The 131,384-nt window shown below is 38.4% G+C and overlaps 1 protein-coding gene across 1 annotated transcript; it reads left to right on the plus strand.

The window, feature by feature from the left end:
* The first annotated feature begins 34,471 nt into the window (after positions 1-34,471).
* SLC27A6 (solute carrier family 27 member 6) lies at positions 34,472-117,130 on the plus strand. Its single transcript, XM_006060223.3, has 10 exons — positions 34,472-35,817; positions 51,047-51,250; positions 64,146-64,304; positions 65,578-65,702; positions 87,158-87,352; positions 104,844-104,934; positions 108,366-108,564; positions 109,570-109,667; positions 110,849-110,979; positions 116,552-117,130. Exons 1-10 carry the CDS (start codon positions 35,292-35,294, stop codon positions 116,726-116,728), a joined length of 1,905 nt encoding a protein of 634 aa, XP_006060285.1. The 5' UTR covers positions 34,472-35,291; the 3' UTR covers positions 116,729-117,130.
* Positions 117,131-131,384: the final 14,254 nt, after the last annotated feature.

A 131,384-nucleotide genomic window follows, 5' to 3' on the forward strand; every position in this document is an offset into this window, starting at 1 on the left:
GAGGTGGTGAGAGGACATCCTTGTCTCATTCCTGAAAGTATAAGGAAGATAACATTTACCCTTTCACCATTAAGCATGATGTTAACTATAGATTTTGGATTGATACCTTTCATCAAGTTGAGGAAATTCTCCTGTATATCTATGTATATCATGTATATCTGCTGCTACTGCTAAGTCGCTTCAGTCGTGTCCGACTCTGTGCGACCCCACAGATGGCAGCCCACCAGGCTCCCCCGTCCCTGGGATCCTCCAGGCAAGAACACTGGAGTGGGTTGCCATTTCCTTCTCCAACTCATGTATATCTAATTCAGTGCAATTCTTTTCAGGAGGGATGTTAGATTTTCTGCATGTACTGAGATAATCTTATGGTATTTCTTTTTAAATCTACTTTCATTGATTTTCTTATATAAAAACCAGCATTGCATTCCTAGCATAAGCCTCACTTACTCATGATACATTATCCTTTTTATGTATTGCTGTATTTGAATTGCTAATGTTTTGAAGGAATTTTTTCACCTTTGTTCATGAGCAATACTGGACTCTACCCTTTCCTTATAGTGTCTTTGTATAGTTTTGATATCAAGATAATACCTTCCTTATGAAATGAGTTAGGAAATATTTTGTTTTCAATTTTCTAGAAGAGTTTATGTATCAGTAGAAATGGTATTTTATTATTCTTAAATGTTTGACAAAATATCTCAGTAAAGTGACCTTGTCCTGGATGTTTCTTCATGAGAAGTTTCATAACTACATATTCAGTGTTTTTAGAAATCCAGGTTTACTTAGAGTATCTATTTTTTATTCATTATGCCTTAGATTTTTTTTTAAGAATTTGCCCATTCCGTGTAAATTGTATAATTTGTTGGTATAAAGTTGTTCATAGTATTACCTATTGTGGAAGGCAGACTAACAGCCCACCAATGGTAAAGGGATTTTGCAGATGTGATTAAGTTCAGGATCTTGATATCCAGGAGATTATCCTGGATTATTCATGTGAGTCTAGTGTAATCACAGTGGTCCTCATAAGCTTATAAGTGAAAGAGGGATGAAGGTGTCAGAATCAGAGATGGAAGAAGGGACCATGACCCAAGGAATTCAGTGACCTCCAGAACCTAGAAAAGTGAAGGGAAAAGATTCTCCCCTAAAGCCTCCAGAAAGAACACGGTCCTGCCTGCACCTTAATTTTAGCATAGTGAAACCCATTTTAGACTTCAGACCTCCAGAAAAATAACTTTGTGGTATAATTGTACCTCAGTATCAATGGGGAATTGGTTCCAGGAAGGTTATGCATAGCAAAATTTGCAGGTGCTCAAGGCCCGTATATAAAATGATGTACTACAGTAACTATTATCCTTTTCAAAATCTGTAGAATCTGTACTGACGTCATTTCTCCCATTGTTGATAATAGTAATCCATGTCTTCCATCTCTTTTGCTTATAAGTTGTCTAGAGATTTATTAATTTTATTGACCTCCTCAAAGAACCAATATTTAGTTTATTTTCTTTTCTGCTTTTTGTTTCACTGAATTACTATCTGATGTTCATTATTTTCTTAATTCTGCTTATTTGAAGTTTAATTTGATCTTCTTTAGTAGTTATTTAAGATGGAACTCAAGGGCCTTGGTTTTCTTCTGTGTACTGTGTCTCAAAAATTTTTAAATGGTATGTTTTTAAATTTCCTTCTATTCAAAATACTTTCTTATCCTTTTTTTATTCTTTGACTCCTGGACTATTTATAAAATTATTGTTTAGTTTCTAAATATTTGCAGATTTTCTAGATACCTTTTTTCTTATTGATTTCAAGTTTAACTTTATTGTGGTCAGAGAACATACTGTCTATGATTTGAATCATTTCAAATTACTAAGACTTGATTTATGGCCCAGACTATGATCTAAAAGTGTTCCAAGGGTATTTGAAAGTACTGTATCCTCTGCTATTGGTAGATGGAGTGTTTTATAAATGTAAATTAGGTCAAGTTGATTGACAGTGTTGCTCACATCTTCTATAGCATTACTGATCATTTGACTAATTATTATACAATTTATTGAAGAGGGAGGTGTTGAAATCTTTATATTTGTGCATTTATCTATATCTCCTTGTGATTCTATCAGTTTTAGCTTCATATATTTAAAAACTATTGTTAGTAAGTGGATAAACATTGAGCAGTTATGTCCTTTTGAAGCATTGATACTTTTTCATATAAATGACATTGATAGTATTCTTTCCTCTTGAATCTACTTTGATATTAATATAATATTAATAATATCTATATATTCTATGTTTTTACTTAACATACTCAGCCTGTCTTTTAGTTTCTTGAATATATGGAATACAGTTACACTTATTGTTTAATGTTTGCTTAATTCTATCACATATATAATTTCTGCATCAATTTTAATGGATGGATATGTCTCCTTAAAATGGGTCATATTTTCCTTTTTCTTTTCATACCTGGTAGTTTTTGACTGGAGGCTAGGCAGTGTGAACTTAATTTACCTAGCTCTGAATACTTTTGTGTTAAGTATTGATCTATTTTTCTGGGAGTATTTCTTTAAATACTGATCTATTTTCTGGGATACAGGTAGGGACACAGATAGTTTGAAACTTGTTCTTAAACTTTGTTAGGCAGAATTAAAGCACTGCCCCACTACTGAGATAAAACACTTCTGACTGCTCTACCAAATGTCGTGTGAATAGTAAGGTTTTATACTCTGGATGGTTGGAATAGGAAGTATTCCTGGCCCTGAGTGAACTTTCTACAAAAAGCTTTCTCCAGAGCTTTTTGGCTTTTTCCCGGTCTTGATACTTTATTCATATACATTCACTGATCTGAACTCAGTTGAAATTTTAAATAGTACCCTCTATAGATTTAAAGTTACTCTGGGTAACTCTTTCTTCCATGATACTATGTCTTGCAACCTCTAAACATGTTGGTTCCCCTAGGATTGAGTTCCATCTCCAGCTCAGAGTGACTGCAAGATTCCACCTAGCTCTTTCTTCTCGTCCTGTATTGGGGTCCCCTCATTTTCTCCCTATAACTCAAGGATCACTGTTCCTTGCTGATGGACTTCCAATGTCTAGAAAAGCTTTTATTTCATATATTTTGTCCTGTTATCATTATAAAGTAATTTAATTAAGCATTATTTTATCCACCATAGTGGTAATTTATGAGTACCAGCAACTTTACCTGTGGCAGTAAAATTGTTTGCTTTACTCAAATGCATTTTACCATATACTGGGGGAAGATTGGGTCTTCTTTTTTTAAAAACTGAAGTATAGTTAATATACAATGCTGTGTTAGTTTCAAGTGTATAGCAAAGTGATTCAGATATATATATGTGTGTGTGTATATTCTTTTTAAGATTCTTTTCACTTATAGTTATTATAAGATATTGAATATAGCTACCTGTGCTATGGTCCTTGTTGTTTACCTGTTTTATATATTGTAATATATATATATATATGTGTGTGTATATGTATATGTGTGTATATGTATGTGTAATTACACATATATGTATATGTGTAATATATATATATATATATATGTTAAGCCCAAACTCCTAGTGGCTCCTCTTGAAGAAGATGCATTTATAAAAAAGGATAAACTCCAAGAGAATTAATAACGAACACTTGACATTGGTGCACCATTTTGCTCAGCAAGTGAAGACATTTCCACACAAATCTTTTATCCTGTATGAGAAAGAAGTCACACCTATCGGGATGTCAACACAAGAGCACTCAGGCTAACCAAGTCTCACTACACTCAGTTCCATTCAGTTCAGTTCAGTTCCGTCACTCAGTCGTGTCTGACTCTTTTGACCACATGAAGGGCAGCACGCCAGGCCTCCCTGTCCATCACCAACTCCCAGAGTTTACCCAAACTCATGTCAATTGAGTTGGTGATGCCATCCAACCATCTCATCCTCTGTGTCCCCTTCTCCTGCCCTCAATCTTTCCCAGCATCAGGGTCTTTTCAAATGAGTCAGCTCTTCACATCAGGTCGCCAAAGTTCTGGAGTTTCAGCCTCAACATCAGTCCTTCCAATGAACACCCAGGACTGATCTCCTTTAGGATGGACTGGTTGGATCTCCTTGCTGTCCAAGGGACTCTAAAGAGTCTTCTCCAACACCACAGTTCAAAAGCATCAATTCTTTTTTTTTTTTTTTTTTTTTTTAATTTTATTTTATTTTTAAACTTTACATAACTGTATTAGATTTGCCAAATATCAAAATGAATCCGCCACAGGTTTACATGTGTTCCCCATCCTGAACCCTCCTCCCTCCTCCCTCCCCATTCCATCCCTCTGGGTCGTCCCAGTGCACCAGCCCCAAGCATCCAGTATCGTGCATCGAACCTGGACTGGCAACTCATTTCATACATGATGTTTTACATGTTTCAATGCCATTCTCCCAAATCTTCCCACCCTCTCCCTCTCCCACAGAGTCCATAAGACTGTTCTATACATCAGTGTCTCTTTTGCTGTCTCGTACACAGGGTTATTGTTACCATCTTTCTAAATTCCATATATATGTGTTAGTATACTGTATTGGTGTTTTTCTTTCTGGCTTACTTCACTCTGTATAATAGGCTCCAGTTTCATCCACCTCATTAGAACTGATTCAAATGTATTCTTTTTAATGGCTGAATAATACTCCATTGTGTATATGTACCACAGCTTTCTTATCCATTCATCTGCTGATGGACATCTAGGTTGCTTCCATGTCCTGGCTATTATAAACAGTGCTGCGATGAACATTGGGGTACTCGTGTCTCTTTCCCTTCTGGTTTTTTCAGTGTGTATGCCCAGCAGTGGGATTGCTGGATCATAAGGCATGTCTATTTCCAGTTTTTTAAGGAATCTCCACACTGTTCTCCATAGTGGCTGTACTAGTTTGCATTCCCACCAACAGTGTAAGAGGGTTCCCTTTTCTCCACACCCTCTCCAGCATTTATTACTTGTAGACTTTTGGATTGCAGCCATTCTGACTGGCGTGAAATGGTACCTCATAGTGGTTTTGATTTGCATTTCTCTGATAATGAGTGATGCTGAGCATCTTTTCATGTGTTTGTTAGCCATCTGTATGTCTTCTTTGGAGAAATGTCTATTTAGTTCTTTGGCCCATTTTTTGATTGGGTCATTTATTTTTCTGGAGTTGAGCTGTAGGAGTTGCTTGTATATTCTCGAGATTAGTTGTTTGTCAGTTGCTTCATTTGCTATTATCTTCTCCCATTCTGAAGGCTGTCTTTTCACCTTGCTAATAGTTTCCTTTGATGTGCAGAAGCTTTTAAGGTTAATTAGGTCCCATTTGTTTATTTTTGCTTTTATTTCCAATATTCTGGGAGGTGGGTCATAGAGGATCCTGCTGTGATGTATGTCAGAGAGTGTTTTGCCTATGTTCTCCTCTAGGAGTTTTATAGTTTCTGGTCTTACGTTTAGATCTTTAATCCATTTTGAGTTTATTTTTGTGTATGGTGTTAGAAAGTGTTCTAGTTTCATTCTTTTACAAGTGGTTGACCAGAGTTCCCAGCACCACTTGTTAAAGAGATTGTCTTTAATCCATTGTATATTCTTGCCTCCTTTGTCGAAGATAAGGTGTCCATATGTGCGTGGATTTATCTCTGGGCTTTCTATTTTGTTCCATTGATCTATATTTCTGTCTTTGTGCCAGTACCATAGTGTCTTGATAACTGTGGCTTTGTAGTAGAGCCTGAAGTCAGGTAGGTTGATTCCTCCCGTTCCATTCTTCTTTCTCAAGATCGCTTTGGCTATTCGAGGTTTTTTGTTTTTCCATACAAATTGTGAAATTATTTGTTCTAGCTCTGTGAAGAATGCTGTTGGTAGCTTGATAGGGATTGCATTGAATCTATAGATTGCTTTGGGTAGTATACTCATTTTCACTACATTGATTCTTCCAATCCATGAACATGGTATATTTCTCCATCTGTTAGTGTCCTCTTTGATTTCTTTCACCAGTGTTTTATAGTTTTCTATATATAGGTCTTTAGATTCTTTAGGTAGATATATTCCTAAGTATTTTATTCTTTCCGTTGCAATGGTGAATGGAATTGTTTCCTTAATTTCTCTTTCTGTTTTCTCATTATTAGTGTATAGGAATGCAAGGGATTTCTGTGTGTTGATTTTATATCCTGCAACTTTACTATAGTCATTGATTAGTTCTAGTAATTTTCTGGTGGAGTCTTTAGGGTTTTCTATGTAGAGGATCATGTCATCTGCAAACAGTGAGAGCTTTACTTCTTCTTTTCCAATTTGGATTCCTTTTATTTCTTTTTCTGCTCTGATTGCTGTGGCCAAAACTTCCAAAACTATGTTGAATAGTAATGGTGAAAGTGGGCACCCTTGTCTTGTTCCTGACTTTAGAGGAAATGCTTTCAATTTTTCACCATTGAGGATAATGTTTGCTGTGGGTTTGTCATATATAGCTTTGATTATGTTGAGGTATGTTCCTTCTATTCCTGCTTTCTGGAGAGTTTTTATCATAAATGGATGTTGAATTTTGTCAAAGGCTTTCTCTGCATCTATTGAGATAATCATATGGTTTTTATTTTTCAATTTGTTAATGTGGTGTATTACATTGATTGATTTGCGGATATTGAAGAATCCTTGCATCCCTGGGATAAAGCCCACTTGGTCATGGTGTATGATCTTTTTAATGTGTTGTTGGATTCTGATTGCTAGAATTTTGTTAAGGATTTTTGCATCTATGTTCATCAGTGATATTGGCCTGTAGTTTTCTTTTTTTGTGGGATCTTTGTCAGGTTTTGGTATTAGGGTGATGGTGGCCTCATAGAATGAGTTTGGAAGTTTACCATCCTCTGCAATTTTCTGGAAGCGTTTGAGCAGGATAGGTGTTAGCTCTTCTCTAAATTTTTGGTAGAATTCAGCTGTGAAGCCGTCTGGACCTGGGCTTTTGTTTGCTGGAAGATTTTTTATTACAGTTTCAATTTCCGTGCTTGTGATGGGTCTGTTAAGATTTTCTATTTCTTCCTGATCGAGTTTTGGAAAGTTGTACTTTTCTAAGAATTTGTCCATTTCTTCCTCGTTGTCCATTTTATTGGCATATAATTGTTGATAGTAGTCTCTTATGATCCTTTGTATTTCTGTGTTGTCTGTTGTGATCTCTCCATTTTCATTTCTAATTTTATTGATTTGATTTTTCTCCCTTTGTTTCTTGATGAGTCTGGCTAATGGTTTGTCAATTTTATTTATCCTTTCAAAGAACCAGCTTTTGGCTTTGTTGATTTTTGCTATGGTCTCTTTTGTTTCTTTTGCATTTATTTCTGCTCTAATTTTTAAGATTTCTTTCCTTCTACTAACCCTGGGGTTCTTCATTTCTTCCTTTTCTAGTTGCTTTAGGTGTAGAGTTAGGTTATTTATTTGACTTTTTTCTTGTTTCTTGAGGTGTGCCTGTATTGCTATGAACTTTCCCCTTAGGACTGCTTTTACGGTGTCCCACAGGTTTTGGGTTGTTGTGTTTTCATTTTCATTCGTTTCTATGCAAATTTTGATTTCTTTTTTGATTTCTTCTGTGATTTGTTGGTTATTCAGCAGCGTGTTGTTCAGCCTCCATATGTTGGATTTTTTAATAGTTTTTCTCCTGTAATTGAGATCTAATCTTACTGCATTGTGGTCAGAAAAGATGCTTGGAATGATTTCTATTTTTTTGAATTTACCAAGGCTAGCTTTATGGCCCAGGATGTGATCTATCCTGGAGAAGGTTCCATGTGCGCTTGAGAAGAAGGTGAAATTCATTGTTTTGGGATGAAATGTCCTATAGATATCAATTAGGTCTAACTGGTCTATTGTATCGTTTAAAGTTTGTGTTTCCTTGTTAATTTTCTGTTTAGTTGATCTATCCATAGGTGTGAGTGGGGTATTAAAGTCTCCCACTATTATTGTGTTATTGTTAATTTCTCCTTTCATACTTGTTAGCATTTGTCTTACATACTGCGGTGCTCCCGTGTTGGGTGCATATATATTTATAATTGTTATATCTTCTTCTTGGATTGATCCTTTGATCATTATGTAGTGACCATCTTTGTCTCTTTTCACAGTCTTTGTTTTAAAGTCTATTTTATCTGATATGAGTATTGCTACTCCTGCTTTCTTTTGGTCCCTATTCGCATGGAAAATCTTTTTCCAGCCCTTCACTTTCAGTCTGTATGTGTCCCCTGTTTTGAGGTGGGTCTCTTGTAGACAACATATGCAGGGGTCTTGTTTTTGTATCCATTCAGCCAGTCTTTGTCTTTTGGTTGGGGCATTCAACCCATTTACGTTTAAGGTAATTACTGATAAGTATGACCCCGTTGCCATTTACTTTATTGTTTTGGGTTCGAATTTATACACCATTTTTGTGTTTCCTGTCTAGAGAATATCCTTTAGTATTTGTTGGAGAGCTGGTTTGGTGGTGCAGAATTCTCTCAGCTTTTGCTTGACTGAAAAGCTTTTGATTTCTCCTTCATACTTGAATGAGATCCTTGCTGGGTACAATAATCTGGGCTGTAGGTTATTTTCTTTCATCATTTTAAGTATGTCTTGCCATTCCCTCCTGGCTTGAAGAGTTTCTATTGAAAGATCAGCTGTTATCCTTATGGGAATTCCCTTGTGTGTTATTTGTTGTTTTTCCCTTGCTGCTTTTAATATTTGTTCTTTGTGTTTGATCTTTGTTAATTTGATTACTATGTGTCTTGGGGTGTTTCGCCTTGGGTTTATCCTGTTTGGGACTCTCTGGGTTTCTTGGACTTGGGTGATTATTTCCTTCCCCATTTTAGGGAAGTTTTCAACTATTATCTCCTCAAGTATTTTCTCATGGTCTTTCTTTTTGTCTTCTTCTTCTGGGACCCCTATGATTCGAATGTTGTAGCATTTAATATTGTCCTGGAGGTCTCTGAGATTGTCCTCATTTCTTTTAATTCGTTTTTCTTTTATCCTCTCTGATTCATTTATTTCTACCATTCTATCTTCTAATTCACTAATCCTATCTTCTGCCTCTGTTATTCTACTATTTGTTGCCTCCAGAGTGTTTTTAATTTCACTTATTGCATTATTCATTATATATTGACTCTTTTTTATTTCTTCTAAGTCCTTGTTAAACCTTTCTTGCATCTTCTCAATCCTTGCCTCCAGGCTATTTATCTGTGATTCCATTTTAATTTCAAGATTTTGGATCAATTTCACTATCATTATTCGGAATTCTTTATCAGGTAGATTCCCTATCTCTTCCTCTTTTGTTTGGTTTGGTGGGCATTTATCCTGTTCCTTTATCTGCTGGCTATTCCTCTGTCTCTTCATCTTGTTTAAATTGCTGAGTTTGGGGTGTCCTTTCTGTATTCTGGCAGTTTGTGGAGTTCTCTTTATTGTGGCATTTCCTCACTGTGTGTGGGTTTGTACAGGTGGCTTGTCAAGGTTTCCTGGTTAGGGAAGCTTGTGTTGATGTTCTGGTTGATGGAGCTGTATTTCTTCTCTCTGGAGTGTAATGAAATGTCCAGTAATGAGTTATGAGATGTCTATGGTTTTGGGGTGACTTTGGGCAGCCTGTATCTTGAAGCTCAGGGCTGTGTTCCTTTGTTGCTGGAGAATTTGCTTGTTATGTCTTTCCCTGGAACTTGTTGGCCCTTGTGTGGTGCTTGGTTTCAGTGTCGGTATGGAGGCGTTTGATGAGCTCCTGTCAATTAATGTTCCTTGGAGTCAGGAGTTCCCTGGAGTCAGGGATTGGACTTAAGCCTCCTACTTCCAGTTATCGGTCTTAATTTTACAGTAGTTTCAAAACTTCTCCTTCTATACAGCACCACTGATAAAACATCTATGTTAAAGATGAAAAGTTTCTCTACTGTGAGGGTCACTCAGAGAGGTTCACAGCGTTACATGGAGAAGAGAAGAGGGAGGAGGGAGTTAGAGGTGACCCAAATGAGATGAGGTGGAATCAATAGTGGAGAGAGTGGGCTAGCCAGTAGTCACTTCCTTATGTGCACTCCACAACTGGACCACTCAGAGATGTTCACGGAGTTATACAGGGAAGAGAAGAAGGAGGCAGGAGACAGAGGTGGCCAGAAGGATAAAAGGGGGAAATGAAAAGGCGGGAGACAGATCCAGCCAGTAATCAGTTCCTTAAGTGTTCTCCACCGTCTGGAACACACAGAAATTCACAGAGTTGGGTAGAGTAGAGAGGGGTTAGGGAGGAGATACAGGTGACCTGGTGGGGAAAATGGAGAGTCCAAAGGGAGAGAGAGCAGTCAAGCCAGTAATCTCGTACACTAGTGAAAAGTGGGTCCTGAAGATTGGGTTCTTAAAGGTACAAAATTGGTAACAAATACATAAAAACAAAAATTAGAAATCTAGAGTAGAGTTTGGAATTTCAAAAATGCGATGTTAATGAAAAGGAGAAGGAAAAGAAAGAGAGAAAAAACGAACAAAGAAAAACAAACAAGGTCGTGAAAGTAATAAAGAAACTACAGGTACAAAATTGATAACTAATACCAAACAGCAAAAATTAAAAATCTAGAGTAGAGTTTGGAATTTCAAAAATACAACGTTAAAAAAAAAAAAAAAAGAAGAAGAAGAAGAAAAATAAAGAGAGAAAACAAACAAACCAACAAAAACAATGTCGCAAAAATTATAAAGAAAATACAGGTACAAAATTGATATCAAATACCAAAAAGCATAAATTAAAAATCTTGAGTAGAGTTTGGAATTGCAGATATACGATGTTATATAAAAGAAGAAGAGAAAGAAACAGAGGAAAAAAAAAAGTCACAGCAATTATGAAAAAAACTATAGGTACAAAATTGATAACATATATCAAAAGGCTAAAATTAAAAATCTAGAGTAGAGTTTGGAATTTCAAAAATGCAATGTTAAAGAAAAGAAGAAAAAGAAGAAAAAAAAAAAAAACCACGGTCAAAAAATTATAAAATATATATATGAAGTTTGCTGAAGAAGAAGAGAAAAAAAAAAATAGGGTCTTTTTTTTTTTTTTTTTGCAAAGTAATAGTTATAAAAGTGAAAATTAAAGGACAATAGAGGACTTAAAAAAAATTTTTTTTTTTTAATTAAAAAAAAAAAAGAAAGAAAGAAAGATTGATCGTAAAAATAGTAAAAATATATCTAGGTCTTTCTCTGGTTTTGTTGTGAGTATTGTGGGTTCAGTTCATTTTTGGCAGTTCCTTAGTCCGACTTATATTTCTCAAGATCTATAGGCCCCTTCCTATGTAATCCGTAGTAACCACAGGGTTTTAATCTATGGCCTGTAGCTTCCAAGGCGTTTCCCTCTGTTATAGCTTCTTCTGTTTGCTGGTCTCTTCAGTGTCTGGTTCCCGCCCTGACACAAAGGGGACGGTGGAGGACCCTATTTTTTTTTTTTTTTTTTAATTTAGGCTCACTTGTTCAGCCGCGCTGTGGGGAGGGAGGGAGGGATGCTGCAAACAGATAACACTGGCGTGCGCTCGAAGTGCCTCGGCCACACTGGGTCTGCCCCCGCTCACGGCGCGTGTAACCTCCCTGCCCACACTGCTTGGGCTCTAGGTTGTTCCGCCGGGAACAATCAGAGGCCGGCCCTGGACTGAGCTCCCAGGTCCAAGCCGCTCAGGTTCAGGCACTCGGGTAGTCCTCAGAGGCGCAGACTCGGTTGGGCCTGCGTTTTGTGTTCTTCCCAGGTCGAGCAGCTCAGGTGATGAGGTGTTTGGCGGGCGCCAATGCTGCGACTTATCGCCTCCCCGCCACTCGGTTATCTGGGTGTAAAACCGGCGCACCTTCTCAGGCAGATATTGACCGTCCAGACCCCCAAGAAGTTTTAGTTAGCAAAGAAGCCTGCTTACAGTTTTATAGATAGTGTCTCTCTGGGGCTGCGATTGCCCCCTTCCGGCTCTGGCTGCCTGTCACCGGAGGGGGAAGGTCTGCAGCCGGCTACCTCTGTTCAGTCCTTTGTTCTGTGCGCGGGCCTGGCGGTGTCTTAGGTTAGGGCTGGCTTTTCGCGTGGTAGATATCCCACAGTCTGGTTTGCTAGCCCAAATTATTTCGCTCAGATAGCGCTCAGGACATTTGGCCCGATTCTTACTCTAAGGGACACAGCCCGCGCCGCACTTCCCTGCCCAGCCCCCGCTTGCTAATGCCGTGTGCAGGCGTCTGCGCTGCTTCTCCGCTGGGGGAGTTCCCGTAGGGCTCACAATCCGCGATTTTTAATTGTTTTTTTTTTTTTTTTTTTGTTTTTTGTTTTTTTCCCCTCCCTTTTATGTTGCCCTCTGTGCTTCCAAAGCTCGGCACAGATTCGGCAGTGAGAGGGTTTCCTGGTGTTTGGAAACTTCTCTCTTTTTAAGACTCCCTTCCCGGGACGGAACTCCGTCCCTCCCTCTTTTGTCTCTTTTTTTGTCTTTTATATTTTTTCCTACCTCCTTTCGAAGAGTTGGGCTGCTTTTCTGGGTGCCTGATGTCCTCTGCCGGCATTCAGAAGTTGTTTTGTGGAATTTACTCGACGTTTAAATGCTCTTTTGATGAATTTGTGGGGGAGAAAGTGTTCTCCCCGTCCTACTCCTCCGCCATCTTGGCTCCTCCCCCAAAAGCATCAATTCTTCACTGCTCAGCTTTCTTTATAGTCCAACTCTCACATCCGTACATGACTACTGGAAAAACCATAGCCTTGACTAGACAGATCTTTGTTGTCAAGGTAATGTCTCTGCTTTTTAATATGCTGTCTAGGTTGGTCATAACTTTTCTTCCAAAGAGTAATCGTCTTAAATTTCATGGCTGCAGTCACCATCTGCAGTGATTTTGGAGCCCCCCAAAATAAAGTCTGTCACTGTTTCCACTGTTTCCCCATCTATTTGCCATGAAGTGATGGGACCAGATGCCATGATCTTAGTTTTCTGAATGTTGAGCTTTAAGCCAGCATTCTCACTCTTCTCTTTCACTTTCATTAAGAGGCTCTTTAGTTCTTCTTCACTGCACTAGGTAGCTCTTAATAAGAGAGACATGTTGCTTTGCTGTTGATTTCACTCATGTATTGTTTGGACTGGCAAGTTGGACCATGTAGCAGCACTCTTCACACCACTGTTCAATCCAACTCCTGTCTGCTCTGCTCACCAAAGCAGAGCCATGTTATTGATACTGGGTAATGGTCTTATTTTTAAAATTTTTGTTTTATATTATAGTTGAACTATTTATTTATTTTTGGCTATGCTGTGTCTTCCTTGCTGCATTGCGGTGAGTAGAGGCTACTCTATAGTTCCTGTGTGCAGGCTTCTCATGGCAGTGGCATCTCTTGTGGAGCACGTGCTCTAGGGTGCACAGGGTTCAGTACTTATGGTACATGGGCTCAATTGTTGTGGTGCATGGGCTTAGTTGCTCTGTGGCATGAGGGGTCTTTGTGGATCATAGATTGAACCCACGTCTCCTGCATTGGCAGGCAGATTCTTTATCACTGAACCACCAGGAAAGTACTGATTAGAGTTGCTTTATAATGTTTTGTTAGTTTCAGGTGTACAGCAAAGTGATTCAGTTCTTTGCCTATGTATCATACAACTGACCACTGTGGTTAGATAAACACAGGATTATCACATCATACATTCTAATACTTTAGTCTTAGTACTGAGGCTGGTGAAGGAGAGAGGCAACCAGTTAGGAACCTGTGGGTTAGTGATGGGAGAGAATGATGGAGGCCAGGGTTCAAGTCTTGAAGAAGGCAAAAATTTTCCTGGGATGTTAGCTTGGTCCCTGAGCATCATCCAAGGAATATCTTCTTTATTAAATGGAAGGTCCAGGTAGAATGCCCTGGAGAAGAAAATAGCAACCCACTCCAGTATTCTTGCCTGGAGAAGCCCATGGACAGAGGAGCCTGGTGGGCTACAGTTCATGGGGTTGCAAGAGTCGGACATAACTTAGTGATTAAAGAGAGAGAGGTAGAATGATTATGGAGGTGTGAGAGCTATAGTTTATCCCTACCAAGACTCCTAAATATGTATTGACGTGGAGCCTGTAGGCCTTATTGACTATGGTTTTCTATCTCTGATCTACCAACTTTGAACCCTTTTATTTGAGAATAACCATAATGACAATGAGAAGGATAAAAATGTCACAATGAAGAATATGTACTTATTAAATACCTGGAGAGAATTATAATATGTTAACTTTGTCCCCAAAAAGTAAGTAATACACTAGGTAATAAATCAGTGAAATCCCCTTCAGTTTACTATTTATTTCTTATTGGCATGGGAGTGGGTACTAAATAGAACTATTTAAGTACATGGAATTTTTGGAAAGGATTTACCAAGAGAAGAATATGAGTTAGAATCTTATCATGTGATCTTAGAAGCCAGAGGACATAAAGATCTGAGCGTGACAATCTGAAAAAAAAAAAGTGAAAGTTAGTTGCTCAGTTGTGTTCTACTCTTGCAATCCTATGAATTGTAGCTGGCCAGGCTACTCTCTCCGTGGGATTCTCCAGGCAAGAACACTGGAATGGGTAGTCCTTCCCTTTTCCAAGGATCTTCCTGACCCAGGGATCAAGCCCAGGTTTCCCACACTGCAGGCAGATTCTTTACCATTTGAGTCACCAGGGACCACCTGAGGATTATTTATATCAGGGGGTTGAATTGGGCAACCTTTGCTAATATGAGCACGAAGACCTATGTGAAAGACCACTGAGACCAGATCTCAGTGTGCTTCGGGGTGAAGCGCATGTAAGAAAACTATTTAGCTCATCTAGTCTAGCTAACAATGTCAGGTAGGTATCACCAGGTGACCCTGAGGCCCTGATTGTACACTTGATATTGCTGATGATCTACCAGTACTATACCAGGACACAGGTAGAGCCACATTCATATGCTTCCCTGGTGAGAAATGACTTAATGAACATTCTCTCTGAGTGAGTGAGTGAAAGTCTCTCAGTCATGTCTGACTCTTTGAAACACCATGAACTATACAATCCAAGGAATTCTCCAGGCCAGAATACTGGGTTGGGTAGCTGTTCCCTTCTCCAGGGGCTCTTTCCAACCCAGAAATTGAACCCAGGTCTCTCGCATTGCAGGTGGATTCTTTACCAGCTGAACTACTAGAGAAGACACATTCTCTCCAGAGCCTTGTCAAAGATGGTCCTGAGTTGCACAAGGCACTCCTGTGCCTAAGTTTTGACAAATTAGGTGACCAAATGGCAGCAGCCAGGGCTAACTGCGCTTCTAACCTCCTCAGCATAAATCCCCTAGCCACAGGTTTTATCAGCATATCATTGCTGGAAGTCATGTCTTTTGTATTCCGGTCTTTAAACAAGGGTGTCAGTCACTGTTTTTATTCTGGTTCTCATTTTGTTGAAACAGAGCCACAGAAACTGGCATTGACTGCTTGTTGGAAACTCACAACTATGATGAAGGATCAGGCTTTCTACATCTGTTATTGAGTGTCTTTCATTAACAGTAAAATATATTATTACATTTGTATTCTATTCATGAAATTTCCACATTGAGAAAGGTCCATATTAGGCCTTTTGTAATCTTTCTAAGGGTTCAAAAGCTGATTTTAGAGTCAATAAGTTTTTCCTCTTGGCATGCATCAGAATTTCCTTTTCTGTAATCTTTAGGTTCTCATTTGGTACTACATTATGCAATTCATGGATATCAACTATTAAAGGAGCCAAAATTTAAATGTACCTCTTGTAGCAAATAAGAACACACATTCTTATAATAATTTGGGGAACAGTATGTGTGGTCTGTATTTAGAGGCCATGTTGCTACCATATTTCTCAACTCTGAAAAGATATGTTAATTTAATTTAGCTTTTGTTTTAAATGTATTGTTCTAATTTACTGTATGATACAGGCTGGAAATTTAATATCATCAAAATCATAAAACATATGAATTTTGAATTAAATAGTGTCAGGGAATGTTTAACAGGAGGATTCCTACATGCTATTTCTCATAAATTCTCTGTTCCTTATCTGTTCCTATTCCAAGAACGAGTAGAGCTGCACACAGCTCTCAGGACTGAGAGATCATGAGAAACAGTATCTGCGTGGATTCCTTTCAGTAACTCCCTTCAGTGACTCTTCAGCACCAGGGACCTTGTATGTATTAGATTATCCATATTGTAGCTATTGATAAAATTTCATCCTGTATAATAGCTGAGTAATCATCTTACTAAAGCTATATAAGCCTGCATTTCTGCTAATAAAATACTTTTGCTCCATCAGAGCTTGGATCCCCATGTCTTTCTCTCTCTCTCTTTCTTTCTTTCTTTCTCTCTTTCTATCTCTCTCTCTCTCCCCCACTCCAGCTCTCTCTTTCACTTTCTTATCATCGACTCCAGACCACTTGTTTCTGGTCCATTAAAGGACCCCAACAAGCAGCACCCGAACAGGGACCCTGGTATACGTGGCATTTCAGACAGAGTGATTCATGGCCTATTGAGGTCGGGACCTATTGAGGTCGATAAGTACTAAGACACAGGTCAAACGGCTGGAAAGCCCCATCATTTCTCTACTTTACTTCACCATTTGTTTAAAGCTCAGGGACTTTTGGTTTCATGCCAATGAATAGAGGCTTGCTTTCAAACAGTGGTTAAATGTAATCCTTGGTTCCCTGATAAAGACAATTTTGATTTAGAAATTTGGCATCAGATCAAAGAAAATGTTGAATGAGCCACCAGGCAGGGAAAAATATTCCAATTGATTTCTGACCCCTATGGGCTCTCATTAAAGCTGTAATTCTGCCATTTCAAGGTAAATTCTAGTCCTCCCAATATTTGACAACAGACAGAACACTTATTACATGAATATAAATTAAATGATAAAACTTTACAAAAGGCCCAATTAGAACAACATAAAATATTTCAAAAATTTCCTATAATCCTTGCCCCGGCTGCTCCAAATGCTCCTCCTCTGCCAGCAGGCACAAATCCAAAGTCTCTCCTTTGCTAAAACCTAATGATTCTAACAACGACTCTCCTGAAACACTTTTTGACATCAAAACTAGCAATACTTTTTTAGATAATAATGATAAGTCCTTAACACAGACTCATATTTGCAAAAAATTGGCTCTTACTTGCTCTCCTCTGCGACAGAGGCTCTCTGAATTATTGGCTTTGCAATCACAAGTCTCTGAAGCTGATGGCTTTGCAATCACAAGTCCCTGAATTCTCTCTCTGCCTTTCCAGTTTGAAGAAATCCTGATGCTCAAGGGCACATAATACCTCAATATGAATGTATTAGTTTTTTTACATGCAACAAATGAAAAAGGCTATAACTATGTATGGCCCACATTCACCTTTTACTAAAGAGCTTCTAAATGCTCCAGCATCTTCTATTGGAAACTTTATTCCCTATGATTGGTGAATTCTAGAAAAGCTCTCCTTAAACCAGGAGAATATCTTCAGTGGACAATGTGGTTTCATGATATAGCCAGAGATCATGCTAACAAGAAGGCACTCCCCAAAACCAAATTACTTTTGAAATGTTAACTGACACCAGACAATTTGATACCATAGAAGCTCAAATGCAATCCCCTCCCTTGTTGCATGAACAATTGAAAACAGTGGCCCTTGAAACTTGGGATTGAATTACTCCTCAAGAAGAGCCTACAGGTAGCTACACTAAAATATTACAAGGACCTAATGAAAATTATGCTGATTTTTTAACTAGATTAGAAACTGATATTTCCCACACTGTAATTGGAGAAGAAACCAAAAAACAGCTAGAGAAATTACTTGCTTATGAGAATGCAAATCAGGAATGTCAAAAAGCTATTGCTCCAATTCGTGAGACTGGGACTATTATTGATTATTTGAAGGCTTGTCACAATCTAGGATCAGAAACTCAAAAGATGCAAATGCTAGCTGAGACAATGGCTGCTGCCTTTAGAAAGGGAAATAAAGGATGCTTTACATGTGGAGATAAAAACCATTTAAAAAGGCACTGCCCTAAGAAGGCTAATAAAAAACTTCCAAGAATCTGCCCTTGCTTCCATAGAGGAATGCATTGGGCCAAAGATTGTAAATCTAAATTTGATATTGAAAGAAAATCTATTCCAAGAAACTCCAAGCAGGGGACCCCCCCCCCCAGGTCCCCGTCAACAAAAACCAGGGGCAAATTCTATCTTTTCCCTCAAACCCTCAACATCTGGCAATGCTGCCATCAATATTCCAGCCCTAAATCATTTTTTCCTTTACCCTCAAGCAATTCCTTCTAAAATACCTACCGGACTTTTTGGACCCCTGCCCCAACAAACCTTCGGCCTTTTACTTGGCCAATCTAGTTTGACTTCTAAAGGAATTACTGTTCACCCTGGAATAATTGATTCTGATTATAAAGGAGAGATTCAAATTATGATGTCATCTCAGATTCTATGACAATTCAAAAAGGGGGACAAAATTGCTCAATTACTTCTTTTACTTTCTATTAACTCCTCTAATAATGTACGGACAGGCAGATTTGGCAGTACAGATAAAAAACAATCCTTATGGACATCATTGGGATCTGAATATGCCCAATCAAATATAAATATCAAAATTAATGGTAAAAGATTTTCTGGTCTCCTCGACACTGGATCTAATAATAATATTACTATTTTTTCCAAACACTTATGGCCCAAATCCTGGCCTATACAAAAAATCTCTTGCCAAATTGCAGGAATTTTTCAAACCAAAGTATAAGAAATTCATCAAAATGTTCAAATCTACCCATATGAAGGACCAAAAGGCCAGCCTGCAACATTAAGACCTTATGTGATAGATGCACCCGTTCATCTAATAGAAAGGGACTTATGTGATGGCAAACTCAGATATGCATTCCACATTTTTCCTAGGGGCCACTGCTCATTTAACAAACAAAGCAAATATTAAAATAACTTGGAAGAATGACAAGCCTATTTGGACAGAGCAATGGCCCCTTATGAAAGAAAAATTACAGGCTATTAAAGAACTTATAGACACACAATTAGAATTAAAACATATTGAGGAATCTTGTTCTCCTTGGAATTCTCCTATTTTTGTTATAAGAAAGAAATCTGACAAATGCATCTCTTAACAGACCTTAGAAAAGTTAATGCATCTATGAAACCTATGGGTGCATTACAACCAGGGATCCCATCACCTACTACTATTCCTCAAAATTGGCACATTATCATTACTGATTTACAAGATTACTTTTTTAATATACCTTTACACCCTTTAGACCGAGAGAAATTCACTTTCTCTCTTCCTTTTCCTAATCACATCGGGCCTCATAAAAGATTTCAATGGACTATGCTTACTCCTTGGAAGGAAAGTTATGACCAACCTAGATAGCATATTAAAAAGCAGAGACATTACTTTGCCAACAAAGGTCCATCTAGTCAAGGCTATGGTTTTTCCAGTGGTCATGTATGGATGTGAGAGTTGGACAGTGAAGAAAGCTGAGCGCTGAAGAACTGATGCTTTTGAACTGTGCTGTTGGAGAAGACTTTTGAGAGTCCCTGGGACTGTGAGGAGATCCAACCAGTCCATCCTAAAGGAGATCAGTCCTAGGATTACTTTGGAGGGAATGATGCTGAAGCTGAAACTCCAGTACTTTGGCCACCTCATGCAGAGTTGACTCATTGGAAAAGACTCTGATGCTGGGAGGAATTAGGGGCAGGAGGAGAAGGGGACGACAGATGATGAGATGGCTGGACGGCATCACTGACTCGATGGACATGAGTTTGAGTGGACTCCGGGAGTTGTGATGGACAGGGAGGCCTGGTGTGCTGCAATTCATGTGGTTGCAAAGAGTCGGACACGACTGAGCAACTGAACTAAACTGAACTGAATTGATGTTACCTCAAGGTATGCTTAACAGTTCCACTATTTGTCAAAATTTTGTAGCCAAGGCTTTACATCCAATGTGACGGCAATTCCCTCATGCATGTATCATTAATAATCTACTGTAACTACAAAAAAGAGAAATGATATTTTTGACATTGAATGGCCATGATATTCTTTAGACTCCAGAGAAAACTGATTAAAATAAAATCTTTTTTCAAATTGCAAAACCGGTTCTTCTTACACGTGCAGTTAGGAAAAGGTTAACTTGTTAAAATACTTTTTTGGAGCTCCAATTCTGCCTGGGAAACAAAAACAGGCCTAAGAAAAAACCTAAAGGTCACTCTTATCATGTCCTTGGGATACACAGCCCACTCTATCTGGGACTGCAGCCATAAACAAATTGGTGGATTCAGAAAAAAAAAATATATATATATATATATCAAAAAGATATTTTAAATTTCAAGTGGAAAACTATGTCTGTCTGTCTATCTAAAATTATCTGTCTCAATGTATGTCTTTCTTTTTGGATAATATGAAGTTAATGAGCTCTATTTAAATTCAAGTTTACGTGAACTAAAATATATTCAATATTAAATTAATGTTTATTTAAATATAAATATAATTTAAATATAATTGTTTGCTAATCTAATTGAGACATATCTTAAGTCATCAACATTGTATAATAATTTTATTATGCTTAGATTTAAGGTAAAACTAAATTTGTCAACAAAAAGGTAACTCTTTTTTTAAAATATAAATTTATTTATTTTAATTGGAGGTTAATTACTTTACAATATTGTATTGGTTTTGCCATACATCAACATGAATCCACCATGGGTCTACATGTGTTCCCCATCCTGAACCCCCCTCCCACCTCCCTCCCCATACCATCCCTCTGGGTCATCCCAGTGCACCAGCCCCAAGCATCCTGTATCATGCATCGAATTTGGACTGGCGATTCATTTCATATATGATATTAGACATGTTTCAATGCCATTCGCCCAAATCATCCCACCGTCTCCCTCTCCCACAGAGTCCAAAAGTCTGTTCTATACATCAGTGTCTCTTTTGCTGTCTCTCATACAGGGTTATCTTTCTAAATTCCATATATATGCGTTAGTATACTGTATTGGTATTTTTCTTTCTGGCTTACTTCACTCTGTATAATAGGCTCCAGTTTCATCCACCTCATTAGAACTGATTCAAATGTTTACTTTTTAATGGCTGAGTAATACTCCATTGTGTATATGTACCACAGCTTTCTTATCCATTCATCTGAGGATGGACATCTAGGTTGCTTCCATGTCCTGGCTATTATAAACAGTGCTGAGATGAACATTGGGGTGCACATGTCTCTTTCAATTGTGGTTTCCTTGGTGTGTATGCCCAGTGGTGGGATTGCTTGGTCATAAGGCTGTTCTATTTCCAGTTTTTTAAGGAATCTCCACACTGTTCTCCATAGTGGCTGTACTAGTTTGCATTCCCACCAACATTGTAAGAGGGTTCCCTTTCTCCACACCCTCTCCAGCATTTATTGCTTATAGACTTTTGGATAGCAGCCATTCTGACTGGCATGAAATGGTACCTCATTGTGGTTTTCATTTGCATTTCTCTTTATATACATTTATACCTCTTTATATATATATATATAAATATATAAATAAGATGAAAACTTTTAGATAAACTATTAAAAATAATTATATTTTAGAAATGATAAACTAAATGATAAAAGTTTATTAAATAGCTAGGTCATTTTCAAATAAAGTATGATTTTAAAACATTAATTACTGAACACTAACTTCCTCTTACAGAAAAACTAAGGAGATTTTAGACTATTAATAAATATATAAATATATATTTATATAGAAAATAAATATATGTATTATAATATATAATATAATAAATATATTCACCAATCTATAAAATGCTAACATACAAGACACTTCATAGTTGCTAAAGAAAAGTAAGATATATGATTTTAATAAAAAGATATAAGAAATGGCAAATAAAAATATGAATACAAAAATATAAAAAAGGTTTATGACAAATGAAAGAGAATTTTATGGCACATGGATATAACTCATTGCCCTGAACTTTCTTCCTCTTCCTTCTTACATGTCTCAATTGATACAAATTCTTCTTTTATATGGGCCACACCTCTCCGAGGTGAAACTACGGTTATATGACATGTTATAACATGACATGTTATAACCCACCTGTTAATTGCTTTGCAATAATGAGAACACCCAATTAAAACAGACAATGGCCCTGCCTATATTTCTAAGCAGTTCAAACAATTTTTACATTCATTCTCTATTAAACAAATTACAGACATTGCTTATAATCCACAAACACAAGACATAATTAAACAAACACATTACACATTGAAATTACAAATAAAAAATTAAATAAGGGGGAATACACGGGAACACTTTTATCTTCCTTATCCAGAGCAGACTTTACTAGACTTCAATGCAATATATTCTTTAAGCCTTAACTATTGTTAAAATAGCTTTATTTGTTTTAAATTTTTTAAACTTACCACAAGGAGATATTTTGACAAAAGCAGAAAAACATTTTGAGACATTGAAGGACACCTGCCTTCCTCTGCCCATTTGGTATCAAGATGGGTTAACTAATCAATGGAAATCTAGGAAACTAATCTTACTGGGAAAGGGGTATGCTTCTATTTCTCCAGATGGATCCAATGAACTCACATGGCTTCCTCTTCGGAAGATTTGACCTAGGGAGGCCCCCAACATTCAAACTAGAGATGAAACAACAAAAACCCCGGAAGGAAGAAATTCCAGCACAAGCCATGGTGGCTTTAAAAATTTGCAAAAAATGCAGCACTCGACGTCACTGACCTTATGATCTCCTTACTTGGAGACAGATAAAAACCCTTCCTAATCAAGCTGAAAATGTGATTTCTCAACAGGGAATGCCTTGGAATCCTGAAAATATTTTTGTTGCTATGCTTGCTTTGCTTGCTTTTGCTTCCTCTGCTCAGGCTGACTTGATTGATCACACTTATTGGGCTTATATACCTAACCTCCCTTTTTATTGTAGGTAAACAACAGAATGGGAAAGACTAGAGATCTCTTCAAGAAAATTAGAGATACCAAGGGAACATTTCATGCAAAGATGGGTACAATAAAGGACAGAAATGGTATGGACCTAACAGAAGCAGACAATATTAGGAAGAGGTGGCAAGAATACACAGAAGAACTGTACAAAAAAGATCTTCAAGACCCAGATAATCACGATGGTGTGATCACTCACCTAGAGCCTGACATCCTGGAATGTGAAGTCAAGTGGGCCTTAGAAAGCATCACTATGAACAAAGCTAGTGGAGGTGATGGAATTCCAGTTGAGCTATTTCAAATCCTGAAAGATGATGCTGTGAAAGTGCTGCACTCAATATGTCAGCAAATTTGGAAAACTCAGCAATGGCCACAGGACTGGAAAAGGTCAATTTTCATTCCAATCCCAAAGAAAGGCAATGCCAAAGAATGCTCAAACTACCGCACAATTGCACTGATCTCACACACTAGTAAAGTAATGCTCAAAATTATCCAAGCCAAGCTTCAGCAATATGTGAACTGTGAACTTCCAGATGTTCAAGCTAGTTTTAGAAAAGGCAGAGGAACCAGAGATCAAATTGCCAACATCCGCTGGATCATGGAAAAAGCAAGAGAGTTCCAGAAAAACATCTATTTTTGCTTTATTGACTATGCCAAAGCCTTTGACTATGTGGATCACAATAAACTGTGGAAAATTCTGAAAGAGATGGGAATACCAGACCACCTGACCTGCCTCTTGAGAAACCTATATGCAGGTCAGGAAGCAACAATTAGAACTGGACATGGAACAACAGACTGGTTCCAAATAGGAAAAGGGGTACGTCAAGGCTGTATATTGTCCCCCTGCTTATTTAACTTATATGCAGAGCACATCATGAGAAATGCTGGGCTGGAAGAAGCACAAGCTGGAATCAAGATTGCCAGGAGAAAAATATCAATAACCTCAGATATGCAGATGACACCACCCTTATGGCAGAAAGTGAAGAGGAACTTAAAAGCCTCTTGATGAAAATGAAAGAGGAGAGTGGAAAAGTTGGCTTAAAGCTCAACATTCAGAAAACTAAGATCATGGCTTCCGGTCCCATCACTTCATGGCAAGATGGGGAAACAGTGGAAAGAGTGGCAGACTTTATTTTTGGGGGCTCCAAAATCACTGCAGATGGTGATTGCAGCCATGAAACTAAAAGATGCTTACTCCTTAGAAACAAAGTTATGACCAACCTAGATAGCATATTAAAAAGCAGAGACATTACTTTGTCAACAAAGGTCCGTTTAGTCAAGGCTATGGTTTTTCCATTGGTCATGTATGGATGTGCGAGTTGGACTGTGAAGAAAGCTGAGCACCAAAGAATTGATGCTTTTGAACTGTGATGTTGGAGAAGACTCTTGAGAGTCCCTTGGACTGCAAGGAGATCCAACCAGTCCATCCTAAAGGAGATCAGTCCTGGATGTTCATTGGAAGGACTGATGCTAAAGCTGAAACTCCGATAGTTTGGCCACCTCATGTGAAGAGTTGACTCATTGGAAAAAACTCTGATGCTGGGAGGGATTGGGGGCAGGAGGAAAAGGGGACGACAGAGGATGAGATGGCTGGATGGCATCACTGACTCGATGGACGTGAGTCTGAGTAAACTCTGGGAGTTGGTGATGGACAGGGAGGCCTGGCGTGCTTTGATTCATGGGGTCACAAAGAGTCAGACAGGACTGAGCGACTGAACTGAACTGAACTGATACAATGGACACATAGAGGACCAATTGTATCCACTAATGACTCAACACATATGCCCCCTCCTTGGAGCTTGGAGGAGTCCTCTTATCCTGAGGAAGAAGGAAGACTAATTAATATTTCTCTAGGCTATGAAATCCTTCCTTTATGCATGGGTCCAACAAAGTTATGTATTACTGTTAGTCGACAAACATGGGCTTTCGTCCTGCCTCCATAAAGGAACTTCCACACATTGCTTGGACTGTTTACTGCCCTGTCATTTTATAAAAACCATGTCAATACTACCAAAACTCTAGGGAAAGGACAAAGTTAGGAATGTAAGGGGTTTCCTTATAAAGACTTTAAATATGCTCCTATTTATTGAGGTAGATGTCACGTTAAATCAGGAAAATTAATGTTTGTGGCCAGTTACACCATTGTTGATTGGGGACCCATGTTATGTGGGTATCTAACTGCTCAGATGATATTAACAACATTATGTGTGACTCTGCTACTCAAGTAGCATAGAAGGTTACTAACACCACAGTGGAGCATTACCATGACAAAGGACTTCTTGGGTGGCTTGACGGTGGAATGGCCCCTCCTCGTCCTCGAACCGTCCTTGATAAACAGATTGGGCCTGAACAATGGGACATTTGGAACTTGCTGCAAGCACCGAAGAACTTGGGACTTGGACTGGACATCTCACAAGGACCTATCATAGTCATAGAAACTATTTCTTTCATTATAATCAATGATATTTCATACAAGCTTGTGTTCCCCTTCCTTTTGTTCTAGCTATAGGAAGTTTACAATTCAGTAAGACTTTACATTCTGTAACTTGTATAAATTGCAAATTATATACTTGTCTTAACTCTTCTATTTCCTTAAGACATGATTCCCTTTTTGATTCTTTGATCTCGACATAATCCATGGTTACCAATAAATTTCCAGCGGCCCTGGGAAGAAGGTCCCATGGCTGGACTTGCTTCGTGGTTACTTACTAAACTGCTCCGGTGATCTAAACGATTCATTGGATGGCTGATTTTTGGCATTTTGGGATTAATAGCTATTTGCACCACTGCGGCCGTCACTGGCATTGCTTTACAAACCTCAATTCAAACACATAGTTTTATCCAAAATTGGACTAAAGATGCCCATACTATGCAGGCCACTCAGGCTCAGATAGATGAGGATATTCAAGATGAAATACAGGAACGAAAAACAGCCATCAAATGGGTTGGAGATCAATTAATAGATGTACAAAAACAGGTGATGCTAAAATGTGATTGAAATTCTACTCAATTTTGTGTTACTCCTGTTCACTTCAATAATAGTGCCTACAACTGGGAACAAATCAAATTTCATTTACTAAACATACATAATAATGCCTCTCTGAATGTATAATTATCACAAAAAGAAATCTTTGAAAGCTTTTCTAAAAATCTGCCCTCTTCCACTAATTTGAAAACTTTAGCTGAACAACTAGCTGATCAATTATCTGGGCTAGACCCACGCAGATGGTTTCAAAGCATTACTCACAGCATTGGGTCTAGAACTGTAATTTTGGTGATTGCCTTGACAATTATTTGTCATTTACCATTGCCTTCATGCAAAAATTGTTAAATCTAAACAAACTCAAATGGTCAAACTCTTTTTACAAATATCATAAATAAATAAGGGGGAATTGTCTGGGAATTTTTAACAGGAGAATTCCTACATGCTGTTTCTCATAAATTCTCTGTTCCTTATCAGTTCCTATTCTAAGAACAAGTAGAACTGCACGCAGCTCTCAGGACTGAGATCATGAGAAACAGTATCTGTGTGGATTCCTTTCAGTGACTCTTTTCAGCGTCAGTGACCTTGTATGTATTAGACTATCCATATTGTGGCTATTGATAAAATTTCATCCTGTGTAATAGCTGAGTAATCATCTTACTAAAGATATATAAGCCTGCATTTCTGCTAATAAAATACCTTTGCTCCAACAGAGCTTGTGTTCCCATGTCTTTCTTTCTTTCTATCTCTCTCTCTCCCTCCCTCTGGCTCTTTCTTTCACTTTCTTATCATCGACTCCAGACCACCAGGTTCTGGTCCATTAAAGGACCCCAACAAAATAGTTTTATGTAAAATAAAAGAAAAATTTACATTTGATAGGCATGAAACATTTTGGTAATAGTGTTATAAAACAGAACCAAAAGCTTTTCAATATATTTCATGAACTAACTTGTACATATGTGAACTAACTTGTATAATATGAAAATGTTATACATAGTCTCTGATATTTCCAGTTCAATGAAAGTCATTAGTAACTGCTTTTGCACTTCCTAAATACTTTCATACATTGATGGTGAGCATGCCAATGATACAGCTGGTTTGGAAACTGGCAATATCTGGAAAAATCACAGATATGTTTACACTTTCACACAGCAATCTCATTTCTAGAAAGATATCCCAAAGTTACACTGGCAAAAGTATATACTATGTCACAGACTCATTAACTGTAACATTGTAATGGCAAAAGATTAAAAAACAAGTCTATCAGTAGAGAGTGAGTTGAGCAGGTTATGATAATAGCACACAGTGGAGTACATGCAAGTACACAAAAGAGCAAGGATTTCTAAATAATGATAGCTTATAACCACAGGGATTATTAGGTGAAAGAAGCAAGGCAGAGATAAGTGTATACACTGTATACAGATACCTTTTATCATCAGTAGTGATGTGCTATTTCAGGACAACTAGATATGCTTATCTTGATGAACTACAACATAAAGTATATAGCATCACCTAACGTTGTTATGTTATAACATATTGTGTTATGTTACAGGTGATGCTGTATAGGCAGTCTCAGCCAAAAGTGTTTAACCTGAATCCCATCAGGTCCTTGAATCTAGTTGTCAGCTTGTTTTGTTTTGTTTTTAATTTTATTTTATTTAACTTTACAATATTGTATTGGTTTTGCCATATATCAAAATGAATCTGCCACAGGTATACCTGTGTTCCCCATCCTGAACCCTCCTCCCTCCTCCCTCCCCATACCATCCCTCTGGGTCGTCCCACTGCACCAGCCCCAAGCATCCAGTATCGTGCATCAAACCTGGACTGGCGACTCGTTTCATATATGATATGATACATATTTCAATGCCATTCTCCCAAATCATCCCACCCTCTCCCCCTCCCATGGAGTCCAAAAGACTGTTCTATACATCTCTGTCTCTTTTGCTGTCTTGCATACAGGATTATCGTTACCATCTTTCTAAATTCCATATATATACGTTAGTACACTGTATTGGTGTTTTTCTTTCTGGCTTACTTCACTCTGTATAATAGGCTCCAGTTTCATCCACCTCATTAGAACTGATTCAAATGTATTCTTTTTAATGGCTGAGTAATACTCCATTGTGTATATGTACCACAGCTTTCTTGTCCATTCTTCTGCTGATGGACATCTAGGTTGCTTCCATGTCCTGGCTATTATAAATAGTGCTGCGATGAACATTGGGGTACACGTGTCTCTTTCCCTTCTGGTTTCCTCAGTGTGTATGCCCAGCAGTGGGATTGCTGGATCATAAGAGTTCTATTTCCAGTTTTTAAGTAATCTCCACTCTGTTCTCCATAGTGGCTGTACTAGTTTGCATTCCCACCAACAGTGCAAGAGGGTTCCCTTTTCTCCACACCCTCTCCAGCATTTGTTCCTTGTGGACTTTTGGATCGCAGCCATTCTGACTGGCGTGAAATGGTACCTCATAGTGGTTTTGATTTGCATTTCTCTGATAATGAGTGATGTTGAGCATCTTTTCATGTGTTTGTTAGCCATCTGTATGTCTTCTTTGGAGAAATGTCTATTTAGTTCTTTGGCCCATTTTTTGATTGGGTCATTTATTTTTCTGGAATTGAGCTATAGGAGTTGCTTGTATATTTTTGAGATTAGTTGTTTGTCTGTTGCTTCATTTGCTATTATTTTCTCCCATTCTGAAGGCTGTCTTTTCACCTTGCTTATAGTTTCCTTTGTTGTGCAGAAGCTTTTAAGTTTAATTAGGTCCCATTTGTTTATTTTTGCTTTTATTTCCAATATTCTGGGAGGTGGGTCATAGAGGATCCTGCTGTGATGTATGTCGGAGAGTGTTTTGCCTATGTTCTCCTCTAGGAGTTTTATAGTTTCTGGTCTTACGTTTAGATGTTTAATCCATTTTGAGTTTATTTTTGTGTATGGTGTTAGAAAGTGTTCTAGTTTCATTCTTTTACAAGTGGTTGACCAGTTTTCCAAGCACCACTTGTTAAAGAGATTGTCTTTAATCCACTGTATATTCTTGCCTCCTTTGTCAAAGATAAGATGTCCATAGGTGTGTTGATTTATCTCTGGGCTTTCTATTTTGTTTTAAATACAGGGGACAAAGAACATGTTAAAGGAGATATGGGGAAGAATCATACCAGTGCAGGAGTTAGGACACTCTGCGAGACCACTGGCCTGTTATCTTTAACTAGGAAATGTCTTGGGCAAAGATACAGAGTTTATGATGAGGTCTATTCAGATTAAAAAGAGAACTTGGAGCTTGAGTTGATTCTAGTTTAGACCAATTAAATCTAAAAGACATTTTGGAAGGAATTAAATATGGACTAAGTATTAGATGGCACTAAAGAATTGTCATGTATGGATGTGAGAGTTGGACTTGAAGAAAGCTGAGCACTGAAGAATTGATGCTTTTGAACTGTGGTGTTGGAGAAGACTCTTGAGAGTATCAGTCCTGGGTGTTCTTTGGAAGGAATGATGCTAAAGCTGAAACTCCAGTACTTTGGCCACCTCATGCAAAGAGTTGACTCATTGGAAAAGACTCTGATGCTGAGAGGGATTGGGGGCAGGAGGAGAAGGGGATGACAGAGGATGAGATGGCTGTATGGCATCACCAACTTGATGGACATGAGTTTGAGTGAACTCCGGGAGTTGGTGATGGACAGGGAGGCCTGGTGTGCTGTGATTCATGGGGTCACAAAGAGTCGGACACGACTGAGCGACTGAACTGAACTGAACTGAACTGAAAGAATTGTTAATTTTATCTCATGTAACTATGGTACAGCAATTAGGTAGCGAAACATCCTTTTATCAGATATTCAGTCACCCAGAGGTATTTATGGTAGAAATAGTCTATGTCATCTGTAATTTAAATATTTCAGGAGAAGAAAAAAAAAAACAGTTGAAACAAAATCGGCAGAATGTTAACAATTATGAAACCCAAGTGATAAGTATGGAGGCGGGGGACAGGCAGGTGGCCTTGTGAAATCAAGTCCCCCTAAACCGAGCTCCCCTGCTGAGTTTGTGATTAATGTCTCAATCAAAAACTTTATTCTCTTTCCTGCTCTGCCCCCTGTTCCTCTCAGGATTGAGGAGAGCAAAGAAAAGGGAAAACTGAAAAGTAGACTCTTCAGGGCCTTCCTGGGTACAAAAGCCCCTCCATATCCTCAGTTTCTTGTTTGTAGAAAAAGGCTTTGGTCTCCTAGGTCTTCCCCATCCTTCTGAGGAGTAGACTCAGTTCAGTTCAGTTCAGTTCAGTTCAGTCGCTCAGTCATGTCTGACTCTTTGTGACCTCATGAATTGCAGCATGCCAGGCCTCCCTGTCCATCACCAACTCCCGGAGTTCACTCAAACTCACGTCCATTGAGTCAGTGATGCCATCCAGCCATCTCATCCTCTGTCATCCCCTTCTCCTCCCGCTCCCAATTCCTCCCAGCATCAGAGTCTTTTCCAATGAGTCAACTCTTCGCATGAGGTGGTGAAAGTATTGGAGTTTCAGCTTTAGCATCATTCCTTCCAAAGAACACCCAGGGCTGATCTCCTTCAAAATGGACTGGTTGGATCTCCTTGCAGTCCAAGGGACTCTCAAGAGTCTTCTCCAACACCACAGTTCAAAAGCATCAATTCTTTGGCACTCAGCTTTCTTCACAGTCCAACTCTCATATCCATACACGACCACTGGAAAAACCATAGCCTTGACTAGACAGACCTTTGTTGGCAAAGTAATGTCTCTGCTTTTCAATATGCTGTCTAGGTTGTTCATAACTTTCCTTCCAAGGAGTAAGCGTATTTTAATTTCATGGCTGCAGTCACCATGTGCAGAGATTTTGGAGCCCCCCAAAATAAAGTCAGCCACTGTTTCCCCATCTATTTGCCATGAAGTGGCGGGACCGGAAGCCATGATCTTCGTTTTCTGAATGTTGAGCTTTAAGCCAACTTTTTCACTCTCTTCTTTCACTTTCATCAAGAGGCTCTTTAGTTCTTCACTTTCTGCCATAAGGGTGGCATCATCTGCATATCTGAGGTTATTGATATTTCTCCCAGCAATCTGGATTCCAGCTTGTGCTTCTTCCAGCCCAGTGTTTCTCATGACATACTCTGCATATAAGTTAAATAAGCAGGGTGACAATATACAGCCTTGATGTACTCCTTTTCCTATTTGGAACCAGTCAATAAAGGTGGTTTATATTAAAATAGAAATGAGGCTACATTGAGGACTCAGAATCAGTTATAAAACACTATATAAGTATTTTATCTTTTCCAAATGGTGTATTTCACCAACACTGAGGAAGTTATCATAAACAGAAGTATTTGGGCGAATGCAAACTGTTTTTAAAAACCATGAATAAAATACGAGTGTAAAGTGTCTTCCTGGCAGAATTCTGACTGGCAAGAGTTTCTTGGCATAGTTTGTAGTCTGTAGCAGAAATGATAATTAAATATTTAGTTTATTTGGGAATTGTTCCCCAGACTATTATTATCAAATCACTTGTTTCCTACTATAAAAATTTTATACTTTAGGAAGTGTTTAGTGTATCTAAGACACGTGATAAAGTTAATGCCTCCCAACTCTCTAACAACAAGCCTCATCATCTTTAATGTTGAGTCACTTCATGTATCCTTGTGAGGAATAATATTCTGGGCAATAATTGCTCATTAATACACACAGATTGCAAGCTTCCCATTAAAAAAATAATAAACTCTGATCAGAGAGTAAAACACTAATTAAAACCTGAGCAAAAGTCTGTTCTTTAACAGAATTTTAAAGGGAATAAATCTTATACTCAGCATTTCTCACCCTCCTTTCTGCATCTTTCTTTCTCACACATTCTACTCCATCCCCACCCTTTCCCCGTGTGGGCTGCAGTGTAGGAACTCAGTGCTTCTTGGCACAGTGCAAATACCTGCTGTGGTATTTTGGTGCCAACGTAGCATCATCTGGTGCCTTTCTAAACCTCTGCCTTTCCCCCCAGACCTCCCATATTTTAAAATGTGGCTACTGTACAGTTTCACCAGAAAACATGAACACAAGTAATTGATCTGCACAAAGTCAAAAGTTTTAACTTACATTGGTAAAACCCTATGGGCGTCAAGATGAGCCATGGCTCATCATATGAAGCTTTGTTCAGTTTTACTTTGATCTACTCACTAAACAATTCATCCTCAACATAACTAAGGCTACAGAGGTGGGTAGGAGTGGATTAGAGAGGAAAGTCAAATCAGAAATGAGAGAGGAGTAGAGCATATTTAGACTGAAAATAAGCAGAAGTTCTCTTCTACATTGATTTGTATTTAGTCACAATAATTATTTTCAAATTACATTAAAATATATATATATTTTTTATTTCCTAAAGGGGAACCTGAGAAATATTGCATTGTTCTTGATCAAAAGTAATGTTAACAGAAATGTCTAGACTGTGTGTGTGTGTTTATTTCTCTTTATTTTAATTAAATGATAAGCTTACTTGTAATTACTGTTACTGCCTTTCCCCCATTTTGTGTTAATTAACACTTGTGATTAATGATTATATCTGTTTTTACTTAGCTGTCTTTGACACTATTTGAAAATGAATCAACATCCCTGGAAAAAATGAAAACAGATTCACGGGCTGATGTAGAAATACACACAACACTTCTAGCTGTCCCAAGATGATCACTGATTCCTTCTTTTGTGGTGAGATTTCAGGCATGGAATTGGCTCTGGCCAATATAAATTTTGGCAACATATGTTTTAAGTTTTCCTAATAAATCAAACTGTCTTACATTTATGGTGCCAAATATTTTCTCAACTCACATATATCAGTAGTTATTGAAATTTTGTTCCATGGCCTGTGATCATGTTGCTTCTGCTGCTAAGTTGCTTCAGTCGTGTCCGACTCTGTGCGACCCCATAGACGGGGGAGCCCACCAGGCTCCCCCGTCCCTGGGATTCTCCAGGCAAGAACACTGGAGTGGGTTGCCATTTCCTTCTCCAATGCTTGAAAGTGAAAAGTGAAAGGGAAGTTGCTCAGTCGTGTCCGACTCTTAGCGACCCCATGGACCACAGCCCACCAGGCTCCTCCATCCATGGGATTTTCCAGGCAAGAGTACTGGAGTGGGGTGCCATTGCTTCTCCGTGTGATCATGTTAGGAGATACATAATATGAAAAATCAGTGTAACACATGAGTTTTTCATGAAGTTAATTTGATTTATTCTCAAAGACTGTCTTTTATTATAATGGTATTCCTTTTCTTCTTTTTAATGCTTTAATAAATTCTTCTGTTTATGAAACAATGACAGTAGATGATAATTGTTTTAATGTGAGCTTCATGTTTTTAATTTTACACATTAAAAATATGGCACACCTATGTTTCTTCACTCATTTTCCACTAGAGAAGGACAGATTTTACTTGTATTGGAATTCAAAAGTCTGAGACCAACTGCTACATATTCTATTCTCTGCTTCAACTATTGTTTTCTAGGAGGTGTCTGATTCAAACTAGAGCTAGGAAAGAAAAGCATAGAATGTCAAAGATGCTTTTCAAGTTGTAAACTAACTTCTCAGTTGTAAACTACTGGATACTAATACTTTTCTTCAAATGGAAAGGTGTTTCTGAATTGAAAAGAGCAGTGTTTCTGAATAACTTTAGAAAGGATTTTCTTGATCTACACAAAAGAGTTTTAACAGCCTCTCATTCTTTTAAGCTCTTCACTGTGACTTCAAAGTAATCATTTTCAGATTAATAAACCAAAGTCGGCCTTGGAGTTATAGTTTTTCATTTATTAGGAAATCTGAGGTTATCTAGAACCCAGCTGGAGAACATGACTGAAGAAGGAAAAGCTGACAAAGTGAGGCAATGCTTAATTATTTCAATATGTGCAATTAACCATTTATACACACTTCTTAAAGGCAGAGAGCTGGAATGGTGGTATCTGCAAGGAAAAACATATGTAATTAAGTACCCCTCAGTTTATCTTCAGTAAAATTTCACCATTGTATAAAATTTATTGTTATTTTTAATTACCTGTTGCCTCTCCACTTTGCCCTCCCCCCTTTTAGAATCTTTAGTGTGATGTTCTGATCATTTTTTAAATGATTTCACTGGATAAAAATCATTTTACCCTTTTTTTAAAATGTGGTTGTGAATATGGACTTAAGCTCTCACCTCAAACAGTACTTTTGGAAAATTTTGTAAAAAGCACTCTCAAGGCACTCTAAGGATTGAACTTTAGTATAAATGTCAATACCAACCTACTAATATAAGTTTTCAAAACTACTTTTTGCATAACCTCAAACTCACTTTGTTATGTTTCATGAACAAAGAGTTCAAATATTCCTGCATCTGTCCAATTCATAAATATCCTTTTCGTCGCCTGTTTCCCTGTTCCCTGCCTATCCTCCCACCCCCGCCACCCCCTCTCGCTAACCACCCCCCCCCCCCCGCCCCCGGTGGCAGCTTTAGTTTTTCTTTACTTTAATTCTTCCCCTCGCCTCTGTAGCCTCTAGTTTAATTTCGTTTATTGACCATTTATGGAATGAATGAACTCCTCGACCCGGTTCCAGGAGCCTGGCTGCCCTCTGCCCCATGCCGTGCGCCTTTCTCTCCTGGGACTCGGGTAGCTGCACACCAGCCAGGGGAGGACGGCCGGAGGAAGCTGCTCCAGCGACCGCGGTCCGAGCAGGGTTGGCCCTGCGCCTGGTGGCGGACGGGAGGCGAGCCCCTCCGTTGGGGCTCGGAGGAGAGATACCCCAACTCAAGAACCTAGAAGGGGAGCTGCGATCCGCGCAGGAGGCAGCTTTTCCAGCGGGCGCGGCGGTCACCTGGAAGCAGTGCGGGGACCCATCTCGCCCGAGGGGAGCCCAGGGGGCGCTGGGCTGCTGCGCGGGGCACAGCCGGGGCGGCGCTGCGGGCCCGGGGATCCCACAAGACCTGGAGACACCGTGGACGGAGGCGTGGCCGCGACACCCTGCGCGGTTCTGCAGGATCGAGGCGGGAAGCCGCTGTGTATCTCAGTCTTCGCCACCCCAGCTTCTCTCTGCTCGAATTCAGCCTCCAAGTTGCAGGCACCGGAGAGCATCTGCCCCCGAGGGTGGTGGGCTATTCTCAGGAGCTTGAAAGGCACCGGGGACTGATCCAACCAACCCGGAGAGAACTGCCTCAGAACTCCGCAGGGCGCGGGCCGCCGTCGTGGTTCAGAAGTCAATGTGTGCTGTGCTGCATTCCTCGATCTCCGCCGGAGGCCCCTGTGCTTATCTCACTCTTGAACTGTTCACCCGCCAGGTGTCCTAGGACTTATCCCCAGCATTCTTTGGAGCAACTTCTGTGCAGAAGACTTTTAACTCAGTTTCGCAAGAGTTCTTCTCCCTCCCATAAAAGTTGGGGCGAACTGCAGGTGCTAGCCCTGCACATTGCCGACTGGTGGTCTCGGCAGAGAGGTGCCCCAGGGAGAGAACAATGGCAGAACCGGGATCTGGGCTGCTTTCTGGTCTTGCGGTCCCCACGTTCCTGCTGTGGCTAACAGGACTAGGGGCTGGAATGGTCTTCCTGAGCTTCTTGCAGAAACTCCTGTACCCTTACTTCTGGAGTGACCTCTGGTACCTGCTGAAGGTGGTTCGCTGTGGACTTTGGACAGGGAAGCACGGACAGAAAGGGGAGCTAGTCACTGTCCTGGATAAATTCCTGATCCAGGCCAAGAAGCGGCCCCAGAAACCTTTCATCATCTACGAGGGAGACATCTACACCTATGAGGATGTGGACAGGAGAAGTAATAAAGTGGCTCATGTCTTGCTGAACCATTCCCCACTGAAAAAGGGCGATACTGTGGCTTTGCTGATGAGCAACGAACCGGATTTCGTTCACGTGTGGTTTGGCTTGGCCAAGCTGGGCTGCGTGGTGGCCTTCCTCAACTCCAACGTTCGATCGGTCTCCCTCCTGCATTGCATCCGCAGCTGTGAGCCCAGGGTCCTCGTGGTGGGTGCAGGTAGAGTATGGGAAACGAGCTGCTTGAGCAGAATGGCAGCCCTGCCTCCTATCCCACCCCCACCGGCCTCATTTTTTTTTGTTAGAACCAATTAGCAACTAGTATCCTGGGTATGTGATGAAGTGTGGATGTTAAGGGTACAAGTGGTTTAATTTCCCCTTCCCTCACTTCAGTCACTGTTGTAGATGACTAATTATCAGGACAGCTTCTGAAGAGCTTTACTGAAATCTCAGACTTTTCTGAAATCTTATTATTTTAGCAAAGGGACAGGATGAGTCTAAGGGGCACATTTTACTGTTCTTGCTACCTTCAGTGAGTACAAGAACACAGAGAGAGCTTGGTAAGTTCTAAATTTTGTCAGATCTGACAAAATTATCTGATGTGAAGGAAGACAATCCTGTTTCATTGTGGAATACCTTCTGCCTCTAATAGTAGCAATATCGAAGTTGACTGCCTTTGCAGAAGAAACATGTTTAATTAGAAGTGCATGAATTCCTGTCTTCATGTCTGCTCTTATTCTGCATTGCCTGCAAGCTAGGATTTGCCTGACAAAGTTGGACTTCCAGCCAGTGGCAAGCTCTTGGCAGACTCTCAGTCTCTTACTCCCCCATCTCCTTACCCCACCGGTGCATCATTTTATTTTTCTTTCCAGTAAGTGCTGACCTTCTTCCCCTCCCCTTGGATTTAGGCTTTGGATATGTATACTGACAGTGAACTATAAAGAAAAGTTTTTGGTTGAGTGCCTGACTAATGAAGAACCTAGGATGATAAGTTGCATAACAAGGGAAGCGAAGTATGAAAATTGATAACTTATTTGGTATAATCTAAGTGGTCTATGCATATGTTTCTTTCATGAGGGTAGGAAGGTAGAGGATCATGGCAAAGACCTTAGTAAAAATATTTAAGTATTTTAGGTTAATAGATACATTCTGACACCTCATATGGACTTCTCAGATGACACTAGTGATAAAGAACCGGCTTGCAAGTGCAGGAGACATAAGAGATGCGGTTTTGATCCCTGGGTCAAGAAGATCCCCTGCAGGAGGGCATGGCAACTCACTGCAGTATTCTTGCCTAGAGAATCCCATGGACAGAAGAGCCTGGTGGGCTATAGTCATATAGAATCTTTAGATTCACAGAGAAATATGGGGGGGGGGGAGTCTACATTTATATACCAGTGATTTATAACGTATAATACTTTGTGTGTACCCTTTTTTATATAATAATTGTATAGCACATGAAAATGAGTTAGCCAATATATAGTAAAAAAAAAAAAAAAAGGGTTATTTATTCAAGGCTTTCACTTTTGCTTGTTTCATTTGTTCTTCCAGCTCAAATTGTGACTGGATGAAGAAGCAAAATGTTTGTTCTTTTTAATTTATGATCATATTTTTAATGGAAAGGCATTTTATTTTAAATATAGCAGTGTGTACATGTCAATCCCAGACTCCCAAATGTGTCTTATTACTCTTAAGGACAGATTTTATCTTAAATTACTGGAGTAGAGAAACCAGAAATCCTCTCTTGTGTTTTTTTTGTTTTTTTTTTTTTAATTCAGCAGTTATATCCTCCAAGATTGAAATTCAACTCTTCACCTTGGAAAAAGGTTAGCTAGTATAACATTTCTTTGAACTGTAGCAGTAAGTAGAATAAAGGAGTCACACAGAGGTTCCATAACATGGTGAAGCAGTGTTTACCTCTCGTGCCATGGGCAGTGATAATATGAATACAGCAGGGAAAACTATCACAGTTCATCTTTGGATATATTCTGACATTTTAGTTGCTCATTCTAATTTAGATTGCAGTTTCTGGAGCAAATCTAAACCTTAAATTGCACAAAGAAAGAAGAGCAACCTAAAAGGGCCACAATATCTCTGAAAAGATTTCTGTGGCCATGATGCTGAGGTCAATCCGAGAAACATCCCATATCCGGTCTCCTGAGGGCCTCCTCCTGAAGTGTGTAGGGCTGTTTAACTCTCAGAATAGAGTTTTCAAACTTTGGTGTTGACTGAGCTGTTGCCCAATTAGAACCAACTAATTTTGCAGTTTTACTTGTGCCAGCTTTTGCTTTGCTTGCCAATAACTAATAGCATTGTTTCCTTATTTTTGTTTTTACCATTACCAGACAAGTTTTGTGTATGAAAGCCACATTGGGATGCTGGAATTTTAAGCCAAACATGTTTAATTACTTTGCTCAGTAAGTAGGTACCTGGAGAATTCAACCTTAAATCCTAATAACAGTTCTTTGTAGCACACCTCCAAAATATATAAATAGCATATGTTTCTTTCAAAGATAGGAGAGTTCCCTTTTAGTTAACTGCTAGTTTTGTTTTGTTTTGTAAGACAGCATGGCTTCCATCATAGTCACTTTTCTGTATTTGAAGCTCTTACCCTGAAAACTGTATTCTTGGCATCTTGAGTCTAATCCATGAGCAATATATACATATAGTTTTTAAAACTTTACATTTCAGAGTTCTTAAATTCTCATTGGATGTTTCTAATGGAGATGTACTATTAAATCCTTATATCTCCAGCAAGAGTGTATTGAAGTGGAAAGACCAGACAGTGGTTTAGATAAGCTGGACAGCCCCAGGTCTCACTTCTGATCTGCCACTTCTTAATTGTGTGATTGAAAAACAAGGTCCTCAGCTGCTTTGAGTGATACTTTGCTTTGCTGTGAATTGGTGATAATACCATCTCCTTCACGGTGTAATTCTGAGGATTAAATGGCAGAGTTTTGGTGAAATGACTAGCTGAGTCACTAGTGCATACAAAGTAAATCCTTGGTGAATCGAAATAATTGCTATTATTGTAAAGTCATTGGAGGCTTTTACTAAGGGATTTCACTTGAATTTTGATGGCACATTCTAATTTGGTATTAGCTACAAAAAAGACTAGTAAATCATCTTTTTGGTCCAGGACGTTGAACACTTTGCTATGTTTTAGCAAAATTCATGTTATATAAAACCAGTGTCAAACAAGTTTTATAGGCAGGCCAGATAATGTCCATGGTGGTCCATGGTGATAGATGACATTACAATCATGACAGTTGCCCGATAGTTCTGTCTCCAGAATAAGAATAAATGTTATTCTTGCTCTAGTGGTTGCTAACAAAGATATCAATGTTGCCATTTACTCAAGGCTGACTCTGTAAAAGGTGCACTCAGTACCCTTGAAAGGCAAGTGCACAGCTATGGTTTAGAAACTAAGAGGGAAAGAAGTTCACCGAGGGTTTAGGGCGACACAGCTTAGTAGGTGCAGATCAGACTCAAAACCTGGTCTCTGATCTAAGACTCTGCTGTATTACACACTGTAGGTTTCTGGGGCTGTTAATCCCCTTTTGCTATAACCATGAAAAAATTGCATTCCAGTTATATAAATATAGTAAAATTAAAAGTTGCCAGTGTTAAGACATCAGGTTTTTCATGCTCCTATCACTAGAAAAAATGTAAATGCTTATAAAACTATTATTCCTTTTTCTCAGTCTGAAGACTCAAAAATAGTTGCAAAGAAGTGTTACTGTATTTGTGTAGTTTGATTTAGAAAATGTGTCAAGTGGCGTCCCAACTTTCTTTGGAAAATTTTAGCACTTATTGAATATTAAATCATCTTAGATCAAACCTAGTCCTCTCCCCCCAATATTTCAACTCTGACTTTGCCAACAGTGCCTGCAGCCAATATTATCATCTACCTATATAGGCTTTTCTCTTTACTCAGTACAAACATGAAATGTTGAGGTATTTGCATGTAGTATTTAAAAGTTTATATAATTATATCCTTTGACATATGTAGCAATAATAAATAAGTCTCTTCCATTTTTAAAGCACCTTGTAAGTAATAAACTGTTTTTAGACGCATTGCCTTATGTCATTTTCACCACGGCCATAGTCTCATTCTAAAGAGGAGGGAAGCATGGATCAGAGTGGGCAAGTACTTTGCTCAAGCTCGTGCATTTAGGAGAGGCAGTGTGGGACGGGAGCCTGGATTTTCTGATGTTGAGCACACCTTTGTCTTTGTCCTCATTTCTGCTCCAGCACATTTCCTCATCTCCATCTTTTCCCTTTCTCTTCCCTTCCCTCCAGGCCCCTCCCTCTGCCCTGCTGCTTTCCCAGAGCTCTCTCTGTCATCTTCCATCTGGTCATCTACTTGGTTTTGTTATTTTTTCCCACCAATCCTCTTGCCTCAGGCACTGTGTGCCATGGCTCTCTCAGTGACTTAGTGGAATGGTAAAGTTGTGTTTGCCAGATCACGTAGAGGTACTTGTGCAACTTGGAGGACTTGGCCAAGAGCTCAAATGTAAGCTCTTTGAGCTGAGGAAGTTTGTTCTGTTTGCTGCTATTTTCTGAGAACTTAGTGTAAAAGAGATGCTCAATAAGTAATTACTGCCTGGATGAATGAATAGGTGATCAACCTAATGAAAAACTTTAAGGTACACAAGGGGCATTCAGTAACTCTTTACTTACTTGCCTGTTTTTGCCCAGAAATTGTCCCTGTGCTGTTCTTCTGGTAGCTGATTTTGGCAGTAGATATATCAATGAGTTACTGGTTATGTTATTTTATATCAGTGTTGCTAAATGTTAGAATCATGACTCCCTGAAAGTCAAAGCATTTTAAGCTTTGTAGTCTTTAGTTTCTGGAGAAGGCAATGGCACCCCACTCCAGTACTCTTGCCTGGAAAATCCCATGGACGGAGGAGCCTGGTAGGCTGCAGTCCATGGGGTCACTGAGGGTCGGACACGACTGAGCGACTTCACTTTCCCTTTTCACTTTCATGCATTGGAGAAGGAAATGGCAACCCACTCTAGTGTTCTTGCCTGGAGAATCCCAGGGACGGGGGAGCCTGGTGGACTGCCGTCTATGGGGTCGCACAGAGTCAGACACAACTGAGGCGATTTAGCACCAGCAGCAGCTGCAGCGGTCTTTAGTTTCTAGACTTAGTATCCACAAAATTTCAGATTTACTTGCATTTTTGTATTTTCTGGGTTCAGCAGTAAAGAATCTGCCTGCAGTGTAGGAGACACAGGAGATATGGGTTCGATCCCTGGGTTGGGAAGATTCCCTGGAGAATGGCATGGCAACCCACTCCAGTATTCTTGCCAGGAAAATCCCATGGACAGAGGAGCCTGGTGGGCTACGGTCCATGGAGTTGCAAAGAGTTGGACACAGCTGAAGCAACTGAGCATTCATGCATTCATGCATGCATGTAATTTGCACTCTTTCCTTTCTCAGTGTATCACATATTAAATCATTATAATTATAAGTAAACAACTGAAAATTATATATTAATATTACCCTGGACCTTTTTACTTTAGATTCAATAGTATGTTGTGTCTCAACCTTCTGGGAAGGGTTTTGTTTCTTTTCACAAGAAATACACTCTTATATTGGTTCTCTAAACTTAAAATAATGCATGCAGCATTGCCCTGTCCATTTTCATGATCTGTTGCATTCACACTGTGCAGGAGCAAATGTTCCAGTTAACAATCAAACCATTGTAATTCTCCAAATGACTTTCAACCGTAAAGACATCTGCTTTTCAAAGACCAAGAGGAATAGTTAGAGGAAAAAATAAAAACCCTTTAAGTTCTATAGAAAGTAAGACATATTCAGATAGATGAGATGTGGCTCATGTGAACCTGAACTATTTTATCCATGTACTATGCTAGCCTCGACATATCTATTTTCATTTTCAAGGCATTTCTATACTTTTAAGTAGAGTAGACTGACTGAATGGCTGTTTTGCCTTTTTTTTCCTCCCATTTTAGACTCAGCTAGGTCAAGGAATACCTCCATTCCAAAAAAAAATATATATATATATATAATTAATTTTGATTGTTCATGATTTACTAGTTGGAAAAGGTAGTATTCTAAGGATGATTATTTTCTTCACTGATCATGAGGAGTTCTTATATACAGTTTATGCTGAACACGTGTTTGCTATAAGGGAATGAAACTTGAATACTGACAGGAGCAAAAACAATTTAAAGAGGGACTTGCCTCCTCAGCAGAGAAGGCAATGGCACCCCACTCCAGTACTCTTGCCTGGAAAATCCCATGGACAGAGGAGCCTGGAAAGCTGCAGTCCATGGGGTCACTGAGGGTTGGACACGACTGAGCGACTTCACTTTCCCTTTTCACTTTCATGCATTGGAGAAGGAAATGGCAACCCACTCCAGTGTTCTTGCCTGGAGAATCCCAGGGACGGGGGAGCCTTGTGGGCTGCCGTCTCTGGGGTTGCACAGAGTCGGACACGACTGATGCGACTTAGCAGCAGCAGCAGTGCCTCCTCAGAGAAGTTGCAAGGCTGAACTGGAAAAACACACATCTCAGTAATAATTATTGGAAATACGATGTGTTGAAATAACAACAAACGAAGTATTCTACATTTTACTTTCTTGCACAATTTTGCCTATAATAAATATACTGTCTATGCCCTAAAAGATGTGGGGACAGCAGAAAATGAAACCCGGAAACCCATTTACAAACTTGTGTGTACCCATTCAGAGCAGTTAATAAAATTGCTTCAGGGAAGAATATGTTATCATGAATGAAATAATTATGCACTTCCTAGGGCTATTATTATCAGTAAACTATTATTTGTAAAAATAACTGACACATCGTTGATGATGAGATTAGTGTCTGGCTTGATAAGAACTATTGTTATCTACATCATGGTATATATTGCTTTAGGATTGCTTACTTAAGCATCAATTTTCTTAGGCACTATAACCTGCCCAGGTGTTCTGTGAGAAACCCATTGAGCTGTTGTTAAGCAACAGATGGTAGTTAAGAGCGTGTGATGAGATCTACAATTTCAATTTGGTTTCTGTGTAAATATTGCTTTGTAGTATGGAAACCTCACATTAACCATGTGTAGTTGAATTTCATATTAGTTTTAATAATGCATAAAAGTTTATTTTTTAATATAAATTTATTTATTTTAATTGGAGGCTAATTACTTTACACTATTGTATTGGTTTTGCCATACATTGACATGAATCCACCACGGTTGTACATGTGTTCCCCATCATGAACACCGCTCCCACCTCCCTCTGCATCCCATCCCTCTGGGTCATCCCAGTGCACCAGCCCCAACCATCCTGATCATGCATAGAATCTGGACTGGCAATTCATTTCATATATGATAATATACATGTTTCAATGCCATTCTCCCAAATCATCCCACCCTCACCCTCTTCCCCAGGGTCCAAAAGACTATTCTATACACCTGTGTCTCTTTTGCTGTCTCACATACAGGGTTATTGTTACCATCTTTTTAAATTCCATATATATGTGTTAGTATATTGTATTAGTGTTTTTCTTTCTCGCTTACTTCACTCTGTATAATAGAGTCCAGTTTCATCCACGTCATTAGAACTGATTCAAATGTATTCTTTTTAATGGCTGAGTAGAAGGCACTGGCAACCCACTACAGTACTCTTGCCTGGAAAATCCCATGGATGGAGGAGCCTGGTAGCCTGCAGTCAATGGGGTTGTGAAGAGTAGGACAGGACTGAGTGACTTCACTTTCACTTTTCACTTTCATGCATTGAGAAGGAAATGGCAACCCACTCCAGTGTTCTTGCCTGGAGACTCCCAGGGACGGGGGAGCCTAGTGAGCTGCCATCTCTGGCATCTCACAGAGTTGGACACGACTGAAGTGACTTAGCAGCAGCAGCAACAATACTCCATTCTGTATATGTACCACAGCTTTCTTATCCATTTGTCTGCTGATGGACATCTAGGTTGCTTCCATGTCCTGGCTATTATAAACAGTGCTGCGATGAACATTGGGGTACACGTGTCTCTTTCAATTCTGGTTTCCTCAGTGTGTATGCCCAGCAGTGCGATTGCTGGGTCCTATGGCAGTTCTATTTCCAGTTTTTTAAGGAGTCTCCACACTATTCTCCATAATGGCCATACTAGTTTGCATTCCCACCAACAGTGTAAGAGGGTTCCCTTTTCTCCACACCCTCTTCAGCATTTATTGCTTGTAGACTTTTGAATAGCAGCCATTCTGACTGGCGTGAAATGGTACCTCATTGTGGTTTTGGTTTGCATTTCTCTGATAATGAGTGATGTTGAGCATCTTTTCATGTGTTTGTTAGCCATCTGTATGTCTTCTTTGGAGAAATGTCTGTTTAGGTCTTTGGCCCATTTTTTGATTGGGTCACTTATTTTTCTGGAATTGAGCTGCAGGAGTTGCTTGTATATTTTTGAGATTAATTCTTTGTCAGTTGCTTCATTTGCTATTATTTTCTCCCATTCTGAAGGCTGTCTTTTCACCTTGCTTATAGTTTCCTTTGTTGTGCAGAAGCTTTTAAGTTTAATTAGGTCCCATTTGTTTATTTTTGCTTTTATTTCCAATATTCTGGGAGGTGGGTCATAGAGGATCCTGCTGTGATGTATGTCAGAGAGTGTTTTGCCTATGTTCTCCTCTAGGAGTTTTATAGTTTCTGGTCTCATGTTTAGATCTTTAATCCATTTTGAGTTTATTTTTGTATGGTGTTAGAAAGTGTTCTAGTTTCATTCTTTTACAAGTGCTTGACCAGTTTTCCAAGTACCACTTGTTAAAGAGATTGTCTTTTTTCCATTGTATATTCTTACCTCCTTTGTCAAAGATAAGATGTCCATAGGTGTGTGGATTTATCTCTGGGTTTTCTCTTTTGTTCCATTGATCTATATTTCTATCTTTGTGCCAGTACCATACTGTCTTGATGACTGTGGCTTTGTAGTAGAGCCTGAAGTCAGACAGGTTGATTCCTCCAGTTCCATTCTTCTTTCTCAAGATTGCTTTGGCTATTCGAGGTTTTTTGTATTTCCATATAAATTGTGAAATTATTTGTTCTAGCTCTGTGAAAAATACCGTTGGTAGCTTGATAGGGATTGCATTGAATCTATAGATTGCTTTGGGTAGTATACTCATTTTCACTATACTGATTGTTCTGATCCATGAACACGGTATATTTTTCCATCTATTAGTGTCCTCTTTGATTTCTTTCACCAGTGTTTTATAGTTTTCTATATATATGTCTTTCGTTTCTTTAGATAGCTATATCCCTAAGTATTTTATTCTTTTCGTTGCAATGGTGAATGGAATTGTTTCCTTAATTTCTCTTTCTGTTTTCTTATTATTAGTGTATAGGAATGCAAGGGATTTCTGTGTGTTGATTTTATATCCTGCGACTTTACTATATTCATTGCTTAGCTCTAGTAATTTTCTGGTGGAGTCTTTAGGATTTTCTATGTACAGGATCATGTCATCTGCAAACAGTGAGAGTTTTACTTCTTATTTTCCAATTTCAGATCAGATCAGATCAGATCAGTCGCTCAGTCATGTCTGACTCTTTGCGACCCCATGAATTGCAGCACTCCAGGCCTCCCTGTCCATCACCAACTCCCGGAGTTCACTCAGACTCACATCCATCGAATCGGTGATGCCATCCAGCCATCTCATCCTCTGTCATCTCCTTCTCCTCCTGCCCCCAATCCCTCCCAGCATCAGAGTCTTTTCCAATGAGTCAACTCTTTGCATGAGGTGGCCAAAGTACTGGAGTTTCCGCTTTAGCATCAGTCCTTCCAAAGAACACCCAGAGCTGATCTCCTTCAGTATGGACTGGTTGGATCTCCTTGCAGTCCAAGGGACTCTCAAGAGTCTTCTCCAACACCACACTTCAAAAGCATCAATTCTTCAGCACTCAGCCTTCTTCACAGTCCAACTCTCACATCCATACATGACCACAGGAAAAACCATAGCCTTGACTAGACGAACCTTTGTTGGCAAAGTAATGTCTCTGCTTTTGAATATGCTATCTAGGTTGGTCATAACTTTCCTTCCAAGGAGTAAGCGTCTTTTAATTTCATGGCTGCAGTCACCATCTGCAGTGATTTTGGAGCCCAGAAAAATAAAGTCTGACACTGTTTCCACTGTTTCCCCATCTATTTCCCATGAAGTGATGGGACCAGATGCCATAATCTTCGTTTTCTGAATGTTGAGCTTTAAGCCAACTTTTTCACTCTCCTCTTTCGCTTTCATCAAGAAGCTTTTGAGTTCCTCTTCACTTTCTGCCATAAGGGTGGTGTCATCTGCATATCTGAGGTTATTGATATTTCTCCTGGCAATCTTGATTCCAGCTTGTGTTTCTTCCAGTCCAGTGTTTCTCATGATGTACTCTGCATAGAAGTTAAATAAACAGGGTGACAATATATAGCCTTGACGAACTCCTTTCCCTATTTGGAACCAGTCTGTTGTTCCATGTCCAGTTCTAACTGTTGCTTCCTGACCTGCATACAAGTTTCTCAAGAGGCAGATCAGGTGGTCTGGTATTCCCATCTCTTTCAGAATTCTCCACAGTTTATTGTGATCCACACAGTCAAAGGCTTTGGCATAGTCAATAAAGCAGAATAGATGTTTTTCTGGAACTCTCTTGCTTTTTCCATGATCCAGCGGATGCTGGCAATTTGATCTCTGGTTCCTCTGCCTTTTCTAAAACCAGCTTGGATTCCTTTTATTTCTTTTTCTGCTCTGATTGCTGTGGCCCAAACTTCCAAAACTATGCTGAACAGTAGTGGTGAGAGTGGGCACCCTTGTCTTGTTCCTGACTTTAGGGGAAATGCTTTCAATTTTTCACCATTGAGGATAATGTTTGCTGTGGGTTTGTCATATATAGCTTTTATTATTTTGAGGTATGTTCCTGCTATTCCTGCTTTCTGGAGGGTTTTTATCATAAATGGCTGTTTGATTTTGTCAAAGGCTTTCTCTGCATCTACTGAGATAATCATATGGTTTTTATTTTTCAGTTTGTTAATGTGGTGTATTACATTGATTGATTTGTGGATATTGAAGAATCCTTGCATCCCTGGGATAAAGCCCACTTGGTTATGATGTATAATCTTTTTAATGTGTTGTTGGATTCTGTTTGCTAGAATTTTGTTAAGGATTTTTGCATCTATGTTCATCAGTGATATTGGCCTGTAGTTTTCTTTTTTTTGTGGCATCTTTGTCAGGTTTTAGTATTAGGTGGCCTTATAGAATGACTTTTGGAAGTTTACCTTCCTCTGCAATTTTCTGGAAGAGTTTGAAGGATAGGTGTTAGCTCTTCTCTAAATTTTTGGTAGAATTCAGCTGTGAAGCCATCTGGTCCTGGGCTAAAAGTTTAAAGTTAAATGTTTGCCAGTGTTTTAAGAGCTATGAGCAATTACCTTTGAAAATATCAGTTTGTTTTATGTAGAATAAAGTAATTTATGGAGTCGGAAATGGCAACCCACTCCAGTATTCTTGACTGGAAAATCCCATGGACAGAGGAGCCTGGTGGGCTACAGTCCACGATGTCGCAGAGTCGGACATGACAGAGCGACTGAGCACAGCACAAGATAATTTTAAAATAATGTCTGTAAGTCAGGCAGAGAAACACAAATATCATATGGTATCACTTATATGTGGAATCTAAAAAGTGCTTCAAATAGATTCAAACGGACTTATTTACAAAACAGAAACAAACTCAGAGACATAGAAAACAAACTTACGGTTACCAAAGGGGAAAGGAGGGAAGGGATATATTAAGACAGTACTATATATAAAGCAGTTAATCAGCAAAGTCCTGCTGTATAGCACAGGAAACTATATTCAATACCTTATAATAAGCTATAATGAAAAAGAATATATATGTATGTATGACTGAATCATTTACTGTACATCAAAAACTAACACAGCGATGTAGATCAACTATACCTCAATTTAAAAAAAAGTTTTTAATGCAGAATGAATAACATAATTCACACTAATGGTATATTCAAGGGATATATTACATTTTTACTCATTGATTTCATAGTCTCAGAAATGTGAATGAAACATAGCAATGGTATAGAAACAAGAAATTAATTTGTACAAACAGTGGTAAATGTTTATAAGCAGAGATTGTAATTAACCTCTTTTTATGCTTGCAACCCCACCTAAACCAGTGCATGCGAGAAACAGTGTGTATTTCTTGGAAGAATCTATTGCTTTGAAAAGAGAGAGTCTGTCTTCTCCTGTATTGTAGACTTTGTTAAATCTCATGGAATTTTCATCTGTCTCAATTTCTTATGGTAACTTACTGTTACTACCTGCACCTACATTGGATCCCATGAGTTGGATTCCATATCCAGCACCTATGGTTGTGTGCCAGGCACAGCTGGTGAAAGGGCAGAGCAGGACAGCCATTATTCTTTTGAGGTACTTACAGTTCTGTAGCTTTCGGTGGAAGGACACTTCACTAAGAGTAAATCTTCACAAAACACAGCCAAGTCTTCATGAAGTATTTAAACAAAAGCTATTTTTTTTTTTTTGCAGGAATAAATATGTAAAATTTACTTTCAAAGTGACACGTTTTAGTGTCATTTTATTTGCCATTTATTTGCCATTTTATCAAGAAAGCCTGACAGTGATAAGTAAATAATGATCCTTTATCCCCTACAAGATTTTTCAAATTTCTATCTCAATTTTCACTCTCCTCATCCATACTTCCTACCGTTATTAAAGAAATAACTTGTTTAGATAAAATTCTGTTTGTTAATTCTAAATGTCTCAGCTAAGTCAATTTCATTATAATCTATGAAGGAGATTAAATTGTATCTCCTCTGATTCCTAGAAATCCACTCACTTCCTTTTTCTTGTAAAGGTCATCACTCTTAGTAAATACTAAGATTTTTTAGACTCTGCAGTTCCAACAAAGATTTTGATCCACAGTTAATCATATTGTAACTTTCTTGGCAGCTATTTTGCCAATTTAGACACACATATTATTAAGAACATATAAAATTTATCTTGTTAATTTACGGTTCCAGGTGACAGACTTGAAGTTAAGGGAATGAAATGGGTCAGTTCAGACTTGTACTTATACATTCAAAATGCCAGAAGGAATCATTTAAGCAAAATCTAGTGCTAAAAATTAAGAGAAAATACAAAGTCCAGATCATTTGCTTGTCTTGCTTTTTCATTTATTTATGACTCATCCTTCCCCCAGCATTCCTTATGATTTTTTCACTTCTTCTTCTTACGAAAGCAATCTGTATACAGCAATATGCTGTGTATGCTCAGTAGAAAAAGACTTTTCTCTGGAATCTGACATCTTATTTTATTTGGATTTGTTAAAAAAATAAAAACTAACTAAAAATATTTCAATCGCCAATTTGCCTCCCCAATCCTAACATGTCAACTCCTTACCATTTTTCTGTGTTTCCTTAGTTTTCTTGTGAGTTTCCTAGTCCAATTTGACATATTTCTCTTGCTGCTTCTTTGTAATCAATCTGGATTATAGATTTTGAGGAAGTAAATCGTGAGTTTTTTTCCAAATGTTTTGTATTTATAGTAGACCTGAGTCAGGACTGACAGATAGCTTTTTGAAAGAACCAGACACTTCTTTACATTTCCAGAAATATGTTTAATGCAGCACCCTGAATTTAACTTTAAAATAGAATATATCTAGTGATTATTTTCTAATTCTTGTTTAAAAAGTATTTTTAAAAAGTACTTAGATGGACAGGTCTATAATTATGTGGACTTTACCATTCTGACCAGGGTATATTTTACATTTAGTTGTATTTTTTATCATTGGCTTCATTCATGAGGTAATATATAGATTTTAGAGTTAGTTAGACTTAGGTTAGACTAACAGTTCTATTCACCAACTTGTGACCTTGGTTGAGTTAGCTTGCCAGGGCTGCTGTAATAAAATAACACAAACTGGGTAAGCTTAAAATACAAACATTCATTCCCTATCAGATATGGGGACTAAAAGTACACAAAGTGTCTGCAGGCCCATGACCCCTCTGAAAGGTCTAAGAAAAAAAATCTTCCCTATCCTCTTCATAACTTCTGGGTGGCTGCTGGTGATCTTAAGCATTCCTCACATTAACTCCAAAAGGTCACTGCTTAATGTCCCTGTGGATGTTAACATAGATTTTAAGATAAATAATGTAGCACTCAGAAATCCCTTTTATCTCAAAAACTAAAACTGCAGCACCCATGTAGAACATGAAAGAGGACATGGTTAAAGATCCATGTTAAAGGAAGGGAGCATTACATTTTAAAAGAATTTAAAGAGTATTAAGAACTGTTTGTCTGTCTACTCTAGGGGAAAAAAAAAGATGCCTCACTCACTTATACATCATCCAGGAATGATGATGCTCTGCTTCTTTTGTGTCCCATAGAGTGCCAGGTACCCTCACACTAAATATTTCCTCCTCAAGGATTTGCACCCACCTTCCAGCTCCCTCATTTTCTACCAGTATTGTCCTGGAGAGATGACAGTGTCTCCTACATTGCAGATCAGATTAAGAAGGTCTAGTCAGTCTCCCAGAGGTCCTCAACACAGTCTCCCCTACACAATCATGCTTTGTTATCTGTACAGTTGATGATTCCTGAGATGAGTATCCCTTTGCCTTTCTCAAGCCTGGATTTCAACCCAGACCCTTGATACTGTGAAGACACCTAAGCTCTTCAGGCCTGAAGACACCCGCATTTGCAGTTTTCTACTCCTTTGACTTCTTTTTTGCTTGATGCGGGTTCTACTGAGGCCTTGGATCGCACTGCTAATGTGCACTGTGAATCCTGCCACCTTTTCTGGAAAGCGTTCTTTTCCTTCTTTTGCTTTCAAAGACCTTTTACCTTTAATAATTCTGATCCAGAGGAAAGAGCATCTCTATATCTCCTCCTTTAACTTTTCACTCTGAAATGGCATCTAAGGCAGACTCTTGTGAATCCATAATCTGGAATCTTGTGCTTCCGGAGCAGTCAGATGTTTCTCTTGGATTGTTGCATTACAGTGGAGCTGAGCAGTGACAGACAGATGGCTTTTTAGAATAATGAGATACTGAGTTGTATTTCAGAAAGAATGTTCAGATGTTCAGGGCAGTGTCCAGAATTTAAATTTAAGGCAAATTACAGAAACAGAGTTTTATTTAAAAAATTGAGGGGGGAAAAAAACACAGCCTGGATAATGGGATCTCCAAATTTCAGTTTGAATTGGGTTTTTTGCATTGATGAAATTAGGTAATAACTAGATTTTCCTTTAAGTTGGTCATGTTGAAACAGAATCATAAAATGGCTAGGATGTTACTTATCCAATGTGAAAAGGAAGTTGGCATTGTATTTACATTTCATCCCTGTTCCAACAGGCAAAAGAATGCACAAGGTGAGTGGTTTGAGATTTATGTCTTATTTACTTATTCCTAATCCTTTGGTTTTTAGATTTTCTAGAAACTATAGAAGACATTCTTCCAAGCCTCCCAGAAGGTATCAGCATTTGGGCAATGAAAGACTCTGTTCCACAAGGCATAACTTCACTCAAAGAAAAACTGAGCACATCATCTGACTGTCGGGTGCCACGCAGCCACCATGCTATCTCAAACACCAAGACTCCTTATCTTTATATTTTTACTTCTGGAACAACAGGTATGATCCATTTGTTCGTGAAACTTAAAAAGAACGCAGTGTATTATATTTGAAAAGCAACCAGTTTGGACAAATCTGCCGTGTGCAGCTGTAACTGAGCAAAGGACTTGAGTACCCAAGGTATAGAAAGCCAAACTCTGATAGCAGGAGATTGCAGAAAAATAAGGATTTATTGCAGCCCACCAAGCCTCAGATCCACTTCAACTTGACCTTTGAGTTGGGGGTTTCTTAAAGGAGACGAATAAAGAAGCTAGGGTTAGTCATCATCTTGTGACAGTTCTGTGACATTTGGGGAGTCAGGATGACTCTGGTTTACAACTCTCTGGCAAGGTGGTCCATGGCTTGAGGGTCTTTGAGCTCATCTTGCCCTGGAGAAACAATCTGTTAACAATAGCTGTGATAATCACTTTAGTGCTTTATCTATGTCATCAGCAACAGCAATTTTAGTCATCTGATGCTGGTTGATTACTGTTCAGTTCCCTGGGGATTGAGGTCAGAGGGGACAAGAAAGGGAACAAAGCTTTGGATAGAGAGTTGGTAAAAGAATTTGCTTTTAGTGGGGCTCAGTTTCATAGCTACCAAAAATCTGAGAAAGCATGTATCCAAGAAGACCTGGGTTTTTGTAGATCTTTGAACTCTCAAACTTGGATGGAAAATGTAATTGCTTTACCTTTAGCTTGGCAAGTCACCATGTTCACTTGGCCACTGTTGCAAGTGGAAAGACTTTCAAGTTTGGTAGTACAAATGGCACTGGAATATCTGAAGACTTGATCCAGCCCAGTTACTCAGAGTGTGAAATTTGGACTGCTTCTTTGGCAGGATCTTTGCTAGCCTCCCTTAGATGCCCGATATATAATGAAAAGATGTTTAAATGTTTGTAATCATCCTTCTGAATTAAAAAATCCATTAGTCTACTTTAAAACAGGTTTCTCTATTCTTGTATAAAATGCTAATTCCTAAACACAATCCAAGTATAGAGCTACCATTTAAAAACCTGTAGTAAGCTCTCCTGGTTTTCCTTGGGTTGACTGGAACATGTGAGAAACAGGAAATCTTTAGGTCTTTGCACGTTTGGGGGAGGTTACAAATAAGAATCAAGAAACTAACTCCTTTTATCAGGTAACAACATACACACACTCTTTGTGACACAAAGAATAATGAAACTACTTGGGAATTCAAAAGAAATGTTAAACTTAATTGATTCTGAGAAAAATTGAATGGTATTAAAGGTAGTTTGAATAAACTTTTGTAATTAATTTGAAGATGACCAGGAGTTTGAATTGAGATGTGTTAAAAGCAGGGTACAGTCCATGGGGTTGCAGAGTCGGACTTGACTGAGCGACTTTCACTTCACTTCGAAAGTTTTGGTACTTATTTCTTCTTTTTTTTTTTTTTTTTTGAGATTTACGTTTTATTTTTTATTTATTTATTTTTTAATTTAAATTTATTTATTTTAATTGGAGGCTAATTACTTTACAATACTGTATTGCTTTTGCCATACATCAACATGAATCCACCATGGGTGTACACGTGTTCCCCATCCTGAACCCCCTCCCACCTCCCTCCCTATACCACCCCTCTGGGTCATCCCGGTGCACCAGCCCCAAGCATCCTGTATTCTGCATCAAACCTAAACTGGCATTTGGTTTCATATGTGATATTATACATGTTTCAGTGCCATTCTCCCAAATCATCCCACCCTCTCCCTCTCCCACAGAGTCCAAAAGACTGTTCTATACATCTCTGTCTCTTTTGCTGTCTTGCAAACAGGGTTATCGTTACCGTCTTTCTAAATTCCATATATATACGTTAGTATACTGTATTGGTGTTTTTCTTTCTGGCTTACTTTATTCTGTATAATAGGCTCCAGTTTCATCCACCTCATTAGAACTGATTCAAATGTATTCTTTTTAATGGCTGAGTAATACTCCATTGTGTATATGTACCACAGCTTTCTTATCCATTCATCTGCCGATGGACATCTAGGTTGCTTCCATGTCCTGGCTATTATAAACAGTGCTGCGATGAACATTGGGGTACACGTGTCTCTTTCAATTCTGGTTTCCTCAGTATGTATGCCCAGCAGTGGGATTGCTTGGTCATAAGGCAGTTCTATTTCCAGTTTTTTAAGGAATCTCCACACTGTTCTCCATAGTGGCTGTACTAGTTTGCATTCCCACCAACAGTGTAAGAGTACTTATTTCTTATGCACAGGTAGAATGGTAAGCAAAACTACTATTGCATAGTAAAGTTTTCTTACTTTGTTCTTTCCTTTTTTCTATTTGGAGGCTAACAATAACCTCTCTTATCCTGGAGATATGTTGTACTTTTCTGTTGTTGTTGTTCAGTTCAGTTCAGTTCAGTCACTCAGTCGTGTCCAACTTTTTGCGACCCCATGAACCGCAGCACACCAGGCCTCCCTGTCCATCACCAACTCCTGGAGTTTACCCAAACCCATGTCCATCGAGTCAGTGATGCCATCCAACCATCTCATCCTCTCTCATCCCCTTCTCCTCCTGCCCTCTATCTTTCCCAGCATCAGCTCTTCACATCAAGTGGCCAAAGTATTGGAGTTTCAGCTTTAACATCAGTCTTTCCAATGAACACCCAGGACTGATCTCCTTTAGGATGGACTGGTTGGATCTCCTTGCAGTCCAAGGGACCCTCAAGAGTCTTCTCCAACACTACAGTACAAAAGAATCAATTTTTTGGTGCTCAACCTTCTTTATAGTCCAACTCTCACATCCATACATGACCACTGGAAAAACCATAGCCTTGACTAGATGGACCTTTGTTGGCAAAGTAATATCTCTTCTTTTTAATATGCTGTCTAGGCTGGTCATAACTTTCCTTCCAAGGAGTAAGCATCTTTTAATTTCATGGCTGCAATCACCATCTGCAGTGATTTTGAAGCCCAGAAAAATAAAGTCAGCCACTGTTTCCACTGTTTCCCCATCAATTTCCCATGAAGTGATGGGACCAGATGCCATGATCTTTGTTTTCTGAATGTTGAGCTTTAAGCCAACTTTTTCACTCTTCTCTTTCACTTTCATCAAGAGGCCTTTTAGTTCCTCTTCACTTTCTGCCGTAAGGGTGGTGTCATCTGCATATCTGAGGTTATTGCTATTTCTCCTGGCAATCTTGATTCCAGCTTGTGCTTCCTCCAGCCCAGCGTTTCTCATGATGTACTCTGCATATAAGTTAAATAAGCAGGGTGACAATATACAGCCTTGACGTACTCCTTTTCCTATTTGGAACCAGTCTGTTGTTCCATGTCCAGTTCTAACTGTTGCTTCCTGACCTGGATACAGGTTTCTCAAGAGGCAAGTCAGGTGGTCTGGTATTCCCATCTCTTGAAGAATTTTCCACAGTTTATTGTGATCCATACAGTCAAAGGCTTTGGCATAGTCAATAAAGCAGAAACAGATGTTTTTCTGGAACTCTCTTGCTTTTTCGATGATCCAGCGGATGCTGGCAATTTGATCTCTGGTTCCTCTGCCTTTTCTAAAACCAGCTTGAACATCTGAAAGTTCATGGTTCAGGTTGTTGTTGCTACTCTGTTTAAAACAGCTCTTATAAATGAACTGGGAAATGCTAATATGTATCAAGTTGTCAGCATAAAGATGACCTGACTTAACTTTGAAAGAGACAATAAAATTTTGGAAATTATATCTTTGAAAACTTCCAACAGAAGGTACTTGACAATTTGTCTTTATGCTGTTTTCTTATAAAAAGTGACTCTGGTCTTCAAAACAGTCTTTACCACTCTCCTCTCCCTGCAACCCTCCTCACCCCAAAGAGAATAGTGGGGAGCAGACTATTAACAGCTCCTGTTCTTGAAGATTAAAACCAGTGTTTGATACATTTACACAGCAGGCTGAAAGCAAAAGCACTATTAATTTTTTATTTGATATTTATTCATATTAAAGTTATACAGTACAAAGATAAAAATGCTAATAGTTTTAGAAATATTAGAGAGAAGTACCCTGCTTACCTATTCTCAAACCAATTTTATTCGGTATTTTTCTTGCTATCGTCATTCAGTCACTAAGTCGTGTCCGACTCTGCAACCCCATGGACTGCAGCATGCCAGACTTCCCTGTCCTTTACCATCTTCTGCAGTTTGCTCAAACTCATGTCCATTGAGTCAGTGATGCCATCCAACCATCCCATTCTCTGTCACCCCTTCTCATCCTGCCTCCAGTCTTTCCCGGTATCAGAGTCTTTTCCAGTGAGTCGGTTCTTTGCATCAGATAACCAAAGTATTGGAGCTTCAGCTTCAGCATCAGTCCTTGCACTGAATGTTTGGGGTTGATTTCCTTTAGGATTGACTGATATAATCTCCTTGCTGTCCAAGGGACTCTCAAGAGTCTTCACCAGCACAGATCTTTCTGTAATCATCTCCATATATCTAAATAGCTTGAGAATTTTATTGGGTACTTAATAGGTGCACCCCCCAGTTTGTCCACAATGGAAGATGAAAATTTTATCTTCTTTCTTTACCACTCTCTCAGATTTTTTCCTCTGATACACATACTTTCTCTCTCTGACATCACTCTATATATTGTTTCATCATAAATATTGGTTTGATTAGTTATCCATATCATAACTTAGTATTGATAGTTTGATAGTTATCAGTATCATAACTATTTCTAGTTGCCTTCTATAGTATAATAAAATTATATTTGTTTTCTTTCATGTAAAACTCTCCCCAATCTGGAATTGATCATTTGTTTTTTCATTTGCTTGCTTAGTTTTCTCTACATCTATGACAAGTTTGTACCCATCCTTCTATCAAAAAGTAACTCACCTTTAGACATTGAAAAGCTTGTCTGTATTTTGTCAAGCCTATGTTCTTTCTGTTGTTGTTCTATTTTGTTTTGATTGGGGTATAGTTGCTTTAGTTCCTCTTTAGTTCTTTAGTGAAGAGGAACTAAAGGGCCTATTGATGAGGGTGAAGGAGGAGAGTGAAAAAGCCAGATTAAAACTAAGTATTAAAAAACTAAGATCTTGGCATCTGGTCCCTTTCAGTTCAGTTTAGTTCAGTTGCTCAGTCATGTCCAGCTCTTTGCAACCCCATGAATTGCAGTGCGCCAGGCCTCCCTGTCCATCACCAACTCCTGGAGTTCACCCAAACTCATGTCCATCGAGTCAGTGATGCCATCCAGCCCTCTCATCCTCTGTCATCCCCTTCTCCTCCTGCCCCCAATCCCTCCCAGCTTCAAGGTCTTTTCCAATGAGTCAACTCTTCGCATGAGGTGGCCAAAGTTTTGGAGTTTCACCCTCAACATCAGTCCTTCCAATGAACACCCAGGACTGGTCTCCTTTAGGATGAACTGGTTGGATCTCCTTGAAGTCTAAGGGACTCTCACGAGTCTTCTCCAACATCACACTTCAAAAGCATCAATTCTTCGGCACTCAGCCTTCTTCACAGTCCAACTCTCACATCCATACATGACCACCAGAAAAACCATAGCCTTGACTAGATGGACCTTTGTTGGCAAAGTAATATCTCTGCTTTTGAATATGCTATCTAGGTTGGTCATAACTTTTCTTCCATGGAGTAAGCGTCTTCAGTCCCTTTACTTCATGGCAAACGGAAGGGGAAAGGTGGAGGTAGTAACAGATTTCCTTTTCTTGGGCTCTAAAATCACTGAGGATGGTGACTGCAGCCATGAAATTAAAAGAAACTTGCTCCTTGGCAGGAAAGCTGTGACAAATCTAGACAATGTGTTGAAGCAGACATTACTCTGCGGACAAAGGTTCGTGTAGTCAAGGCTGTGGTATTCCCATTGGTCACGTATGGTTGTGAGAGCTGGACCATAAAGGAGGCAGAATGCCAGAGAATTGATGCCTTATGTGGTGCTGGAGTCTTCTGATGTAAACAGCCAACTCATTGGAAAAATCCCTGATGCTGGGAAAGACTGAGGGCAGAAGGAGAAGAAGGATCAGAGGATAAGATGACTGGATGGCATCACCCATGCAATGTACATGAACTTGGGCGAACTTTGGGAGATGGTGAAGGACAGGGAGGCCTGGCATGCTGCAGTCCATGGGGCTGCAAAGAGTCTGACACAACTGAGCAACTGAACAACAATAACAACATAGTTGCTTTACATTGTAGTGTTAGTTTCTGTTACACAGTGAAGTGAATCAGCTAGATGTATATATATATATTCCCTCATTTTTGGATTTCCTTCCCATTTAGGTCACCAGAGCATTGAGTAGAGTTCCCTGGGCTATACAGCAGGTTCTCATTAGTTTTCTGTTTCATCCATATTCGTGTATATATGTCAATTCTCAATCACATCTTTCGCAAAGCTTTCCTCCCTACGATTTCAATCTTGACATGTCCTAGGTTCATTTCTCACCATCACCCTGAGAATTCCCTTTAGACCTTCTTTCCAATCCCCTGATTCTTGGATTCTCAATTTATTTCCTTGGTTTACTTTTCATTTTATCACTGCCCTTTTTTTTAGCAGCTGCTTGTTAGTAGGTAAGTTGAAGTTCTCACATGCCTGAATTTTTTTTTCCTACCCTTACCCTTGTATAGAATTCTAGGTAAGAAATGATACTGGTGCAGGGGTTTGAAGGCATTGCTTTTTTTACCTTCTGTCTTCCAGTATATATATTGAGAAGTCTTTTTCTTCTGCTTTCATATCCTTTATGTCAACCTGGTATAGTTTTTCTTTCTTTTGGCAGGGGCGGGGGTGGTGGGTGGCAAGGGGGAGGAATTTTTACAATTTCATGAGCCTTCAGTATTCTATGATTTCAAGATTATTTGTACTGGGACTAGTCTTACTTATCCATTTTGCTGGTAAATTTGTCAGCCTTTTAAATCTAGAAACTCCTGTCTGTCTTGCAATTCTAGGTACTTTAAAATTTTTTTAAAGATGTCTGCATATTCTTTTCTTTATTTCTATGTTTTTCTGCCCATTCTCTCCTTCCATTATTTTGTTTGTTTGTTCATTCTTTTATCTTTGGATCTCTAACTTTTTAAAGCTTGGCCTCCTTGAACTGTTATTAATTTTCTCATCTTTTCTATCCTATTTTCCTTCTCTTACCTTTTGGTTTACTTTTTGAGAGATTTATATTTTAGGTCTATGTTCTCTGAATATTTCTCATTTTGTAGCATGCTATTTTTGTATTATTGATACTTCATTGTCTCATACCTCTCAGAATATTAATATTTTTTTAAAAATTTCTTCTCTCTACCTTGTCTCTATTTTCTCTAACATCCATTTACTTTTTATTTTACAGTGACCTCTGTTCTTTAGAGGATTTCCTCACATATCTGTTGACCTTTGGCTGCTCATGTTTAAAGTTTAGCCGTCAAAACACACATACCAAAACAAACCAAATCCTAACTAGAAGCTCTGTGTGACTGAGTGGGATTGTGAGCTGGTTAGTTTCAGTGTCCAGGGCGTTTTGTTGGCAGATTCATGACTATCAGTTTTACTTCTAGGTGCTTTATATTCCTCAGACCAGAACCTTGAAGGGAAAATTAGTAAACTGTAAAAAAGGAGCTGGAGGAGGATGCCCACTTTCTCTTATTCCCGCAATATGTTCAGTCTCTCTCCTCCCTGATGTTTCCAGAGGCTCATCTTTTTCCAGAGAATACATATCAGATCTTTACCAGTGTGGGGGAAGCAATCTGATGCTGTAATTTCATTTTATTTTTTACATTTTAAAATGTCAAAAGCATTTATTGACATTCTTTCAAATTTAGATTGTGAATGATCCTATATAAGAAAAGTTACAAATATCATTTCTCTTTAGCTTAAAGTTCTGAGCAACTTGGGGTCTTATAGAGAGCAAAGCAACATACAGAATTTGGCATACAGTAGATGTCATGCTTTATAAATACAAAACTGTCAAAAAATGTAGCAAAATCACATTTGCTACAGACTAGGGTCCTTGGACTCTTTAATCAATAGAAAATGGAAAGGGATCAGATGAGGAATTCAGGCAAGGCTTGATTGGGACTCATGCTGCCGCAGCACAGAAAAGTAAAAACAAGTAACAAGCGCTCTTGCTGGCTCCCTAACTAGGGAGGGCAGGCTGGTTCCTAAAATGGGGTGAGGGTAGGGGTGGATTGCTGGGTGGGGCTGGAGGGGTAGCTTAAGTGGTCTGCCCACCCCCTTTGAGGTGCTGTTTACAGGCATCATGTACAGTAACCTCCTTTTGCTCCTGGCACCTCAGAAATGGCAGTTGATTTGTGCCCCTTTTGCATGTTTTTCATAATTGCCTCAACTGTACATGCAGTGATTTTTAGTCCCTTATAGTTTCTTCTATTCTGTCACTTGAGGTGCAGGCAGCCCACGTAAAGGATCCCAGGCCCCAGATCCCAGCCTGTCTCATGTTGAGCCTCATTAAAGATTGAATTGATGTTTTTTATTTAAAAGCATCTCTCTCTCTCTTCCTTGATCTCTCTTTCTCTAAACTGATGTTTGCAGCTCGAAACCCAGAGCTGGTTTAAGTGATAGTAGTTGTAATGATCATGAGAATTTATATTAGTATTGCCTATTATCATAAAAATCAAGCAGATTTTCTCAAACAAAAAATCTTATAATGTTGATAATGAAGTAAGTGTTGATGCAAGTTAGGGAGTGATGTAAAGAAGTGAGACTTAGAAAAGTTAAAAATGATGGGAGCAGAGTCTGCTCACAGGCCCTTTCAAGCAAGTTGTATGGGAGCCCTTTGGATGACATCAAACCTTTCCTAATCATTTTGCTGCTGTGAAACTCACCAAAATAATATATCCATCGACCTAGGGACAAACTTAGACTGTCTCTGAGTAAGGAAAAGCTGAGGTCAATTTTTATACCATTCATGTGTCTTTGACCTGGGAGATTAAGATCTTGATGAACAAGAGAGGCTTCCCTTATTTATGACTGGTGGAATTGCTTCTTAAACAGAACTCCCATTTAGCTCCCTCTTTATAGTTCCATATTGATACTCCACTCTGGGAGGTACCTAGTCCCCAAGTTTCTGAGCCTTGCTGGGATTTTGTGGGAGCAAATCAGCTTTCTTCTAGGCCCATCTTCTTGGGTCTGCTGTGTCAGCTGTCCACCTGCCTTTCTAAAATCGTGTTGCTGTCACCTCCAATTCCATTCTTTTTTGCCTTGAGGGCCTATGTGTGTGTTCAGTCTGCCAGTATCTACTTCCAAGGTGTCTCGTTGAGTTTCATTAGGCACCTCAAGATCTCCAGGAAAGGCTTTTGAACCCTGGAAACAGCAGCCTTGTGGTCAGCCACTCCTGCAAGTAGTGGAAGGAGGAAAAAGATGGACCTGCCTTCCAGGCTGCACTGGGACCGGTTGCAATCACCATTAAGTTTATTTCCTTTTGTCTTGCCTGCTTAATCTTAGGGGTCCTTTCCCTTTTCCAAAATCATCCCCAGATTCCCAGATTTTTTCATCCCTAGTCATGAATTGGTTTTCTCTTAATAGCATATCTTCTTCCTTCTTCCTGCTAATCACCAATTCACTGGACAGAGCCTCACTCCCACCTTTATGCCTGGACCTCATCACAGTGGTCTCCCCACATCTGTGGGCGTGTGGAGTTTTAATGCTAGGGATCCACAGAAGGTTAGAAAAGCAGAGGATATCAGAGACCATCTAAGGTAGCATTTTTCCAAGCTTGTGCCACACATATCCCTTCATGTCTACAAAGAAAAAAAATTAAACTTGAAGAGGTGCTTTATGACCACAGGAGTTTGAGAAACACCATTGAAAAAAACAGTAACATTTTTGTACAGTTGGGCCCCTCAAAGGCTTTAGTATGGTAATGAACCAACTCTTCCAAGAGAGACTCTAAGTTGCAGTTTTAACAAGCTTCATTTATTCTGTTGGCTCTCTCTTTAAAACTTTAAGCTTCATGAACCTTTGATCATTTTCATTGTTGGATAAGCTCCTATCTGTTGTCTCCTTTATCAAAAAGTCTGAGTGCCTTAAATAATTTATAATAACTTTTATAATAAGTTAATGAGATCATTATTCACTTAAAACTAACCAAAAAAAGAACCAAAACATGAGTAATTTGTTTGTTACTAAAGCGCATTACAGGAGTGACATAAGCACACAGGTGAAAAATAACTAGATAAAGCATCCTTCATTTTTTGACACACCTCCAACTGAAAAATTATTTTTAAAGCTGGGCTGCCATGAGATCAGGAACAATATGGAAAGTAGAGAATATGGTAACTGAAGAACAGCAGGTAGGAACTTCTCAGAGGCAGAAAATGCATAAATATTAGATTCTCTGGACGAAGATGAGAAAAGCAATTACAGTATCAAGAATCAAGGATGCTAGTCTCACTCAAAGTCTTTATAATGGCTTTGACAAGAAATTTTGGAGGGATTCTCTATCCATGTGGAGGACAAGAAACTCTTTCAGGTTGTGAGATGCCTAGCTATCATAAAGAGCCACAGAGATTTCTTTTGAAAAAACTTAATAAATGAATTTTAGTTAGGATTGAGGCAAGACCATGCCAACTTTGTGTCTGAGACCAATCTCTTCCAGTTGATGAAACTGAAGCACAAAGGCTGTCAGAAAATGTCAAAGCAGGTGCAACAACAAGGCCAACATGAAGCTCACTCTGGAAGAGTGTCCGGAAGTCACCGTAGACTGGGGTTTGCAGTCACATGTGCTGCTCTCACTAAAAATCCCGTGACAACCTTAGTTTTATTCAGTAAATAGGTCAAACTAGAGAAAAAACGGTGTAATTGGGGCATTTTTATACCAAATATGGCTCTTTGAAGCTTCCTAGATAAAAGAAATGCAAAAAAGCAAAATAGCTGTCTGAGAAGGCCTTACAAATAGCTGTGAAAGGAAGAGAAGCAAAAAGCAGAGGAGAAAGAAAAGATATAACCATTTGAATGCAGAGTTCCAAAGAATAGCAAGGAGAGATAAGAAAGCCTTCCTCAGCGATCAATGCAAAGAAATAGAGGAAAACAACAGAATGGGAAAGACTAGAGATCTCTTCAAGAAAATTAGAAATAGCAAGGGAACATTTTATGCAAAGATGGGCACAATAAAGGACAGAAATGATATGGACCTAATAGAAGCAGAAGATATTAAGAAGAGGTGGCAAGAATACACAGAAGAACTGTCCAAAAAAGATCTTCACGACCCAGGTAATCACGATGGTGTGATCACTCACCTAGAGCCTGACATCCTGGAATGTGAAGTCAAGTGGGCCTTAGAAAGCATCACTACGAACAAAGCTAGTGGAGGTGATGGAATTCCAGTTAAGCTATTTGAAATCCTGAAAGATGATGCTGTGAAAGTGCTGCAATCAATATGCCAGCAAATTTGGAAAACTCAGCAGTGACCACAGGACTGGAAAAGGTCAGTTTTCATTCCAATCCCAAAGAAAGGCAATGACCAAAGAATGCTCAAACTACCACACAATTGCATTCATCTCACACACTAGTAAAGTAATGCTCAAAAATCTCCAAGCCAGGCTTCAACAATATGTGAACTGTGAACTTCCAGATGTTCAAGCTGGTTTTAGAAAAGGCAGAGGAACCAGAGATCAAATTGCCAACATCTGCTGGATCATCAAAAAAGCAAGAGTTCCAGAAAAACATCTATTTCTGCTTTATTGACTATGCCAAAGCTTTTGGCTGTATGGATTACAATAAACTGTGGAAAATTTTGAAAGAGATGGGAATAGCAGACCACCTGACCTGCCTCTTGAGAAACCTGTATGCAGGTCAAGAAGCAGCAGTTAGAACTGGACATGGAACAACAGACTAGTTCCAAATAGGAAAAGGAGTACATCAAGGGTGTATATTGTCACCCTGCTTATTTAACTTCTATGCAGAGTACATCATGAGAAACGCTGGGCTGGAAGAAGCACAAGCTGGAATCAAGATTGCCGGAAGAAGTATCAATAACCCCAGATATGCAGATGACACCACCCTTATGGCAGAAAGTGAAGAGGAACTAAAAAGCCTCTTGATGAAAGAGGAGAGTGAAAAAGTTGGCTTAACGCTCAACATTCAGAAAACTAAGATCATGGCATCTGGTCCCATCACTTCATGGGAAATAGATGGGGAAACAGTGGAAACAGTGTCAGACTTTATTTTTTGGGGCTCCAAAGTCACTGCAGATGGTGATTGCAGCCATGAAATTAAAAGACGCTTACTCCTTGGAAGGAAAGTTATGACCAACCTAGATAGCATATTAAAAAGCAGAGACATTACTTTGCCAACAAAGGTCCATCTAGTCAAGGCTATGGTTTTTCCAGTGGTCATGTATGGATGTGAGAGTTGGACTGTGAAGAAAGCTGGGTGCTGAAGAATTGATGCTTTTGAACTATGGTGTTGGAGAAGACTCTTGAGAGTCCCTTGGACTGCAAGGAGGTCCAACCAGCCCACTCTAAAGGAGATTAGTCCTGGGTGTTCATTGGAAGAACTGATGCTGAAGCTGAAACTGGCCAACTTAACTTTGGCCACCTCATGCGAAGAGTTGACTCATTGGAAAAAACTCTGATGCTGGGAAGGATTGGGGGCAGGAGGAGAAGGGGACGACAGAGGATGAGATGGCTGGATGGCATCACCGACTCGATGGACATGAGTTTGAGTGAACTCCGGGAGTTGGTGATGGACAGGGAGGCCTGAACTGCTGTGATTCATGGGGTTGCAAAGAGTCGGACATGACTGAGCGACTGAACTGAACTGAGATTTCAAAGTCTTTCATAATTTTATAGTTTTAATCCTCTGGGTAGATCCGAGATTCTAGAGATTGGCTAAAGTCATAGCTGGCATTTGTATGGCCCCTTTTGCCAAGCATATAGACCATTTTGATGTATTTTTGTCTCGGTTGCTGTTGTAGTTGATACCAACACAGTATCTTTTCTGTTATATATATTTTTTTCCTTTTCTTCCAGGTCTACCAAAACCAGCTATGATTTGTCATCTGGCAGCTATAAAGAGTTCTACTGGATTATGGGCTTTTGGTTGTACTTCTGATGACATCATTTATATAACTCTTCCTCTGTATCATAGTGCAGCATCTCTTGTGGGAATTGGTGGATGTATTGAATTAGGTACGCTTTCATTGTCTGTTTGAATAAGTTTTCACGATGTCTAATAATTAGAACTTGTCTTCATTAAAGTTTGAAATGCTATTGGTAGAATTCAGAGTAATTGTGTGCATGTTATACAACTATAAAATGTTTACTAAAAGGACACAGCTTCATCACCCATTGGAAAGAGCAGTGCTGCGGGAATTTGGCCTTGTGGTTACAACTGGCTGTTGACAGGATTTCCTTCTCCATGTGATCTCTCACTGTTTAGTGGCCAAGCCCTGCCTCCTTAAGTGGAGGTAGGAGCTTTCCCAATCAGAAGCCTAGTATTTCTTAAGTCTTAGCTTTGGAAGTCACATGGATCATTTTATCTGCATTTTGCTGATCAAAGCAAGTCACAAGCCAGCTCAGAATCAAGATTTGACGAGTGGGGAAATAGACCCCACTTCTTGAAAGAAAGAGTGTCAAATTCACATTGTGAAGGTAAGTGCAGAGGAGGAGTTATTGAGGCTATCTTTGCAAACATTGTACTCCCAAGAAGTCATTTGGTGGAACTGACAACTCAGTAGATTCCACTGATAATCATGCTGAGATTATGTGTCTGTTACTAGCTCACTCAGAAATAATTTTAGAGATCACTCACCACGATTTATATATATATATATCTAAAATACTATAAAGTAATTTTGTAGAATGGTATGTTTAGAATGTGATAAATGTCCACAGTAAATAAAGATGAAGGTCAAGACATTAGCATTTTCCTTGGAACATATTCATATGACTTTAAATTGTTATTAAAATTAGGTTGTTAAAATTAGGTTCTGCAGTCATCAATGAACCTTTTTGTTGGTGCTTTCTTACTAATTCTGCCTTGTTAACTCAACCTCAAAATATATGAGGCTGCTTTAAAATTTTTAAAAATAAATACTATGTATATATTCAAGGTCAAAAGTAAGTGAATATTCTTAGTCTCTGTGGAGAAGGTTACCCTTATCTATATTCATTCTCTACTACTTATAACTGTCCTGTTTATTTTGACTGCTTCTTTCATCCCATGTATTATAAGAAGCATATCTACAGTCAAATATAGAATTACAGCATGAATATTTTTAAAAGATTTATTGGACTGTAAGATTAATGTTTTCAAATGAGCTTGATATAAATGGCCGCTGATAGATTATAAAAGCCTTGAAAGTGAGCAAAACTCTTCTGGACAGAGCAACATCGTTTGTGTTTTATGTTGATTCTGCCCTTGAATTTTTTCCCTTGTACCTTTTTATGCCTTTTCTCATAGGTGCCACTTGTGTGTTAAGGAAGAAATTCTCAGCAAGCCAGTTTTGGAATGACTGCAGAAAGTATAATGTGACTGTGTTTCAGTACATTGGAGAACTTTGTCGCTACCTTTGCAAACAACCTAAGGTAAGAGAAAAAGTAATTTCAGAAAGAAAAGGTATTGAGAGATAATAATTTTTGTTTGCTTATACTCCATTTTTTTTCCAGAACATAGTTTAACTGACTTACAAGGATATATGCAAAACCCCAAAATAAAATAAATAGAAAACAATCAAAGAAAATAAAAGAAGAGCTATTTAGGAATGTACTAATGTGCTTTTTATTGAGGCAAGGGAAGAGAGACTCGCAATCCGGTCCACTTCATGCTTATACTGATTAACATTTCTGTAAACAACAAAAACAATTTCTGTAAACATAGCATGCATCTGATTATGAAATTACTTTCTGTTTACAGAGAGCAGTTATTCCAAGGGTTGAATTAGATCATCTTTTACAATGTTGGTCTTTTAAAAAAAACACAAAAACTAATGACACTGATTATACTTGTTTTTCTATTTCCTTTTTTTTTTTTGAACAAGTGATTGCATTAGAATATTTTTTTGTTTGGTTTTGCTGTAGACTTAAAAAGAAATGTTGCTTTGCACTTTGCACTTATCTTCCCGCTAAGGTGGTCATTATCACGACCTTTTGATAAATCACCCCTTCTGAAAACAGACAGGTAGGGCCAGTTGTGTAAGCCTGAAGGCTGTCTTTATATTAGTTGGTTTGCTTTTTTGCCTTCAGGAGTTATCTGCTTTTCCTGGTCTCATTTGTATTTCAAGATGCTTATTTTTCAACTATCTGATGGTCTAAACATACTTGAGGCTACAAAGAAGGGACTCTGTAATCAAATCTACACCAGCCCCCTGAAGGGTGCTAATAAAGGATGCCTCACTATGCAAGGTGGAGCAGCAGAGCCTGACTGATGACCTGCCCTTGACCTTTGAGAGAAACATTTTCTAAGACATCTCTCACTCATTACCTTTTCCCATCTTCACCCTGGCTTAAGGCATGGATGGTGGACTGGAATGCCTTCTCTGGCAGCTAAAATATGGACATGTAATCCTTCCTTACCCACAGCACAGCTGAGGCTAGACTGGAGGCATTTAAATAAGACTGTATTAAAGATATGGAATTACACAGGAGAAAGAACACAGAGAAGAATCTGAAACTGGAGAATCTTATTTACAAAATGCTTGTCATTTTAAGCTTGGAGTTTACCATCGTGAGATCTCCTATCTGACTCCTGACCTGCCTCCTGTGGGAGAGGCCATGCTACCCTTTCGTCTGGTCAAGAGTGCTTCAAATCCCTATGCATTCCCCACGTTCATAGCTTAGACAAGGAGTCTCATAAAAGTGTTTCAGCTTTTTGACTTTTATTCTTCTCTAGGAGAGTTTGCCAATATCAGAATTGTGGTCTTAGCTGAAGATTCCCAGTAGAATAATTATAGGGGTACAGACTGATTTATTTCTTCTTACAGATTTTATTGTATTTTTTGATGATGTGATACCTGAACTATTTGAGGAATTAATGCCCTCCAGTAAAAGGAAAGGCTTTTTCAGTGCAGGACATCATAAGCACTACCTAACAAACTTCTTCATAGCCTTTCTAGACCATGGCCCCAGCCATTCCTATTTCCTCTCATCCTTTATTAGCAACATGAACTTTTGCAAGATCATTTGCTCTGTAAGTCATTATTACATGGTTGGATACATACATTAATTTTTTTCTATAAGTTTTACCATCTTAAATGATGCTGTATTTAGTATCCTCGTGGAATATAGTCAGTGTAGGGCCTCAGAAGTGAAGGTAGTCAAAGAACACGGACGTTTTGGTGAGTTTTATGGCAAGTTTCCAGATTGCTGTTCAGAGTGATAGATGTGATTTAGAATCTCATTGACAATTTGGAGTATGCCCACTGCACAGTCTCTTATTGATACTGAGTGGTATTAAAAATAATGGTCTTCCAGTGTCCTTCACGAAAAACTAGACACTAGTTGTTTTTGTCATTGTTATTGTTAGTAACGCTTACATTTTATTTACGTGGGTAGCGCTTAAAATACGTTATGCTTTGTAAGTTTCTTCAAAAGTCCCTGTAGGATGGAGAACAGGGAGAAAAGACCAGTCTCCCTGGCTCACTCTTTCAGATATAGCGGATGAAACCCAACTTGCTTGGGCTTTGTAGTAATATTGTTCGAACAAAGAATGTTGTTTCTTTTTTTAAAAAATGAGGAAAAGAGTTCTAATTTTATTTCTAGTTTTATAAACTAGAAGCTAACATATTTTTGATTTCTTTGTTAAGATTACTGGCAAAATGGGGTAGTTTTTTAACTGTAGCTCCCTTTTAGAATACCTCTTTTACTTATTTATCTCTTTGGCACATGTTTTATCTTATTCATTTGAGCTCCTATTTCATATAATAAATTAATTAAGTTTGTTATATTTGCTATAAGCCTTTTTTCAAGATGTTTTCCTTTGACGTTTTTAAGTGAGGTGAAATATTCTTTTCTCTAAACTTGTACTGCGCTGATTTGGGAGAAATACTGTAGCTGAAGAAAATTTGAGAGAACTGAATTGAGAGCAGACCTCCTGGTTGTTTAGTTAATTATTTTAATTCTTAAAGTTCTTTGAGGAAAGACTCGTGTTTGTGAAATAATCTCTAAGCACTTACCCAAAGACAAGTTGATGAGGAGAGAGGGAAACAAACATATTTGCTGAAAGGAAAACGTAGCGATTTTTTTTTTTTAACAAAGATACATTGTATTACCTAATCTTCTTTGTTGATTTCTCACAGACAGAGTACAAACAGTTCTTGGCATTAAAGATTGGGAAAAGAAGAAAGTCATTTTGTTATGACATCTTATCCCTTCAAGGGGATCTTGTTCTCTTGCTGCCCAGTGTTCCTTCCTTTCAATGAACTTCCCCTGAAAGGAAGTGGCAGCGTGTGCTGTGCAGGCAGCATAGCAGTGGGTTCAAGTCGGGCCACAGAGTTAACAAGTGACACAGTCCACACACCCTCAAAGAAAGTAAATTGCATGTCTCATGAGATGTGGTTTTAAGCCCCAGAGATATTTAATAGACATATTTAAAAGAAAGCAAAACCACATATTCTCTATATCTAAAGTTGTTGTCCATCTCAGGGTAAGTAATATATTCTGGACATTCACCTGAAGGCAGAAGCCACAGTCTGAGTTGAGTGTTTGTATGTAGTTGCATAAAAAGCTCCTAGAGTTGACTGTCCCTAGCTGGAAGCACTTATCTACAACCCCCCCCCTCCCACTCAACCCCATCATTTTTCTCTTTTTAAAAACTTCAGTTACAAAATTTCTTTTGGCATAAACATTTGGATATGCCTCAAACTGCTGGCAGCAGCACTGTCCTTAAAGAAAATCTAAAAAAAAGTATCTGAGGTACTCGCTCTGCTTAGTCATGGAGTGTTGGAATTATCCTCTTCCCCTGAGACTAGAAAAGCAGCTCTTTCCCCATCTTCCAATCTTACATATTTTCTACATTACTGAAGGCCATCATACATTTTATCATAGATCTAGCTCTATATTTTCTTAATATTAGGGCTTCTCAGGTGGCACAGTGTAAAGAATCTGCCTGCCAATGCAAGAGACACAAGAGACACTCAGGTTCAATCCCTGGGTCAGGAAGATCCCTTGGAGGAGGAAATGGCAACCCTCTCCAGAATTACAAAAGTGATTACAGATAATGATAAATATTACGAAGCAACAAAACCTTTTTTTTTTAATTTTTTTTTAAATTTTATTTTATTTTTAAACTTTACATAATTGTATTAGTTTTGCCAAATATCAAAATGAATCCGCCACAGGTATACATGTGTTCCCCACCCTGAACCCTCCTCCCTCCTCCCTCCCCATACCATCCTTCTGGGTCGTCCCAGTGCACCAGCCCCAAGCATCCAGTATCGTGCATCGAACCTGGACTGGCAACTCGTTTCATACATGATATTTTACATGTTTCAATGCCATTCTCCCAAACCTTCCCACCCTCTCCCTCTCCCACAGAGTCCATAAGACTGTTCTATACATCAGTGTCTCTTTTGCTGTCTCGTACACAGGGTTGTTGTTACCATCTGTCTAAATTCCATATATATGCGTTAGTATACTGTATTGGTGTTTTTCTTTCTGGCTTACTTCACTCTGTATAATAGGCTCCAGTTTCATCCACCTCATTAGAACTGATTCAAATGTATTCTTTTTAATGGCTGAGTAATACTCCATTGTGTATATGTACCACTGCTTTCTTATCCATTCATCTGCTGATGGACATCTAGGTTGCTTCCATGTCCTGGCTATTATAAACAGTGCTGCGATGAACATTGGGGTACACGTGTCTCTTTCCCTTCTGGTTTCCTCAGTGTGTATGCCCAGCAGTGCGATTGCTGGATCATAAGGTGGTTCTATTTCCAGTTTTTTAAGGAATCTCCACACTGTTCTCCATAGTGGCTGTACTAGTTTGCATTCCCACCAACAGTGTAAGAGGGTTCCCTTTTCTCCGCACCCTCTCCAGCATTTATTACTTGTAGACTTTTGGATTGCAGCCCTTCTGACTGGTGTGAAATGGTACCTCATAGTGGTTTTGATTTGCATTTCTCTAATAATGAGTGATGTTGAGCGTCTTTTCATGTGTTTGTTAGCCATCTGTATGTCTTCTTTGGAGAAATGTCTATTTAGTTCTTTGGCCCATTTTTGATTGGGTCATTTATTTTTCTGGAGTTGAGCTGTAGGAGTTGCTTGTATATTTTTGAGATTAGTTGTTTGTCAGTTGCTACATTTGCTATTATTTTCTCCCATTCTGAAGGCTGTCTTTTCACCTTGCTAATAGTTTCCTTTGATGTGCAGAAGCTTTTAAGGTTAATTAGGTCCCATTTGTTTATTTTTGCTTTTATTTCCAATATTCTGGGAGGTGGGTCATAGAGGATCCTGCTGTGATGTATGTCAGAGAGTGTTTTGCCTATGTTCTCCTCTAGGAGTTTTATAGTTTCTGGTCTTACATTTAGATCTTTGAGGTGATGGAGACCAATGAGTGGTAGGAGTGAGGGATTGCTGATTAGATGGAGCGGTCAGGGAAGGCTTCACTGACATGGTAACCTGAGAGCTGAGGAATCATGATGGTGTGGCTGGGATACCGCCAAGGCAAAGCTAGCGGACTGCAGTCATAATGGAATAAACTGAAAACAACGCAGCCCACAGCGGACACACCACTGAGTGTTTAAAGAGATGCAAACTGGCTGGGCCATCCATGGATCAGATCTTACGAGGCTCAGTAGATCCTGGAGGTGAAATTTGGATTTTGTACCCTTCAGAGCATTGGGGAAAAGATGAAAGTAAACTAGAAAATATACCCATTCGGGAATCCATTTTGAAGGAAAGATAGCAAGATAATAAGATTCCCATTAGTTCAGGAATAGGGAGGGAAGAGTGAAGAAATGGATAGAATCAAGGAAGAGTCAGTCCCAGGATTGCAGTTCAAATGTCTAGGCAATTGTGAACTATTTGTTGAGATAAGGAAAACTGAGATTCAAGAAGTGAAAATTAAATATCTTTTGGACATGTTAAGTTTGGTGTGTTAGACATCCAGTTTAAGTAGTAAAATAGGCAGTTGAATGCAGGAATCTGGAGCCCAAAATGTACAGGGAATGGGGCCTAATTAACAAAGCCCTCTGTTATGATGCATATGTATCATGCCTCTTTTTCAAGTTAACATTATAGTCTATCATTTACACTATATAGCTTGTCTATAGCTCTCAATGTGGAACACCCACATTTTGACATTCTCAAAGCATAGCTTATATTCTTTAGTATATGTACATTTGTATATATGTTTTCTATTAATTATATCCTATTTCCCTTATATTATTTTCTTAAAATTTAAGAAATTTATTGGAAACTAGAAAATATACTTATGATTCTGAATATTATAGTGAATATTAATGTTGAATATTAAACTTTGACAATATTAAAACTTTGACAAAATAGTTTATGTTCAGCTCTTAACATGAAGAGAGACATTTTTAAACATTTTAAACATATTTGATAAATATTTATTGAATATTTTTCATTAAATATTAAATATTCTTCATTCAATTTTGTATGCCAAGTTGCATCAGTCGTGTCCGACTCTGTGCAGCCCCATAGATGGCAGGCTCCCCGGTCTCTGAGATTCTCCAGGCAAGAACACTGGAGTGGGTTGCCATTTCCTTCTCCAATGCATGAAAGTGAAAAGTGAAAGTGAAGTCGCTCAGTCGTGTCCAACTCTTAGCGACCCCATGGACTGCAGCCTACCAGGCTCCTCCGCCCACGGGATTTTCCAGGATTTTCCAGAGTACTGGAGTGGGGTGCCACTGCCTTCTCCATCAATTTTGTATAGATTATACTAAACTTTCTTTTTTTAAAAATTTTTTTATTATTATTATTATTATTTTACTTTATAATATTTAGTAATGTTTAGACAGTCCTGAAGTGAACCCTTAAGTGTTTGCTGTGTTTTTTTGAAGGTAGCAAAATGAAAATGTTGACATTGATGATGTGAGATTTTTTAAGACTTCATTATGAAAGGGAACCTGCTGTACTTTCTCCAAAGAGAATCCATCATTTCTTTCAAGCTTTAAGAGGTTTCCTTCCATGGACAGAGAAGCCTGGCATGCTACAGTCCATAGTGTCACAAAGAATCAAACACAACTGAGCAACTAAAACTTTCACTTCATCATATTTAGATAAGATGTAAGGATAAAGACAATTCAATAGTACTAGAGAATAAAATTCCAATTCTTGTGGTTTAGTCCCTACGTCCTTTCCTACTCTTTGCAACCCTATAGACTGTAGCACGCCAGGCTTCGTGACCCAAGGGGTCTCCAGGCAAGAATACATAGGTGGGTTGCCATTTTCTTCTCTAGGGGATCTTCCCAACCCAGGGTTCGAACCCCCCTCTCATGCATTAGTGGGCAGATTCTTTACCACTCGGTAACTAAATGATGCTGACTTAACAGGAATATTTTTAAAGCATTTGTTCTTTTATTGTGTGTTCATTTTCTTAGTCTCTGTATAACTTCAACTGTTTTACCATCAGATTTTCCCATTTCACATCTTGTGAAAGATGTAGTTTCTCAAAGCATTAAGCTTTGGAAACTTTTCTTATCCCATGTAGTAGCTTCCAAAGAATGACACTTTAAAATTAATGTGAATTTTAGTTGTTATCAAGATGTTCTGATTTAGTTTCATTGCCATCGTCTTCTTGACAGCACTCAGAATAATTGATTTTATCTCCAAGACCTAGTTGTTTAAAAATATTTAGTACTTTTTAAAATTTTTATTTTCCTCAGATATTTGAAGCATACTTTTACATGAGAGAAAATCAGCTCTCTTTTAAAACCCAGTTTTTCTTTAATAAATCAGAGATGTGTTTATTATTCTCATACTAAATATGAAAGCTTTAGAAAAGTTGGCAAGGAACCAGAACTTTCTTTTCTGCTGAGAAGCTACAAATATAGAAATATGAGGGATTAATATTTAAAAAATAGCTATTAGCAACCTAAATGTTGGTAGAATTAGAAGGGAATTAATGTTTTGGAAAGTTTTAGAACTTTAATATAGTTTTAGAACTATATTAAAGGCTTTTTGTAAATGCATTTTTAATGCTTAGTGATTCATAGTTCATGGGTAGTGGTACATATAAAGCATACATGTCTTTTTCTGTCTTATCTATTATACCTTTGCTGCTGTCATTTCCACTAGAATACATATATCCTTTTTTACTAGATTTCCCCACAAATTTGCTTTATATGGAAAGCCATCAGGTAGTGTGTTGGCTGTGGAATCAAAAGACACAGGCTCAGTTCAAGCTTTTATTGTGTGACTCTCTACTGGTCTCTTCTCTTGGAACCACAGGTCCTGTCTTTATATTTGTTGTCATTGTTCAGTTGCTCAGTAACATCTGACTCTTTGCGACCCCATGGGCTGCAGCACACCAGGCTTCCCTGTCCTTCACAACCTCCCTGGGTTTTCTCAGACTCATGTCCATTGAGTCAGTGATGCCATCCAACCATCTCGTCCACTTTCGTCCCCTTCTCTTCCTGCCTTCAATCTTTCCCAGCATCAGGGTTTTTTTCCAATGAGTCAGCTCTTCACACCAGGTGGCCAAAGTATTGGAGCTTCAGCTTCAGCATCAGTCCTTCCAATGAATATTCAGGGTTGATATCCTTTGGGATTGACTGTTTTGATCTCCTTGCTGTCCAAGGGACTCCTAAGAGACTTCTCCAGCACCACAGTTCGAAGGTATCAATTTTTCAGTGCTTAGCCTTCTTTATGGTCCACATCCATACATGACTACTTGGAAAAACCACAGCTTTGACTTTTGCCAACAGACCTTTGTTGGCAATAATATCTCTGCATTTTAATATGCTGTCTAGGTTTGTCATAGCTTTTTTTCCAAGGAGGAAGTGTCTTTTAATTTCATGGCTTCAGTCACCATCTGCAGTGATTTTGGAACCCAAGAAAGTAAAGTCTGTCATTCTTTCCATTGTTTCCCCAACTATTTGCCATGAAGTGATGGGACCAGATGCCATGATTTTCATTTTTTTGAATGTTGAGTTTTAAGCCAGTTTTTTCACTCTCCTCTTTCACTTTCATCAAGGATTTCTTTAATTCCTCTTTGCTTTCTGACAAAAGGGTGGTGTCAGCTGCATATCTGAGGTTATTGATATTTCTCCCAGCAATCTTGATTCCAGCTTGTGCTTCATCCAACCCGCCAGTACATGATATACTCTGCATATAAGTTAAATAAGCAGGATGGCAATATACAGCCTTGATGTACTCCTTTCCCAATTTGCAATTAGTCTGTTGTTCCATGTCCGGTTTCTAACTGTTGCTTCTTGACCTGCATACAGGTTTTGCAGGAGGCAAGTAAGGTTGTCTGGTATCCCCATCTCTTTAAGACTTTCCTGCAGTTTATTGTGATCCACACAGTCAAAGGCTTTAGTGTAGTCAAAAGTTAATTCATGTTTTTCTGTGACAAACAGGAAAAACCTGAATGAACTTTTTGGCTAACCCAATATAAAATAGATAACAGTACCTACCTCTCCTAATCTGCCCATTGATTCTAATCATCCAGTTATGAGATGTATGTGAAAAAATGTGAAGTGATAAGCCAAACACAAATGGAAGGATATTATTTTTAAGCAGGATGTGGTAATGTTTTCCATGAATGTCATTATAAAATTAGAGGAATTTTGTAGTGTTAAAAAATATTTGGCCTTTGAATAATAAAAACCATGCAACATTTATTGCAAAAATCAATTTAGACCATTATTATTTTAAAATAAAGCTTTACTAATGTTAAAATGTTAACAGGTTTATGTTGCGCTTGTCACACAAAACATTAGAAATAAAAATACAAAATCGGAAACCCTGAAAATATTATACCTGTTTCCTCTTGGGGTATATCCTGCTGTTACACTATAAACATGGTGTATTAGTCGGTTTTCCTACCTCCCATATTGATTTAACATTTTAAAATTTATATTCAAGATTATTTATTTTACTATTTATTTTCTATTTTCCACATTGCCTCTTCCTTTAATAATCTGTTTCTAATGTCCATGCTATGGACATATGAAGTCAAGGTCAGAAATTGTGGATCTCTGCCTTTCTAGTAAGGCTTACCAGAAAATACAAGATTCTTTAGCAAAGTATTAGCAGCCTGAATTTTCCAGCAGATGATTTTATTCCCAATGAAAGAAAGACAATGAATTTAAATAAAAAAAGAGTTCTAAGTCCATCTTTTCCGTTAATTCATCATGTGGCATCAGGCAAATCATTTAATTTCTTTGCACCTTGGAGTTGGGGAGCTTCACATTCAAGCCTGTCTTCCCTGTCTTATAAGCTCTGTGATCATAGGTGAATTGTTCAGCTTCTCTAAGCAGTCCCCACACCAGTTTTTTCATCTACAGGATGAGTATAATAACAATTACATCCAAAGCTGACATAAGTATTAATGAGACAGATATAGAAGTACAAATGGAGACAGATGGGCCATAATGATGGAGTCTCCTGGAAGAGGAGACGGCCTTCTCCAAAGAGGCCTCATGAGATGTTTTTGTTATTGTAACAAATGTGCCAAAGTTGTTCTAGTCTCCAGCCTGACAGGTTCGCAATCGCATCTATCAGCCCGTATCTCTATATTAGACTCATATAAACCAGGCCCAGGAATGCCAGTTTATAGCTTTAAATTGGCTCTATTGCTGGGATCTTCCTCAGTCTTCCTGACCTCTAAATGGTAGCATGTCCAGAACTCTCAGTCAAGCCTTTCCCTTCTCCCTCTCCCTGAACGTGTTCCCAGCTGAAAATACCATCTACAACTTAACTCTCAAAAGTGTATCTGCAGCTCTGTCATTAATCTTCCTTGCAGCTTCTCTTTTTCTCACACCTCCAAGAGCACATCCTGCAGTTTCAATGTTTAAATATATCCAGACTCAAACCTCGTCTTACTGCCCTGCTGCTCTCATCTTGCATTGGCACAACTTCTCCCCCCAAATCCCAGAAATGGCCTCTTCTGAACTCCATTTTGCCCTTCTAACTTCGATTCTTACGTAGCAGTTGGAATGATTCTGTTAAAATGTAAATCAGATTATGTTACTTCACTATTCAAATCCCTCTGATAGTTTTCCTGGAGGAAAATCCAGATGCCCTTAGCATGCGGCCATACAGCTCTGTGGGATCTGCTTGCCCTGCTAGGATCCCCCACCCCCACCCCGACACACACTCTGCTTATTTCATCCACCCCAGCCTCAGTGGCCTCCTAGCTTTTTCTTCAATGCACCAGGACTCTCAGTTCCTCCCCTTGAATGTTCCCCCAGATATTTGCATGTCTCACTCTCTGGCTATTCAGATCCCTCCTCCTCCTCCTCAAAGAGGGCTTCTCTGGCCACAACCCATATTCATGTCTGGTACAAGTCACCTTCCCAACTCACGTGGACCCCACACTCAAAACCGGGTTGTAATTTTGAGACTGATGATGTCACAGGTGCACTAAGAGAATGTGAATGGATTTATTACTCACATAATGTGACTTTCTGGGGAGAGGAAGATAGGGGCCCAAGCAGGTCAAAAACTGACTTGAGATAGCGGAGGAAAGAGACCAGTTCAGCTTTTATTGTGCTAAGAGGCTGGCCCTAGGGTGAGGGACCTTGTGCACATAGGGTTGCTCAAGTGCTTTGAACTTCCTGTTGCTGCCAAAGGAAGGAGCCCTGGCCATTCTCAATAGTTTGCGCAGATTTAGGGCAGAAGAGGAAGGGGGATGGGGGTGGTTTGAAAGCTCTCCATAGTCAACCATGAAGAATGGAGTCAGGCTCTTCAGTACAGTCTCCTAGTTCTCTTTCACTGCCTTATTTTCCTCATAAAACTGATCACCTCGTTATATATTTCATAGATAATTTTTATTTGTTGTCATTTAATCTCCCCACCCTCACTATTATATAAGTTCCAGGAAAGCAGGAGGTTTATCATTTTTATCTATACTTATATCCTCAGTACTCAAAATGGTGCCTGACATCGTAGTGCTCAATAAAAATTAGTTGTATTATTTTTAAAAATAAAGTAACAAATATGAGAAGACCAGTTGCTGGGACATACAAGTGTTCATGAACGGCACAGCCTTTGCCTAGTCCCAGACCTGAAAGGGAAGCTCAATTGCCATGAGAAAGTCAGAGTTCCTGGGGAGGACAGAGTCCAGGGAGAGTTCAGAAAAATCACAGTCGGCATTATTGCCTAAAGGGCCTGAGGCCATTGCTGCGCTCAGCAGAAATTATCCTGCATTTTTCAGAACATTCGTTAGTGACTCATGGCAGTGTGGCTCAGGTGAACTTTTTCTGGGTCTCCAGGGAGGATCATCCTCCCTTTTAGGTGAGTGCTCAGTCATTTGGGTTAGAGGTGAGTCTTGTCACCTCCTGGAGCTGGTCTTTCTCTACAAAGCCACTTTGCAGCGCCGCTGGTCTGAAGCATTGCTTTCCTCCCATTCTCAGTTCTCCCAGTGCTGCCAGGATAGAAAGCACCTGTGCAGAGTGGTCTACAAATGGTAATCTTGATTACTTATTATTTTCTAGAAAATGAGTGGAGATAAGCCCACTAGGTGTCACGGTGTGATTGGAAGGACTGATGCTAAAGCTGAAGCTCCCTTGATGCAAAGAGCCAATTTATTGGAAAAGACTCTGATGCTGGGAAAGATCAAGAGCAGAAGGAGAAGGGGGTGACAGAGGATGAGATAGTTGAATGGCATCACCGACTCAATGGACATGAGTTTAAGCAAACTCCAGGAGATAGTGAAGGACAGGGAAGCCTGGCATGCTGCAGTCAATGGAGCTGCAAAGAGTAGGACTTAGGGACCAAACAACAATGTGTTACAGCTTTTTGTGGTAACACTTGCAGTCCCAGAGGTCTTTTCTTACTGTTATTTATGATGTAGATTGATTTGTTGAACTGATGACTGTCATCTCTGAAATCGTGGCTTGCCCATACCCATGACGTTTAGGGGCAGCTGAGCCTATACTGTCTTAGCAATAGGGGACTCTGCTTTCAAATCCTCTTAGGTCCTTTCTGGAAAGAGTCCCCTGGCCTCTCCCCTCCACCATTCCTTTCCTGCTTCAGTATAAAATCTGCTCTTTTGTGCCTGTTTTCTTGTCAACAGGATTCTCTCTTACCCTGTTTGAACTTAAGTTTCTTTGTCCATTTTCTGTGACACCCACTGGGCTTGCTGTCTGTATTTTTCCAGTGTGTAGTAGTAGAGTGTCCATGAAAGAAGCAAACTGTTGGAATGTTATAGTCATTCTTCTTATTACAGGGATGTGTGGGTGTGATACTTGTATATGTGTAATTACAGTGGGTTTTGGAGAAAAGAGGTCTTCTGTTAAATAGAATCAAGATGGAAGAATTGTAATCCCTAACACAAGTTGTATGTTTTTGATGATCCTTTACGAATTACACCATACTTTTGTTTTGTCCCTTAAGTCATTGCTTATCCAGGGCTAAAAGGCAGAAAAGATTTGCCCCTTTGTTTTCACTGTGAGTTTTTTTTTTTTTTTCTTTTGTCTCTCCATCTATCAACAGTCTTTGTCTCCTGAGAAATCAGGGTTGATACACAAAATTACCTATATTAAAACAGAGCCTCCAGAGTTTCACTTTTCATAAGTATATAAAGAGGCTATTCAGCCTGGGTGTGTTGTAGAGTCACTGAATAGGATTAAGCACGTGGTCTGGAAGAAGGAGGCTTTGTTTCTAAGAGGCATTGTTAGAGACCTGTATATTTCAGCACAGGAATAAATCTGTGACTGGTAGGAGGTAATTGCAGTTTAGCCACTCCCTCAAATACAGAAGCTCAACAGACACTCCTGGAAAACAGCTCCCAGAGGATATTTTGAAGAAACAAGAGCCTTGGTACAAAGTACTGTGAGTCCTCCACTGCTATGGGCACATCATTGTGAGGTGGCACTGAAGCCAGAGGGCAACCACCTACTGCAAACTGTGACCCTGGAATGTCGGCATTGAAAGCTCTGATCCATTGAACAAGTTCTCTCTTAAATTTCAAATGGGATAAAATGTGTCTGTTCTGTGTACAATGAAGTGGCTTACTCTGTGTGTGCACCAGTGTGTAAACACTTGAGCCCTTACTGCTAAATTAGAATTTCCTTTTTTTATTACTATTAAATAGTTTTATGTATTTATTTATCTTTGGCTGTGCTTGGTCTCTGTTGCTGCGAGGGCCGTTCTCTAGTTGTGGAGAATGGGGCCTGGTCTCTAGTTGTGGTATGAGGGCTTCTCTTTGCAGTGGCTTCTCTGGTTGCAGAGCACAGGCTGTTGGGTTCTTCAGCAGTTTGGGCTCCCAGGCTCTAGAGCACAGTCTCAATAGTTGCGGCACACGGGAATAGTTTCCCCACAGCATGTAGGATCTTCCCAGATTAGGGATCAAACTCGTGTCTCCTGCATTGTTAGGCAGATTCTTTACCACTAAGCCACCAGGGAAGCCCAGACACCCAGGTTTCAATTATTTTCTATTACTAAAATCATGGGGAAAGGCTTGGGAAAATAGAGCAAGAGCTGTTGAGAGGTTTTGAGCTGGTTTTCTCCCTGCTCCCCTTCTTTCTTTCCTTCTTTCCATTCCTCCTTCCTTCCTTCCCTCTCTGCCCACGGAGCACGTAGGCTTTGATGAATTCACATTCTATCTCTGTTTATTTGATGTTTGACTTTGGACCTGAACTTCATTATCCCAGTGTGCAAAATGGGGATAATGCTTCTTATTTCGTAGAGTTGTCATGGTGATTAAAATGAGATAATATAATAACCTGGTCACGGGGTACAGACATACTCCCTTGCTTCTTCTGACACGACTGCAGGCTTGTCTTTCATTCCCGTCCCACACTGTCCAGATTTCTGCTTTGCCCTCTTTCTTGGACTCTCTCTCTGTCTTGGTTTCTGATCGTAAGTCTCTCTATTTGCATGCATCTCGTTCTGTGTGCCTGCACGCTGATGCCTCTGTGTGCAGCTGTGCGTCTCTGTGTATGTGCTTCTCTCTGTCTTCCAGGATATCTGTGTCTAGTTTATATCTTTTTTTTTTGGCTTTGTGTGTGTGTGCATGTGTATTTGTGAGAGAGAAAACACCCCTCTGTGTGCATGCGTCTTTGTCACCATCTCTCACTCTGTGTTGTGGATCTCTGTGCTGTGTGACTGTGTCTCACTTTACACCCCTGCGTGCACATGTGTGTGTGTGTGTCTTCAACTGTCTTGAGTGTCTCTGTGTTTCTGTCACATGCAGATGGGTCTCTTTCTGCCTCTGCATATGTCACTGTGTCCATGTTTCTGTATTGCTCTATTTCACTCTGTTTCTTTTTTTTTTCATATTCTCTCTCTCTAACTTTTACTCTCTGCCTTTCCTCTTCCATCTTTCTCTTTGTCTCTGCCACTCTGTGTCTTTCTTTTGTGTATGTGCCTATGTAGGTGCTATGTGTTCATTTGTTCATTTAATTGTGCTTATATTTATGCATGCTTTCCTAATCCTGTTCCCAACTTAGCCTAGATATCCAGTGACATTTAGGTAGTAACCTCATAACTCAGGAAGAAGGGAAAGGAATTGGAATTTTTCCTAAAAGAAGTCTTTAAGAGACTTTTAGACAGAGAGGAACTTCTTTAAATTATAGATGGGCATTAGGAAGAAAGACTTCCCAGGTAACACTAGTGGTAAAGAACCTGCCTGCCAGTGCAGGAGATGTAAAAGACAAGGGTTCAATCTCTGGGTTGGGAAGATCCCTTGGAGGAGGGCATGGTAACCCATTCCTGTATTCTTGCCTGGAGAATCCCATGGACAGAGGAGCCTGGTGGGCTGCAGTCATGGGGTTGCAAAAAAGAGTCAGACCCAACTGAAGCAACTTGGCACGCATGCATTAGGAAGATTTGGTTACATTTTAGATGATTTACCACTGATTTCACAAATCACCTTCAAAAAGGACACACATGAGATTAAGTGTGATTCACAACCTCAGACCCTGCTCTCAATTTCCTATCAGTTCAGTTCAGTTGCTCAGTTGTGTCCAACTCTTTGCGACCCTGTGGACCGTAGCACGCCAGACTTCCCTGTCCATCACCAACTCCCAGAGCTTGCTCAAACTCATGTCCATCGAGTTGATGCCATCCAAACATCTCATCCTCTGTCATCCCCTTCTCCTTCTGCCTTCAATCTTACCAGCATCAGGGTCTTTTCCAACAAGTCAGTTCTTAGCATCAGGTGGCCAAAGTATTGGAGCTTAAGCTTCAGCATCAGTCCTTCCAATGAATATTCAGGGCTGATATCCTTTAGGATTGACTGATTTGATCTCCTTGCAGTCCAAGGGACTCTGAAGAGTCTCAATTTTCATATATGCCAGAGTATGCTTGAAGTCTCCCTTTACCAATCTTGATAATTTTTTCTTCTGCACATTTGTCTTTTTGCTGACCCTCCTTTACCATTTCTCTGACCATATAGTGGGTTCCTCCTCTTATCATCTTTTATCTGGATCATTTCAACTGCTGTCTGCTGCAAAACTCTCAGTCCATCATGCCACTGGTCTCAGCTTACTGTTGTCATTACCTCAGGCTCTGCTTGATACCTTCCCTTGGCTTCCAGTCATCTTGCAGGGTCACCAAGAGAGCTTCCCAACATCACTAGGTGGGTAGGATATTTCCAAGGCTCATCTGGACAACCTTTTGCCCACCAACCAATGTGCTTGTATACATAAGAAACTCTTCACCTGCTTTACAAATAAAACCAACTCCCCTTTATTTCCAATAAGATACAGCCCTTCTTTTAGGAAGAAAACATAGAATGAATCTGGATGAAAGGCTTAATGAGCTAATTTGTAGCACCAGTGTGTTGTCCAGTTTACCAGGTGGTGTTTGCTATGTGTTAACATTAAGTTGTTGCTTTTCTCACTTTGTGTATAATTTAGGGCAGAGGTCAATAAACTTTTTCCATAAAGCACCAGATTAGTAATTATTTTAGGATTTGTGGATTATGCTGTCTGGCACAACTACTTAGTTCTGCAGCTATATTGCAAAAGCAGGGTAGACAATTCAAATAAATGGGTATGATTCTGTCCTAATAAAACTTTATTGACTAAAAGAGGAAGTAGGCTGGATTTAGCCCCAGGTAACCCTTGATAACATCTTGATGGCATTTATGATAACATCTCCCTGGGTATTATATATCTTTAAAGTTTCCACTCCTGTGTAAACTAGTCTTTTAAAAGCTTCTGTTTCTCTTCTCCCCTCACGTTTCCATATATGTGTATATATGTGATTTTGTGTGGGCATATGCCAAATACAATTATATAGTTTGGTCTTGCTCCAGAGCTTCATATATTTTTATATTATTATTATACATAAAAGAATAATATTATTTTCATTTATATATTTCCATGCTCGTGATTTTAATCAGTTAAACAAAAATCTGAATAATGTCATTGAAACTTTAGATTATATCTCAATAAACTGTAAAATAACTGTAATGTATATACCTTATGTTAATTATGTCATTTGTATTTTACTCTTAGGAGTATATGCATACCAGCAACAAAGGAAATATTCATTCTCTTTTTTCCCACAACACTAAATAATGAATCTGTTGACCTTTCTTCATACCCCTCAAAGCATGATCTTCTGGGTTTTCTTTTAAAGGAAAGAAAAGTAGAATAAATTTTTAAACACTTTAAATAAATACATATCTGAAGAGTTAAATATGTGAATTTAATATTTCTGGACAAAAGCCTTATCCTAGTTTTGGTGATTTTATTTTCTATATCATTGAATGACTCTGAATGAATATTCTTATTTATTAATAGTAAGCTTATACAGCTATAGACCACACAGGTTAAAATCTATGTAATTGGGTTTGCAAACAACCTTCTTACTGGTTTTCCAGAGTATGCCAGATCATTTTGTAATTAATGATACTTGCTAAAACTCATCTCTTACCTGAAAAGCATCCAGGAGTCATGCCATACGAAAGATTGTTCTCTGTTAAAGCAGAATAAATCCTAAGATTTGCAGGACTACTATTTTATATACGAAGATGGCAGTGAAAAATCCTTAAGCTGGTTCCATGCCAGGTGGGCAGTATTGGGCATGCCCATGGGAGGAAGAACCAGGACAGAATTGCTCCTGATTGTATTTAGTGGTAGAGAAGAATCCTTTGTCTTGGAAGAAGCTACTGTGATTGAGTGATGTTTTTGTTTGTTCATTGTGTTTCGTTTATCAGTGGAATATTTACCTTAAGAGTTTAAAGGCCTAACGAAATCAGCAAGTCAGATTCTGATGTATCCACAGCCCTTGGCTCTTATTTTATTTTTTTAATTTGATTTTTATTTTACTAAACTAGTACTTCTACAATTTAAAAAAAAAATCAGATAGTACTCTCAAGAGAAAACAGTACCCAATGCTGTCAATACTTGATCTCTAGAGGTAAATGTATTTAATTATTTTAAGATATTTTGATTATTATTTACTTCCATGTTTCTTTTTTTTAATAATTTTATTTATTTATTTATTTTTGGCTGTGCTGGGTCTCCACTGCTGCACAAGCTTTTCTCTAGTTGTGGCGAGCAGGGGCTACTCTCTAGTGTGGTGCGTGGGCTTCTCATCGCAGCGGCTTCTCTTGGGAACATGGGCTCTAGGGCACCTGGGCTTCCGTAGTTGCAGCGTGTGGTTCAGTAGTTGTGGCTCCCAGGCCCTAGAGCACAGGCTCAATAACTGTGGCACAGGGCTCAGTTGCTCTGCGCATGTGGGATCTTCCTGAATCAGGGATCTAGCCCATGTTCCCTGCATTGGCAGGAGGATTCTTTACCACTGCGCCACCAGCGAAGCCCCTACTTCTATATTTCTTAATAAAACATGTATGTTACTACTTCTTGATTTTTCAGTTTTAGCTGTCATCTGCTGCCCTTCCTACTCACAGTCATTCACGCACACATATGTTTCTTCTCCCTCTGTGGCACCAATCTAATTATATTAATGTTTTAAAATATTTTGTTTTAAATATGTTTTAAAATATGCTGATGATTAGTTGTTTTCATTTTAAAAAGTCATATATAGTTTGTTCATAGCATACATACAATGTAATTAAAATATAATGATAATTTTTAGCTTTTTATCCCTGATGCTAATTGACTTCTAAAATTTTGTTTTCTAAATGCCTGTTACTAATTCATCTCAAAACTTTCCATTATAGCTGAAATTTCTGAACATGATTTAATAACACTTCAAGTATTTTTAATCAATTTTATTCATTTTTTCTTGAAGATATTCCCCTAGGTATCATAAAAAATCAGTCATTGTTCTACCGAATGTAAACAGTATTCTAATTTCTACCTCTGCAGATTAGTTTGGCTCTGAGATCTCACCACTTAATATTCAGGCTTGCACTGAATCTACTGTTTTCAATAGATTCCTACACCTGAAATGGTATCTGGCTGGCCTTCTTCAGAGAGTAAGTCTCCAGTATTTGACCAATGGGCAGAGGGCAAACTCCCAGATACATTGTCTGTATTAGGATGTCTCCGAGTGCAACTGCTTCCTCCACAAATTTGCAACCAAGATTTCTGCCTTCCTCATGTTTTTTTGTTTTTTGTTTTGATGCTTTGTTGACACACTCTGGGATGTGTATTGTGTTCCCAAATGCAGGCTTAGAGTTCAAACTTATCCACTCTGCTTAGTCACATGCCTCTTATCTCTTCACTTTTCAGGTTGAGAAATTACCTTTCCCATTCTCTGTGTTCTTTAAAGTTAATAGATTAAAATCTCCTTTAAGACTGAGAAGGAACTGAGATAAAGAATGTTCATTGGGCCATTTTTAATTGTGTCAGGGACATTGTGTTCTCTACCTTATTATTATTGCTGACTTATTTCTTGTTATTTTATATTACTTTTGTAAGGATAATGGTACATCAGAGGGAATCATGGTTTTACCATGACTAAGCTGATATTATATCCTTACTGTAACTTTTTAATTGAGGTATAATGAACGAAAACATATTAGTTTTAGGGATGCAATATAATGATTCAGTATATTTATGTATTGCAAATTGATCACCAGTGTAAGTCTAATTAACATTCAAGACCATACATAGTTTCAAATTTTCTTTTCCTTGTGATAAGAACTTTAAGATTTACAGTGGCCCTTGAATAACATGGATTTGAACTGCAAAGGTCCACTTATTCGGAGATTTTTTTCAGTAGTAAATATCATAGTATTACATGATCTGCTGTTGTTGAATCTGGGAATGTGGAACTGATGATACTAAGGACCAGCTAGAAGTTATGTTTGGATTTTCTACTGCATGGTGGGTCCTTATCCTTAATCCCTTGTTGTCTAAGAGTCAACTCTGGTGCCTCAGACGGTAAAGCATCTGCCTACAATGCGGGAGATCCGGGTTCAATCCCTGATTCAGGAAGATCTCCTGGAGAAGGAAATGGCAACCCACTCCAGTATTCTTGCTTGGAAAATCCCATGGATGGAGGAACCTGGTAGGCTGCAATCCATGGGATCGCAAAGAGTCGAACATGACTGAGCGACTTCACTTTCTACTCTCTTAGCAACTTTCAAATATGCAATTCAGTATTGTTAATTATAGTCACCACGCTGTGTTGTGCATCCCCAGGACTTGCTTATTTTATGACTAGAGATGTGTACATTTTGACCCCCTTCACCCGTTTTTGCTCACTCCTTACCCTGCCCCTGGCAACCACCAATATGTTTTCTGTTTAGGGTTTTGGGGTTTTGTTTTTGCTGCTGTTTGTTTGTTTTTCAGATGCCACATATATATGAGATCATACAGTATTTATCTTTCTGTGTCTGACTTATTTCACTTAGCATAATGCCCTCAAAGTCCATCTATGTTGGTAAGATTTCATTCTTCTTTGTGATGGAATAATATTCACATGTATCTATATCACATTTTCTTCATCCATCTGTTGATGGGCATTAGGGTCTTCCATGTCTTGGCTTTTGTAAATAATGCCACAGTGAATATTTGTTATTGCTCTTCAGTAGCCATTCATGTCGGACTCTTTGCGACCCTGTGGACTGCAGCATGCCAGGCTTTCTTGTCCTTCACTCTCTTCTTGAGTTGTGTCCATTGAGTCAGTGATGCCATCAAACCGTCTCATCCCCTGTCGCCCCCTTGTCCTCTTGCCTTCAACCTTTCTCAGCATCAGTGTCTTTTCCAATGAGCTGGTTCTTCTTATCAGGTGGCCAAAGTATTGGAGCTTCAGCTTCAGCATCAGTCTTTCCAATGAATATTCAGAGTTGATTTCCTTTAGGATTGACTGGTTTGATCTCCTTGCTGTCCAAGGGACTCTCGAGAGTCTTCTTCATTCAGCACCACAGTTCGAAAGCATCAATTCTTTGACACTCAGCCTTCTTTATGTTCCACCTCTCACATCCATACATGATTACTGGAAAAACCATAGCTTTGACTATATAGACCTTTGTCAGCAAAGTTTCTTTGTCTCTGCTTTTTAAAATGCTGTCCAGGTTTGTCATAGCTTTTCTTCCAAGAAGCAAGCATCTTTTAATTTCATGGCTGCAGTTACTGTCCACAGTGATTTTGAAGCCCAAGAAAATAAAGTCTGTCACTGTTTCCATTTTTTCCCCATCTTCATGGGGTGCACTTTATTGGATCACATGGTAGTTCTGTTTTTAAATTTTTGAGGAACCTCCATTCTGGTAAGGAAGAAAATATATATCAGGGAAAATAAGACTTCAGCATCTCAAATTTAGGAAGAGATTTTCCCAGATATAGGAAAATAAAAGCTGTATTCCTCTGGGCCAGTGTTAGCTCATTAGCTACGGGACCCAGTTATGCCACAGACTTACATGAATTTTTTTACTCCTTTCCATATACAACTTACTTCTGGATTGTTGCCATTTAAGTAATAGCAATGACAGAAAGAATTGGGAATTGAAATTAATAAATTAAGAGGAAAATGTTTTCTTCTAACAGAGGGAAGGAGAAAAGGATCATCGGGTGCGTTTGGCAATTGGAAATGGAGCACGCGGTGATGTATGGAGAGAATTCTTAGACAGATTTGGAAATATTAAGATGTGTGAGTTTTATGGAGCTACTGAAGGAAACATTAACTTCATGAATCACACCGGGAAAATTGGATCAGTCGGGAGAGCGACTTTCTTCCACAAAGTAAGTACAATAAAAAAGAGATATATTGAGATCTGCTAATCTCTCTTCTAGACTTTATACTGTAACTTATAGTAAATATTATCACTTTTTTAAAAAAAATTAAGAACTCCTCTAAATAACATAGTTGCCTCTAGGTAAACTGTGGTGCCATAGATTATGAAAACCTTGCCTATCTCCCATCTTTTCCCTCTGTAATATGGGGATAATGATAGTTCTTTTGCTCAGCTTTCAAATTTCGTGATAAAATGTATAAACAGCAAGCACAGGTCCTGATATATATTAATTTGATTCTTTTCATTTTCTGTGTTTTCCATCCACAATTTCTACTGTCATTCATTTTTATATCACTCAAAAATTATATGTAGGCTTCTAATATATAGTTTCCTTAAAAACTGTGCCAAGATATTACTAACATTTTAAAAGTAGCCAAGGAATTACCTTCTTAGGAGTAAAACACAGCTGATTTTGCAATAGCAACCATGGAAGACAAAATATAGTGGACAGATACCTTCATCTTGCTTGGAGAAAATAATTATCAAATAGAATTTATATTCAATAATAATATTTTTAAAGAATAAAAATGAAAATTTGAAATAAGCAAATCCTCAAGGGGAAATAAGCAAATCCAGAATCACAGTAAAATATTTTATCTCTTTGATAGAACATGCAAAAATTTTTTCAATGATATAATGTATTAAATAATACAATAAAGAAACTACTTGCACTGATGAACATATATAGGACACTGAATTTTAAAACTGCTGAATATCCATTATTTTTAAGCATTTGCAAAACATTCACAAAGATTACAGGACCACTTAGTGAATTCCAGCAAATTTCATAGGATCAAATATATATGGATTATGTTCTCTGATAACAGCTTAATTAAGATAGAAATGTTTAAAATAACAGCTAGATCTTTTCCTAAATATTTGAAAATGAAGCATCTCTAAATATCTATAAGTCAAAGAAAAATTATAATAGAAAAATAAAAATAGAAAATAATTTAAGCCAAATGATAATTAAAATGTTACATTGAAGAATAAGAATAATAACTGAAGAGTAACTGAAAATTAGTGAGCTAAATATCCATTTTTATAAGTTAATTTTTAAAAACAGCTAAAACAAACTCAAAGAATATAAAAGGAAGGAAAATATAAAGAGCATAATTTATAGAAGTAGAAAAGAAGCATTTAGTGAGTATCAAAAGAGATAAAAGTGTAATTTTTAAAAGTAAAGAAATAGATTCAAAGCTGGTATTAATTGCTCTGATATTTGAAACTTAAATAAGGTACAAACTGTTTTTATAAATATGTTCTTTGGGATTGTGAAGGTCTTATTGACATTCTAGAAATTCATGTGAATTGTGAACAAATATAATTGGTGGAATAATAAGTGCTGATATTATCAAGTACTACATTCTTTATGATTAGTTTTCTCAGTGGATTGCACTGGTTCCATTAAAAATTTGCTATTAATATTAAATATTTTTGGTGAAGCTGAGTCATTCCTAAGTAATTATGTAGTAGGAATACAATGAAGCTTGACTTTGTTGTAATTTTATAATATATTAAAGTCCCTGTCAGACTGTTATAATGCATAATACAGGAAGTTATGATTGTCTCCAGTTTATTTGGAAAAACTTCTGAATTTTTTTTTTCAGTTTGGAAATGGAAGAAAAAAAAGTGCCTAATGTCATATGAATTCTAGTCTTTTATCATTCATTTGCATATTGTTTCATTATGTAACAGGCAATCAGAAAAAAATTAGACCAATAATTGTTTCATAATTATATGTGGAAATTTGATAAGTGTGTCTCTCAAAAATTTAAACCTATTGGAGGCTTACAGTTACCCTCTCAGAAAGAAGTCAGCCTCTAAACAGAGGTAGGATGTTATAACCAAAAGAAAAAGATAAAGTGGCAGCACAAAGTTCCTGTGACCCAAATGTCCTTCTTGTGTGCTGTGCTTCCTATTTATTTAAATGCATGAAGGGAGGTGTGTCCCATAAATGCCTCCAAAGCAAATAATATAAAAAATTTGGTGACAGCTCAATTGAGAGACATCCACGTAAAAGTTGTAGACTGACTTCTCCTTTTCTATGCCCAGTAATTATAACCGGGAAGGAATAAACATGAAATCGAAAGAAATAAAACTTGAAAAAAAAGAAGGAAGAAAATGAATCTAAATAAAAAACTGCTAAAAAAAATAGGGATGAATATCAAAATAAGTCCCCCCAAATAGCCAGAAAATGTTTAGAAAAATAATTTCCCATGGTTCAAAAACTTGTAATTATATTCTGTTTAAAAATAAGAGCCCAAATAAAAGTGCAGGAAAGGCATAAATCAACAAAAGGAGTTGAAAAGTAGCCATGCTCAACCCAAAGGAGAAAAATATAAGGGAAAAATGAAAATGTTACAGAGCTAAACATCACACTGAAGGACTTAAAAATAAATAAGACTGTAAACGCTACTAGGGAGCAAGATGGATGGGATTAAGGAGTCACACAAACAATAAAAAGAATAAGCAAATAATAATATAAAATAAATGAAAAAGATAAAATGAAAACATAGACAATGATCTGACATGTGCTTAATTTGTGTTCCTACATAAAAAAAAAAAACTCAAAGTGAAAAAAACTACTTGAAACCTAATAGAAGAAAACTTCCTGAAAATAAAGATTTGAATGTTTAGCAAAAAGAGCACATATTTCAGGGTGGAATATATGGTACAGAATGATTATCAGAAAATATTTTCCAGTGAAATTACTGAATATAAATTGAAGAAGCATAAGCAGATGCTAAGGCAGAAAAAGCAAAAGATGTACAAAGTAGAGGGTGAAGATGTGAAATGGCTCAGGCATCTTTCAAATGAAAACATCACACCCAGTTCCCCCCGAAAGGGAAAGTAATGTTTTCAGCTAAGAATGCTAGTTTAATGAAGTTGTCCTGCAAATCCAAATGCAACAAAGTGGCGTCCTCAAACTTTTAAGAAATCAGAGAACGTAATTCCTATGTACTTACAGGAATATACTACTGCTTTATATTCACTGAATGAAAAATTCTGGTGAACATGAAGATAAAGCAGTCTTTAGAAATGAAGGAACCACCTTCTATTAAAAGGTTTGATTGAATCCATTTAAATGTAGAAGATTTAAAAATCTGAATTACATTTGTAGATGGAATGGAAATGTAAATCCTGACAACATAGAAATATTCATGACTAACAAAAATGGGAATTGGGTGGGAAGAAAGAAGAAGGTATAAGTGCTAATTATCTTCATCTTTCATGGTGGTAGATCCATAGATACAAAAATTAAAGTATGAAATTTGTTAAAAAAGGCTTCTTTCCTTCATATTTGTATAAACATTTTTATTGTCTTAAAGTAAGCATCTTTTGAGCTTTACTGGTGGCTCAGACAGTAAAGAATCTGCCTGCAATGCAGAAGACCCAAGTTCTATCCCTGGGTTGTGAGGGTCCCCTGGAGAAGGACATGGCAACCCACTCCAGTATTCTTGCCTGAAGAATCCCATGGGGGAAGGAGCCTGGAGGGCTGCAGTCCATAGGGTTGCAAAGAGGCAGACAGGACTGAGCAACTAACACTTTCACTTTCAAGCATCTTTTAGAGACTAGGAAATTTATCCAACTGTGAAGTTTGAAAAAAATTCACACAGGACCATCTTCACACCTGACTTCAGTTGCAGTTGGGGGTCCCTAAAACCACCTTTAATAATTTTTGATAATTCACTACAGAAAACTCATCAAAAGTTGATATAATAGTTACATGTATTTCCAGGTCAGGAAGCTTACCCAGTCTTGATGTCCAGAGTTTTTGGGGGGAATGGGGGTTCTCAGACATTTAAATCTAGTTGGCTGCCTCTGTGATCAGCCTCCATCTCTTGTCCTTCAGGAAGTCAAGATGTGTGACTACAAACCTCTATCCTACATAACATTATTGACCTGGCTCAGACACCCACTCTCAACAGTGTAGTTACTATCTGGCTGCCCAAGGCCCTTAGGCAAGTAAAAATAGTACTATCCATCGTGATATTGCAAGGACTTAAGAGATTATCCTATCGCTCTGGGTTGTCCCAGTGCACTGGCTTTGAGTGCCCTGTTTCATGCATCGAACTTGGACAGGTGATCTATTTCACTTATCAGATCAGTTCAGATCAGTCACTCAGTCGTGTCCGACTCTTTGCAACCCCATGAATTGCAGCACGCCAGGCCTCCCTGTCCATCACCGACTCCCGGAGTTCACTCAGACTCACGTCCATCGAGTCAGTGATGCCATCCACCCATCTCATCCTCTGTCATCCCCTTCTCCTCCTGCCCCCAATCCCTCCCAGCATCAGAGTCTTTTCCAATGAGTCAACTCTTTGCATGAGGTGGCCAAAGTACTGGAGTTTCAGCTTTAGCATCATTCCTTCCAAAGAAATCCCAGGGCTGATCTCCTTCAGAATGGAATGGTTGGATCTCCTTGCAGTCCAAGGGACTCTCAAGAGTCCTCTCCAACACCACAGTTCAAAAGCATCAATTCTTCGGCGCTCAGCCTTCTTCACAGTCCAACTCTCACATCCATACATGACCACAGGAAAAACCATAGCCTTAACTAGACGGACCTTTGTTGGCAAAGTAATGTCTCTGCTTTTGAATATGCTATCTAGGTTGGTCATAACTTTCCTTCCAAGGAGTAAGTGTCTTTTAATTTCATGGCTGCAGTCACCGTCTGTAGTGATTTTGGAGCCCAGAAAAATAAACTCTGACACTGTTTCCACTGTTTCCCCATCTATTTCCCATGAAGTGGTGGGACCGGATGCCATGATCTTCGTTTTCTGAATGTTGAGCTTTAAGCCAACTTTTTCACTCTCCACTTTCACTTTCATCAAGAGGCTTTTGAGTTCCTCTTCACTTTCTGCCATAAGGGTGGTGTCATCTGCATATCTGAGGTTATTGATATTTCTCCCGGCAATCTTGATTCCAGTTTGTGTTTCTTCCAGTCCAGCATTTCTCATGATGTACTCTGCATAGAAGTTAAATAAACAGGGTGACAATATACAGCCTTGACGAACTCCTTTTCCTATTTGGAACCAGTCTGTTGTTCCATGTCCAGTTCTAACTGTTGCTTCATGACCTGCATACAAATTTCTCAAGAGGCAGATCAGGTGGTCTGGTATTCCCATCTCTTGAAGAATTTTCCACAGTTTATTGTGATCCACACAGTCAAAGGCTTTGGCATAGTCAATAAAGCAGAAATAGATGTTTTTCTGGAACTCTCTTGCTTTTTCTATGATCCAGTGGATGTTGGATCATATATTTCACATATGGTAATATACATGTTTCAATGCTATTCTCTCAAATCATCTCACCTTCGTCTTATCCCACAAGTCCAAAAGTCTGTTTTTTATATCTGTCTATTTTGCTGTCTCACATATAGGCTCATCGTTACTGTCTTTCTAAATTCCATATGTATGCATTAATATACTGTATTGGTGTTTTTCTTTCTGACTTAATTCACTCTGTATAATAGGCTTCAGTTTCATTCACCTCATTAGAACTGATTCAAATGTGTTCTTTTTAATAGCTGAGTAATATTCCATTGTGTATGTACCACAACTTTCTTATCCATTCATCTGCCGATGGACATCTAGGTTGCTTCCATGTCCTAGCTATCATAAGCAGGGCTGTGATGAACACTGGGGTACACAAATCTCTTTCAATTCTAGTTTCTTCAGTGTGTATGCCCAGCAGTGGGATTGCTGGATCATATGGCAGTTCTAGTTTCAGTTTTTTAAGGAATCTCCACACTATTCTCCATTATTGCTGTACTAGTTTGCATTCCCATCAACAGTGTAAGAGGGTTCCCTTTTCTCCAGCATTTACTGTTTGTAGACTTTGATAGCAGCCATTCTGAAATGGTACTGGTGTGAGTTAGTAACTCATTGTGGTTTTGATTTGCATTTCTCTGTTAATCGGTGATGTTGAGCATTTTTTCATGTGTTTGTTAGCCATCTGTATGTCTTCTTCAGAGAAATGTCTGTCTAATTCTTTGGTCCATTTTTTTGACTGGGTCATTTATTTTTCTGGTATTGAGCTGCATGAGCTTCTTGTATATTTTTTAGATTAATTATTTGTCAGTTGCTTCATTTGCTATTATTTTCTCCCACTCTGAAGGCTGTCTTTTCACCTTGCTTATAGTTTCCTTTGTTGTGCAAAAGCTTTTAAGTTTAACTAGGTCCCATTTGTTTATTTTTGCTTTTATTTCTATCACTCTGGGATGTGGGTCATAGAGGATCCTGCTGTGATTTATGTTGGAGAGTGTTTTGCCTATGTTTTCCTCTAGGAGTTTTATAGTTTCTTGTCTCACATTTAGATCTTTAATCCATTTGGAATTTATTTTTGTGTATGGTGTTAGAAAGTGTTCTGGTTTCATTTTTTTACAGGTGATTGACCAGTTTTCCCAGCACCACTTGTTAAAGAGATTGTCTTTTCACCTTTGTATAATTTTGCCTCCTTTGTCAAAGATAAGCTGTTCATAGGTGCGTGGATTTATCTCCGGGCTTTCTATTTTGTTCCACTGATCTCTATTTCTGTCTTTGTGCCAATACCATACTGTCTTGATGACTGTAGCTTTGTAGTATAGTCTGAAGTCAGGCAGGTTGATTCCTCCAGTTCCATTCTTCTTTCTCAAGATTGCTTTGGCTATTCGAGGTTTTTTGTATTTCCATACAAATTGTGAAATTATTTATTCTAGTTCTGTGAAAAATGCCATTGGTAGCTTGATGGGGATGGCATTGAATCTATAAATTACTTTGGGCAGTATGGCCATTTTCACGATATTGATTCTTCCGATCCATGAACATGATATATTTCTCCATCTGTTAGTGTCCTCTTTGATTTCTTTCATCAGTGTTTTATAGTTTTCTATATATATCTTTTGTTTTTTAGGTAGATTTATTCCTAAGTATTTTATTCTTTTCATCACATTGGTGAATGGGATTGTTTCATTAATTTCTCTTTCTGTTTTCTCATTGTTAGTGTATAGGAATGCAAGGAATTTCTGTTAATTAATTTATATCCTACAAATTTAGTGTATTCATTGATTAGCTCTAGTAATTTTCTGGTGGTGTCTTTAGGGTTTTCTATGTAGAGGATCATGTCATCTGCAAACAGTGAGACTTTTACTTCTTCTTTTCCAATATGGATTCCTTTTTATTTCTTTTGCTTCTCTGATTGCTGTGACTAAAACTTCCAAAACTATGTTGAATAGTAGTGGTGAGACTGGGCACCCTTGTCTTTTTCCTGATTTTAGGGGAAATGCTTTCAATGTTTTGCCATTGAGGATAATGTTTGCTGTGGGTTTATCCTATATGGCTTTTATTATGTTGAGGTATGTTCCTTCTATGCCTACTTTCTGGAGAGTTTTTATCATAAATGTATTGAATTTTGTCAAAGGCTTTCTCTGCATCTATTGAGATAATAACATGGTTTTTATCCTTCAATTTGTTAATGTGGTGTATCACATTTATTGATTTGTGAATATTGAAGAATCCTTGAATCCCTGAGATAAAGCCCAATTGGTCATGATGTATGATATTGTTAATATGTAGTTGGATTCTGTTTGCTAGGATTTTGTTGAGGATTTTTGCATCTATGTTCATCAGTGATATTGGCCTGTAGTTTTCTTTTTTTGTGTGGCATCTTTGTCTGGTTTTGGTATTCAGGTAATGGCGGCCTCATTGAATGAGTTTGGGAGTTTACCTTCCTCTGCGGTTTTCTGGAAGAGTTTGAGTAGCATAGGTGTTAGCTCTTCTCTAACTCCATCTGGTCCTGGACTTTTGTTTGTTGGATGATTTTTGATTACACTTTCTAGTTCCATGCTTGTGATGGGTCTGTTAAGATTTTCTATTTCTTCCTGGTTCAGTTTTGGAAGGTTATACTTTTCTAAGAATTTTTCCATTTCTTCCAAATTGTCCATTTTATTGGCATATAGTTGCTGATACTAGTCTTTTCTGAGCCTTTGTATTTTTGCATTGTCTGTTGTGATTTCTCCATTTTGATTTCTAATTTTGTTAATTTGGTTCTTCTCCCTTTTTTTCTTGATGAGTCTGGCTATTGGTTTGTCTATTTTATGTATCTTCTCAAAGAACCAGCTTCAGATCAGATCAGTCGCTCAGTCATGTCCGACTCTTTGCGACCCCATGAATTGCAGCATGCCAGGCCTCCCTGTCCATCACCAACTCCAGGAGTTCACTCAGACTCACGTCCATCGAGTCAGTGATGCCATCCAGCCATCTCATCCTCTGTCATCCTCTTCTCCTCCTGCCCCCAATCCCTCCCAGCATCAGGGTCTTTTCCAATGAATCAACTCTTCGCATGAAGTGGCCAAAGTACTGGAGTTTCAGCTTTAGCATCATTCCTTCCAAAGAAATCCCAGGGCTGACCTCCTTCAGAATGGACTGGTTGGATCTCCTTGCAGTCCAAGGGACTCTCAAGAGTCCTCTCCAATACCACAGTTCAAAAGCATCAATTCTTCGGCGCTCAGCCTTCTTCACAGTCCAACTCTCACATCCATACATGACCACAGGAAAACCCATAGCCTTGACTAGACGAACCTTTGTTGGCAAAGTAATGTCTCTGCTTTTGAATATGCTATCTAGGTTGGTCATAACTTTCCTTCCAAGGAGTACCAGCTTAGTTTTGTTGATTTTTGTTATAGTCTCCTTTGTTTCTTTTTCATTTATTTCTGCCTTAATTTTTATGATTTCTTTCCTTCTACTAACCCCAGGGATCTTCATTTCTTCTTTTTCTAGTTGCTTTAGGTGTAAAGTTAGGTTATTTATTTGATTTTTCTCTTGTTTCTTGAGGTAAGCTTGTAATGCTATGAACCTTCCCCTTAGCACTGTTTTTACTGAATCCCATAGGTTTTGGGTTATTATGTTTTCATTTTCATTTGTTTCTATGCATATTTTGATTACCTTTTTGATTTCTTCTGTGATTATTTGGTTATTCAGAAGCATGTTATCTAGCCTCCATATGTTTGTATTTTTAATAGTTTTTTCCTGTAGCTGACATGTAATCTTACCACATTGTGATCAGAAAAGATGCTTGAAATGATTTCAGTTTTTTTTGAATTTAATAAGGTTAGATTTATGGCCCAGGATGTGATCTATCCTGGAGAACATTCTGTGTGCACTTGAGAAAAAGGTGAAATTCATTGTTTTATGGTGAAATGTCCTATAGATATCAATTAGGGCTAACTGGTCCATTGTATCATTTAAAGTTTGTGTTTCCTTGCTAATTTTCTATTTACTTGATCTATTCATAGGTGTGAGTGGGGTATTAAAGTCTCCTTTTGTTATTGTGTTAGTGTTAATTTCCCCTTTCATACTTGTCAGCATTGGCCTTACATATTGCAGTGCTCCTATGTTGGGTGCATATATATTTATAATTGTTATATTTTCTTCTTGGATTGATCCTTTGATCATTATGTAGGCGATCTTTTCATCGCCTTTATTTCAGAGTCTATTTTATCTGATATGAGTATTGCTACTCCTACTTTCTTTTGGTCTCCATTTGCATGAAATATCTTTTTCCAGCCCTTTACTTTCAGTCTGATTGTGTCCCTTGGTTTGAGGTGGGTCTCTTGTAGACAACATATATAGGGGTCTTATTTTTGTATCCATTCAGCCAGTCTTTGTCTTTTGGTTGGGGCATTCAACCCATTTACATTTAAGGTAATTATTGATAGTTCAGTTCAGTTCAGTTGCTCAGTCATGTCCAACTACTTGCAACCCCATGAATCGCAGCACGCCAGGCCTCCCTGTCCATCACCAACTCCCGGAGTTCACCCAGACTCACGTCCATTGAGTCAGTGATGCCATCCAGCCATCTCACTCTGTCGTCCCCTTCTCCTCCTGCCCCCAATCCCTCCCAGCATCAGAGTCTTTTCCAATGAGTCAACTCTTCGCATGAGGTGGCCAAAGTACTGGAATTTCAGCTTTAGCATCATTTATGATCCTATTACCATTTACTTTGTTGTTTTGGGTTTGAGTTTATACACCTTTTCTGCATTTCCTATCTAGAGAAGATCATTTAGCATTTGTTGAAGAGCTGGTTCGGTGGTGCTGAATTCTCTCAGCTTTTGTTTGTCTGTAAAGCTTTTGATTTCTCCTTCATATTTGAATGAGATCCTCTCTGGGTATAGTAATCTGGGTTGTAGGTTTTTCTCTTTCATCACTTTAAGTATGTCCTGACATTCCCTTCTGGCCTGAAGAGTTTCTATTGAAAGATCATCTGTTATCCTAATGGGGATCCCTTTGTGTGTTGTTTGTTGCTTTTTCCTTGCTGCTTTTAATATTTGCTCTTTGTGTTTGATCTTTATTAATTTGATTAATATGTGTCTTGGGGTGTTTCACCTTGAGCTGATCCTGTTTGGGACTCTCTGGGTTCCTTGGGCTTGGGTGGCTATTTTCCTCCCCATTTTAGGGAAAGTGAAAGTGAAATGAAGTGAAAGTGAAAGTCGCTCAGTTGTGTCCAACTCTTTGTGATGGAATTCTCCAGATCAAAATACTGGAGTGGGTAGCCTTTCCCTTCTCCAGGGTATCTTCCCAACTCAGGTCTCCCACATTGCAGGTGGATTCTTTACCAGCTGAACCACAAGGGAAGCCCAAGAATACTGCAGTGGGTAGCCTATCCCTTCTCCAGCAGATCTTCCTGCTCCAGGAATTGAACCAGGGTTTCCTGCATTGCAGGAGTATCCTTTACCAACAGACTTTTGAGGGAAGCCCCTATTTTACAGAAAATACTTGATGAGATAATAGTTGAAAAAAAATTTTTTAGGGAAGTTTTCAACTATTATCACTTCAAGAATTTTCTCATGCCCTTTCTTTTTATCTTCTTTTTCTGGGACTCCTATGATTCAAATGTTGGGGTGTTTAACATTGTCCCAGAGGTCTCTGAGGTTGTCCTTATTTCTTTTCATTCTTTTTTCTTTTTCCCTCTCTGCTTCATTTATTTCCACCATTCTACCTTCCACCTCACTTATCCTGTCTTCTGCCTCAGTTATCCTAATATTGGTTCCCTCCAGAGTGCTTTTGATCCCAGTTATTGCATTATTCATTATTGATTTACTCTTCATTATTTCTTCTAGGTTCTTGTTAAACATGTCTTGCATCTTCTCAATCCTTGTCTCTAATCTATTTATCTGTAACTCCATTTTGTTTTCAAGATTTGGGGTCATCTTTACTATCATTATTCTGAATTCTTTTTCAGGTAGACTCCCTATCTCCTCCTCTTTTGTTTGGTTTGGTGGGCATTTATCATGTTCCTTTCTCTGCTGAATATTTCTTTGCCTTTTTATTTTGTTTAGATTGCTGTGTTTGGGGTGGCCTTTCTGTAGGCCGGAAGTTTGTGGTTCCTCTTTATTTTGGAGCCTGCTCCCTTTGGGTGGGGTTGGACTAGTGGCTTCTCAAGGTTTCCTGGTTAGGGGAGCTTGCATCTGTTTTCAGGTGGGTGGAGCTGAATCTCTTCTCTCTGGAGTGCAATGAAGTGTCCAGTAGTGAGTTTTTGGGTGTCTGAGTTTGGTATGGCTTTGAGCAGCCTGTCTTTTAATGCTCAGGGCTGTATTCCTGCTTTCTGGAGAATTAGCATGTATGTCTTGCTCTGGAACTTGTTGGCTCTTGGGTGGAGCTTGGTTTCAGTATACGTGTGGAGGCTTTTGGATGAGCTCTTGTCTATTACTATTCCTGGAATCAGGAGTTCTCTGATGTTCTCAAGTTTTGAGGTTAAGCCTCCTGCCTCTGGTTTTCAGTCTTATTCTTACAGTAGCCTCAAGACTTCTCTACCCATATAACACAGATGATAAAACATCTAGGTTAATGGTGAAACAATTCTATTCTCCACAGTGAGGGATACTCAGATATTCACAGAGGACCAGGAGGAGAAGTTAGTTAGTTAGTTCAGTCGCGCAGTCATGTCTGACTCTTTGCAACCCCATGAATCGCAGCATGCCAGGCCTCCCTGTCCATCACCAACTCTCAGAGTTTACCCAAACTCATGTCCATCGAGTCGGTGATGCCATCCAGCCATCTCATCCTCTGTCGTCCCTTTCTCCTCCTGCCCCCAATCCCTTCCAGCATCAGGGTCTTTTCCAATGAGTCAACTCTTCGCATGAGGTGGCCAAAGTATTGGAGTTTCAGCTTCAGCATCCATCCTTCCAATGAACATCCAGGACTGATCTCCTTTAAGATGGACTGGTTGGATCTCCAGAGGGGGAGTCAAAAGGGGAGAGAGCAATCTAGCCAATAATCAATTCCCTATGTGTTCACAGTCTGGAACACCCAGAGAGATTCACCGAGTTACATGGAGAAGAGAAGAAGAAGGAGGGCGATAGAGGTGATTAGGAGGAAAAGAGGGGGGAGTCAAAAGGGGAGCGACCAATCTAACCAGTGATCAATTCCCTAAGTGTTCTCCACAGACCAGAACACCCAGAGAGATTCACAGAGTTAAGTAGAGAAGAGAAGGGTGAGGGAGGAAATAGAGGTGATCTGGGGGAGAAAAGGAAGAGTCAAAAGGGGAGAGAGCAATCAAGCCAGTAATCACGCCCCTAAGTGAGAATGTATACTGAAGATAAGATTCTTAAAGGTGCAAAATTGGTAACAAATACCAAAAAGCAAAGAATAAAAATCTAGAGTTTAGACTCTCAAGAATACAATATTAAAAATAGAAAACAAAATCAATCACAAAAATTATAAAAAATATGTATATGAAATTTGCTTTAAATATAGGGTCTTTTTTTGTAAGGTAATAGTAGGTTATAAAAATGAAAATTAAAGAAGTAATAAAGAACTTAAATTAAAAAAATTTTTAAAGTGGTAATAGTAAAAGTATATCTAGGAATTTCTCTGGAGCTGTTGTGGGCAGTGTGGGGTCAGTTCAGTTTCAGATAGTTCCTTGTTCCAGCTTGTACTTGTTCTTAAGGTCTATAGGCCCCCTCCAATGCTTGCTACTGCTGCTACTGCTAAGTCAATTCAGTCGTGTCTGACTCTGTGAGACCCCACAGACGGCAGCCCACCAGGCTCCCCTGTCCCTGGGATTCTCCAGGCAAGAACACTGGAGTGGGTTGCCATTTCCTTCTCCAGTGCATGAAAGTGAAAAGTGAAAGTGAAGTCGCTCAGTCGTGTCTGACTCTTAGCGACCCCATGGACTGCAGCCTTCCAGGCTCCTCTGTCCATGGGATTTTCCAGGCAAGAGTACTGGAGTTGGGTGCCATTGCCTTCTCCGCCTCCAATGCTTAGTCAATGTTAACTGCAGGGTTTTAATCTGTTGCACCTGTCACTTCCAGAGTGGTTCCCTCTTCTTTGTTTATTTTGGCTTCCTCTGTTTGAAAATCTTTTGGTGTCTAATTTCTGGTGTCTGAGGGGGTGAGGGTGGTCTCTTATTTAGGTTCATTTGTTCAGTTGTGTTGTGGGGAGGGAGGAACACTGCAAACAAATATCACTGGCATGTGTGGGGAGTGCTCACAGTGGATGGACCACACTGGGTTTGCCCCAGCTCACAGCGGCATATGCTTTCCAGGTCTACACTGATCAGGCTCCAGGGTGCTCTGCAGGGCACTGTCCACAGTGGGCCCTGCATTTCATGCACTTCCCAGGTCAAAGCTGCTCAGGTTCAGGTTCTCAGGTACTCTGCAAGGGCACAGACTCAGTTGGGTGTGCATTTTGTGCCCTTCCCAGGTCTGAGCAGCTCAGGTGACCAGGTGCTTGGTGAGTGCACTATCCCAGGTAGGCTGTACATCTTAATCACCTCCCCGGACCTGGCCGCTTGGTTTCCCGGGTGTGCTGTGAGAGCATCATCTCAGGTGCGCCATATATGTCCTCTGGGGAGCTGATATCAAGCTGTGACCCTTCTGGCAGATGTCAACCATCCAAAATCCCAGGAAGACATGGTTAGCAACTGAGAGCCTGCTCACAGTTTGGTGGAGGATGCTGATCTCTGGGTCTCTGGAGCTGAGATTGGAGCAGCCCCTTGCCTTCAAGCTCTGGCTGTCGCTCGCATGCTTCTCTGCCTCCCGCAGCGGGGAGGGACCTGTACGCAGCTGGCTTGCTCTCCTTTGGTGTTCGCTCAATCCTTTGTTAGTGCGCGGGCCAGGCTGTGAGTTAGAGCCTTTTTCAGGTCAAATTCTCTCTCTCTCTTTTGTTTTCCCTCTCTGGAAATCCCACAGTTTGGGCTGCTATCTCACATTAGCGCCCTCAGATTGTCCTCAGGGCATTCAGGTCTGGTCCTTACCCTAAGAACTGATAATGCCACCCACGCCCCCCTGTCCAGCCCCTGCTCGCTGGTGGCAGATGCGAGCGTCTGGGCTACTTCTCTGCTGGGAGTTGCAGTTAGGCGCCTATTCTGTGGGCTTTTTTTTTCTTTCCTCTCAGTTATGTTGCCCTCTGAGATGCCAAAACTCCCCACAGACCCGCCTGTGAGAGGGTTTCCTGCTGTTTGGAAATTTCTCCTTCACGACTCCCTCCCCAGGTCAGGTCTCCATCCCTAACTCTTATGTCCCTCTTTTTGTCTTTTGTATTTTGTCCTTCCTCCTTTTGAAGAGAATGGGCTGCCTTTCTGGGTGCCTAGTGTCCTCCGCCAGCATTCAGAAGTTGTTTTGTGGAAGTTGCTCAGCATTCAAATGATCTTTTAATGAATCTGTGGGGGAGAAAGTGAACTCCCCATCCTATTCCTCTGCTGTTTTGGGACTCTCCCCCACAAATGATTATTTTTAAAATATAACTCTGTGAACCAATCTCAACTATGCTGTTGCACCTAGAAATATGTATTCATAATGGCCCAACTCTATATAATATTACATGTTACTATATATAAATATATAACAGATGGGAAGTTTATATTTGTGTGTGTAGGATAAATGAGCTTGTAATGTACAGGTTTAGGCAAAGTGGTATAATGTTGAGGCCAAACATCCCAAATTGGAATCACTGTACCTAGGGACTTAATTCTAGCTCTGCCACTACGTGACTTTTTGACTTTGACAAGTCACTTTCTCTGGATTCAAAGTATACTCATGTATTAATAGAGGAAATAATTTTTGTGTTCCCTTTCCAACTTCTGAATTTACAAATTTGAATATGCATAAGCATACAGGTGTGGGAACTCTAAGGCCAGTGTGCACAGCCACACAGGTGAGTGCCACCCAGTTCTGGGGACCCATTTGCCTAGACAGTTACAAATGAGACCCCTTGCAGCTGTGTTCTAGACAGGCATACCTTTTCCTATACCTACACCTGTATGTATACATTCAGGAGATATTAAAATGTGGCATCTACTTTTTATTTGTGTTGTTACCATTTTTGTAACCTCTGGGACCTCTTGAAGGTAAAGAAAAAAAAAGTAGAAATCCTTATAGCTGAGACTTAATACTCTCATCCTGGCTACTTCTAGAAGATGCTATGATATGTTTAAATTTCATTTGTATTATAAAATTACTTGATTTCTGACCATCAAGTCCCCTGTATCGAATAAGGAGTGCACTGACAGTGATTTGATGCAGAATGAATCTTACTCATGCATGTGGTTGCTAAATTAATCTCAAAGAAATAAAGTTAAAGCTGATATTACCAGTTGCTGGGCAAATTTGTCAAGATATAAAGCATGCTAAAACAGGTAAAACAGGAGAGAGAAAGATGGGTAATAAACAAAGTTCTGTTCTTGTTTGGCCAAAATGACAAATGCAATTCTGGAGTTTCTGGAATCTTTTTTCTTACCAGTTATTAGAAAGCGGCCAGTCTCTTGTTATGCCAATTAAAGACGAAAACCAACAAGATGCAAGCTTGCATTGGAACAAGAATCTTTATGTCTAGAGTAACAATATATTTTGCTTTGCTGTCTCTTTCATTGGTCCCCATCTTAAAACAGGATAATATTAACTTCTACCTCATAGTATGTTTAATGATTAAACTAAAAGCTCTTTGCACAGTGACTGGAAAACAGTAAGTACTCAGTTACTATTAGTTGCTGTCCTTTGTATTTAATTGAAATTCATTAGCTCATTTGAATTGTGATTGTGGTCACATGTTGATTATCCAGAGATAGTGGTGTTTAGTCTTTGATAGTAAATAGTATTATTACATTGAGCTCATTGATCTCATCCATCTTTTCTCCTTTGTTCTATGTTAGTTTCTCTCCTCTTCCTCAGGCTCCTCTGTCTCTCTTGCTCTCTTTTATTTGTCCTTGTTTTTTTTTGTTTGTTTTTTGTTCTTTAATTTATTACCTTCGTTTTAGTTTACTGTGTGCTGGTTCAAATAAGATTGCTTTTTTAATTGATTGGGAAAACCTCAATTTTCTTATGTATAACATGAGGGAGTTGGATTGAACCAACCTACAGTTCTCTCCCACGCTCAGATTTTGAGGCTCTGTGAATCTGTATGATATGGTAATGTGAATGTTACAGGAGCAGAGGAGAAGAAAATATGGAGAGTCAAGGAGAGATGTCCAACTAGCTTGTTTCCTGGTGTGAAAAGTGTGTTCCAAAAAATTCCCATCCTACACAATAGTGTGCAGAAGTGCTGAGGGTTAGTTTAAAGACATTAAGGTGAAAGACTGGGGAAAAGGCCGAGGTAAATGACAAAAACAGTACTTTTAAGGCATCGAATCCCTTCTCAGAGGATGATAAGTTAAAATATACAGCAAAATCCTTGCATTCACATAGTATCTATTGTGTTGTTTAGTCACTAAATTGTGTCCGACTCTTTTTGCAACTATGGACTATAGCCTGCCAGGCTACTCTGTCCATGGGATTTCCCAGGCAAGAATACTACAGTGAGTTGCCATTTCCTTCTCCAGGAGATCTTCCCAGTTTACATTTTAGTTCTATTAAAATCTCCATTTCAAAGGATGTTTTGAAAGATTGCAAAAAAGAGAAGGCAAGAAAGTGGTCCTCTTAACTGTAGTTAGCAAAGTATGTGATTTAGTGCACAGATTGCTTCCTGGTATTCATTCAAGATTAAAACTAGTAAAACTTTTCTAAGGTAATATGCAACATAAAAGAAGTGAAAGTGAATGCCAGTACAGGAGTGCTGGTTACTAACAACTTCAATTTTGATTTTGAAATATTCATTTAATTTTTTTACCAGGAAAGCTTACTTGGTTTCAGTAAATCCACATTCTAATTCTATATTTCAATTGTTCTTGTTGTTGTTCAGTCTCTCAGTAATGACCGACTCTTTGCCACCCCATGGACTGCAGCATGCCAGGCTTTCCTGAAGCTTGCTCAAACTCATGTCCATTGAGTCGGTGATGCCATTGAACCATCTCGTCCTCTGTCATTCCTTTCTTCTGCTTTCAATCTTTCCCAGCATCAGGGTTTAAAGTTCAGTCAATTGACACAAACAGTATTTCAACTGACTGAACTTTAAATCTCCTACCAGTGGATGTTACTGCACAAATAAATTACTAAATTTTGTTTTTGTTTAATTTTGCTTTTGCAGCTTTTTTTCACTTTTCACTTGATAAAGTATGATTTTCAGAAAGATGAACCCATTAGAGATGAGCAGGGCTGGTGCAGTGATGTGAAAAAAGGTAAGATTATTGTATTTGAAGATGCCTCTTCAGGTAAATTTTCTGAATTTCTCTTTAGTTACTGAATTTAGAAAAGAAAGAGTGGTTATTTCTGATATGTATTTGGATTTTTAGTGCAAGTAGAATGGTTTAATTGTTAAAAGTTAGAGGCCCCATGTGGGTCACTCAGATGGTAATTACAAAAATTTTCAAGTGATTACTGTTGGGCTTAAAGTTTTCTTAATCCACCACTCCTACAGTCGCATATGTCTAATGTCCTATGTCATCAAGATATAAAAATGAATGGCACTTTATGATTCTATGTACAGAGGAAAGTGAGACAGACTTGGATTTAAATCTGGGCTCTCACACTTAGAAACTATCCAACTCTGCGCAAATCACTTAACTCATCAAAGTCTCATTTTCTTTATATGTGGGGTAGCAGTGACAACATTTTTTCATTAGGTTGCTGTTGACAGCTAAAAGAGATGATGTTTGCAGAGCCCCGTGGAAGGCCTGGCATGTAGCTTGTTACCTCCCTCCCTTTCTCTTCATCATCCAGCTCCTCCTTCTCCAAGCTAGTCTTTCTTATAGTTTTGGGTTAGAAAATTTTTAATCAAAGCAAGTGCCCCAATTAACTAGCAGCTGCATATAATCAAGGTAGAAAATTAAATGTAGAGATGTGCCCTTAAAATTGCTTTGAGATCTAGTCTGAGAAAATCAGGCCATAGTTACTTTTTATTGCCTCATAATGTTTCAACTGTATTTCAGAAGATGCCTTCAAATATGGAGATAAAGTTCATAGACCTGTTCCCTGCCTTCCCTCCGCCCCACACTACCTGAAAGATTGGACAAAAAGATGAGCCTTATCTATTAAAAAGCAAATACTCCAATCCTCTGAATTTCAGGTCTAAGAGCATTTATCAAATGTTTTTTTCTAATTCAACTCCATAGACAGTTTCTTCTAAGGAGATTGAAAAGACCTTTGTTTATCCACACTGTTCTAGTGTGTTTTATTTATTATATTTATCATAATATGTGATATTGGGACTTGGATCCCCAAACTGCTTATGAAATTTCAGGGTTTTTTAGAAGCAGATTGTCGCCAAATATCCACTTTATAATTTTGCAGTTCTTGAAAAGGGTTGCTCAGTTTTTTTCCCATTGAAGTGTTGTGTCTTTGTGCTTTCACTGCAGTGAGGCATGGGTTTGATCGCTCCCTAGTCAGGGAACCAAGATCCCACATGCCACGCAATGTGGCCCCTCCAAAACAAAATCATTGTGTCTTTCATAAATTATTCCTAAGAGGGAAAGATAAGAATACACTCTAACCTTTTTAAGCATTTGCAATAATTAATTTGTCAGGTAAGGAAGTATCACCTGTGTCCTGAAGAAGAAAAAGAAAAAAATATAAATTTTAAGGAAAATATAAGAGGCTTAGAAAATTCTGAAATGTATATAGGAAATATAGATTGATGGAATAAGCAAGGGAGGAGAACCTTTGGAGTCAGATGAAAGTGAAAGTAAAAGTCGCTCAGTTGTATCCGACTCTGCAACTGCATGGACTTTACAGTCCATGGAATTCTCCAGGCCAGAATACTGGAGTGGGTAGCCTTTCCCTTCTCCAGGGGATCTTCTCAACCCAGGGATAGAACCCAGGTCTCCCACATTGCAGGTGGATTTTTTACCAGCTGAGCCACCAGGAAAGCCCAAGGATACTGGAGTGGGTAGCCTATCCCTTCTCCAGGGGATCTTCCCAACCCAGGAATCGAACTGGGGTCTCCTGCATTGGAGGTGGATTCTTTACCAACTGAGCTGTCAGGGAAGCCCTGGAGTCAGATGGAGGGAGGCATGGAGTCAGATGGAGGTGGTTGAAAAAAACTTCAACATTTGGCAGCTATGTGAAAGTGAAAGTCACTCAGTTGTGTCCAACTCTTTGGGACCACATGAGCTATATAGTCCATGGAATTCTCCAGGCCAGAATACTGGAATGGGTAACCTTTCCCTTCTTCAGGGGATCTTCCCAACCCAGGGGTCTAACCCAGGTCTCCCACATTGCAGGTGGATTTTTTACCAGCTAAGCCACAAGGGAAGCCCAAGAATACTGGAATGGGTAGCCTATCCCTTCTCCAGCAGATCTTTCCAACCCCAAAATTGAACCAGGGTCTCCTGCATTGCAGGAGGATTCTTTACCAACTGAGCTATTTTTTCCCCCTCAGTTTCTTCACCTAAAAAATGAAGATAATAAGAGGGCCTGACTCAATAGGTTTCTGATGAGACTGAGATGGAATACATATGTAAACTTCTCAGAATAGTGACTGGTACCCAGAAAGTGCTCCTAAAGTGTACCAATGGCAGTGATGATGATGATGATGGTATTGGTAGTGAGCGGTCTCTGCTGAAGCAGGGCAGGCGAGTTTCGGCAAATGGCTTGTGCCCTGGGAACCCTCAATGTCCAGAAGAGGTGAAAGCAGCAAGAGTTGGAAAGAGTGTTAAAATAACAGAAACTATTTTAGAGTTTGCTGGAATATAGCCTCATCAGACTCATCACACAGATGTTAACTGTCTTCACAGTGGCCACAATAAGTCATTGGCCTTGAAATCTTCTGGGGAAGTAATTGCTGGTCTCCTTTGCCTTCTACTATTAGACATAGTTTTTTACCTTTCTGAATGCTGAGCAATATCTTGATTAATTTGACTATACCTGATTAAAAATTATTTTAGGTAATGTGTCTAAATATAAGTAAAAGCAAAAAAATTCATGGCTTATCTCCTGTCTTTTGAGGATTTCCAGAGGAATAAACATTTTCTTAAACTTTTAATAACATACCAATTAAATCAAATCTAATATTATACAGAAAGATCATAGAGACCTGAATTTGAGTTCTAGGCCCCTTCCTTTCTATCTGTTGAATTTTACTAATATACTTCACTCTTTTGGGCCCTAACACCTTCCCTGTGAAATAGGGATTATATTGATCAACTTCAAAGACTCTCTCTGAAAGAGTAATGACAGTTGCATTTCCCATGGGGGTTGCTCCATAGTAATGCCCAATAAATAAATATTGCCACCATCATAATCTTATTTAAAATCATCATTTTCGTTGTTATTTATATTATGGCCATTATTATTGGTGTTAGAATCTATGTAATCCAAAAACATAGCCATTAGTGAATCCTCTCAGGATGTAAAATAAATTTAAAATTACTTTTTTTACATTCTATTTCCTTTTTGTTAGCTTTTCCAGAGTTATTTATACTTTGGTAGTCTGTAAAAGGGTGTGCTAGACTTAGGCACCCAGAGTAATTGATGTCAAATATAATAAAAATAAGTTCAGAGGAAGGAAGGAAGGATAAGCTACACTGGATGCATTGGTCAGATGTAACAGGGCACACACATAGTGTGTGGAATAATAGTTTTAATCACATCACTGAAAATGCCTCTCTCTCAGGGGAACCTGGACTTCTCATTTCTCAAGTGAATGAAAAGAATCCCTTCTTTGGCTATGCTGGGAATAAGAAGCAGACAGAAAAGAAACTGCTTTGTGATGTTTTTAAGAAAGGAGATGTTTACTTTAACACAGGAGATTTAATGGTCCAAGACCAGGAGAATTTCCTTTATTTTTGGGACCGGATTGGAGACACTTTCAGGTATGGAATAGCATTGGTTGCAAAGCTTGTTTTTCGATTGTGAACACTGCTCTGAGGCAGGCTCCGTGGAAACATTATACACCACCTGCTCTCTACCTGCAGGGCACAGAGTGCTTTTATCTCAGTAATGGCTCCCCGTTTAAAAATTCACTGCCCACCTGTTTCTAGATTGAAACATATGTTACATTTTGATGTCATTTTTATAATTAACTTAATGAATCATTTGGATCACTTGGGTCCGAATCAGTGACTTTTTTTTTTAGAATATGATACTGGCAGACTGATGTGAAGTCTAAATTGCAGGGTTAAAACAGAAAAACAGTCAAATACTGTCTAATTCTTGACTTCATGGCAAAAATAAAGAAACAGCAAAATTTATCTTTCTTATAAGTTTTTTAAATTCTTTATCTTAGGCTTATTAATTTATTTTGCTTTCTAATCAATGACTGTAGAACAGTGGAGGACCAGATTATAGACAGTCCAGAAACATCCTTTTTCCTCACCTTCTTTGTGTCATGTTAGAAGGGCATCTTATGCAAAATCATTTTTTAAAAATATTCATTCATATGCATTAAAAGAGCCAAAGAGGTTAATCCCTAGAAATTAAAGAGGTGCAATTAGCTGAAAGACTATAACTTTCCTTTCAGGTTTTCTATCATTATAGATAGAGAATGCTTTGTACTTAACTGTTATTATCAATATATTACAAAGCAGAGAGATTTGTAGTTATCTTTATGACATTTAAAAAAACATTTACAGTGAGCAATTTATACCAATAAGACAACAATTGGTATACAATAAGATAAAGTAATTTTAACTGAAAACCAGATACTGATTTTGCTGACTTACAAAGTTCTTCCTTAGAAATGTCTTTCATTTTGAAAACTGCCATTATTTTTGGTAATTAGGTGCCTGCACAGAGCCAAATGCAGGGCACCGAAACTTAAAACTGGGTGCCTTGTTCTTAACATATAGGGGTACTAACTGGAACTTGTTTTTGTTTAGGTGGAAAGGGGAAAATGTAGCAACCACAGAGGTTGGTGCTATGATTGGAATGCTGGATTTCATACAGGAAGCAAATGTCTATGGTGTGGTTGTGCCAGGTATGAATACCTGGTTTCAGGTATGGGAGGGATTCTTAGAATGAAATGAAACTTTTCTTTCATTTGCAACAATCTTGCTAATTGAACCTTTCATTTTTCACATATTAAGATGTCTTAGTTTGGGCTGGCAAAGTGATGTCATAACCCCAAGCTAGCAAACTTCATGGTCACACCTGGGAAATGGTACCAATTGCATTCTAATGTATGTGTGTATTTTTAAGCAGATCTTTTGAAAACTATGGTCAAGGTATTTAGTGCTAGAAATAGTTACAGCTTTTCAGTGGCCTATTATTTTTCTCTTGATGATGAGAGAAATGACTAGAATTTATACATACCACAATGTGTAATGACTAGATGACTAGGGTTTATACATACCACTAAACAGGAACATGTTCTAATTTAAATGTTTAATAACATTGACTTGTAGTTAAGTTGAATCTTTTTCAGAAATTATTTTAAAACCTGTTTGGCCTCAACTTTATAAATATGTATATGAGTATTGTCTCATTTTGGTGAAAATGGCAAAGAGAAGTAACCAACTTGAAATCACAGTATAGCTATTCCCTTCACCATGTTTCTGTGTTGTTTTTTTCTAACAAATGACAGTATGTTCCAACTGATGTTTGCATGTGCAGGGGATACTGATGGTGGGGATGTTTGGATGGGGCAGCAAAAAAAAAAAGTCTGTTTACTAGTCTCTGGGTCCTGGGGAAATGCTACAAGAAATTCCGAACCCCTGGTGAAAAAGATGGGATGTTAAGCAGTAAGCGATCTGTGAATTTAGTCATGGAAATATCAGTCTCTAGTTTCTTATTTTTTTCATTGATACTTAACATGACATTAAAAAAATATATTTGTCTTTAAAATGTTTCCTGTTAATATTTCATATTAATAGCAATGGCATACAAATTATGGGTAATTTATTGTGTTTTCTATTCCATCTGTTTCATTTTTGAAGTGTAGGTAATTAAACATAGATTCTGCACTTTCTCTTTCCTAAATCATTTCTAGAGAGTAAATCATAAGCTTAAGGAAAGACCCACTCATTCATGCTACTGTTGCATTGTTATTAATGCAATAGATGTAATGTCTATATTTGTAACAGTGTATAATGAACAGGGTTTTTTTTAATTCACCTACTGCTTGTAAAACTAACTCTATTACAAACTTTTTTTTTTCAGGTTATGAAGGAAAAGCGGGAATGGCTTCTATTACTTTAAAACCAAACATGTCTTTAGACTTGGAAAAAGTTTATGAGCAAGTTGTTACATTTTTACCAGCTTACGCCTGTCCACAATTTTTAAGGATGCAGGTAATTTTACCTACCCCTAAAATTTAAGACCAGGAATTTACAAGATAGTTTAATTACAAAATAATACTTACCACTTAGACAATATGTTCATTTTGTTTTTATTAGGAAATTTCAAGAACAATGAAAAGTCTTAGGATGCTAATTTATGCCATATTTGAAGCCTAATTACAGACAGTTCAGTTCAGTTCAGTCGCTCAGTCGTGTCCGACTCTGTGACCCCATGAATCGCAGCACGCCAGGCCTTCCTGTCCATCACCAACTCCCGGAGTTCACTCAAACTCACGTCCATCGAGTCAGTGATGCCATCCAGCCATCTCATCCTCTGTCGTCCCCTTCTCCTCCTGCCCCCAGTCCCTCCCAGCATCAGGGTCTTGCACAATAAAATGCTAGCGTCTTTGCCCTTGTCCTATTTGTTGCCCTCCTCCTCTTCAATCTGGATAAATAATGGTCCCCATGATGGTGGCAAGACAAACCGACATCTTACACATGCTTTTGTGCTTTGTGAAGATATTTGATGCTGTATATCTAAAATTAGATTCCACCAGGCCGCCTCAGAGTATCTGCAGAATGTGTGTAGACCCTCAAGGCAACTAACTTTAAGCAATTTTGCTTTTAATTTTTATGCTCATTCTGTCCAGTCTCCCTCAGTGACTATATATCTTGGGGGAATTCTGAACTCATTTGTTTTGAAAGGTGTGTGTGTGTGTTAGCCGCTTACTCGTGTCCAGCTCTTTGTGACCCCATGGACTGTAGCCTACCGGGCTCCCCTATCCATGGGATTCTCCAGGCAAGAATACTGGAGTAGGTTGCTATTTCCTTCTCCAGGGGATCTTCCTGACCCAGTGATCAAACCTGGGTCTCCTGCATTGCAGGCAGATTCTTTACCATCTGAGAGAGAAGTCCTGTGCGAGATGGGCCCTCTCTTGTTAGGTTGCTGGAGAAAAGTCCAGTAAAAAGAAAGCAAATTTACTCAGCTACTAGGTAACTTTGCAAGCTCATTTATTCAGCCATTTATTCATATAATACTATGCCTCAAAAATAACTTCCCAAAACTAGTCCTCAACATCTCTTAACATCAGTTCGGTCACTCAGTCGTATCTGACTTTTTGCAACCCCATGGACTGCACATGCCAGGCTTCTCTGTCCATCACCAACTCCTGGAGCCTACTCAAACTCATGTCCATTGCATCAGTGGTGCCATCCAACCATCTCATCCTCTGTTGTCCCCCTCTCCTCCCGCCTTCAATCTTTCCCAGCATCAGGGTCTTTTCCAATGAGTTGGTTCTTCACATCTGGTGGCCAAAGTATTGGAGTTTCAGCTTCAGCAACCGTCCTCCCCATGAACACCCAGGACTGATCTCCTTTAGGATGGACTCCCTGGATCTCCTTGCAGAGACTCTCAAGAGTCTTCTCTAACACCACAGTTCAAAAGCATCAATTCTTTGCACTTAGCTGTCTTTATAGTCCAACTCTCACATCCATACATGACTACTAGCAAAACGATAGCTTTGACTAGACAGACCTTTGTTGGTAAAGTAATGTCTCTGCTTTTTAATAAGCTGTCTAGGTTGCTCAGAGCTTTTCTTCCAAGAAGCAAGCATCTTTTAATTTCATGGCTGCAGTCACCATCTGCAGTGATTTTGGAGCCCCCCCCAAAATAAAGTCTGTCACTGTTTCCATTATTTCCCCATCTATTTGCCATGAAGTGATGGGACCAGATGCCATGATCTTGGTTTTCTGAATGTTGAGTTTTAAGCCAACTTTTTCACTCTCTTCTTTCACTTTCATCAAGAGGCTCTTCAGTTCTTCGCTTTGCGCCATAAGGGTGGTGTCATCTGAGTATCTGAGGTTATTGATAGTTCTCCCAACAATCTTGATTCCAGCTTGTGCTTCATCCAGCCCAGCATTTTGCATGATGTACTCTGTATATAAGTTAAATAAGCAGGGTGACAATATACAGCCTTGACGTACTCCTTTCCTGATTTGGAATCAATCTGTTGTTCCATGTCTGGTTCTAACTGTTGCTTCTTGACCTGCATTACAGATTTCTCAGGAGGAGCGTCAGGTGGTCTTGTATTTCTGTCTCTTTAAGAATTTTCCACAGTTTGTGGTGATCCACACAATCAAAGGCTTTGGCGAAGTTAGCAATGCAAAGGTAGATGTTTTTCTGGAACTCTTGCTTTTTCGATGATACAGCAGATGTTAGCAATTTGATCTCTGGTTCCTCTGCCTTTTCTAAAACCAGCTTGAACATCTGGAAGTTCATGATTCACGTACTATTGAACTCTGGCTTGGAGAGTTTTGAGCATTACTTTGCTAGCATGTGAAATGAATGCAATTGTGCAGTAGTTTGAGCATTCTTGGGCATTGCTCTTCTTTGGGATTGAAATGAAAACTGACCTTTTCCAGTCCTGTGGCCACTGCTGAGTTTTCCAGATTTGCTGGCATATTGAGTATAGTACTTTCACAGCATCATCTTTTAGGATTTGAAATAGCTCAACTATTTCTTATCTTAACATAATCATGTAGAATTTTTCTGGGTTTATGTGTCATATCACTGTTAGATCCCTAAGAGAGCAACAGCTGACTTAATATTGTTTTTTTAAAGTATTTGCTCAGTAATTGCTGTGGCCAAGTCACTGCTTGGTCAATGAGATGTCTCATCTAAACTGTCACAGATACATCTCCATTGACATCATATTTTAAAAGCTTTTACATATATTATCTCAGATTATTTTTATAGCAATGCTCTGAAATGATAAATGTAGTCCAAAGTGCAAGTCGCTCAGTCATGTCCGACTCTTTGTGACCCCGTGGACTTTACAGTCCATGGAATTCTCCAGTCATCATGAAGAAGAAGTAACACATTTTTAATTGAAATTTTTGAAATAATTGTAGATACACATGCATGTGTAAAAATCAATACAGAAAAATCATCTGTGCCTTTTACTTAGCTTCCTCTAATGGTACCATTTTTCACAATGATTATTGAATATTGATAATGATACAGTCCACTCATTAAAATTTCCTCTGTTTTTACTTGTACTCATTTGTGTGTATGTGTGTATCATTCCTTACATTTTTATAACCTTTATGGCTTTTATCAATTACCATAGTCAAGATGTGAACAATTCTACTACCACATTGCTCCCTCTTGTTACTCTCTTATAATTCCACCCAGCTCTCTTCTGTCCCTCCCATCTTGCCCCAGAAGAATATATTTTAATGGAGTAGAAAGTTGATGGATCAAATAATATTTTAAACATGTACCTCCAAGGGCAACTTAAAATTCACGATCATTAATCAGAAGAAATATTTTGGGCACAAGACTCCTCCAAAGATTAAGTCAGTCTTGTACAAATTTAGAAGATATTTTAGAATCATTAAACACCTAAAACACATGATCCATGAGTTTTATGTTTATTATAGTATTTGCTATAATGTCATGCATAGTGCATGATAGTTGGCAGCACAATTATTTAATAAATAAATAAATAATTTAATAAATAAATTAATAAATTATCTGATCTAAGTAATGCAAAAGTATAAGTTACATCTGGCAAAATGAATAGGATGACTATCTTATTAAAATTTTATTTAGCACATATTTTAAAAGGATCCTTTTGCCAATGAATGTACAAAAAATTTTTAAATGTGATATTACTCATTATGGCCTAGATGCAGTTAAACCGGTCCTTTCAGTCTGCTTATGGAAGAACAAATTGCTATCATCACTCTAGAAAATAATTTGGTAAATGTGTGATCACACTCTTAGAATCTGCATATATTTTGATTTTGTAATTTCAGTTCCAAAAATTTACTCTTAGGACATAACTAAAGATGCACAAATGTTATGTATAAAATGTTATTCTTTATAGTAGTAAATTTTTTTTTCTGTTCTCTATAAGTTCAATAACAAGTGTAAGGTTAATTAGCATATTATAATTAGAGGAACTCTTATGAAACCATTAAATTGTGATATTTTGATGAAAATTACCTAATCTGGAGAAAAATATCTAGTATAATATTTTTGTTATTAAAAAAAAAAGGCAGAACATCAAATTTTATGTAGTGAACTTCTAGTTTTCTAAAAGAGAAAAAATAATATATGCTTCTACACAGTTACATCTAATTCTGTGATGACAGTGTGGGGTAGGGGATGAGATTAGAGAAGAAGGTTCAAAGAGAAGTAGATTTAGTTGAATTAGCTCATAAGGATGTGTAAAAATGGCCAAACTACTCATAGAACCTGTGAGTTATATGGACCCTACATGTTATCTGACTTAAAACAAGGTTGCTTCTTTATGCCTGAAACTACCACACAGATCCTTTAAATTCCTTGTCTCCTTTAAATTCCTTAAAGCAAAGATTCATAAGCTTTCTAGATCCATAGCACCTTAGTAATTATTTCATAGCACTCTTGGGTCAAAACCTACAGCCTCCCTGTGGCATCTGTCTGCAATGCAGAAGACCCAAGTTCAATCCCTGGGTTGGGAAGATCCCCTGGAGAAGGAAATGGCAACCCACTCCAGTATTCTTGCCTGGGAAATCCCATGGATGGAGGAACCTAGTGGGCTACAGTCTATAGGGTCGCAAAGAGTCGGACATGACTGAGCGACTTCACTTGGGTCAAAAGAAATACCTAAGCATTCATTTATTCAGTAGTTAGGACAAAGTAAAATAAATATTTAGGTCTAATAAATTAGTTGCTATTTGTAAAGATAATGCATATAAGTGGAAAGAAAATGCTTTTATTTCATATTTAAATAATCAGATGTATTAAGGAGATGTTACGTTGGGTATTACACAGCTCCTCAAATTTTGGAGTTACATTATATTGAACAGGACCAGACTAATTCCATACTCCACATTGATTTTTGGTTATGCTTGCTTTTTATGATAGCAACCACTGAAAACCCTATTTCCCAGAGACATGACATCATGGGAAAAAATGTATCACAAACTAATATTGAAACTGTGAACTGTTCAGTACCTTGAGCCAGTAGTTTTCTTATGTGATATCAGATGTCACTGGATTTACCTTGAAAAATTTAAATATCCCATGGAGACCCTGGCAATTCACTGAGGTACCATGAAGCACCTCGGTGTATAGTTTGGGAACCCAAGTTTTAGATTATTCCTTATACTGTCTGGTTCTTGCAGGATTATTCCTTGTGGAATAGATTGCTGTCTTTTGTAACTTTTATCTCCTTACAGTCTAGTAGCATTCTTTGTACATGATATTGTATTGATGTTGGACTGGAGAGATAAATCTATATGTTTTAGACATGTTTGTAATCAGTTGTAATCAATTAGTAACTATATTCATACTTCTTATATATTGAATGAAGTTTACAGGAAAATCAAGGTAAAGATTTAAGTGTTCTAAAGGGCACTTAGAATTTAAAAATCTAAAAAATTTTAATGTTAAATTATTAGTAGTAAAAATAGAGATGCTTACTGGACATAAAAATGTTATAATTAAATATTATGCTCTGTATTATTGAATATTTTATTTGTATATTATAGGTAATGTTAAATGATTCCACTAATCCAGGTCATTGCTTTATAGGAAAAGATGGAAGCAACAGGAACATTCAAACTACAGAAGTTTCAGTTGGTGGAAGAAGGATTTAGTCCATTGAAAATTTCTGACCCACTTTACTTCATGGATAACTTGAAAAAATCATATATTCCCTTGACCAAAGAAATTTATGATCAGATAATATTAGGGAAGATCAAACTTTAAGATGTTTTTATATATGGGATTTTCATATGCTGCTTAGGAGGAATGAGAGAAGAGTGATTCTTTAATATGAAAAGGGGGACTGACATTAATTACACATGTGCTGTATTTCCTTAATATTAAACAGTTTTTCCTTAATTAAGTAATAATTTACACTTGTCTCAATTGATAACAAACTTCAGTTGATTATTCTTTTTATCTATATGGGAATCCAGTGCATAAGTAAATATCTGCCTTAAAGTTTTTAAATAATAAACAAGTGGTTAACAATTTAGACACATGCTAAAAATGTACATATTAATATTTAAAATTTCTAGTTTTGAGTGAAGGGTTGAATTTTACTCAAATATTTGATTTTTATGTGCCCTGTCTTACAACTCAATAAAACTATCCTTATTAAGGTGAGTTTTGAGGTTTTGTTTTGATGTTTTTAATTGTAAATTTTCATTCAAAGGAAGGTAACTGACTAAATGCATGCATTCCTGTATCCCCTTTCCTAAATTCACATGAAGAGGCTAGAAGAAATGTAAAAATATGAAACAATAAAGCAGGAAAACTGGTAAGCCCCAAGCATTTAGGAATTTGGGGAAGATATATAAATGGGATCAAGTTGATGCTAAAATCCAACAGAGCTATTCTGGTGGTGGTTTAGTTGCTAAGTCACGTCCAGCTCTTGCGAACCCACGAACTGAGCCCACCAGGCTCTTCAGTCCATGGGATTTTCCAGGCAAGAATACTGGAGTGGGTTGCCATTTCCTTCTCCAGGGGATCTTCTGGACCCAGGAATCAAACCCAGGTCTCTTGCAATGCAGGCGGACTCCTGCATTGCAGGGAGATTCTTTACTGACTGAGCTACGAGGTAAACCCTCAACAGAGCTATAGAAACCACCAACAGTACAGGGAAATGATAGACTAGAATAGGACCCATGTGTTAACACCAAGATCAGATGCATAAAGGCTTGAATGTGAACAGGTTTTCCTAGTAGTTAACCAGGAAATGTATCACAAGAGTTGTATAATAATCACAGTGGTACTTATCTCCGTCTGAAAGCACCAGGCTCCAGAGTTTGCCTGAAGCCAAAAGCAGGTGAAAGACTCTCTTATCAAAGTAAGCTAACTTCCTCAGGAGTGGGTGGTGGAGCTGGTCTTAAAATACTGTATAGCACAGGGAACTCTGCTCAGTGTTATGTGGCAGCTTGTATGGGAGGGGTGTTAGGGGGAGAATGAATACTTGTATATGTATGGCTGAGTCCCTTTGCTGTCCACCTGTAACTCTCGCAACATTGTTAATCAGCTAAACTCCAGTACAAAATTGGAAGTTAAAAAAGAAGAAGAAAAAAATCAGGCCCAGCAGGCAACTCCTTTGCCCATAAACCTAATTCTCTGTACAACCAGAAGGAAAGTTAGCTTTGCATCCTGTTGCTTCCCCATGCTAAATGTTTATTTTGGCTGGAAGAGAAGTTGCAGATAGTTCCTTTTTGGCATTATTAGAAAAATGTATATATTATAAAGGTAAAATATTTTTTAAATGTAAAGATTAATCATAAGTAGCATATAAACAAAAGGTCATACTTTCTAATGATGAAAATGAAAGGGAAAATAATGTCAACTTTGAAAAAATCCATAATTTTAAGAGAAAAATTTTAAATCAATAGGAATAGAAAAAGTTAAATAAATCTAAGGGTATCCATGCTCTTACTGTGTAAATGAAAATGGATTATTGTCTTTATTAAAAATTTATTAAGTAAATGAAAGTTTTATTTAATTTTTGTATTGGTTATCTGACTGTTATTTACCTTTCCCATTAAAAAACTGTTTTGCTTTTATGTTTATATTTTTAAATTTAGATTAAAATGCTATAAATTTGAATGAACTTTTTTTTTATACTAATTCATAGCTCCTTAAAATCTTTGAAGACTAGATTGAGAGACAAGATGGTGGAGTAGAAGAACATGAGCTCACCTCTTCTTGTAGAAACACCAAAATACAACTAACTGCTGAATAACCATCAACAAAAAACCAGTGGGATCTACCAAAAAAGATGCCCTGCATCCAAAGACAAAGAATAAGCCACAACAAGATGGTAGGAGAGGTGCAATCATGATAAAATCAAAGCCCATACATGCCATGTGAGCAACCCACAAACTGGAAAATAATTATTACACAGAAGTTTTCCCACAAGATTAAAAGCTCTGATCCCTACAGTAGGCTTCCTATACTGGGGGTGGTGGGGGGCAGGGAGCGGTCTGTCAATGGGAGGAGAAACCCCCAGAGGATCTGGCTCTGGTGGTCAATGGAGTTGGAGCTCAGGAATTCCACAGGACTGGGGGAAACAAAACACTCTTGGAAGATGCAATACAAAGTCTCATGCACACCAAAGCCCAGGGGGAAAAGCAGCAACTTCATAAGAAACTGGACCATACCTATCTGCTACTATTGGAGGGTCTTCTGAGAAGGTGCAGGTTGGAGGGTGGCATGGGGGGCGGGTGCAGTTCACTGCTGGGACAAAGACAGTGGCAGCAATAATTCTGGAGAGTACTCATTGGTGTGAATCCTTTTGAAGGTCACCATTTTCTTATCAAGATGTAACGCCACACAACAGTCTGTAGGCTCCAGTGTTGGGACTCGTCAGGGTAAATAACCAATAGGGAGAGAACACAACCCTACCCATCAGCAAACAGGCTGCTTAAAGTCTTCATCAGCACTCAGCTATTCAATAAATAAGCTCCCTGACACAGCCCTGCCCACCAGTGGGACAAGACCCAACTTCACCCACCACTGGGCAGTAACCAGTCCCTCCCACCAGGAAACCTGCACAAACCTCTTAGCCTCATCCAGCAGAGGGCAGACACCTGAAGCAAGGAAAACTACAACTCTGCAGCCCACAGAACAAAAACCTCAGTCATAGAATGTCACATAAAATGAGACAGCAGAGGAAGATGTCCTAGATGAAGGAACAAGGTAAAATCCCAGAGCAACTAAATGAAGTAGAGGTAAGCAATCTACTGGAAAAAGAATTCAGCATAATGATAATGAAGATGACCCAAAATTTCAGAAGAAGAATGGAGGAGCAGATTGAGAAGATAAAAGAAATATTTAACAAAGACCTAAAGAACAAACAGAGAAGAACAATACAATAACTGAAATGAAAAATACACTAGAACAAATCAATAGCAAAGTAACAGAGGCAGGAAAATGGATAAGGAACCTGTAAGACAGAATGGTAGAATTTGCTGCTATGGAACAGAATAAAGCAAAAAGAATGATTAGAAGCAAAGAAAGTCTAAGAGACCTGTGTCAGGCTGTGTCAGTTCAGTTCAGTTCAGTTCAGTTGCTCAGTCATGTCTGACTCTTTGCGACCCCATTAAATGCACCTAAATTTGCATTAAAGGGGTCCCAGAAGGAAAAGAGAGAGAGAGAAAGGAACTGAGAAAGTGTTTGAAGAGATAGTAGCCAAAAACTTCCCCAACATGAAAAATTAAACAGTCACCCACATCCACAAAGCACAGAGAGTCCCAGGAAGGATAAACCCAAGGAGGAGCAAGCAAGACACATAGCAATCAAGGTGACAAAAATTAAAGATGAAGAAAAAACATTAAAAGCAATGTATAATGTATAAAAGAATTCCCATAAGGTTACCAGCTGATTTCTTAGCAGAAGCTCTGTAGGCTGAAAGGGAAGGGCACAATATATTTAAAGTGATGAAAAGATAGAACAACCAAGAATAATCTACCAAGCAAGGCTCTCATTCAGACTTGACAAAGAAATCAAAAAGGTTATAGACAAGCAAAAGCTAAGAGAATTCACCACCACCAGACCAGTTTTGCAACAAGTACTAAAGGAAGTTCTCTAGGTGAAAAAGAAAATGCACAAGTAGAAATAAGAAAATTATGAATGGAAAAGCTCACTGGTGAAGACAATCATATAGTAAAGGTAGGAAATAATTCATACACAAGTATGATATCAAAACCAGCAATTGTGAGGAGAGCACAAATGCAGAATATTGGAAATGCCTTTGAAGTGGAAAGACCAGCCACTTAAAACAATCTTGGCTATATATAGACTGCTTTATCAAAATCCCATGGTAACAACAAATTGAAAATCTACAATGGATACACACAGAAAATAAAAAAAGAATCCAAACATAATACTAGAGTTAGTCATGAGATCACAAGAGAAGAGAACAAAGGAGGAAGGGAAGAAAAAAGACCTATAAAAAATACATCCAAATCAATGAACAAAATGGCAATAAGAAAATACATACCAATAATTGTCTTAAAGAGATTAAGTGCTCCAACCAAGAGAGATAGACTGACTTAATGGATATATAAATAAGACCTGTATGTATGCTACCTACAAGAGACCCAGTTTAGATCTAGGAAGACATACAGACTGAAAGTGAGGAGATGGAAAAAAGTATTCCATGAAAATGAAAATCAAAAGAAAACTGGACTAGTAATACTCACATCCAACAAAATATATTTGGAAATAAAGACTGTTACAAGAGACAAAGAAGGAAACTGCATAATAATCAAGGGATCAACCCAAGAAGAAGATATAACAATTATTAATAAATTTGCACATAGTATTTCAATATTTAAGGCAGATACACACAGCCATAAAAGGACAAATCAACAGTAACACAGCCAGTGTGGGAGACTTTAACACTTTCATCAGTGGGCAGATCATCTGGACAGAAAATCAATAAGGAAACACTGGCTTTAAATGACACATTAAGCCAGATGGAAGTAATTGAAATTTAAAGAGCATTCCATCCCAAAGCATCAGAATACACATTCTTCTCAAGTGCGCATGAAACATTCTCCAGGCTTGATCACATGCTGCACAACAAAGTGAGCCTTGGTAAAATTAAGAAAATTGAAATCATATGAGACATCCTTTCCTACCACAACTCTATGAGATTAGAAATCAACTACAAGAAAAAAACAACAACTAAAAAACACAAACATGTGGCAGCTAAATAGTATGGAAGAACTGATGTTGAAGCTCCAATACTTTGACCACCTGATGCAAAGAACTAACTCATTGGAAAAGACCCTGATGCTAGGAAAGATTAAAGGCAGGAGGAGAAGGGGATGACAACCAGATGGTTGGATGGTGTCACTGACTAGTTAGACATGAGTTTGAGCAAGCTCTGGAAGTTAGTGAGGGACAGGGAAGCTTGGTGTGCTGCAGTCCACGGGGTCACAAAGGGTCAGACATGACTGAACGACTGAACTGAGCTGAACTAAACAACCAATGGATTACTGAAGAAATCAAAGAGGAAATCAAAAAATACCTAGAGACAGATGAAAATGAAAACACGTGATATAAAACCTGTGGGACAAAAGCAAAACCTGTTCTAAGAGGGAAGTTTATAGCAATACAATCTTAAGTTATTTACTTAATAATTATTTACTGAAATCTCAGTAAATAAAAATCTAAAATCAACAACCTTAACCTTACACCGAAAGCGACTAGAGAAAAATAACAAAACACAAAATTAGTAGAAGGAAAGGAATTATAAAGATTAGAGTAGAAATGATTGAAATAGAGATGAAGAAAACAATACAAAATATCAATGAAACTGAAGGCTGGTTCTTTGATAAGATAAATAAAATTGATAAACCTTTAGCCAGACTCATCAAGAAAAAGAGGTAAAGAGCTCATATCAATAAAATTAGAAACTAAGAAGAAATTACAATGGACACCATGGAAATACAAAGGATCAAAAGAGACTACTCAAGTAGCATGGTGGTAGAGAATCCACCTGCCAATGCAGGAAACACAGGAGATGCAGGTTTGATCCTTGGATTGGGAAGATCCCATGAGAATGAAAAGGCAGCTCACTCCAGTATTCTTGCCTGGGAAGTGAACAGAGGAGTCTGGTGGGCTGCAATCCATAGGTCAGAAAGGGCTGGACACAACTTAGTGACTAAACAAAAGCAAAATGCAAATAATAATTATAGCACAGACAATGTGAAATTCATTGGAAAAATTATAGATATTTATGAAGCACTGGGGAGAGAAATCTTAAAGTTCTTTACAAATTAGGAAACTGCAACTTAAAATAAGGATGAGATACTTTTTACCAATGAGAGTTGAACAATTATGAAGATTGGAGGGTCTAGAGCTGGCAGCATACTAAAAATAGAACTCTTATAGGTATTGTTGGTAGGCCTATAAATGAGTGCAACTTTCTGGAGAATAGTACCTGTCAGAATATAAAATGCATATAACTTTGACCCAGCTATTCTACTCCTAGGAATAAAAAGTTATTGATAGTGAGCCAGTTTTTATGTTAGATTAGATTCAATTCAGGGCAATATTATTAATTGAAGACAATCTAAAGATAGAGAAAACTAAATAAATATGGGTAGAATCTATATTTTGTGGTGCTCTGCAATGATTGCAAAGATGTGACTAAAATGTCAGTATGTGGTAACGTGGAATCATTTCCATGTTATATGAGTAAGTATAGAGTTTGCAGAGAGTATCATTTGTTAAAAATACATTGAGAAATACAAATATTTGCAAGGACATTTTCAAATAGACTTAATTGATTAAGAAGTATAGAATTGGATGGGTTTTTACTTTTTACTCTATACCCTCTGTGTCATTTGAATTTAAAAACTCTGCTTATGTATACTTTTAAGAGAGCTTAAAAGTTAACTATCTTGACATCTCTAAGGAAAGCATAAGATAGATAGCAGAGAATTGAATTGCATTATTACAGGAGAAAATGTAATATACTCAACCTTTCTCTGTAGAAATAATTTTTAGGTTATCATCTTCTCTTTCAATATATTTTACTTCCCTGTAGATTATATCACTTCTTGACATTAAATAAGATGAATTAAGATAGTTCAAGAGAAGAATTAAAAAAATTGGTATTTTTTATAAACTTCATACATGAGTTTTATCTTCTTGAGGAAGCACACTCTGGCTATTAATTCTGCCTACATTTCAGTTACTTTGCAAGTAAATTTTAAAATATATAACAGAAACCAAGTTTGAACCACATTTTTGATGATCTTTCATGATTTGTTACACCTGTTTTTTTTTTGTTTGTTTTTTTTTTTTTTTTTACCGGTGAAAGGATTTATCACTGGGGCTGTAGTTTTCAGACCGGAAAGCTCTGGGTAACATCTTCACCAAGTTAAAAGTCAAAGTTAATATGCAATATTAAAAATGTCTGTGGAGTTTATTGACCTCTTGCAGTGCTCTCATTGTCTTTTCCTTAGTCAGAATTTTGGTTTCCTGATTTAAACTGACATTTCATCCATGTAAACTATTTGACTCACTTCCTTCTGGAGAAAGGGGCATAGCTGTATGATTACCATCTGTGTACTCTGTCATATTTCAACAATGAGGTAAAAGGGTGAAAGTGTGATTGCATTTCCCAGTCAGCACAGCCTGACCTTGTGAAGAGAGATAATTTCTCCTCTTCATCTGCTTACTACAGGAAGCCCTTATTGCCACAGTCCTCGGTGTCCAACAAGAGGCCATGATTCTCAGGGTCAGAGTGAGCAACACTCATTTGTGCATCTTTTAATATGTAGATTCTCAGGTGCTCCCCCAACTCTACTGAATCAGGAACTCTGTTGGGTATAGGTCCTGGGAACTTGCATTTTAAATATCTCCTCTAAGATTCAGTCCCAATCTTCATTAAACCAACTGGTTGCTCATGTTTTCTTTACTATATCATACTTCTCCATGCTTTCCCAATCTTCCAGTCCACATCCACCCCACTGCATTCAGTTGATAGCCTGCCTCACAATTATTGAGAATATACAAGTCACCATCTGGGAACACTGTCGTTTTCATAGCACTTGAAAAATTGTAAGTCCACATGCCACTTACTTTCATTTTTCTTGCTGTGGAATGAACGTTCCTTTTACTATGAAAAGCTCTTACCTTCTATGTTCTGGAAGTCATCTTCTCTTCCCCAACTTAAGAATTCTTCCTGATTATCTTCCTTTATCTGTTGAATTTAATCTCTCCTCTCTATTCAATTATTTTCCTTAGTATATAAATATGACCTGTTATTTCCCACATTTAAAAAGACTTCCTGTTTCTAGAGCTAGACTAAACTAGAACTAGGTGATTTTAAAGTATGTGTAGAAAAATAAACAGGCAAAAGTATCTAAGATAATTTTGCAAAAGGATGAGCCATGAGGCATGCTATGCTATGCTACGCTAAGTCACTTCAGTCGTGTCCGACTCTGTGCGACCCCATAGACGGCAGCCCACCAAGGCTCCCCCGTCCCTGGGATTCTCCAGGCAAGAACACTGGAGTGGGTTGCCATTTCCTTCTCCAATGCATGAAAGTGAAAAGTGAAAGTGAAGTCGCTCAGTTGTGTCCAACTCCTAGCGACCCCATGGACTGCAGCCCACCAGGCTCTTCCGTCCATGGGATTTTCCAAGCAAGAGTACTGGAGTGGGGTGCCATTGCCTTCTCCGATAATGAGGCATATCTCATATTAAAACATTTCATAAACACTCAGTAGTTAAAGCTGTGTGTTCCTGGTTCATGGATAGACAGGTCAGCCAATGGAAAATGATCAAAATGTTGAAACAAAGACAAGAATTTTAATGATGTGGATAACCATGATGATGTGGTCACTCACCTACAGCCAGCAATCCTGGAGTGTGAAGTGAAGTAGGCCTTAGGAAGCATTACTATGAACAAAGCTAGTGGAGGTAATGGAATTCCAGCTGAGCTATTTCAAATCCTAAAAGATGATTCTGTTAAAGTGCTGCACTCAATATGCCAGCAAATTTGGAAAACTCAGCAGTGGCCACAAGACTGGAACATCAGTTTTCATTCCAATCCCAAAGAAAGGCAATGTAGACTTATATTTTTCAAGTACTATGAAAATGACTTTGTTCCCAGATGGTGACTTGTATATTCGCAAATTACCATACAATTGCAACCATTTCACATGCTAGAAAAATTATGCTCAAAATTCTTCAAGTGCTCAAAATTAAAAAAAAAAAAAAAACTCAAAATTCAAGCTAGGCTTTAGCAGTATGTTAACTGAGAACATCAAGATGTACAAGCTGGATTTAGAAAAGGCAGAGGAACCCAAGATCAAATTCCCAACATCTGCTAGATCATAGAAAAAGCAAGGGAATTCCAGAAAAATATCTACTTCTGCTTCATTGACTACACTCAAGCCTTTGACTGTGTGGAACACAACAAACTATGGAAAATTCTTAAAGAGATGGGAATACCAAACTACCTTACCTGCCTCCTGAGAAACCTGTATGCAGGAAAAGAAGCAACAGTTAGAACTGGACATGTAAACACGGACTGGTTCCAAATTGGGAAAGGAGTCCATCAAGGCTGTATATTGTTACCCTGCTTATTTAACTTCCATGCAGAGTACATCATGTGAAATGCCAGCTGGATGACTCACAAACTGGATCAAGCTTGCTGGGAGAAATATCAACAACCTCAGATATGCAGATGATAACCATTTTAATGGCAGAAAGTGAAGAGGAACTAAAGAGCCTCTTGTTGAAGGTGAAAGAGGAAAATGAAAAAGCTGGCTTAAAACTCAACATTCAGAAAATGAAGATCATGGCATCCAGTCCCATCACTTCATGTCAAATAGATGAGGAAAAAGTGGAAATAGTGACAGATTTCATTTTCTTGGGCTTCAAAAACACTGCAGACAGTGGCTGCAGCCGTGAGGCTCACTCCTTTGAAGAAAAGCTATGACCAGCCTAAACAGCATATTAGAAAGCAGAAACATTGCTTTGCCGATAAAGATCCATATAGTCAAAACTATGGCTTTTTTCAGCAGTCATGTATGGGTGGACCATAAAGAACATTGAGAGCTGAAGAATTGATGCTTTTGAACTGTGGTGTTGGAGAAGACTCTTGAGAGTCCCTTGGACAGCAAGGCAATCAAACCAGTCAATCTTAAAGGAAATCAATCCTGAATATTCATTGGAAGGACTGATGCTGAAGCTTAAGCTCTAATACTTTCACCACCTGATGCAAAGAGGTGACACATTGGAAAAGACCCTGATGCTGAGAAAGGTTGAAGACAGAAGGAGAAGGGAGTGACAGAGGATGAGATGGTTGGATGGCATCATTGACTCGATTGACATGAATTTGAGCAAACTCAGGGAGATAGTGAAGGACTGGGAGGCCTGGCTTGCTGCAGTTCATGGGGTCACAAAGAAATTCACAAACCAAAATGGAAAGATAAAAATATTTGATGACATAAAAGGAAAGAAGAAAAAATGAGGAGACAGCAGAGGGAGATGATGGGGAGGAAATATGAAAGAGAGAGAAGAAGAGAAGTTGGAGGAGGAAGAAAGAAAAGAGAAATTCCAGTTTGGGGAAAAAAATACCACAAAATCAAATGACAAATGAAAAACTAGGGGAATATCTGCAACTCACATCACAGATAAGGGATAATCTCTTAAAGATCTCTTAGAAAAGGTAAGTAGTGTGGTACATATACACAATGGAATATTACTCAGCTATTAAAAAGAACACATTTAAGTCAGTTCTAATGAGGTGGATGAAACTGGAGCGTATTATACAGAGTGAAGTAAGTCAGAAAGAAAAACACCAATACATTATATTAACACATATATATGGAATTTATAAAGATGGTAATAATGACCCTATATGCAAGACAGCAAAAGAGACACAGAGGTAAAGAACAGACTTTTGGACTCTGTGGGAGAAGGCGAGGGTGGGAAGATTTGAGAGAATAGCACTGAAACATGTATATTACCATATATGAAATAGATCACCAGTCCAAGTTCCATGCATGAAACAGGGCACTCAAAGTCAGTGCACTGGGACAACCCAGAGGGATGGGATGGCAAGGGAGGTGGGAGGGCGGTTCGGGATGGGGGGACACATGTACGCCCATGGCTGATTCATGTCAATGTATGGCAAAAATCACCACAATATTGTAAAGTAATTAGCCTCCAATTAAAATAAATAAATTTTTTTTAAAAAAAGAAAAGGTAAGTAGTACAGTTAACAAAAACAAACAACAACAAAAAATAGATGAAGGTTAAAAACATAAATAGTTTGGAGAAAATAATTTTCTCAAGTGTATAAAAAATGTTCTTGCTTATTTATAACAAGAGAAACACATACATACTGAAAGTACACTTCGCTTCTATTTTGCACTTATATTGTCAAAATTCAAAATTTTCCCAACAGTTGGCAAGGGAATAAGAAAACAGGACTTCATATATTGCTAATGGAAGTATAAAATTATATAACCCCATAGAAATCACTCTAGTAATAACTATAACTTTATAAAGCAGGTATCTTTGGTCTAGTGATCTCATTTCTGGGAATTTATTCTAAGAGTTGCACCTGGACATATGCAGAAAAATACTTACGAGGTCACTGACTTGGGCACTGTCTGTAGTAGTACAATACTGGGAACGATCCAGTGTACTTGTCTCCACCAGTTTAGATCTCAGTGGATGGTTTGAGTTAGATAAAAAAATTGGAATTGCCACATAAATAAGATATTTAGAATTAAGGAGCTCAAGGACACTCAGGGAGCTCAAGTAGCAGAATGAAAGGTGACACAAGACCAAGCTCAGAAAGCCTAGGACCAAAGTATAAAGAGAACGAACAGAGCTCAGATGGAGGTGGAAATACAGGAGTGATCAGAGAAGTAAGGGGTGGAGTGCTACATTGTCACAGACTATGAAGGTAAAGTTCAACAGTGTAGAATGATTCTGATTGACCTAGAAAGACAAGGCTAGAAAGAAAACTGTTACTTGGGTTTGGCAAAATAGGTATCATTAATGACTTCAGAGGATGAGATGGTTGGATGGCATCACTGACTAGATGGACACAGGCTTGGGTGATCTCTGGGAGTTGCTGATGGACAGGGAGGCCTGGTGTGCTACAGTTCATGGGGTCACAAAGAGTCGGACACGACTGAGTGACTGAACTGAACTGAACTGAATGACTTCAACAAGAGTAGTTTTTAACTGGTGGGGAGGCAATAAGACAGATTCAAATAGGTTGAAGAGTGAATGGTAGATGAGAAAGTGGAGATAATTTTATGAAGTTTGCATTAAATGCGGACAGAGATGAAGAACTTGAAGAGTACGTGATATCAAGAGAGAACTTAAATATTTGTATTTTCTTTTAAATAGACCATATTGTTTTAAATAAAGCAAAACATAAAGCAAGATGAAAAAAATACATGGTAAGTCTTGGTTTCATCCTCATCTGTCTCACACCCATGGTAAGGAATCATTTTTATTTATTCCTTGTGATAACTTTCAGTATGTCTTTATGACAATATAATAAATATAAATATATATCCTTATTTCTGTGACCATTTCAAACATATAAAATGCTATTCTGTTTTCCATTTAATAATATATATGGGAGATCTTTGCAAATTAGTATGCAAGGAGCTTTCTCATTTTTTATAGTAGTTTTTGATGCAAATATCATTGTTTATTTAAGTAGCCCAATGCCCCCCTCCTCCCCAAGTGTCCTTAGCACACTCTCAAAAACTTAGACCCAATGTTAAGAGAAATTATAGATGTAAGAAAAGTCAAAATTGCCTGAAATTAAGTGTTGCAATCTTGCCTTTTAAAATGGAAATTAATTCTGTCTTGAACTGAAATTTAAATTCTCTAACTTTTAATTCTTGGTGTAGAATTATAAAGAAGCCTCTCTATAGGAAGACATTCAGAGGACTGTTTACTGACTGTGCTTCTTGGGGTTTTCTAGTATGATTCATGGAGCAGATCTCTTAGGATTGACAGCTATTTTACTTCTTTCCATTTGTCTGTGAATTAGGTCTGGAATAGGAAGAACAGCCAAGGGATTACTATGGCCTCATTGTGCATGATGAATGAACAAGGAAGCCATTATCAGTAACGGTGTGTCAAAGAAAGACTTGTGCTGACACCGAGCTGCCAAGTGTGGAAATGGAAATAGGTAAGACATTTGCTATCTTTATTATCATAGCTCTTTGTGCTACTTCTTGAATGTACTATTATCTGTAAGTGGACATCTGAGCCAAGAAATGATGTTTTCTATAGACATATGCTTTATATATAGATTGTCAATAACTTAATGGAAAGTTAAAGCAATTCTTCATATATTAAGAACTGCAGCATGGAGATATTATATTCTCATGCAGACATCTTAAAATTATTGAGGATGATACATGAAAGCTTATGCCAAAGAGGCAATAACATAATGAAAAATTGCTATCAGACTGAGTTTAGTAAACAAAAAGGAAATTCTTTTTTGACATTGCCAAGAAAGTCAGTAAGGGAGAAATATGAACTAATTGGTTTATATCAAAGCTAATGATCAAACCTATGCCTATAAATCCTGTGTCAAATATTTTGGTGATTGATAAGCAAGCCGAACTATTAAGCTCAAAAAGGAAATCTATGAATGGTCAACTGTTTTTAATCTTCATCAAAATACCCGATTTTACTATTTAGTTGCCTTCAAAACCTATTTAAATAAAAAAATATTATTTGACTCTTTTAAGATCTAATTGTGTGCTATATGAAAGCATGAAAGACATTTAGATCAAATTGAGTTTTGTAGTAAAATGAATGAAATTTTCATAGGCTATGTGGGAAAGTTCTGTATATAAGGAGAGCAAAGCAATAATACAGACTTCTTATATGCTTTCATTAGACATTAGTTACTGACACAGAACTAAAAAAAAAAAAAAAGACAACATGTAGACAATAACTTATAGATAACCCTATTCTTATATGAAAAAAAAATTAAGAACTTTTTACAAAATACCTGTCTTGTATTCCTTAAAACTATCACAGTCAGTAAAAACAAGGAGTTTAATTAAATAGCAATTAAATGAATGGATAATATATGGTATATTTATTTACTTTTATTCAGCAGACCCCTAAAGAGAGAGAAATTGCTTGATTGGGGAGGTTTGCAGGAGGGGCATGGGAAGGAAAGAATCGGATATAAGAAATTTAGAAAAAGCCTGCTTGAAGCTCCATACTGAGGGAATAAGCCCCCAAGATATAACTGGCAAGAGACAGAAGTGGGGGTCTCTACTAGAAAAAAGAAGTTCATAAATGAGCAATCTGTTTAATTTCCTAAATCTGTCTGAAATGCTGATAATAGTGATGATAATGATGATTTTCTCCTTCTAGTTATAAGATCTGTGTGATTGATCTCATGGGGTAGAAGTGGTTGGTCTTGCTATTGCCTTTACTAGTGACTTGTTAAGAACAGAAATGAGCTTCATATTCTAATTAATGAGAAACCAGGGCAGGTTTTCTGAGAAAGTCCTTCCTTACTTTTAATGGAAAACTATGGAAAGCCAGACTCTCCAGCCAGACATGAACAATGAGGATGCAGGATGCCATTACTGTTGATGGCAACATTGTTGATGACATTCTGTTACAATGATGAGGGGAATCAAGCTAAAACAAACAAGCAAAAGAACCTGATAACTATGGAAGAACAGGGCTTCCCCTGGTAGATCAGCTGCAATGCAGGAGACTCCAGTTCCATTCCTGAGTGGAGAAGATCTGCTGGAGAAGGGATAGGCTACCAACATCAGTGTTCTTGGGGTTTCCTGGTGGTTCAGATGGTAAAGAATCTGCCTGCAATGCTGGAGACCTTGGTTCAAACCCTGGGTTG

Source organism: Bubalus bubalis, chromosome 9, assembly GCF_019923935.1.
Source record: "Bubalus bubalis isolate 160015118507 breed Murrah chromosome 9, NDDB_SH_1, whole genome shotgun sequence".
NCBI lineage: Eukaryota > Metazoa > Chordata > Mammalia > Artiodactyla > Bovidae > Bubalus > Bubalus bubalis.

Bases quoted from the DNA above. Each gene is read 5' to 3' on its own strand.
- SLC27A6 (XM_006060223.3), top strand. From the start codon at position 35,292: ATGGCAGAACCGGGATCTGGGCTGCTTTCTGGTCTTGCGGTCCCCACG. The intron at 65,703-87,157 runs GTAAGAGAAAAA...TTCTTCTAACAG, and splicing joins ACCTTTGCAAACAACCTAAG to AGGGAAGGAGAAAAGGATCA. The intron at 108,565-109,569 runs GTATGGAATAGC...GTTTTTGTTTAG, and splicing joins CGGATTGGAGACACTTTCAG to GTGGAAAGGGGAAAATGTAG.